This window comes from Hemibagrus wyckioides, linkage group LG13 (assembly GCF_019097595.1).
Source record: "Hemibagrus wyckioides isolate EC202008001 linkage group LG13, SWU_Hwy_1.0, whole genome shotgun sequence".
Lineage (NCBI taxonomy): Eukaryota > Metazoa > Chordata > Actinopteri > Siluriformes > Bagridae > Hemibagrus > Hemibagrus wyckioides.
Genome location: NC_080722.1, coordinates 21,350,353 through 21,494,531, shown reverse-complemented (window position 1 = coordinate 21,494,531; position 144,179 = coordinate 21,350,353). Strand labels below are relative to the sequence as shown.

The 144,179-nt window shown below is 38.0% G+C and overlaps 7 protein-coding genes and 1 long non-coding RNA gene across 11 annotated transcripts in view; 6 read left to right on the top strand and 2 right to left on the bottom strand.

Moving 5' to 3' along the window:
• LOC131364004 (alpha-tectorin-like) overlaps window positions 1-805 on the top strand; it is a 10,895-nt gene extending 10,090 nt beyond the window's left edge. Inside the window, exons 17-19 of the mRNA XM_058407038.1 lie at window positions 1-182; window positions 280-442; window positions 546-805. The exon at window positions 1-182 is cut by the window's left edge and continues 61 nt beyond it. Coding sequence (XP_058263021.1) covers window positions 1-182; window positions 280-442; window positions 546-623 — 423 coding nt within the window. The 3' untranslated portion in view covers window positions 624-805. The remainder of the gene's footprint in view (window positions 183-279; window positions 443-545) is intronic.
• A 3,165-nt stretch (window positions 806-3,970) lies between these two features.
• On the top strand, window positions 3,971-13,234 carry LOC131363209 (alpha-tectorin-like). The gene is made up of 13 exons (XM_058405523.1): window positions 3,971-4,035; window positions 4,954-5,006; window positions 7,624-7,680; window positions 8,969-9,105; window positions 9,529-9,795; window positions 10,085-10,183; window positions 10,295-10,418; window positions 10,694-10,804; window positions 11,418-11,602; window positions 12,017-12,171; window positions 12,341-12,583; window positions 12,693-12,855; window positions 12,947-13,234. Exons 2-13 carry the CDS (start codon window positions 4,961-4,963, stop codon window positions 13,022-13,024), a joined length of 1,665 nt encoding a protein of 554 aa, XP_058261506.1. The 5' UTR covers window positions 3,971-4,035; window positions 4,954-4,960; the 3' UTR covers window positions 13,025-13,234.
• Window positions 13,235-44,266: 31,032 nt separating this feature from the next.
• Window positions 44,267-76,414, bottom strand: ngfrb (nerve growth factor receptor b). The gene is made up of 6 exons (XM_058407157.1): window positions 76,035-76,414; window positions 66,688-66,829; window positions 58,573-58,929; window positions 50,131-50,362; window positions 47,283-47,443; window positions 44,267-46,168 (listed from the first exon to the last, which is right to left on the bottom strand). The coding sequence occupies exons 1-6, from the start codon at window positions 76,068-76,070 to the stop codon at window positions 45,867-45,869; spliced, it is 1,230 nt and encodes a 409-aa protein (XP_058263140.1). The 5' UTR covers window positions 76,071-76,414; the 3' UTR covers window positions 44,267-45,866.
• Window positions 76,415-85,680: 9,266 nt separating this feature from the next.
• LOC131363903 (uncharacterized) lies at window positions 85,681-86,777 on the bottom strand. Its single transcript, XR_009206397.1, has 4 exons — window positions 86,590-86,777; window positions 86,417-86,494; window positions 86,213-86,311; window positions 85,681-85,883 (listed from the first exon to the last, which is right to left on the bottom strand). It is a non-coding gene; the product is annotated as an uncharacterized LOC131363903 (long non-coding RNA).
• A 3,478-nt stretch (window positions 86,778-90,255) lies between these two features.
• slc4a1b (solute carrier family 4 member 1b (Diego blood group)) lies at window positions 90,256-105,425 on the top strand. The gene is made up of 17 exons (XM_058407236.1): window positions 90,256-90,344; window positions 93,971-94,151; window positions 95,344-95,479; window positions 96,764-96,830; window positions 97,126-97,168; window positions 97,409-97,593; window positions 98,370-98,586; window positions 98,797-99,000; window positions 99,115-99,263; window positions 99,359-99,553; window positions 99,916-100,164; window positions 100,253-100,342; window positions 100,415-100,581; window positions 101,022-101,263; window positions 102,333-102,502; window positions 102,844-103,017; window positions 104,976-105,425. Exons 2-17 carry the CDS (start codon window positions 93,995-93,997, stop codon window positions 105,054-105,056), a joined length of 2,526 nt encoding a protein of 841 aa, XP_058263219.1. The 5' UTR covers window positions 90,256-90,344; window positions 93,971-93,994; the 3' UTR covers window positions 105,057-105,425.
• Window positions 105,426-107,996: 2,571 nt separating this feature from the next.
• atxn7l3b (ataxin 7 like 3b) lies at window positions 107,997-115,450 on the top strand. Of its 3 annotated transcripts, none has more exons than XM_058407242.1 (8): window positions 107,997-108,043; window positions 108,874-108,969; window positions 110,079-110,211; window positions 110,847-111,018; window positions 112,834-112,931; window positions 113,400-113,422; window positions 113,658-113,703; window positions 114,630-115,450. In XM_058407242.1, the coding sequence occupies exons 2-8, from the start codon at window positions 108,919-108,921 to the stop codon at window positions 114,668-114,670; spliced, it is 564 nt and encodes a 187-aa protein (XP_058263225.1). In that variant the 5' UTR covers window positions 107,997-108,043; window positions 108,874-108,918; the 3' UTR covers window positions 114,671-115,450. The 3 variants fall into 3 exon arrangements, with proteins under 3 accessions (XP_058263225.1, XP_058263226.1, XP_058263224.1); XM_058407243.1 differs by having other exon boundaries at window positions 108,022-108,250; window positions 114,655-115,450; XM_058407241.1 differs by having other exon boundaries at window positions 108,023-108,250.
• A 1,643-nt stretch (window positions 115,451-117,093) lies between these two features.
• Window positions 117,094-126,707, top strand: smarcd2 (SWI/SNF related, matrix associated, actin dependent regulator of chromatin, subfamily d, member 2). Of its 2 annotated transcripts, none has more exons than XM_058407237.1 (13): window positions 117,094-117,387; window positions 119,298-119,482; window positions 119,757-119,799; window positions 119,882-120,004; window positions 120,260-120,379; window positions 121,665-121,760; window positions 122,537-122,638; window positions 122,767-122,928; window positions 123,002-123,099; window positions 123,189-123,330; window positions 123,609-123,731; window positions 124,263-124,364; window positions 124,604-126,707. In XM_058407237.1, exons 1-13 carry the CDS (start codon window positions 117,250-117,252, stop codon window positions 124,655-124,657), a joined length of 1,488 nt encoding a protein of 495 aa, XP_058263220.1. In that variant the 5' UTR covers window positions 117,094-117,249; the 3' UTR covers window positions 124,658-126,707. The 2 variants fall into 2 exon arrangements, with proteins under 2 accessions (XP_058263220.1, XP_058263222.1); XM_058407239.1 differs by having other exon boundaries at window positions 117,095-117,387; window positions 123,189-123,324.
• A 2,194-nt stretch (window positions 126,708-128,901) lies between these two features.
• Window positions 128,902-133,542, top strand: psmc5 (proteasome 26S subunit, ATPase 5). The gene is made up of 13 exons (XM_058407240.1): window positions 128,902-128,954; window positions 129,608-129,679; window positions 130,255-130,324; window positions 130,453-130,550; window positions 130,657-130,713; window positions 130,797-130,901; window positions 130,990-131,115; window positions 131,207-131,333; window positions 131,495-131,685; window positions 131,823-131,921; window positions 132,030-132,140; window positions 133,090-133,176; window positions 133,364-133,542. Exons 1-13 carry the CDS (start codon window positions 128,931-128,933, stop codon window positions 133,415-133,417), a joined length of 1,221 nt encoding a protein of 406 aa, XP_058263223.1. The 5' UTR covers window positions 128,902-128,930; the 3' UTR covers window positions 133,418-133,542.
• The last annotated feature ends 10,637 nt before the right edge of the window (window positions 133,543-144,179 follow it).

Sequence of the window (144,179 nt, the reverse complement as noted above, 5' to 3'; positions counted from 1 at the left end):
GATCTTACATTCCAAAATCCATTCTCTGGCAATGTGACCCTAGAAATGAACCAACAGCTCTATATATCTGTGCAAGTGGATAAGTTTGACAGCAGTCAGATTGCTCTTGTTCTGGACAATTGCTGGGCTACACCAGTCAACCAGATGGACTACAACATCCGCTGGGACCTGATCACTAATGAGTAAGAGGAAAAAGGAGGATGCCTATGTAAATTCAAATTCATATCCTTTAAAGGATGTAAGAAGATTTCTGACTCTTCTTTCTCACTCTCTCTCTAGGTGTCCAAACCCTGCTGATAGCACAGTGGAAGTGTTGCAGAATGGCGTCTCAACATTCAGCTACTTCTCCTTCAGGATGTTCACTTTCACTGGCTTCGCTAACAGCATCTACCTTCACTGCCAGGTCCACCTCTGTGTGCAGGGATCAGGCAACTGTGCTTTGGTATGTTTTTCAACAAAAGACACTTTAGTATAATTAGGAAATCCATGAATTTGTGTTGAAAATATATTTGTTAATTCATGCCACATCTCATTTCCTCTCTCAGCCATGTGATAGACAACTTGCCAGAAGACGACGATCTGCAGATTTCTACGACTCAGCTGCAATTACCATGGAATTCTGATTTGTTTAGAGTCGATTCTAAAATTGTATTTTCTTTTTCTGTTCATTCTAGATTTAATTTTGCTTTGCATTAAAAAATAATCATTACAAAGGAAAGTGATGTTATAATGAAACTATTCATATGAAACTATATCATTTCTATCATTCTAATGATCTGTGATAATAAATCTCACAAGCATTTTATTTTTATTGTGGTTATTACTTCATTTATACTTCTTTTTTTTTCAGTCAGATTGTGCTATACGTGGAGAATAACGAACGACAGTCAGTTCATTTTTTGTAAATATGGGTTTATCGGTTTTTGCAAATGAACTCTTCATTTGTTTTTTGGTAAATATTGTGTTAATCAAAATGAACATAAAAACCTGCATTTAAGGTGACACATAATGGAAGCTCTTTAGGCTAATTTGCCATTTTAGATATACAGCTGTGTGCATAATTTTTCAGACATTGACACAATTGTTTATATTTTTGCCTCGGTACACCACAACAGTGGATTTGAAATGAAGCAATCAGGATGTGACTAAAGTATAGACTTTCAGCATTAATTCAAGGAGTTTAACACAAATATTCACATTAAGATTTTGGGCCAAATAGAAGAGAGCTAAGGGAGGTGATAGAGAAAAAAGGACACACATACACACTCAACAACTGACTATAGTGAAATAACTGATTTGTAACTTTAATACAGTACAAAATACAAACAATAGACATTACAGCAAATGGATCTTAATGATATAATACAATAAACACAATTTGAGTATTAAACTTACCTGTTGACTTAGATCTTATTGTTATTTCAGTGAAATATTCTTTCCCTTTAAATTTGATTAAATTACTAAGGGGTACTACACTCATTTAAGCTGATGAATCTGTCATCAACAACTAGTGAGAGCAGTAGAGAAAACAGGGTTACATTTGTCCTTTCGGGGCCTCAAGTAGACCACTACAGTTTAATTGCATAATGTGTTGTAAAATAGGTACAGTGAAGTGTACCAGCGAAGGAGTCAGTAAAGTGCCACATACATTTGGCAAACAGTCAGCTGTGAGCTCCTGTGCCTTGTCTTAGAGGAGTGTTTGTTGTTGTATTAAGATAGTATTTAGTTAGCTGGCAAACTACTGTAGCTAATTTATTTGCTTGTCAGTTGGGTGCTTTGTTTTCCACTTTTAATTCCTTTGGAAAACCAAGTGTCAAACAAGAGTCCTCACTCCAGCTCATGCATTTTTCTAGTCACAACAACAGGGGCAAACATTAGGTTATTCGGTTTACCATTGTGCGTTGTGAAATGCAGACTTTTTAATTCTCACATGATGGTGGCAGCGTTAAGTATTCAGATTGTCTGTCAATGCATCCACCTGAGAGTCACACTAGTGGTTTTAAAGAGCAGTTGAAGTGGTTAGACTTCAAGAATTAGACTAGTAGGTATTGTTCCAAATAGGTTCAAGGCCACAGCTTCAGTATCTTACCCCCTTTTCAGGTATATTTTAAAGTAATTTGAGGGATACAAATAAGTACAAATTAACTTCTGGGAGTAGACCGAAACACCATAAAGAACCTTTCTTCTTTCATTATTGCAGTGAGATGTTTTCAACACTATGGTCTAACAATTTGACAACCTCTATTCTTTATGGGATTGTAGAAGAATTTGGTGTGTAGAACAATGGTCTCACACCTTTGCAGCCTGTATTCTTTATAGGAGTGTAGTAGAATGTGGTGTGGAGAACACTGGTCGCACAACTTGGTAACATCTATTATTGTACAATTTGGTAACTACTATGGTACAATAATTTGACAACCTCTGTTTTTGTGGGATTGTAGTGGGATTTTGTGTTTTAAAAATTATATTCTCACAACTTGGAAACCTCTCTTCCTTATGGAGTTATGGTAAAATATGGTGAGACTTTGGTCTCAACTTTTCTTTATGGTACTGTAATGGGATGTTTTCAACATTATGGTCCAACAATTTGGCAACCTCTGTTCTTGTGGGATTGTAGTGTGATTTGCTATTTGGCAGTTTGGCAATGCCTATTCATTCTGGGATTGAAGTGGGATGTTCTGAACACAATGGTTCACCAATTTGAGAAAACATAAACTATTGAGAAAACATAAACTACACACCATCATCAGATTTCAGTCAGCAGAATTTTTAAATCTATAGTTTTTCATAGCAGGAACTAAAACTAAAATATGCAGTTGTCAAACCAGACTAACTTGCTGTGGCTCACTATTTTCGCTGCTATTGTCACCACCCAACTGACTAATTTCAGTGTCAAATGTTGTATTGCAAACCACTAACACACTGACACCTCTTTGGACCACATATAGTGAGTTTCCCATAATAAAGACTTACCATATTCAGCAATTATGCTGCAACCCAAATCACCTACAATCTGTTCAAAATAGTATCAGAGAATTTGAATTAGTTTGTCCCAAATTGTAGCACGTTGAAATGAGTATCCGAAAGGTACCTGAATGTTCCTCTATTTATGGTAGATTTTTTGAATTATGGATCTGTGGAAACTTTTGCAATATAGCCCACTGATGGACCATAAACTGCTGGAAGGACACTATGTACATTTACATCATTTAATGTCCAGTGTCACCCAACTGAAGATGGGTTCCCTTCTGAGCCTGGTTCCTCTCAATGTTTCTTCCTCATATCATCTCAGGGAGTTTTTCCTTACCAGCATTGTCTCTGGCTTAGTCATTAGGGATCAATGTTCGAGATAGATATTAGGACAAATCAAAAATAGTTTTTATTCTATATTGATTATATTGTTCTATATTTCTGTAAAGCTGCTTTGAGACCAAATCCATTGTTAAAAGTGCTATATAAAAATTGACTTGAATTAATTCTATAAGGAGTTTACAATGACAGTGTGCATAACTAGGCAACAGTTTTCAACACCTTTTCAGTACATAGCATAGACACACAGCATGAAGCATTCCCTTAATTTGTCATGAAATAGTGACGGCCACATCTGGCCATGAAACTGCTTATTTCTCAATTGTCCAGTTACTTTTGAGCATGTGAATTTTTCTTTTTCTAAATCTTCCTCAAAACAAATCCTTTTGTTTAAAAAAAATATCTGCTGCTATTCTAAATGTAATAACTGTAACTGTAACTTAAAACTTCACTCACAACTCTTACAGCTAATTGTTCATACATTTATGAGTCAGAGTTCAAGTATTCCTTATCTAACTGAAAGATTGAATGTCTTTTGTCAGAAGAGAACGCCTATTATTAAAACAGAAAGTATTTTCCTGACATGAAATAGAAACAGTATTTGTCAGTTGCATTTTTTAAGTTTATTTCCTGTTATAGTGTCTTTGTAGAGACCCAGTGACAGACTTCTCATGTAGACAGCTGCGACGGTTCTCTTTCAACACAACACAAGCAGTCTGCAGCCTGGTAAGCCATACATTATTTTTAAATGAACTATTTCTGGAGGAAAATGTAAGGTAATGTAATGTTTTCTATGAAACTACAGTAAGATTGTTTGAAAGAGTTAGATGTAAGAAAATAGAATATACATTTAATGTATTTAGTAGATGGTCATATGTAGAAGTGCTTTGTAGTCTGCATTAAAAACACAGCCCAAGTTCAACAGCCCATCACACCAAAACCTTAGAGGAAGTTTCATTACAGCCGAATGTGAGCGCAGTGTGGGGTTTTTTGTTTTGCTTTTTTTGTACTCTTCATTCACAATTATATAGGATCATACTATTTGAATAAGATAAACCGGACTAAAGACGAAATGAACGTCGGATTAACATTTTTTGTAATAAACCAACTGTATTTTTTACCTTCCCCTTCCCCTGTCAGAAACTGGGTGCCTCCACAGAGCAGGATCAGACCCAGATGGAGGGATAGACTGTTTGTATTTTACTTTATTTTAACAAAAACAGACATGTACATAGGAAACACTGGGGGGAAAAGTCAGCAACAGCAATACAAACCAAAATACCGGGAACAGAAAAGGCACACCATTACGACGAGGACTCAGCAAAAAACAAACGCAACACAACCAGTATAAATAGTTAAAGTAATAATGCCACATTAGGTGTGCAGAAGTATGGAGGGGCTAAGGATTTTTGAAAGAGCTGTCAATAGCTGTGCTCAAAAAAAAAAAGAACTCTTCTCACCACAATTATATGCAAACCCTTATAAATCTATTATAATGTGATATGTGAAAATGTGATAATATTATATCTAAATATGAAAAGTACTGCTTAATAACATGTTTTAAACTTGCATGCATTTACTTTCCTTTTGTAAAGTATGTCTCAATAAATATTGTATGTACATGCCTTTTATTTCTAATGCTAGGTTTGACATGGAGTGCCCGCTTCTGCTGTGTCTTGCTGCCCTGCTCTTTATGAGTAAGTCTTTAGATCTGAACCTTCCAGCATAAAAGTGTTAAGAATTTCCAAAAGTGATTGGTTATTGTACCATGGTTTTATTCTTCGGGAGTGAGAGAGGGTAAATCCTGCCCTTAGGGGGCATAGCATTAGATAGGAGGTCAATGGCATAATCCCAGGGGCTGTGGGGGGGTAGGTGAGTGGCCTTCTGCTTGCTGAACACTTCCTCAAGATTGTCATATTTCCTTGGAATGTTTGTCTTACCTCCTCCTGTGGGGCTTTCCAATAATGTAGCAAGGCAGGGGCATGAAATGGGATCCTGGAAACACGTTCTTTGACACTGCGGAGACCAGCGTACTAGCTCCCTCTCCTTCCAGGACACGTAGGGGTTGTGGTGTCTCAACCAAGGGAAGCCGAGGATAACTGGGTTCTTTAGAGAGGGGATGACATAGACGATGAGCTTCTCCATATGAAAAAGCCCTACTTGGAGGGTGAGTAGGGTGGTCTGGTGTGTATCCTTCCCTGATCGGTTGATCAATGGGTGTCACTCGTAGAGGGGTTGTGGATGGGATAGTGGGAAGGTTGAACTCCTCCACGAGGTGCTGAGTGATTAAGTTGGCGGCCACCCCTGAGTCAATCAGTGCTGTGACAATAAAGGATACGTGATCAGTTCGTAGTCTCACAGGTATTGTCAAACTGGAGTGACAGTAAGTTTACCCCCTCCTTAGTTGTTGCGGGTAGCTCTGGGAACACTTGGTGAACACAGTGTCCCAGTCCTCCACAATAGAAGCACAGCGTTAGGGGGTTGCAGCACTGCTGCTCCTCTGGTGATATCTGACCCATTTGCATGGGTTCCGGTCCCTCCTCTCTGAGACTTGGTGTGGCTTCCCGTTGCCATTGGAGGCAACCCTATAAATTTCACTAACATTGAGTTCAATGTGTGTCAGAGATAGTAAATATGAATAGCAAATAAAAGTTATGTATATAGTGCTTTGCATAAGTATTGTGCTTTCCTACATTTTGCAGTGATACAACCTGGAAGTGAAATGGATACATAGTAATTGAGATATACATCATGAATGAAAAAATTTATATAAAAAAGGCCAAGAGTGACCCTGAAGCTGCTGGACAGTTATAAAGTTCAAATGAGAACTTTACATTAAACTAATTTAATTAAATTAACAAGAAAACCATAATCCAGACAGTCGCCAATTATGCCTTTATAGAAGAGTGACAAGTTTTTTTTTTAGTTTCACAAAACACATGTTGGAAACTTATACAAGAATTAGGAAAAAGTATCTATGGTCTGATGAGACCAAAGACAAAAACAACTTCCCAAGTATATACCGAAAAAGTTCCCAAATTAAATATTGTTGGATTTACATGTATTTATATAAAATTATTTCAAGAATATATATTTTCTACTTGGTTAAATTGTAAATAAATGGTACATCAATATGAATAAAGACTTTCTCTTAAGAGTATCTTGAACTAAAATAAAGTCATTTATATTATAATGAATATTTTAATCCTAATATCATCCAAAGACAGTATATTTTTGGATTTTAATAAGTACGGAAATTTAGTTACATTTAAATATCCATCCATCCATCAGGGCCAGCAAGGCCTTCTCTGCTGGCCTAAACAGCAGTGATCTGAATCACTGACTTGCATTTTAATATATTTGATATATTTTTCCATGAATTTGTATTAAATTATTCCCAATAGTCTATTCTCTACATTTCATAGCTTTCTCTTGGTTGCGCTGCTTCCAGTAGTGTATATTTATGATAAGAGTATTTATCCAATCATATTTCAGCCAGTGTCTGACATCATGTGTTGCCAGGGTGAAAGAAATCTGCCTTAAGGCCTTCAGAATCAATAGTGCAGGCGCCCGTAGCTTAAAATAAGTGCCAATGAAATTGTTGCATTAACCAATCAGATTTCGAATTTCCATCAGCAATTTGCCATCCTTTGATTGGATAATTGGAGTAGTCACATTGGGCGAAAGGCAGGGGTACATCCTGGACAGGTCACCAGTCCATCACAGGGCCACATATAGACAGACAACCACACACACGCACTCCTATGGGCAATTTAGAATTAACAATCAACCTAATGTACAGGGGTTTTTTTTGACTGTGGGAGGAAACCGGAGTATCCAGAGTAAACCCGCACAAGCACGGGGAGAACACGCAAACTCCACACAGAAAGGCCCCTGACTGTTTGAACCCAGGATTTGAACCCAGAACCTTCCTGCTGTAAAGAAACAGTGCTCACCCCTAAGCCACCATGCTACCCCACATTTAATTATATTAACCCTACTTTGCATAAATAAATGTGCATTTTTGAAAGGTACAATACTGACTAAAATATGCTATTTTTTGGGGCAGAGTGCAAAAAAACTATTACGTTGAATTGGTACTGCATTTTCTGCACCAACTTGGAGTCCAGCCTGTAGTAGTGGTTTGTGGGAGTGCCTATGGCCTATAAACCAATCAAAGCACATAACAACACATAATCGGTACCGTTCTTAAACTGTGAACTCAGCAAATGCCACAACAGCTGACATCCTCCAAAAAAGGGAGGAAATGCTGAATTAATATCATATCTAATCTCTCTCCCTCTCTCACATTAGGTGAGGTGGCAACAGGACAAACCACAGAAACAATGGATGTACAATCATCACAACCAGGTAAAATCACTCACACGTTTATTTTAACGACTGTTTACTACACGTCATAGGGAGGCCAGTGTCACCTTAACATGCATCATTAATCTGTATGGTTCTTTCTCTATCTCTGCTCTTTCTGGGTCTCTTACAGTATATGAAGCACTAACAACATTGCCCCCATGTGCAGTGTAACCGATAATGTGTGTGTACATGGTGTAACCTGTGAGCATTATATATTGTATATTGTCTTTTGGCATACGGGATCTGATACCATAAAAAAGTAATCACGTGAATGCTAAAAACTTTGGATAATGTCAAGAAATTATGTGGAGGTGAGTCATTCATTTGTATTTTCCTCGCTTAACATGTTTGATTAGGATTCAAAGAGATTCAAGAGATTCAAGAAGCTTTATTGTCATTTCAACCACATATAGCTGACGCAGTACATAGTGAAATGAAACAACGTTTCTCCAGGACCTGGTGCTACATAAACATACAACGTATAGTTCAAACACAAAAAACAACACAGAGCTAGGACAGAAGTTTGTCCAAGCCACATAAAGTGCAACGTGTGCAGCTAGGTGCAAACAAAGCAACGACAAGAGAATTTTTTTTTTCATTCGGGATGATATTTTTAAATATACACTACCGCTCAAAAGTTTGGGATGTTAGCTGGTCGGTCTTCAAAGTATCTTAACCCAAGTCTGTGAGGCAGATCTTTATACAAGAATACAGAACTGTAAGAACCTCCTGAATGTCCTTTGTGTGTGTCGTCTGGCCACACCCATCTCCTGCATGGGCCTTCACCTGGCCCACACCTATCTCCTTGGGCCATCTTGATGAAATTCCCACAGTCACAGCTGATTGTATCTGAGAGGCAGTCACAATGTCTGAGAGGCAGTCACAATGTAAATGTATTTGATTAATGATAAACATAATCTTTCAGTAGGGTACATAGAAATAGGTTTCTAACAGTGTGGAAATTAAGCATTAGTGCTCACGGTCCATCAGCATATTAGGACTTGTCTCTAATATGAAAGGTGCTACATATTGTTATACCAAAAATATTGGCACTCATGGGAAAGTGACCTTATAGTATGTGGCATACATTCTAATTCAAAATGCAACACAACCTACATACAGTACGATGCTAACATAGTAAGGATTATACAAAACAAACAATGCTGCTGGAATAAAAAAATTAATCATCATCATTTAGCTTTCAGTATTGAACAAACTGTGGTATAAGGAGTTATAACAGGAGTGTGTCACAGTTTTCAACAGGGTTATATATGACTCTGTTTTTCAGGTCTTGACATTCCTGGTCATTTCTATCCATTCTGGGATGTAACAGAAGTTGACCTTTTTGCTAATAATGGAGGTTCATCTCAGATAACACTTCAACAGGCATTCCCTTTCTTTGGATCCTACAAGTCCACAATATATGTAAGAAACCTCCCTGGATAAAAGAAAAACATTACCAAATAGTCTATTATGAAAGATCATCAGTAAAATTCAATTCAATATATTTTAATATATATTGTAAATATATTTTAAATATGTAAGGTGTTTTAGATCAATTTAGATCTAATTTAGATTTAGTATATAAAGTGTGAATAAACTGTTTATTTGGGTATCAATTCTGTTCATGACTTAAAATAAGGATGGCATATAACATGAGTGAGCAGAGCCGTATCAGCAAACATGGTGATGAAAAACGTTTGTTTTTTTGGTGTTGTGGTTTTCCATTTATTTTTATGATAAGTCACCACTTTAATGCAAATTGAAAAGACTAGATAGAACCAATAGTTGAATTTCTCATCTTCCATCATTTCAAGATGTCTTTTGTTCTATTAATTGGTATTCTAGGTGAATAAGAACGGTGTACTAAGTTTCTCTGAGCCACTCACTGAGTCCAGTCCTGATCTGAATATGGGCACTGACATCATTGCTCCACTCTGGACTGACTTTGAAGCAAACTACCATGACAGAGTCATCTATAAAGAAGTCACCAGCGGTCCTCTTCTGTTCCAAGCAACACAAGACATTAATACTATGTTCCCAGGAAAAGATTTTTATGCTACATGGCTCTTTATAGCCACATGGCAAACTATGTCGTTTATCAACAACACAGGGGTGAGAATGGATTACTGTTCAAAATTAATTTCCCATATTTATGTACAGAAAAGTTGCATAAATGTCACTCGTGAAAAATCATGACACATTTTACACACTTCATTTTTTTCATGTGATTACTTGTTCATAGCATAACATGAATTAATGTCATGTGTGTTGATTCAAGTGGACACGTGCAGTTTCAGAATATAACTGCGAAATATACCTTTGCATGTTTTTTCGCATATAGTCAGATTAGTTCCTCACATAATTTCATGATTTCAAAAAAGTTGCTGTTTTTTTCTTCAAGAGCGCAACATTCCAAGCAGTTTTGGTCTCTAATGGTACAGATGCCTCTTATGTCATGCTGAACTATGGAGAAATTGATTCCACTGATCAGTACTGGCTGGTGAGATGGTCATGTTCATCTTTATTTCCTAATTTTGTGAAAAAATTCTTTGAACATGAGGGAAATGCAAAATAAATCATAGTCACTTCGTTATTTGGCTACTCCTTTAAGGCTGGCTATAAGGCAGTGGATGATATCTCTAATATAATTCAAGAAGACATCTTTACCCTCTCTTCATCTACTAACGTCCAGATTCCCGGTCGCTGGGCTTTCCAAGTCATTGATCCAGCCTTATGTGAATATTCATTTTGCTCAATGTGCTGATTTCAAAATAAATAAATAAATAAATAAATAAATAAATAAAAACATTTTGACAGTATAACATGCTTTTTAATGTTATTTATATTATTTTTATGTATATGTATAACAGGCTGGAATAATTATATGAAACCTTCTCTAGTTCTACTATAGAATTCAGTGATTAAAGCCTGGATTGTTAGTTTATATTATGAACATGCGGCTGGTGGAGGTTGGTAATATAATTGTCTTTTTGCTTGTCTCTCTTTGTAGCATACTGTCAGAAGCAGAACTGTTCTTGGGATGAAGTATGTAAAAAGATAAATGGAGCTTATGGGTGTGGCTGTGGGGAGAACAATACAATGCTGAACACAGACACTTACGGTATATTTTTTAAATTCTAGTCACTCTGTCTGTATGAGTTGTGCAAAGACCTTTAAAACTTACAATTTTGTCCCAAGATCATTGCATATGACTTCTCCGGGATTGCAGGTGGTGAGATTAAAACAATAAAATAAAAAAAATAAATACATTAAAAAATTATTCATAACTACAGGCGGAAGCTGAAGTGATCCATATTTTCATAAAATGGTTAAGGCACCCCTCATTTGCAGTGACCAATCACAAACTTGGTTGCATAACACATTCATAAAAGTTGTGAATGCATAAGTATTCCTCTTCAGAGACCACAAATAGTTCTGGGCAACCACATACAACTAGAATTTGTTAAAGCTAATTCTGGAAATTTATCAATCAGGATTTGTTTATCAAAAAAAATTCCAAACTGCAATGGAAAGAACATAGCACAGCCATGATTCTGCCTACTTGAGGAAGCCATCTACCCAAAATCAGGGACAGGCTAAAGAGGGGATTAGTCAGAGATGCAACTAAAAGGCCAAGGTTAACTCTCAACATAAGGCTACCACTAGCATGTTTCATATGGTGGATGGTGATTTCAGGTTGTTACTTTCTCACTGTTGACTCCATTTTCCCTAAGACGCCATTGAAACCTGCTCAGGCAGTTCTGGATCACTGTCTCTGTCTCGCTGTCAGCTCTTTGAAGCTGGATATTCTGCAAATGTTCTCCACCTGAATGACCGAGGCTGCAAAGGGGAGATCCAAAATAACAGGCTGGTCTTCAAATTTGACAGTGATGCTAACATGTGTGGCACAACTCTGGAGGTACTAAAACAGGACTCTTTTATATATACTTTAAATTTACATACACTGTCTTCATTGTTATTTTTATTAGTAGTAGGAGTAATTAGGTATAATTCCTCTTTGTGCAATTCCTCCACACATAATATGTAAATCCATGCTTGTGGTGTCATGCCTATTAGAGGTAATTCAACATTTGATGACAATACCACTGAATCTGCAAAAATACAATTTGAGGTAGTAGCATCTGATCGATATGTGACTAACATTGTTTAGAATTTGGGCTAGGAATAGAACTAATATGGGAAACATCATCCACATAGGTCACTTTACCGTATGGCTGATCTTACAATTAGATTTAGATTTTTAAAGTAGATGAAATTGTACATACAAACTAACAATTCTGAACAAATGTCATTTCTGTTTGTGTTTCTTTAGCATAATGAAACACACATCATCTTTAAGAACAATGCTGGGACGACTGATGGGATGGGTGTGATCAGTCATGTTAGCGGGCTTAACATCGCCTTTTCTTGTGTGTATCCACTCATCCAGAGCATCTCCATGCCCATGGCTTTCCAAATCTCAGGAAGGTAGAAATCTAGCAGCAGCATCACTACCACACTTTTCAGTGTTAGCCTTTTTTTCTCTTTGTGAGGAACTTTGTGCTGTATTTTAACATACAAAAGATGTATATACCATGGTGACTATGATGTTAATGATGATGATTAAAATGTGAAATTAATTTATTTCTTCTCGCAGTATTATCAGCAAGGAACTATCTACCGAGGGCTCGTACCAGATCCATATGATCCCATATCCTGATTCTCAATTCCTGGTTCCATACTCTGGCAGTGTGACCCTAGAAATGAACCAACAGGTCTATATAGCTGTGCAAGTGGATCAGTTTGACAGCAAACATATCGGCCTTGTGCTGGACAATTGCTGGGCCACACCTGTCAGTCAAATGAACTATTCTGTCCGCTGGGACCTGATCATTAGGGAGTAAGAGAAATGTTCATTTTACATGTGATCAAAGGTTTTTCATGTGATTAACTGAAATAAACTGTTAATCCATGACTTCAGGAAATGATAATGTGAAATATCTCTTTAGGTGTCCGAACCCTGCTGATGGCACAGTGGCGGTGTTGCAGAACGGCATCTCCACGTCCAGCCGCTTCTCCTTCAGGATGTTCACATTCACTGGTTTCTCTAGCAAAATCTACCTGCACTGCCAGGTCCACCTCTGTCTGCAGGGGTCAGGCAACTGTGCACAGGTAAGTTTTCTAATAAAAGATGCTTTAGACTGATTAGGAAATTCATGCAATTGTGTTATGCATTTGTGATTCCTCTCAATTCCTCTTTCAGTCATGCAATGGAAGACTTTCCAGAAAACGCCGATCTGTAGATTTCTATGACTCAGCTGCTATTACCATGCAATTTTGAAATGATTGACTGTAACTTACAGGTGATGTAACAAGGCTCTTATTTCCTATTTCTCTTTGCTCTATGTTTAATCAAGGTTTTGAATATTACAATAACCATGGCAAGTAATATCAAAATTAAGTTATAATTTTAGGTGTTTGTAGTTACACATTTTATCTAGTCATCTGTACTGCTGTACTCGTTGTTCTGTCTAATCAATAAAAATAAATCAGTAAAAAATTAGTAGTAAATGATAAAGCTCTCAATCATTTCTTCTTCTTCTTCTTCATATTATTATTAATATTATTACTATTATTATTATTATTATTATTATTATTATTATTATTATTATTATTATTATTATTATTATTATACTTTAGGTAGCAATATTATTTATTAATGATTAATGATCGTGTCGTTTCTAATAAAAAATAAAATATAATAAATAGCATTAAAACAGGACTAAAAAATATTTCATTTAATTAAAAATTTAAATCATTGTGTTTGAGAAAACTATCAAACTTTCACAACCCTGAAATATTAATAACATTAATTAAACATTAATATTATTTGATCAGCATCAGCACTAACCACAATAAAAAGTATTTTCCAAATGAATTTTTCAAATGAATGAATTTCCTAACTATGCAATTGCACATTTTGACCAAACTATGAGTAAAATGTTTTTTTAATCACACTCTCTGTTGTCACCAGGATGGTTTCCTTTTGTGTCTGGTTCCTCCCAAAGTTTTTTTTTTTGATATTGTTTATAGTTCATAATAGTGCCCAAGTTAGTCCTGCAGGATTAGCTGGTGCCTTTCATCTAGAACACAGTTGAAGATCATGAACACCATGTTTGATCATGAAAATAGTTTCTGTGTGGTTCATGCAGTAGCACCGCCTAGAGGATATGCTCACATTATGCGCAAGTATGAATACTTCACTCCGAGTGTCTATGGTCATCATCCTGACATAAAAATAAAGATACAAATGCAGAAGTATTAATTGGCTTGTGTGAGACAGACATTTGTGGGTTGCCATGAGTGGTCTATTTGGTCAGTCTAGATTTGTGACTCATGATAAACATGAGCTTTGTCCTCAATGTCAATGTCCTCAGGAAAAAGCATCGGAATAAGCCTTTGTATGTACTGAGCTGAGGACATTGTGCACACAGCATATCCTCCCACATGCTCTGACACACATAACCTTTTCTCCTGGAACACTATGGAAGTGTTGGATCATCTTGCTGGGCCAGCTGGATGTCTTCTGTGATCTCCTATTGGACAGTTACTGCAAAGCAAGACTCCAACCAAGAGGTTGGTTTCAGCCAACTAAGAGTGAATTTTTAAAGACCCCTGACAGTGCATCTGCCTTTGACAGGGTGCCATGTCTATCTAATCAAGTATCCTAGCAACATGTTAGACCATTTTATGAAATTCACACATTTCAAATTTTAACAGTTATAATACAAATGGTATGTGTTCTGACTCAGACTGATAGTAGATAAAATGTCTTTGATATAATTTATGCAGGAATTCATATATTCACAGATGACCTCATAAATAAAGGAGAGAGGGTGCATTAACCAGTCTATATGACCACCTGTTACTCATAATGACTTTAATATTGCGTTTCTGATAAAGGAGTAGTATATTTAAAGAAGCTTTAAAAGATGTATTTACTTTCAATCATGGGCGTAATGTGTTGGCTCACCTCAGCTCTGACTGAAAACTCTTGGTTTGTGCCATGGGTGGAACAATTAGAGCTAATGCACAAGCATTAGATCAATATAACAAAGAAAATTTACAATAACAGCAGTCAATGACCTCACCAGCAAGGTCAAGACTTTGAGCAGAAAAGATAACCACTCATCAATGGTCAGCCGCCCGTGTTCCAAACTACTTTTGTCGAGTGACCCCTGACATTTCCACAGTGCTGTTTTTCAAGGTATGTACTCATGTACATTTACATGACCAAGCAAAAAAACACAATGAAAATAGAAACATCTGATAGAGTTCATTTTGCTTTTATCTTGATCTTGTCAGCCAACATTCCTTTCAAGCTGCAGCATTGTATTTTGAAGACTCGCCCTGTTCCCATCAATCAAAAAAGAATGTTTATCATGCAGGTTACTGTAAATCATGCCTACACACATATGCAGGCAGAATGTCTACTACATAGTGGCAGGAACACTTCAGAAGACTATAGCAAAAACCTGTTAGTGCGGTGAATCAGGAATAACCTGCTGATAGCAAGTTAAATATAGATGCAGTTGTATCTATGTTGTACAGTCAATTGAGGAATAAATGGACGTATAACTATCACCCACACAAATCAACGGACAATCCAGTAAACTATAAAGTTAATCATTTCAAATAATGACAACAGTTGTAGTTTCAATGTGTTTGTAGCAGAGAAAACTGTGTATTCAGTTCAATTCTCTTTATGATAGTGCACACAAAATAAGCTTTGTACAGGTCTGAGGATGACTACAGCCAAGTAAACACTTACTGAAATGATGTAAGGTGTCATCGTTATGAAAGAGCAGTGCAAATTTAATGCACAAAACAGTCCCAAACAGTAACTGAGTACAAAAAGGCTGGAACAAAAAAACTAGTAAGGCAGAAAATAACGCTAATGCTCAAAACCAGAAATATAAGAACTTTCAAAAGAAACAGAACACACAAACAAATACTGTTACAGTCCCAACTGCAATTGCAACTGTCTTTTTTTTTTTTTACACTGGTGGTCCAATGGCAAGATCCTATTCATTATAATCAATTAAAAAAAAAAAAAACTGAGAAGATTCCTGTTTGTTTGGGGGTTTTCACCAACACTGCAATTACTAAATAATACACTTGTGTAATTTTGAAGGTAAATAGACCAAGGACTGGATAGATAGATAGATAGATAGATAGATAGATAGATAGATAGATAGATAGATAGATAGATAGATAGATAGATAGATAGATAGATAGATAGATAGATAGATAGATAGATAGATAGATAGATAGATAGATAGATAGATAGATAGATAGATAGATAGATAGCAGCAATATTGAAATTCAGGTCATGATTTACAATTATTTAAAAAAAAAATATCTAGTCAACAGGTTTTACTATAGTTACTGAATAATACACTTTTTAGATAAATAAGTGTTTAAGCAAGAGTTTATGATTGTAAATTGACGTGTGTAAGGTTTTTTGTTTGTGGTTTTTTTTTTAAATGTTGTGTAAATTTGATGGATTAAAGCAGGTGTGTAACTGCATTTGTAACTAGGAAATTTAATAGACCAGGGAACCAGGAAACATCAATAAATGAATAAAATATCTTAATAAATGTCTAAGCAATAGATTTAGATTGCAGGTTGACATATCTGTGATTTCTTTTATTACTGCTACGGATTCCTCATGTTGGAATTTCCTTCCCACGCAAGAAGAAAAAAACATAATCCACTGTCTATGAGCTAAATCATGTTGAAAACATGTTCGCCTACAAGGAAAGGTTCACAGAGGTTGTTCTATTGTTCTGCATACTTGTCATTCTGTGCTTTTTTAGCCCTTTAAAATAGTCAAGCAGGAACATGAATAGAGTACATGTCAGAGTAAGGTTCACACCAAAGCATCACCTTTCACACCAAAGCATCACCTTTTTCGTTTTAACCACACATTTTCAAAAAATGTATAAAGTAGGTTGTGAATTAGGCACAATAAACATAAAGAAAACAATGACTGAATGAATGGTTTCTGCAATTTTAATACTTGCCCTTTAGTTTTGAATCAGTTTTATGGTACAGTTGAATTTCAAAGCGGTTGATTAATTTTCTATAACCGTAACTGCTAAAAAAGAATGTTTAGATATTCATCTGTTGACATTTTCTGTAAAGAAAAACATTTATGGAAGGGGACATTAGCTTTTCTGGACGGAATTGCCAGGGTCAGCAATGGTTCGGATGTATAATGTTCTAGGGCTGATAGGAAATAGTTCAGAGTGCTCGGTTCAGTGCCCTTTAGGTTTTGTCATGACAATAAGTTACTAGAAGTTCATACAGTAGTTTATAGATAACACTGCAAGCTCTTTATAATGTAGAATGACATAAATTAATAATGTACGATAATAATAATTTATAATAATGTTCAAATGTAAATGTAAGTATAAATGAATAAAAATTATAAAGTGTAAATAAAGAAAATTGTAAACATTTTGAAATAAGATGTCAGGATAAGCCGTTTAATGGAAAAATAAAAACAGGGAGGTCTAATGACCCTAGAGAGGTGTCTAACTCCAATCCAATATAATCTAATACAATATAATATAATGTTTTCATTTTCATTATTCCATCATTATCATTCCACATGTGACTTTCATGCTCCAGGAAATCAAGCTGCAGGGTGAAAGACTTTTTTTCTACACCAACGCCTCTGTTGAGCCTATTTATTTTTTTATTTTTATTTTTTGTTTGTTTCTTTCTTTTGTACATGTGATATCAAGTATAAGGTTCACATGTTTTGACACACTCAAATCTGGCCATTAGTTTAATGTTGAAAATCTTATTATCTTTCTTTTCATGTCTCCTGGCTTAAGAATAAAACTGTTACAAAAATAAGTGGTGTTATTTTTCAACTTGGAATTTTTACCAGATTTCTAATAGCAGTAGATCAGGATGTAGATCTGTACTCTTTTCTCAGCATGTGGTTTCTTTAAACTGAACCATAACATATGTACTTCACATTTATACACCGTTTTTTTATTTTTATTTCAACTGTCATCCAAAAGCCCTCATGTGATGATGTCATGTGGGACATGACTGATTGATTGACTCACCCAGTACATTGATTTCATAAGACACTGCTAACCCTTGTGTGACAACATTCCAGCACGTTGCATGTTTTGAGTTCTGTTTGTACCATCATGCTATGCACAAATAAAGTAGCCTTAACAATAAAATAACACAAGTCTCAAGTGTCATATCTCAAATTCCAATCTATCTCTATCTTATATTCATCTTTCGAAGCCCTGATGTCTTCATTGTATCGTAAAACCAAAAGTATGTGGACTTGGCTTCCCTGAATACAATACTGTTTACTGAATTACTGGTATGTTTTATGTTTCTGTTTTCGGGGCACAGTGCCAACCCATCACAGGGCACAGTCACTCATGCCTATGACAAACCATTTGTAATTAATATGGTTTAAAAAGTCTGTAAATACAATTGGTAAATTTCCTGCCTATTATTCATATTATTCCTTTATAAATTGTGGTTTCTGTGTACACCCATTTTTTGTGCATTTAGAATGTGCTGGTGATGAAAGACATGTTCAACAGGTATACTCTAGCTGTCCCAGCTGTCGTGATCAGTGTGCAGAGACGGTGGCTCAGATACTGGTGACCAAATGGTTTCATAAGTTTGGCAAGCCACCTTGCCCCCATTCCAATCAAGATCAAAATTTTGAGTCCTCACTGCTATGACAGTTATGTGCACTATATATGGCATGGAGAAGTCATGCACCATGTTTTGGGTCAATGGCAGAGGGAAACTCTGCCATCTGACTATTGGTGCAGTCGTGCATATGTGTGTGTGTATATATCCTAGGGCATGGGGCACATCCTGGTGTGCATCATAGCTTTGGGACCACTCATTTCCGGTATTTCGTTGATAGTATGTGTTGCTTGGTAACTAGACTCGAATTATTTATGTGTGTTTCTCCCCCTTAGTCAATAGTATCTGGTTCACAGTAACATTAGTGGATGCATGGGTCATTGGCTGTTCACTGTCTGTCCTTCCCTCTGTTTTAGCCACTGAAGAGTTATCTCTCAGTGCCGGTCCCAAGCACGGTTTAAATGGGAAGGCTGCATCCGGAAGGGCATCTGGCTTGCAGATGAACGTGCAGACGTGCAGATCTTCTGTGGTGACCCCAAACATCCCTGCAGCTGAAAGAAGAAGAACAACAACAATTGTTACAAAATTAATTGGTGTCATATTTTAACTTGGAATTTTACCAATTGTAAATTGTAAATGTAATTCTATACTCATTTCACAGTGTGTGGTTTCTTTAAAATGAACCATAACACATTGTGTGAGAACATTCTAGCTCCTCACAGATACATCAAGTTTTGTTTCTACCATAAATATTCATGCTATGCACAAATATACTAGTCCTCAACAATATAATTATACAACTTATATATTTGCTGCATTTTAAAGATAACACTAAATCAGTCAAACAGTGAGGCAGCAGCAGATGTATTGAATTGAATTGAATATGCTAAAATATATTATAGAAATGTCTTTTACTCTTTAGTGCTTTATTCTGCATATCATTTGGGCTTTATTCTATATAGATGAGTTTTGTCTGTGAAGACTGTATTTGTTGTTGAAAAGGATGGACCAACATGAAGACCAGAGAGCTGTCTATGGGAGACAAGAAAGCTATTTTGAACACAAGAGAGAAACACAATCAGAGGCATTAGCGCAACAATTTGGAAATTCCAGGAAAAGGAGAAAAAAAAACATCGATGTAATAACTGTAACGTCCCGTCAGACGTAGGAGTATTAGAATCCATTCGCGGACAATGTAAAGGGCCGAAGGCTAAGATCTTGGTCGAGGTCACGGAGAAACAGGGTCAAAACCAGAAAGCTACGTAGAAACAGTCAAAACCAAAACGCTAGTCCAGAAAACGAAGTCAGAAGAAAACAAGCAGGGTCATACACGAGGAAACTTGACAATAGATAAATCAAGGCTTGGCAGGTAACACTAAGGAAACAATGCTTCGCAATGAGACTGAGATAGCGTGCTGCTTTTATACGTCACTGAACCGGAAGTGAGCAGAAACAGTTCATATTCGGGCGATGGCTCCCTCTGGTGCTCAGGCCTCGTGACAATAACAACCTGACAAGCAGTCAGAAATATGACTGAAATGCTGAGAGGGCTGTAAAGAAAAAAAGTAAAAACAACAGTCAGTAACATCACCAACAACCAAGGGCAGGGGTAAAGGTGTCACAATCTACTGTTTAAAGAAGACTTTCAGAGCAGAAATATAGAGGCCATACCACAAGATCCAATCTGCTCATCTGCAGTGAGAATCAGAATACTAGATTTGAATTTGCAAAGAAATACAGAAATTAGCCACAAACTTTCTGAAACCACTATGAACCTCTACCAAACTGATAGAAAGAATCTGCACATGATTTAAAACATACAAGCTCACCTGTGAAACATGGTGGTAGCACCGTGGCTTGGGCTCGCACAGCTGCTTCTGCAACAGACTCACAGATACTTACTAATGATAAAAAGATGACAGCAGCAGAATGAATTTAGAAGTCTATAGAAACATTCTTTACAGAGAAATGCATCCATTCTAATTGGGAGGAACTTCATCATGCAGTAAGACAACCACCCAAAACACAACAAATAACTTCATAATGGGGAGAAGTGGAAGGTTTTAGACTGGCCAAGTCAATCAACAAACTTTAACCCAAATGAGCAGAATTATACTAAAAAAAAAACAACTTCACATTTATACACCTTTTTTTATTTTTATTTCATCCAAATAAAATTTCATTTTTGTCATCCAAAAGTCCTCAGGTGATGATGTCATATGGGACATGATTGATTGACTGATTGACTCACCCAGTACACTGATTTCATAAGACATTGCTAACCCTTGGGTGACAACATTCCAGCACATTACATGTTTCGAGTTCTGTTTCTACCATCATGCTATGCACAAATAAAGTAGCCTTAAAGTGTCTCAAGTGTCATATCTCAAATTCCAATCTATCTCTATCTTATATTCATCTTTTGATCACAATCCCTAATGTCTTCATTGTATCGCAAAAACAAAAGTATTTGGACTTGGCTTTCCTGAAAACGATACTGTTTACTGCATTACTGGAATGTTTTATGTTTCTGTTTTCGGGGCACAGTGCCAACCCATCACAGGGCACAGTCAGTCACACCTATGACAGACATAATACCAATACATTGCAATCTTTTGTTTTCTTTGGCGGTACATCAAAACAAAGAATTGTTTAATTATTTAATTATTATTTAATTAGATAGATAGATGCGGTTTAGATAGATAGATCCATGATGGACAGGAGCCTGCTCAGCACCCTCCTCTCTGCCACTGATGTCAGGCTGTCCAGTTCTGAGCGCACAATCGAGCCCGCCTTCCTCACCAGCTTGTCCAGATGTGAGGCGTCCTTTTTCTTTATGCTGCCTCCCCAGCACACTGCCGCATAGAAGAGGGCACTCGCCACAACAGTCTGATAGAACATCTGCAGCAGCTTTTTGCAGATGTTAAAGGAAGCCAGCCTTTTTAGGAAGTACAGCTGGCTCTGTCCTTTCCTGCACAAACTCCACACCGTTGATAGTCACAGGCTCAGGTTAAGGCCTGGGCCTCCTAAAGTCCACCACCATCTCCCTGGTCTTTGTAGTGTTGAGGTACAGATGGTTGCCACACCAGGCAACGAAGTCCTGTATCAGTTTTCTGTACTCCTCCTCCTGTCCCTTCCTGATACAGCCAACGACAGCAGTATCGTCCACAAACTTTTGCACGTAGCAGAGCTCTGAGTTATACTGAAAGTCCGAGGTGTACATGGTGAACAGGACTGGAGAGAGAACAGTCCCTTGTGGTGCCCCCGTACTGCTGATCACAGTGTCAGACCTGCAATCCCCCAGTCTCACATACTGAGGTCTGCCGGTCAGGTAGTCTGTGATCCACGCGATCAGGTGTGAGCTTACTCCCGTCTCTATTAGTTTATCTCTGAGGAGCAGAGGCTGGATGGTGTTGAATGCACTGGAGAAGTCCAAAAATGTTATTCTCACAGCCCCGCTGCAGCTGTCCAGGTGAGAGAGGGATCTGTGAAGCATGTAGGTAATGGCATCCTCCACTCCCACCTTCTCCTGGTATGAAAACTGCAGAGGGTCGAGGGTGTGGTGGACCTGTGGCCTAATGTGGTGTCTACACAAATTAAATAATTAATTATTATTAATTATGTAATTATAATTTTTATAATTACAATAAAAGACTGTCAAATTCTCATTGTTTTTAAAATGTGGCTCTACACATGGGTCAAAGCATCTCTAAATACATTCAATAAATTTCCTGCCAACTATTTCTTTATAAATCCTGGTTTCGGTGTAGGCCCATTTTTTGTGACTGGTGCAAACTTTAAATAATAAATGAGCTGGGTGAAAGAAACTCTAGGAAATGCTGACATCTACTGTCCTTCTGAATATTTTTCATTTCTAAATATCCCACACCTAAATCCCGCTATGACAAATTGTACTGATATTCCACTACCTTGCTATTAGAATAGTCTCTCTAGGTGAAGAAATATTTTGATATGGACCTTCAAAGTTCTGACATTTCAGCTAGCAAAACTACAGCAACCTGCTTATGTAATTCAGCCGGAACACTTGCCAGTTACAGATTTTTATTTTTATGTGTATATATATATATATATATATATATAGAGAGAGAGAGAGAGAGAGAGAGAGAGAGAGAGAGAGAGAGAGAGAGCGAGCATGGAATTAGAATGTCCAAACTTTTGACTGGTAGTGTATGTATATATATATATTATAATATATAATATATAATATTATAATGTAATATATGATATTATATTACAACATAGTACAATGTAAGTGATTTTTGTGTAATTATAACTGAATTGAAAAAAAAATGGCCATGGCTTTAATCGCAACCACAGGCTCTAAAATAATTTTTCTGATATTGTTACAGTTTTTTACAATCACTTTGGCACTAATATCAGAACCTTGATGTCATTTTTCAAAACTCTAGACACAAAAATTACAACCCATGATCAAAATTCTGATTTTTTTAAACACACTTTTTCCAATTGCTTGGATACAATGAAGATGAACCTAAGATTATTTGTTCACTGAACAAAAGCACCTGACACAACATCAGAATCTCACCGTTTTAACATGCAATTCATAACACTACGCCTGAGATGACTGTGTTTTCATTTCATTACAGTAAAATACAATTACTATACAAATTAACAAATTAATTTAATTTATTAATTTAGATCATGACAGTTTCAGAATAACAAGAACCATTGACACCAATTAGTGTGGAAGATAAGCCATTTAGACTAAATTATATGTGGATGTATTTTTATATGTTATCATCATTCTTTATCAAACACCGATTCTGTCCCACAAACCATGTTTTCTGATTATTGGATGTGTGCAGACCCATGTAACTGCTTTTCCAATAAGGCCAGCTTGTTACTGATAATTGATCAGACATTGTGGTACAAGTATATAGTGAAATAAATAATATCCATCTGCATCATGCAGTGGAAGGAGGAATGGTGGTCAAAGGAATGTCAGGGAACAAGTACCTTTTCTGCAGGTAACCATCCAAGATTTAGGACAACATGGGGCCAACATCACTATACATGCAGCCATATCAGAAGATGGTGTGACTATGTGTTGGATCATATAATGCAACTCTCCTTGTAACCTTCCTTGGTAAGCTTAATCAGGGCTGTAGAGCTGCTGGTGTGACCTGTGTCATTGTGTTGGATAATGTCAGGTTTTACCATGCTTAAATTGTGCATTCAGGCCCACCGTTCTTTGATTTAAAGAAACTTATTTTGTGATTTGATTGTATTCCATCTATAAAATTCAGATTCTGTGCAATGATTTCACTGTGTTAGTAGTATTCTCTTTATTAATCTTTTTTACAGTGATGTATTTGTGGATGAATGAAACCTGTATCACATACTACAATATTTACTGATGATATAAACAACTTCACAGTGAAAGCAGTATCTTGTGTGTTGGGGATCTCATTTATTGTTCCTAAGGTATTTTATAATAATTGAGTTAATTGATTCAATGATTTTGTAAGTGCAGGGTGTCTTTAAAGAGATGAATGCATAATTCAGCGTTCTGGACAGCGATCTGTGCTACAAGGGTGACCATTTTGAACTTTGTGTCTAGAGTTGCACTCTAGGAAGTGTCTAAAGTGATTATGAAAAGCTGTAATAAAAGGGTTGCACAGAGATACCGTGGTTTATGCAAATATGTAAAATATGTCAAATCTTTTTTTAGTTGCCACAGCTGAGAAACCCTATTCTGACCACCAGAGGTCACTAGACGAAAAAAAAATTAAAATATTGCTACAGTTAATACAAACATTCCTACAATACTACAGTAAACGCTTTGTCCTCTTCCTCAAAGTAAACACTCTTCCTCAGCAATACGAAAAGTCACAATAGTTTACAATGGGCACATGAGCATCATGTATATAATAAAACCATCACTCAAAAAAAAAGGGCAGTTAAAAAGTGACAATCTGTGCTATCAGTTCTTGTGTTTAAAAAGAACGGGGACAGCAAAACAGAGCATTTCATAACTTTGTTGCTGTTGTCATTGCTGTAAAAAAAAAAAAAAAAAAATGAATATAGAATTTTAATATATACCCTAGTCAATTTTGAAAAGTTATTTGAATGTGAATAGGTATGTTAAAATTAAATAACGTTTTATGTGTCATAAGGTGTTATTTCATTGAGTACATTACTGGATAAAATGCTACCAGTGTGTTACTGTTCTAGTTTTCTTTTCTTTTCATTTTATTTTTTTTTTTTTTTTACATTTTACATTATACTCTGTTTCCCTGGATATCTCTCAGTAGATAATCCTCCTTCCTAGTGATGCCATCTATTATCTGGATGATGGCACCCCTATGCTTCACAGATGAATTCTTGAGCTTGGTGTTCTATAGTTTAAATTTGTAAACAGTTCAGTTACTTTGTTTGCATTTGGTCAGAGAAGACTCTTTCAAAAGGTCTCCATTTACCTACAAACTTTAGTCTGATTTTCTTGGAATCGAAGCTATTATTCTGGTATCCGATGCCTCACAAGTTCCTTTGTTGTTGTCTTGGGGTTCAGTTCATCCTTTTAAATCAAGGTTCATTCATCTCTGGGAGGTTGTCTGATTGTTCATCCTGAACAACGAGGCATCTGTGCTATCCCAGGACTTTTTATTTTGCATGCAGTTTTTTTGGACAGATACTCGTAGTACCTTCACTTGGTTGGAAATTGGTCTTAGGGAGCAACCTGTGGAGGTCTTCAATATATTTTATTTATTGCTGAGATCTTAAGTTTTGTGTTGGTATCAAGGATGAAAATTCACATGAATTTGCAAACTTGCAATTATGACAGTCTATTTTAATAATGTCTAATTATCACTGCATATTTTCACTTATTAATGTGTTTTTCTTGATCCAGGCACTGGATGCAAACCTCACATCTTAACACCCTGCAAATCATCTGTATTGGTATCTTTAAAGCACATTATCTGTTCATTCTGAATAATGTATTGATCATCCCTAACAGGAAACATCCCTCTTTCAGAGCCATGACTTACTTTTCCACTCCATTCCAATTTAATAATGTAAAACTCATCAAGTCTGCATGCCTGGGCATTTTCTCATGAGTATAAAGTTAACTGGAGCTCACAATTTAATCAAGAGTTCCAGTGAGGAGGAAAAAATTGTTGTGTGCAAATTAATTAAGGGAGAGGGGTTGGGGCCTTGTAAAAACTCTGACAACACACAAGTGTTGAAGATAAGGAATAGATTACAAAAGAAAGAGTGCTAAAAAAAAAAAAAAAACAGTGCTAGTATACCTGGTCCATTTTACATACAGGTTCAAAAAAGAGAGAGATTTTTTTATTTTTAAAATATCACCTTATTTTTCCTTTTTTTTTCTCTTAGGTCATTTATTGAAATCCCACTCTTTAGCAAAGAGTCATCTACAGACAGGATAGGGTTAGAGTTATTAATTAAATTAAATTAAAAAAAAAAAAAAAAAAGAAAGTAAAAATCCTAAGGTTGTGAAAGATAAAAAGTTACAGATGTTAGAGTAAAAGAAAATGAAAGAAAATGTTTTGAAAACATAGAATATAGACCAATATTTTCTTATAGCACTGTTGAAAGCTGGGACATATAATAAGGTGACAAAGAATAAGAAATTCTAATTCAAAAACAGATCATAACTGCTTTAACCCAGCAGGGTCATCTGCCTCAACAGACAATAAACGTTTAGCAGACATTATTGAGCCTTATGATTGGGTGAGCTTGATGAAATTGGTGGAAAAGGAATTTGTGAAGTGATTGCTTACCAAATTTGATTTTTTTTTAAAAAAAATCATGATTTGAGATTGAGAAGAAGTGTATGGCCCTGATGATTGCTCAATGTGGAATTGATTTATTGTTCCTCAGAATTGGACAGCAGTTTGTGTCACTCATTAAGCACCTACATGTGCAAAGGGCACACCTTATATCACACCTCAAATCTGCCCCCTGAGCAGCAAAGCGGATTTACTAAAGCCTCTTACAGAGAAGAACAAAAGCCGAGACACAATGCGGTCTACTGCTGATTTTCATTTGATGTTGATCAAAGGTGGACAACCAGCTCAGAAGGCCATGCCCATTAGGAAAAAGCTGATCTCCCAAAGGAATTTTGGATTGATTTGTAGTGACCCTTGCCTCTAAATGAATAGTAGAACCAAACTATGCTAGCAAAAAAAAAAAAAATTGTTTATTTGAAAAAAAAAACAAGATTTCAACCAAACCTTATGTATATTGTATATCAAAGGTTATCTTTTGTTGGATCTAATTGGTGGTTTCCTGCGACTCTGGGTAGAGGCTCTGGAGCATCTGGACAGTCTCAGCATGGCATATATTTGCTCTTAGCTCTTTGCTTGGATTTGAATTAAACTGCTGCAGACAAATAAAAGCTTGCTCTTCCTTCCTTGCAACAGACCAATTTTGATGGCAGACATTTGCAAAAATAGGTTGAGAAGGTGGATATGTAATGCAGAGATGCTGTTTTAGCTTCAAGGCAAGTAAAAAAAAAAAAAAAAATGATTATATTAAAACAACTCTTTAATCTCTTCATTACAGGACAATGATTGCAGATCCTTCAGCTCCACATGTCTTACATACCAAATTTAGAATTATATGCAGAAATATTTTGAAAATTATTCTTCTGAGAAAATTATATAGGTTTTGTTACAACTTAATGGACATTGTGCTTATCCTATTGCCCTGAAATCAATCCCAATAGCAAAATAGTTTTTTTATTGGGTACTGCAGCCAGAAATGTCTACATCCTGCTTAACGGAATTTTATCGTACTAACAGGAAACCCACAAAATGTTTGCACAGGAGCAATGCAGCTCTATGGTGCGCCACATTAGAACACATCAAAAACAGGCCAGCTATAATGAAATGTTGTGAAACTCTGAGTTTCACAACAAGCTACAATATAAAGTGCCTTAAAGAGCACAGAGACAGGGGTATGAAGTGAACTGTTTAAGAGAGTTATACTAGGGTCCTGTTAGAAGAGGGAGAGAGAGAGAGAGAGAGAGAGAGAGAGAGAGAAAAGAAAGAAAGAAAGAAAGAAAGAAAGAAAGAAAGAAAGAAAGAAAGAAAGAAAGAAAGAAAGAAAGAAAGAAAGAAAGAAAGAAATACAATATAGTGCACAGCCAGGAAAGAGGTACAAATAGGGCTGTATACAGAGTTTAGTTCAGTGTAGGACATTAGAGGAGAAGTATTTTAATCAGAGACATTGCTTATCCCAAGGAGTTAATTTAACTATAAAATTAGCAGATGGGGCTCCTGTAGGCCTGAAAGAAACATCACTTTTATATGTTTTGTTTGGCACCAGCCCAAGTGAACCCCTGACATCTCCATGTCTGAAACCAATGGCTCCCTCTCTGAAAAGTCAGGCAAGGTGCAATCCTGGTGGGTTATCTTGGGATCTTGTTTCAAAAGATAAAACAAATGGACTCGGTCAGCATTGTTGCAATTACTATATCAGTCTGTGGTTCTGAAGCAGGAGCTCATTCTGCTCATTCTCTCTATATACTGGACTACATCCCTGCCAATGGTATATAGCCATGGGCTTCATACTTTGAGTGGAAATCTTAATGTTACAGCTTACAAAGACATTCTTTTCTTCAGGTCTACATCTGAGCGTAATGTAAACCCTGCAAGAGATCCAAGCTGCACGACTTGTTTTCAACCTTCCAAAGCAATGATGAGCTCCCACCACTGGCTTCTGCGCTGCTTGACTGGTCCCACCATCTCTCAGGGTACAAGGAAGGTACCCATCAAGACTCTTCTCTGTTCTGGAACTTCCGCTAGATGTTCAAACAGCTGAGTCACTGACTGTCTTCAAACAACGGTTGAAGACATCTTCCTGAAATACTTACACTAGCAGATGTTTTATTTAATTTAAAACAATGCTCTGTGCTCTTCTTGTTGTTTTTCCTCTGATGTTGTTGTTCCCTTTTGTTGTATTTAGTCTGTGACCCAGTGAACCAGTATTGATGTATTCATTGATACAGCACTTTTGTATGTCACTCTGCCAGTTGCTGTAAATATAAAGCACAGGGTCATTAATCCAGTCATTGTGCCCCTGCATGAACAACACAGGCCTAATTTCATCTTCATGGACGACAATGATTAGATAGACTCATGAACAGCATGAGACGTCGTTATCAAGCTGTAATTGATGGTCAAGGGCACATGACAAATTATTGAAACATTGACATTTTTTGTTGTGGTATACCCACCACTGTTGTTGGCTTTTGTTTCAATAAATTGTTGGAGATGAGGAAATCACCATTGCATGCTTCTACTTAAATACCCTACTTTCATGATATAACATCACTGTAGCGTGAACATTTTATATTTTCCATAAATTTCACCCAAAAGCCAAATATCCTTAACTTTTTGTGAGTAGTGTATGTGAACAAAAATGTAAGAAAATGTGGTGCACAGGCCTATTTAGCATCAGCAGAAAACAGCAGAAAACACTCATAAAAACTAGGCATGGACATCCACAGTCTGTGGTAAGCTGATGGATTCTGGTGAAACTGGACTCTGAATGTGATTCAGAAAACAAGACTGTCCTTTGTGAATGTTATAGAGGCTTTTACTGTAATGACTCCTTACCAGTACATGATATTTAGCTATTAAAGTCAATTGATTTTATTGAATTTTGAGGCAGGATTATAACCTGAGAGAATCATCCGGTTTCCTTATTCGTTTACTGAGAGATATTCAGGCAGCAGAATAACTTAAAAGACTGTGAGCACTTATGTAATCTCAGTGTTGTACTTCAGGCATCTGGCAGCAGTGTACAGAAACTGTAGAAGTTCTTTTCAGATGTTCCTCTAAACCCTTTAAATCTATATGATATATGAACAGGCGAATTATAGTGCAGTGGCTAACAGCTGCTCTCTAACGTGTGTGTATCCGGCCAGATGATCATTTTATTATCTGCAGTCCCCAAATGTTTGATGTAGCTACGTGACAGTTCCCAGGAGTGCTGTATGTTAAACTGACGTCTCAATTTGGAACGGTTTCAACTGAGAGATTTCAGCTTTCAGCGCACACCTCATCAGATTTCTGCTTATTTCTCCATTGTCATCTTCTTCATCAGCATGACTGAAAAAAATAAGAGAGTTGGATTAATTTCGGATTATTTTTTTGTTAGATTTGTTAATTACACAGCAAGCAACAAAACAAAGGTTTTTATTCTCTTTTTTTTTCATTATTTACACAAATGACGTGGACGAAGTTCCCTGACCACAACTTTAGCTCCTACTTGCAATTAGTTCTTGTGTACTGTTTGACATACAGAACCTAGTTTAATCTTGTCCTGTCACAAATGACCTCTCATTAAATGTGTATAGAAACATTAATGAAGAGCAGTACATCTTGTAAGGAAGGAGCAGAGGTTAATGGTAACTACCATAATTTTATATTTCGTCTAACTGTTATCCATTATTATCTCCAACCCATAACTTCTTAGAAGCTGTTGAATACTTACGGAATGTTTAATAACGCTGCCATTTTTCACAACAGTTAGCCCAAGAGCACGTCTAGTGGACCAAACTGTAGCTACATCATATCACATTAATTTAACAGAAAATGCATTCTGCGGATCTGTCAATATTCTTGCATATGTTTCTACATTTTGAGCTAAGCTTTTGACCAGCACTCTATTTCTGTTATATCTAAATGTTTACAAGTATTTTAAAATAAATTATCGAACAGGTTAGCTACATAACAAATGCTATATTGAATAGACATTAAATTCAAAATGACACAGACAAAGAACAAAAGGTGACAGAAGGCTGTTAATATTGCTTTATTTTATTTCATATCCCCTTCATGCTTCCATCTTTGGTACCCTTGGCTGCAATTCCAGCTGTAAGTATCCTAATACGTTTCTATCTACTTTATAGAGTCTAAGAACACATTATTTTCTGATTTTCAGATTGTCAATGTCTGAAAAGAGGAAACAGACAAAATGGTGCAGACCAGTTGTGATTGCATGGGACAACAAAATTTATTCAGAGTCCCATGTCCTTCCAATGTATTGACCAAAAGTAACGCTTGGAAGAGATGAAAAATTCATGCTAATGGTTCATATGATCCGTCCCCCTGGATGATGCATGTAAATTAATTATACATGCGGAGTTTTTTTTTTCTGCGTGTACAGCAGTTTTCTCCACTTACATCAATTTATCCAAAATGCCCTATTTCAATGGAAACAATGCAATTGTTTATTAGTTTTATTTATAACATAAAAATATAAAATTTGTTAGTAAGTGTACAAACTGTAAATCAGAAATGAGGCGAATAAAAGTTATCCAGCATGATTCTCATTCACCAAACTGTATTTTTATAGACTTTTATCAAACAAGTGTTTAAGTCTAAGCCAGGGTGAAATTACGCCATTGTAAAATATAGTCTTTAATCACAGGAAAGCATCAAAGAGACAGGTTTTAACACATGGCAGCCAGAGGCAGTCGGACTTCTTTTTACCTAGGATTTTCTCTGAATAAAGTCAGTGCTGGGAACTAAGCAAAAAAAGAGAGAAAAATGTGAACAAGGAAACTATGAATGCTGCAAAACCCTGACTCAGGCAAACATGCAGGAATATAGATAATAATAGATAAAAATAGATTGTCATTGGATGAATGAATCATGCAGGAACATCAAGCAAGAAATAAATGAATCATGACTGAAAAATGACAAAATATAAAGACTTAACAAACAGGGTTTTTTTGGTATACTAAATTTTAACACAGAAAAGCTGTTTGGTTGGAGAAGAAAAGTCTGCTTATGGTTGCTAACATGACCAAGATCTGTAATAAATAAAAACATGGCAAATGGGTGTAAATGAATAAAAGACAATCAGAAGAAAGGGCATGATGTCTCGTGTGCACAATATTAATATCTATATTAATATATAATATACTATTTTTAAAATATACAATTAAAAATTATTACAATTAATCTTTTGTTCAGTGTTAAAATACTGCATGCTGCGGATATTCAATAAAAATTATTATCAAAAAATAAAATTGCATGATTTGTTTTGCCATATTGGCCATGCTGAGCCTAACCAATAAAATGTGTTTTATTCTGGGAAACTCAGTCAGACTTCCCTGTAGCTCTCTCTTCCCATGAGCTGTGAGAGTACTGTGGTTCTTCTTGGCTGTATAATGACAGTAAAGTGAGCGCTGGAACAGAATCCTGTTTAAAGCCCCTGGGCGGTGGGGAGGACAGGCACTGCTCTAACCTCATTACACTGTCGCAGTGCCCACAAAATCCATCCCTAACATGAATTTTCTCGCTTCATCAATGCACTCATGTAACATGAGATCTCAAGGTGAACCAAGGACGGTCTATAGGCATATGGAAGTATTACAAATGACTCGGAAATGGTTGAAAGAAGAAACCAGGACCATCGATAATGTCTGTGTAGACATACACTACAAACTATGCTGGAACTGTCCACGTAGTAACTTAGTATCAAGTGTAACTTCTTACAGATATTAGAATAAAATGAAGCCATTTTATGTTTTTCTGGTTACATGTTATTTAATTAACAAACCAATTTGCTGTGTCAAGATTTACAACTTGAAAATGCCCAAAAAAATTTAGCAAGCTGATTTTTTGATATAGGGTTATGATGGTCTTCATATGAAAAAAAAAAATATGGTTTTACATCTGGGCAACATACACTTTTTCCCTTACACAGAAACGACACCTGATTGTAAAAGACAGGAAATAAAGGAAACCAATTTTATGCTTATATTTGATCATATGGCCTTATCCACGATTCTTTTTATGTTTGCTTGTTTTCTTCCCCAATTGACCACGTTTGTGTCAGCTGTATTTTTTTACCCTGCTTGAAATTGTCTTAAAAAAAAATGAAGATCAACTAAGACTAAAACTTATTTTTTTTAACAATCATAGGTGTCATCTGAGATCATTCTGATTCATTTCGAAAGTTTTCATAAAATATTTATTTTGTAAATTGATCAAAATAGCAACTTTGCCTCAAAGCAACAGCATTAGGGGAGAGTTACTTCAGTGGATTCAAAAGAACAACAATTTTAACGTCAAAAGTCTGGGATTATTTGTGAGCATGAAAGTCTTTTATTTTTATCAAAAAATAAAAAACTAGTGTAAAAATTGTTACTGCTTTATGGATGCATAAAATTTTTTACCCATTCTATACACATTCTAAATCAGGAATAGGAAAAATGATCAACTCCAGACGTGTTTTATTACTTGCTTTATTAAAGTCATTTTCAGAAACTTGTTTTTATAACATTATAAATCACAAAACTACTACGTACTTATTTCTGTGATAATATACTTCTGTTGCATAACAGCAACCTGGTTCAGGAAAAGTGCGAGGAAGGATTAAGCTGTGCAAAGAAAAAGCTGAAGTCACTTGTTCGACCTGTTCTTAGGCGTGATTCCTGGAAAGCCCTCAGTGAAGCGACTCCGCCGCCGCCTTTGGCTCCCACATGCTTGCACGGCTCGCTGCTCTGTTGAGTGGCCCGTCTTATTCTAATACAAACGCAACAAGCTGCAACAGATCCTGACTGAGAGCATGCCTCATATGGCACGTCACTCTGCTGCAATTTAAATTCTTCCTTGCAATTTTTTAATTGAGATCCATCAATTACAAACAATAGAAAGGAAGATCACATGAATAATCTTTTTTAAGTACACTTAAAAAAAATTATGTATCATTATGTATCATTATTTGGATGCTTATAACCTTTGTACAACACGACTTTCGCACTACAGCACAGTTTTGTTTTGTTTTGTTTTGTATCCTGTAAGGTTACTCCATTTTGTCTCCTGTTACATATGTTAAGCTTTTTATCCAACAGTGGATTAAATAAACAGAGGACAAAAAAGAGGCTTAAGTTATGGCTCATTTGTCTTTCATTGGCAGAAGTCCAAAAGTTAAAGATTTGAGAACGCTGCTATGATTTCTTGCTCAAAAATACGTGAAGAGTCAATAAAACATCATTAACGATACAGATGAGCTGATCAACTGGACCAATTTACAGACTCTCAGATATTAGCCCCGCCTCTCTCTGAAAGCCCTGCCCCCTTTTTCTTAAATTTCATTCTCACTGCATCCTTTCAGCAACCATAACAAAGGCACTGAACTACTGAACTGAAAGGTTCACACAGGGCAGCGTTTTTTGTTAGCACTTGACTTTTTCCAAGTTTTTATTTTGTATAAGTTACAAAAAATGTAAACGGCTCTGAATTTAAAACTTTAAAAGCTTTCAGTACATAATGCTTTTCTAAAAGTGGTGTATATATAGCTAGCTTTGTGTGTACAATAAAACCTTAAAATAATCCTGAAAGCTAAAAAGTGAAACAACTTTTACTAATTCCCTAAATTAAAAGGGTTTATGAATAAAAATGGATATTGTAACTGAAATTGACCCTCTGTTGTCCTGAACACTCCACATTTTGGCTACCTGTTTACTTAACAGCATCGAATCTCTTTAAATAATGTAACCATAACAACTGAGATATGTACACCAACATTTGCAAATGTTAGCTAGCTAGCTTAAAACGTACCTTACTCTGTAGCTGAGAGTTTCCCGTTACCAAACTGCTGATTTGTTGACAGTGTTCTCATTGCATGTTTATTCCACTATATTTTTTGTTTTGTTTTTAAGTTAGCACAATTATTGCCACCCCAACTCAATGCCAAATTTTCAGGGGTGCCAATAATTTTAAATACAAACTGAGCTATTCTTTACCATATAAATGTAGAACAGACCAAAAAAAGAGTGTTTCCAATTAGCTCCACCAATTTCTGCAGCCATGTGAGGAGTTATCTAGTTATGGAACTGTGTTGCTTTTAAATTAAGGCCTAATAAAAAGAATGCAGTAAACAAGTGGTTCATAACAAACCTTTATTGCACGCACGTGACTGAAATGAGCGGACATTAAATTCTGGCAATGTTTTATTGCCTGCATTCTTCCCTTTCAACCACAAAAAGATGTGTGGAACAGCTTTAATGCATCAAGTGTTTCAGTAAAGAACATATGCTTTTGAAGTGAAACAAATCTGTTTTCTCTGAAATACATTTGATCCAGATATTTAGTTCAGGGTATTGACTCACATTTCTATAAAGTGTAACCAAACAGGACATTGCACCTTTGTCCTGGTGCCGTAAGACTCTTGTTAAATACCGTGTAGCGTATGGCGTGATCAGTTGCATTGCTGGGAGGTTTTTCTTTCAGAGTGAAATGCTACCTCTTGACATCATTTGGTTTGTTGCTATAGATATCAAAATGACATCATCCTTAATTTCTTTACTGGAGCACTTTGGACACCTGAACATGGTCTGGGTTGATCGGGAGATGGGCAGGAGTTTGGGGCGTGGTTGTGTGTTGCCACAGAGCTTTGTTACACCACATGTTGTAAAGGTGTGAATCTGTTTGCTGTCTAGTGAAATGGTCACAAAGTGAAAAATTGACACATACATTACACATTTCTGACTGTAAACATACATTTATAGCAGTTCCATGATTAAGACAGATTATGTCATCAGACATGACAGGTGTATGGCACACATCATTACTCCAGTCTCAGTCTGACTTTGTTGTGACACAGGGGTCTTGGAATGTATTACTTTAGTGACTTTGTTGATCAGAGTACAATTTATAAGCGTTTAATGAATATCTATAGCCATGATATTATTATGACAGTATTCAATTCAATTCAATTCAAAAAGTATAAGGCAAATGATATTGTCTTGGTCCTGTCTCTGTCGTGACACAGGAGTCTTGTAACAAGTACATTAGAAGTAACTTTGTCCCTCTGTGTACTGTTTATAAGCTTTTTATGAACAGATAGCAACAGCATGAATATGACTCCATGTCAGGCATAACAACAAATGTCTATTTCATGGTATGATCGACTGCATTATATCAGGAAAGTGGAGTTATGTCATAAAGGGCTTATGTAGGTGTCATGCAGCCTTATGAACATAGAATCCCTCTGCTAAATGTGTAATGCTTAACATATAATTTTCCTTCTTGAAATTAGTGTGTAAAAGAGCTGAATGAGGTTTTACTGAGACTGAACATATACAGTGTGTGTGTGTGTGTGTGTATGTGTTAAAGCCTTTACAGCTCATCAGATGTTTTTCATCTCCAACATGACAGGACAAGCTTGCAGGTCTTCTTCATTGCACAGTTGACAGCTCTAGCTGCGTGGTGTTGTGGCTAATCAAGTTAGTCCCCTTACAAGCCTCTTCTCACACTTCGCTACACCATTCCTGCGTGATGAAAGAGTCCTTCAGCCGTACACTCCGTGTGGCTGAGAGACATTTCCTCTGGTGTCAGGTCGGATGCTAAGGTTAAGGGTGCTGAAATACTTAGAGAGGCTTGTAGCCTGGGGAAGCAAAGTAAATACCAAAGCAGGCGAGCTGGGATGGGACAAATCCCAGTCCTGAAGCTTGGCGAGGATTCATCTCATCCCCTGACACCTTCAGCATTCCTACTTCAATTCGCTTTCCCAGGCCTTGTGTAACCAAACATAGTTGCACCATTCTGATTCATCAATAAATAAATAAATTATTAAAGAAATAATGAGAGGTTTTTTTTACCCACAAAATGTTAACAGTGTCAAAGAATTTGCTCATCTTGGATATTTGTCATTTGAATTATTTCATCCAGAGATTTTTATAAACAGGTTTTCTGTGTTTCCCAAGAAGAGAACCTTGAAATATCTTCCTGAGAGCCTTACAACAGATTAAGAACCCTTTCTGCAGAACCCATGAGGAGTTCATCAGTGTGAGAAACCACAAAAAAAACACATGAAGATTTAAATAAACAGCTCTGAAGATATATGTGTATTTAACCTCTATATTTCACTGTGAAATATATTTCCACTGTGTGTGTGTGTGTGTTTGCTAATAGCTAATGTTCGCTTCATGAGGGTACTTCAGGGATCGAGAGGCTGTGTTCCAGTCCAAAAAATCTTAAGCCAAATGAAACATGTGAAAGCAGGAAAAAAATCCCAATGACCTGTAAGGAACAGACACTGAAAAACAGATGAAACAACTAATAATATTCTATCAGATTTCCTTCATTACATTCCAGAAAAATTATTGCACATTATCAGAATCTACTGAAAAGCTGCTAGCCAAAATAGGGTCTTTTGCATACCATTTCTTTTTTTCCAGAATGATTATCTTTGAATAAGTATAGAGAATTACAAATTAAGTCTTAGAATTGACCCTGTCTCTTACAAAAATACTGAATACTGAATATGAAGCAAAATGTGTCATAAATATACATTTATGTATATTACATCTTTTTAATAAAAGAAAAACAAAAAAAAATTGGATTTGGAGATTTCGGCAGGGGCTTCTCTGTTGTTTTTTAAAAAGCTTCCAGAAAAAAAATTTCCATGAGAACAATCCAGACGAAGGTGCAGACATCGCTCCATGTTCCAGCCACAAAACATGTTATCTATCAAAGAACAACGTGTCCTGGTAAGCCGCTCTCTCAGATCTGCTGAGTGTAATGACGGTGTATTTAAAAGGAATAAGCACTGACTGACTGCACACACAGCAGTAATCACTTAATTATGACATTATATGAATTATATATTGATGTAATTATCTTGACAACTGTGTGAAAACTGATGGTTAGTAATTGCTGTGCAAATAAAGAAGCTGCAGATCAATATCAAAAATCACCACACCTTTATATGGTGCAAGTGAATCTGTTGTTGAACATGATTTTGTCACAACAATTTGCGTCTTGAGATTTGACAGTTGCGATGCACTAAAGCTTACGATCACACTAGCAAGTGGCAAGTTTGCATTCATTTTTAATGCGTGTGCTAATTTTCAATTTATGTATGATGTTTTTTGCAGAAAATGTTTCATGTTACGTTTCATTTTTTGCAGGATACAAATGAAAGTATGAGACTTAAGACCACTTTCGTGACATGGACACTACCACAAAAATATGTCTTTTGTTTGCTCTGTTGTCAAAGCACAGACAAGATACTTTAAGGTTACTTTTACAGTTACAGGCCTGAGTGGCTATTGGTTCTGTTCTATACTATAGTGAATAACAGCAAACGTTTTAGACCAAAAAATTGCATCACAGCAAACAACAGCAATTAGCTGGCTAACATTAGACATGAAAACTCTCATAATTACCTTCTGAATGTAACATTTTCTGTATATTAATTGATCTAAAGCTAAAACTGCCAATGAACTCCTTTTAAACGTAGAAAATCGTTATTTTACACTGTTCACACCCAGTGCGAGTGGCCGTGTTGATCTGACGTCATGCTGTCAACTTGACTACCTCAAGTTGAATTTGGGTGTTTTCTGTGGATTTTACAGAACATAGTATTACTTCAGTAGCAGGTTGAGAAGTCACTGATGTCTAATTTGTCTTTTGTTGTCATTTTGTGGCTTCTATAGCTAACCAAACAAAGACAATTTTAATAATTCACTAATCAGTGTCAAAACTATATCTTCATATTGTATCTGTTTACGATTAATGAGACGATCACAAAAAAGGTCGGCTCAATTGAAGAAAAGACATTAAGTGTAGTTATGCGTAAGAAAGTTTCTAATTACGAGATTAAATTATGTATAATTCAGTCCTCAGTATCTGGCAGAATAGCGCGGTGGTAATATTTTTGTGCTAAAGTAAGAACATCACTGGTTCAATTCTCAACTTTGATTCTTGCTTTTAATCAGGGTTATTAGTTTAGATTAGATTCAACTTTAGTGTCATTGTGCAAAGTACATATACAGAGCCAATGAAATGCAGTTAGCATCCAACCAGACGTGGCATATTTATAATAAATTACAAAAAGATATACAGCTATGGGGATGATACGTACAGGAGAGTGGATGTCTTATGTACAGGTGTAGTAGGAATTATAAATAGGTATTTAAAAAAAGTGTCTATATATGAAAAGTGTCTATATATGTATGATGCACAATCAATGACGATATTTTAAGATTTATACAGACATACAGATGGGTATATATATATATATATATATATATATATATATATATATATATATATATATAAATATGTAATCAAAACACACACACACACACAAGTATGCTGGGAAATTGACCCTGGGTTACAGAATCACAGGGAGACTCAAAGGTCTTCAATGTCAACACCTTTTTCATGCTGAGAATCCCTGAGAGGCAACTGCATAGCTGTGAGAACCAGAGGTCAACCGGGTGTTAGAAGCCAACTAGGGATTCCTAAACCCGTCTTCACAACAGAGCACTGCGTTCACACTTTGTCCAACTTTATTCCTGTGGGAAAATGTAAGAGTAATGTGATGATTACCTTATTAGTAAAAAGTGGCAGGTTACTGGTCACTAGTGTGCTTTACAGTAAAACTCATGACACTGAGATTTTTTTAGCTTTTCCCATTTAATCATGACTATTATTTTCTTTAGGTCTGTGGCAATAACAGCGTTAATGTTTAAAGTGTAAAGATCAGCAACATTCTAGTAAAACCTTCGCAATATTATGAACTTGGTAACAACTTTAGGAATCGTAAAGAAGTCTTTTTGCCAAAATAATCTTCCTCAAAACATATTTTTGAAATATCTCTACACATGTATGAAACATCTAAAATGGATGAATTCCAGTAAATAACTAGTTAACTACATTATGACTCATAATAGTTGCACAAAATGATTTATAATAGTTCACCTCGAAGATTTTTTTATAGTTATATGCTACATGGTATCCTGGTTAGGACAGGATAGTGGGCAGGGTTTATTCCTCAAAGCAAAAGAACGCTCTATTGAGGACACACCAAAACAAAGGAACGTATTTGACATGACAAGAGTGAGACTCGGTATTTAGGTATTGTGTCTTATCTTAAAATCACCTGTCCGCTTGACCCTGCTGTTATCTCTCTCACACCATCTCTCACCTCATTAACAAGTCCCCTGTGGGTCTGATTCACATTTCTCAGGCACTCTCTACACACTAACTCTAATAAAACACCTCCATCACTGCTGATAAACAGATTTCAGATTAGTTACATTCTAGCTAAGCACTAACATTCCCAAGTCATGTTGTATGATTTATTTCACTGATTAACAGGATTGTTTTTATTTTTTTTTTATACAGTATATATTTTTTAACACTCTTTTAGACATTTATAATCTATCGACAAAAGTATATAAAGCATGCACATCTTACATGGGAAATGTTTTGAAACAGTTTGATTAGATAATAATAATTACAGGAATTATTATGCCATATTTGTGATTTGGATAAATTTAGAGAAATATTTAAAATAATTTTTTTATCACATGGAAATGCCATCCTTCGCAGATTTTGAATGGTTTTTTTTTTTTTTTTTCAGTAGGAAATTATCAGGAAAAAAATATGTTTAATTGCAAGAAAGCAAGAAAGAAAGAAAGAAAGAAAGAAAGAAAGTTAAATTAAATTAAATCCTATATTAATTATTTTATAAAAGATTTAAATCTTAATTGTTTGCTATAGTGAAATGCCATGGAATATTTGTTTAGCAAAATTTTTGTTTTTAAAATTTAAAGAAATGGTTTTGCATGACTGTGCAGGACCAGGGTCAAGCTGTCTCTTTTTTGTTGTTATTTACAAACTTTATTATTCAGTTTATTTCATACAACTGAAGCACAAGCTCAATTCAGACATGAATAAAGACAACTGTGAAAATTCTTTTTTAATGATGCCTGTGGGGATGTGTTGCTTGTGTGTGTTTGCACATGTAATGTAATTATTTCAGAGCATATTGCCTTCCTCTGTTTTGGCGTTGATCCTTCCACATCTTATTTGTGTCTGACGACAATGCGTCATGTGATTGACGAGCTCAGAGATCAACAGTGAAGGTGAGCTAGCTGCATCATAGCCTGTGGTACAGAACACAAAATCCCTGCACTTGAGTTAAAAGTACTTTCAAGTACAAAAGTAAAATTACTGAGGTATTTTAGTTCTAATTGCTTTCAGGATCAATTTCTAGACCATTCTCTGGCTACAGACCAAAACAAGACGGTACGTGTCCTCTGCTAATATCTCCCTTCATCAGTGTCTGTCTACAGTGCGGGATGTGAATGCACCTGTCAATCATGGAAGCATGGATTTCAAATGAATAATCTTTTCCTTGGCTACAAGATGGAAAACTCATCTTTTAACTCTTGTTAAAACTCATCCCACTGCATTGTTTGTCCCAATAACATCCAAATAATGAAACAAGACTGTATTACAAACATAACTATATCTACTATAAAATAAAAGTTATTTTTATCGTCTAATGTACAATTAGACCTTAGGCCACACCCCTATGCTAAGTCATGGGAAAAAAATCCAGACACATGGATATGGTGTTGCAACTCAAATTAGTTTATTTCCTTGTTTCTCGGCTGTTTTAATCAAGAATTCTTGCAAATTTCTATTTTGATACATTTCTATATGATACAGTGTACATCAGAAGTAAATACAAGGAACATTCAGAATTTTGTACATTATTTCCCCACACAGAATGCTCCCAGGATAAATTACCCACAAACCACCTGGTGTCTCCTCCTTCGCCTCATCACCATCATCCATCATGCTACTCATATAAGTGCAAGATTGAAAACGATGACTGTGATACCAAGACCAGTAAGTAATACCTTCAACATATGGTTGGTTTTCAGGCTTTTCTCAACAAAAAAAAAAATACATTTGATGCTGCACATCTCTTAAATACAATGTTGTGACAGAAATAACCTTAGCCTTGCAAAAAAATACGTATCATTCAGGCAACAATGGGCAGGGCTTAATCAGTCGATGAAATATCTGATCGTGTGACCTCACGATTTGCCTTAGCTAGCTTCCATAAAGTATAATATACGCTAAATATTATGCAGTTAGCAAGCTTGCTAGTGTCTCTGTATATTATGTTTTGACAATACAATATCATACTTAGCATAATGTTACCTAGCTAGCAAACCAGGTCAAACATTTGTTAAATATTGCATTTAGGCATTTATTATCTAACATTATTAAATGAATAAAGTGGGTAAATAAAACCAGTATTTTAAGTTTTCACAGTGATGTGGTCAACTTAAGCCCTGCCCTCTTGTTAACCTCGTGGTTTCTGTTTTTCTAGAAATCGAGACATGCGCCATGGCTCTGCTTTGAGTAACTGAAATCAAAGTACATGTGAATTTCAGCAACAAAGATTTTAACAACACATACCTGATGATCCTTTCAGGCACTTGTGAGACTCAATATATTTATATTTTTAAGTGCTACACCCTAATCTGGTTAAAAAAAAATAAAATAAAGTAATAATAATAATAAAAAGAAATAAAAAAAAAAAAAAAGAAAAACAGAATTACACTTCGTATTAAACTCCCTCTTACATAAAGGGAACACCTTCATTACAAATGAGATATTTATACAGTGTGTTTGTGTTTTTGCATATATTACAACATAACTGGTTAAAAAAATATCACTTAAAATGATTAAAAAAATCAACCGAAAACCTGCAACCTGGCTTCCTTTACAGATTAAAGGAACAATTTGTCCTGACTCGCAAGTCCCCAATGTGTAGCATTTGCTTCATTATTCCTGCACTGGATTAAAATAAAAAAATATCATTAAACATTAGCTATGAGGCAAATATGACTAACACGCAAAAGAAGTCTGTTTCACCCAAAATGTTTTAAGCAGACTTGCTGATGTGGTTTAAGACACAGTGGGACTTTCTGTCATCCATAAATACATAAAGAATTAAAGTTCCCTATGTAAATGAGCACTGGAAGGCTGACGGCTACCATTTTACACTCAAATTTTGTAATATTGTTCTGTCAAATTTCATCATATGTGTCACAGAGAGTTATGTAAATGTGTGTGCTGTTCAATGTGTGTTGTATTCTGTATGTTAATGTTTATTTGTCAGTAGCTAGCATGCTAGTTAAGCAGCCATAGAGGTTGCTGATTTTTAAGACAAATTGAATGATAGATAAATACATACACTGTGTGGCAAAAAACATAATATGAATGCAGCGTAATCTCAGATTATAACTGTCTAATTTATTAGTAGTATCTCAGATTAATCCTGTGTTATTTGTTAGTTGTATCTCAGATTATTTCTGTTTGATTTATTTAGCAAATTTCTCAAACCATGTCTACATTTGTTTACATTATGTAAAGGTAATTATGTTCTTTTAGGACACTGGTGATTTCAAAAGTAAAACCTAAAGAACAGGTGATTGAAATCAAAAAACTTGAAGCCAGACCAGTTTATCACTTCTGCTTCAACTGTCTCCTGAGGATTTACGGCCAGTCATTCCATGTTGTCAGAATCAAAAGAGAACCGTACACCTTCGACCTCTTACACAGGCCTCCTGTCATCTCCTATTCATCATGAAAAGGGCCGCTAGAGTCTAAACGTCTTTTTAACTTTCAGTTAACTCAATAAATCCTGTGTCCGAGACGGCACAGAGCAGAGTAACGCTTTACAGTGAAAGGCAAACATAAGGTCGTACATCTAGGAAGGTTTAAAAGTGTCACCAGCATAAAACCTTGAGATAATTCTACGCCTCTGGATATCTGTTTCTCTTTTTCCTTCAGCTCTGTACCTTCATTAGTAACACATGCCATCATTAACTTGTCGAGAGTCATTAGAGTTGAAGGAACAGCTTGGATAAAAAGGAAATGTACACCAAATGTAGTCGAGTTTGGTGGCCTGTTTTTTGTTGTTGTTTTGAATCAGGGCTAACGTTGCTAAAAAACAAATGGAAGTTTATATCCACTAGATCTAGCATTATGCACTAAATCTACAAAATATTTAAAGGTGCTTTTGCATCCACAGAGTTTATTCCATTAATCAGGCTTGACTGTCTCAGCGCTGTCTAATTGTTCGAAAAAAGGCATAGCTACGTTAAATCTGCTCGCAATCTAAACGTCCCACTAATATGTTTCAGCTTTACAATTTAATGCCACGACGACGTTTAGCTCTGTCCATGTTTATTATTTTAACCACATCAGCAGGTCTGTTTGAGACACTGAACAGCTCCATCCACAAAGCTGACTGAGGTGATTTACACAGTGGGATGCTGAGCATCGTAGGTCCAGTGCAAAAATGAAGAATCAAACTTCCACCTAAATTATACTGCCTCAGCTCTCAGACTTTGATCTGATTTCAGATCAGCCTAAATGCCTGAGGAAGAACGGGCCATGATGAATTGCATGTTGGGTTCTGGTTCGTATTAAGGCAGTGGTCAGTGTGAGCTGTTTATGTGGTGTCCTGTTTCTCTCACTTATTACAGCCTTCATTTAAGTCATTTGATTTTAGTTAACCTGAATTGTTCTGATAGGGTATGGGGTTGCTGTGTGTGTGTGTGTGTGTGTGAGCTTGTTTTTTCCATAGTGTCTGTTTGTCGTTCTTGATGTAGGTCACAGCGGTATGACCGAGCTCTTTTGTCATGGTGATGACCCTGGCCAGGTAACTGCTGGGATCAACTTACCTTCCTGTTCAACAAAAAAACAGTATACTAAGTTTCCCTGCATTTTAAACTGGACCACCACAACACAGACACTTTGTTGTCCATCCATTAAATCTTCCATGCTTCATTCAAACTTCAAACTTATTTGAAAAACTGAAAATAGATGCTTGTTAATGATTATAGATGTTTTGGCTTGTGGAAATGAACATAATGTGGGATTATCATAAACCTGGTAGCAACAAAGTTACCATGGCATCAAAAATCTAGTACTGCCACAAAGAGTTACCATGGCATCAAAAAGCTTGCATTGCCACAAAGAGTTACCATGGCATCAAAAAGCTAGTACTGCCACAAAGAGTTACCATGGCATCAAAAAATGTATCATGGCAACAAACAGTTACCATGGCAACAAAACGGCATTGTGCAAACCATAGCAACAAAGAAGTGTCATGACAACAATGATATCATAATAAAAGGGACACTATACCATGGCAACAAAAAACTATTAAGACAATGGCAACAAAAATGTATCATGACAACAAAGTTAGCATGGCAACAGACGTACTATGGTAACAAAGGGTTTGCATCAAAAACCAACAAAAAACTTATAGTGATAAGCATAGCAACAAAAAGGGTAATGACAACATTGCAACCATGGCAACAAAGTGGCAACAAAAATTTAGGGCAACAAAAAATTTTTCATGGCAACAGAGTTACCATGGCAACAAAAAGTCCGGAAACATGAAAAGCAAAAAAAATCTGTTAGCATTAGCGCACACACTTAGCACAAGTCTTAGTTTTCCTCTCCTTCTTTCACCACAACATCTATAAATCTCTTTATCAGAGGCTCGACTTTCTCCTTTGATGTTCATCCAGGCAGTCTGTGGTGCCAGCAGTCTCTCTGCCTCTGGGCTACATGGCTTTAGTTATTCACTTGCATACTGTTCGACATCACATATTCATGATATATTTTACACAATTTACAACCCAGGTTATGTTTTTTTGTCTTTGTTTTTTTTCCTACTGTAAGTGAATACAGAACAATAGATTCAATGAAACGATGATTAACTGAAGAGTGAACACCGGAGGTAAAGATTCTAATTGCATTAACTATACAGACAGGATTGGAGAGATTGATTTGTGTCCTTAAGCTTTGTCTGAGTGGATTCACAAACAGAAGACGAAGCACAAACGCACTCTGCATTCACACAGCTTAGCTTGATTTTCAGGCTGTTCTCACCCATATCGCTAAGCGAGAGTCATATTTGGAGTTAAGCGTGTGTAATTATGTTCTAATAGCGATATTTCACTCTTTGGTAATTAAGTGCACGCTTATTCTTTAAACAGTGGCCACACATTCTTCACAGGAGAACATGAAGAATTACATTTCAATTTCAACCCCGATTTCCTGACCTTTCAGTTTAGTATGTCGTGCTTTCGTAAAGTGAAAAAAAAAATAGCAAAATAATCAGCTGCATTGCATCAAGTGCTATTTTAAAGCTGCCAAATAATGAATGTGGAAGGCATTTTGTTTAATTCAACCACAGCAATTAATGTGATAATTACTGCTGGGCCTATTCAGGCATGTGCCAGTGAAGAAATAAAAGGAGAAAATCTCATCAATCAAAGGGTGCAAAATGAGAAAAAAATGAAAACAGGAAATACTTCACATCAGCAACTGAAACATTCTGATTTGCATCAAGCCCCATGTTCACCGTGCTCCACCCATTCTGCTTCACCATTAATCAGTGTAAAATGAAAAATAATTCAATCAAATGCTGTGCAAATGCAGAGGCTTTGATGATGCTAACAATGCATGTTAGCTTGCTGGAAATCTGACAACCTGGACATTTAGGCTTGGCTGCTTTAATTTTTGAAATGAGCATGATGGACCATTTAATACGTTAGTTTAGTGTATGGTTGTGTTGTGTAAGCAGGGGGGCTATAAGCAGAAGTGAGTGTTTCCTCACACAACAGAGGTAGCAGTGGACTTGGGCATGATGCTCTGAGCGAGGTCTTCCCGGTTAATCTTCCTCAGGGCAGCGCATAGTGCATCGATGCTAGCAGAGTCACGGCTCGCCCAGTCACTCAGCAGAGCCCGGACTGGCCTCTCCTCCTGGCCAAAAGAGGTAATACTCTCTTCTTCATAACCGAGCAAGCCAGCCAGACTGGACCAATCGTTTTCCAGCGGTCCTTCATCATCCAGAAGCTTCTCCAGCTCTTCACGTGCATGCAGAGGCAAACTCAGGCCACCGTCGATTTTCACCACTAAGAGAGACAGAGATGTTATATGTCAATTCAAGGTTTCCTGAAGTTCTAGTATGTTACATCTTACAGTTGTTTTAATGGTCTATAAGCATCCTTGGAATCTGTTAGCTGTGCTTCCAGTTGCCTATCACCAATGTTTACCTTTCCATGTTAAAAAACTTTTTCCATAACATGTTCTACATTTCTACATCCATCCATTTTCTATACCTGCTTTATTCCTAATTATGGTCACAGGGATCTGCTGGAGCCTATCCCAGCACACATTGGGTGAAAGGCAGGGGTACACCCTGGACAGGTCACCAGTCCATCACAGGGCCACACATATAGACGGACAACCACACACACTCACACTCACTCCTATGGGCAATTTAGAATTACCAATCAACCTAATGTACATGTTTTTGGACTGTGGGAGGAAACCGGAGTACCCGGAGTAAACCCACGCAAGCGCGGTTAGAACATGCAAACTCCACACCGAAAGGCCTGTTCGAACCCGGGATTCGAACCCAGGACCTTCTTGCTGTGAGGTAAAATGTCCTTAAATTTCAAAAGTAGAAGGAAATGAAGTTGTTGTTCCTATAACATATCCAATAAGCAGTAAACATCAGAAGAACCATAAGCCATGTGCCCCTGTTTACATGACTATTAGCTTGATTTAATTAAGAGATTAGTTATGGCAATGTTACACCAGTCCAGTTTCACCTGCTCCCTGTATAAACAAATACATTATTAAGGCTCCTTCATTTGTCTCTTTGGGGAAACTTTCATAAAAAAAAAAATCTACAGAGGTCAGAAAAAGTTCAAAGAAGAAACGTTTAGCAAGCTGAGAAATCTTAATTATTCAACAAAACTTTTTAAAAAACCCTTGAAAAATCTACCCAGTTTACATTTCTGGCATTTTATCCGCCCTTATTCAGAGCGACTTACAATTTGTCCCATTTTTTATTCAACTGAGTAATTGAGGGTTAAGGGCCTTGCTCAGGGGCCCAGCAGTTTGGTGGACCTGGGATTCAAACTCACAACCTCCTGGTCAGTAGTCCAACACCTTAACCACTAATAATAGACGTGTAAAGATGGTTTCAATTGAATGACCCTTTAGTTATATATTATATACCTGTTTGTTGCAGTCCTTGTCCTTCCTGTAAACTCTGGCTATCTACCGAGATGCCACTGTCACTGTGCAGTTTTTCTCCCTCAGGCGACGGCGTCTGGCTTGGGTTCTCCGTGCCTGATCGATTACTACCATCTTGTTTGTTGTGTTTGCAGCTCTTCCACCTGATATGCAATACACAGAGAGAGAGAGAGAGAGAGAGAGAGAGAGAGTATGAGAGCTGAGATCCACAGCACAGCTCTAAAGGGTCATTAAGCTGAATGATTTTGTGCATTTAGATCAGATGATTATTTATAATAAGAGCCATATTCTCCTAACTCAAGCTAAAATACAGAACTGTGGGTTGGGGACAGGATTAATATAGAACACTAAAATAGTTTCATAGACCATATAGTACTTTTCCTCAAGCAGCACAGTTTCTTGTGGTTTTTGATGATGGGAAAAAACAACAAATATAAATTTGAGATTTTTTAGAAAATAAAAAATAAATTAGAAACATACTTGTGTATCAGCAACCCTGACTGGATAAACCCAGCATGCAATCGTTTTAAATAACAGCTAGATGCTAAATGACCAGCTAAATGACCAGCCAGTTGCTCATTCGTCGATATCCAACTTAAGCTAATTTGTCAGCATAACATATCTCCCTCTCGACACGGTGCGCATATCTGTGATGTTCATTGTTTTTGCCGCCTGACTCTATCTACTGAGCTGTTTTGCTGTTTTTGTTTTCACCTGATATGAACCACAGAGGTGCTGTTCGGTTTTTGGTTGGGTGTCTGTTGCTAAGCACCTAGCTGTAACATTCCTACAGCTCATCATTATACTGTACCGCAATGTGGAGTCAACACTGCAAAAGCTGTGCTGATTCTGCTTCAGAGCAGAGTTTCATAACCCTGGGGAAAATCTATTCTGAATATAAATAATATATTTATTCATATATTATTATATACTATTTGTTATATATTATTCATATTACTCATTCATTATTCATTATTACTAACAACATAATGTACTTAATCATTTATTTGTTTGTTTGCTCATTTTCTTAATTATGTTCTTACTTATTTGTTTTCATTTTTACTAATATTCATTTATTTGTCTGTTTATTTATTTGTGTCTGTCATGTAAATCCTTTTAAATTGTATGTATGTATCCATGTAAATTTATTAATTATTCTAATGTTATATTTCTTTATTCTTTTATGTTTGACTGTATTTTCTTTTGCGTATGCTAAGCGGGGGTTGAAGATTTGCATTGTTTAAAAAAAAAAAAAATACAAAAGAATCCATGATAGGAAATAATATGAAAAAGATCAATCTTCTTTCCTGTGTCTGTTATACATTACATGGGCAGGAAGACTTGAGAAGGTGTTTCCAGAAACTTCCTGCTTTCCCATCATCAAATAAATCAAATCCATTTCTGTTGTGTCCGCCCCACAGTTGGTGAGAGCCTATGATATTTTACGTTCTTCATGCTGTATTCGTTTAAAAAAAAAGGTGCACTAGATAAATCTGCCAGAATCTTACTGCTGTAAATAGAAAGCAGACCTAATAATCCTGTCCTTTCTGTTATAGCCATTAGCGTGTAGCTCATATGCAGGACAGGAATATCTCAGCACAATACCCCTGTGTTTAACCTTAACATTTCAAAATTTTACAGACTACCACTACAACATAGAGAGCCATAAACTCAAGTGATGTTCAGAAGTTATTTAGTAAAACAGCTGCAATACAGTGTTTTTTAAAACTAGGCACTAGTTAATTTACATCGCTCATCCTGTCTTAGAGGATCAATACAAGCTAATTTATTAGACACCAGAATTCCTGCTCTTCTAAAGCAGTTCAAAGGCTTTGAGCCGCGTGTTTTTATGTCCCCGATTTGAGATACAACACTTAGAAACGTTCTTAACTGTATGCAATTCCCATTTCCCACTGTTAACAGTGAACTTGGAGAAAATTTGAAAATGATCGTGCAATATTAATGCAGCGGCTGAAAGATGAGGACATAAACAACAGCTGGGATTCCTAAACACACTGATAACAAAGCCGTAGCTTTGAAACTGATAGGTGCTGCATGAGTTTGTGTTCTCCTATACTCCCTCTCACTCTCTCTCTCTCTCTCTCTCTCTGACTTCCTCAGTCATGGTGATATATTCTAAATATATATATTTAAATCAATTTATTTGATTTGTATAGCACATTTAACAATGGACGTTGTCTCAAAGCAGCTTTACGGTATAGTATAGAAACATAGACAGATGATAAAGTTTAAAGTTAATTTACTATTTATCCCTAACATTTATCCCTAATGTGCAAACCTGAGCGCGATGATGACGAGGAAAAACCCCCTGAGATGATATGAGGAAGAAACCTTGAGAGGAACCAGGCTCAGAAGGGAACCCATCCTCATTTGGGTGACACTGGACAGTAAATGATGTAAATGTTGATAATGTCCTTTATTCAACAGTTTATAGTCACAAATATATCTTGGCATTTTCTCTGAGTGAACCTGAAAGGTCTAACACAGTGTATGGAAGCTTATGTTGACCAGGTAGAAATCATGTGGGGGCAGGGGTGGGAGGGTGGGGGGTTGGGTGAAATGTAATTGGGTGTGGGGGATGGGGGTGAATTGTAACTTGGTATTGGTGAAGGGGATGAAATTTAATTGGATGTGGGGGAGTTAAATCTGGCTAGATGTGGGGGTGGGGGTAAAAAGTGACTTAGGGGTTGAGATGTTACTAAGAGGGGGAGTTAAATCTGGGTGGGTGTGGTGCAGAGGGTGAAATGCGTAGGGGAGGGGGAGGTGAAACGTGACTGGGTATGGGGGAGGGGGAAGTGTTTCCACTCACCTTTTGATGACGATGAAGGCAATGAGGCCAAGAAGCACAGTGGGTACAATGGAGGCATAGAGTGGAATGAGATTATCACCCAGGCCCAGTCTTTCAGTTTCGGGGCCGACCGTTGGCATACTCTCTGTGGATTCTGGTAGCCCTTCTGGTGGAAAGTTAGTGAAGTCAAACAGAGGTTCTGTCGGCTCCAGAGAGGACAGAGGTGTGCTTGAAGTATTCGCAAGGTTCATTTCTAATGAAAGAGGATAAATATATACATTTGAAAAAAAATAAATATATATTCAAACTTGTTATTTTTATTCAAAATAGTGTAAAAAAAATGTTTTTTTCTTCTTTTTTTTCCCCAAAATATTACAGCTGTTGGCAGTTCTTAACTACTTAACTACTTAACTAAGTTAACTTCTTAACTACAAGTCAGCTCTCACCTATCACAAGACAGTTCCTGACTGCACAATCTTTATACAAGACCGGCTAAGCCAGCACCACATCTCTTCAAAAGGGGAACACTTGCTATCCACCCTTTTCTGCATACATGAACTCAAAAACGTCCACGATTGGCTAGTGCCATGACAACAAGGCTAGCATCATAATACCTTGCTGATGATTAGCATATCTATAATTTAGCATATCAAAAGGCTTGCAAAATAATAAGTGGCCTCTGCTAGTCTTTGTTCCTTGATGAAAAACAAATTGCACTTTTTGTTCTGTTATCTTTAATGTCAGGAAGAAAGAAAGAAAGTTAAAAAAAAAAAAAAAAGCATTTTTACTGCAAGGGATATCAGGCCTCAGACAATCTAAACGAAAAACAAAGCGAGGACAAAATAACATTATCGCCACAACGGGTTTTATTTGGCCTGCACTGGAAAGCTGGGGTTAGTGAGAGATGCAGTTGCAGATGAGATTAGACATGATTCGATCGGAAGCCATAATAAACACACTCTCGCTCCGAGTCGAGGCTAATGCACGCTAAAGCAGGCTCGCGCTATAATGGGCCTCAAGCTACAGGATGTTCAGCTGCAGGGACAGATGGACACATACTGAGGATCATCTAATATTCCAGGCACAGGGACGGAGAATGAGCGCCTTGGGGGTGGGGTGAGGGGTGTTTGCTGGAGCAAAAGGGACCACACAGAGATGAAGGTGGAACTTATCTATCTATCTATCTGTTACAGCTTTACTACTGAATATTAAAAGGCAGGAGCACTGGAGACTTCTTCCATAATTGTAAAACAAATATCTCCTCACAGAAAACAATTTAAACTTTCATTAAAATTTTTATGAGCATTCTGTGAACATATTTTTTTGTATTTTTTGTACTGTGGTCACTCCCTGTTCCCTTTTCCCAGTGCCATACATTCACCATATCAATACACACACACACCCTCCCCAGGGACAGGACACCAGACACCAGTGTGGACAGAGATCCTCTTTGTGGTGTACAAAACACTCTCAGTCTTTTCTTTGCTCTCTCTCTCTCTCAATATATCTCATCTTCTATATCTCTCTCTCTTTCTTTCTGTCTCACTCTTTTTATCTTTCCATCTTTCATATGCACTACTCAGGCGGTCTCCATCAATAAAGGCCAGACTCCCGTCTCGCCCATCCTGCTCCCCGCAGGTCCTTTTCTCAGTTCTCCTCCATTCCACACTATACTTCTCCTTCATGTTTTTACACCACAACACATGAAGGTCATTTTGTTGTTATTTTACCCCTCAGACTTCTCTGGGTTTTGTTTAGGTAAAAGAAAAGAAAAGACAGAGCGAGAATGAGCAAGAGAGAGAGAGAGATGTTTCCTCATTAGATACAGTAATTACACTCTAAAAGGAAGCAGATGGACTCGGCCACTTCAGAGAGGTTTTTAAAAAGATAGGGTTACACTCTATTGCGTTTCACTTTATTGGCATGGCTTTGTGAGTGTTATCCAAATATCAATTAACAGGGATTCTGTGAAATTGAAAAAATGTAGAATAATTTGAATTTTACTCAACTGATTAGATTTATATGAAAAAAAAGCAAGCAATTATGTGCATTATATTACAATATGAAGGCAACTCCCTTCAAGGGCAGCAAATAAATTTGAGTTGGATTTGTTGTTCTGTGCTGTTCCAAAGGCTTCAGAGTTACTAATTTCCATGATTCCTCAAACAAAACAATTTCAAATCCAATCAGAAAACACCACACAGGCCACACCAGGAGCAACAGCAGAAGAGACAAGCTTCAAGCAGCACATGCAACTTCAGAACGTAGGGTTAGAACATTTTTCTTCAAGGGTTTGTTGGAAAATTAATATTCTGCAGAATCTGAAAAAAGGGAAATTTCTTCTTCCATAAAAAATTTTGCATGCTAAAAGTCCAGTGTGACCATGCCCTTAAGCTTTCACCCAGAGGGGCATCCAAAAAACAGTGATCTGGAAAATGTTATTTCTGTATGATTGTATAAATATTATTTGTTCATCTTCAGTAAGCACTTTAGTGGATCCAGGATCCTATGCCAGGAACACTGGGCATGAGGCCCCCACACTCACATACACACACACTTTCACACCCATCAATCCAGCAGCATGTTTTGTGGAGGTGTGAGAACCCCACTAAAGGAAACTTAGACATTGACTTAAGACATTGCTGGTACTAACTGATCCTGATACTAAAATTTAGCACAGATTTAGTATTTATCAGGTAGGGACACCATGCAACATTTTGTTTAGTTGGTTTGCTCTCAGGCACAACAGTTTCTGTGCATGCTCACATTTGACCGATAGCAGTATCAGTATCGATGCATACCCTACTCAAGATGGAACATGTCTGGGATAAAAGTCTGAATAATCGTCTTTTTTCATACTTGGATATATATATGCAGTCTAGTTAGATTAAAGGTGTGACAAAAGTGTGTTCGAAAAATGGCCCTGCCTCTCATTGCGTGTTATTTTGTTTATAGAGCACTAACTACATAGCTACCACCAGAGCAAGCCCTGTCATGCCAGCCAGGACAGAAAATTTGCCTCTGTGCATATATATATATGTGTGTCTGTGTGTGTGTGTGTGTGTGTGAGTACGCAGGTTCCCTACAGCAGAAATGTTCCCAAAGGTCAGACTGTGAAACCTGATAAGGCAGGAGAGAAACTTCATCTCTCCTATCGACTTCATTTGCTTCTTTGCATCTGCTCATTCACTCTTTTCCCTTCCTTTTCTCCATCTTTATCTCAAGAGTGCATCTGTCTTGTGTGCCTTTCATTTCACTCCTCCTCCTCATACATATGGGCAACCCTACTGGTTTGTACAGAAAGCTTTCATATAAAAGTATTAAACCAAGATTGATTTCTTCACAAGCTTTGGATGTTGAATGTCCAAAATGGTTCAGAAGGCAATACAATGACGGCCTCATTGTTGTGATTTCAGAAATATGGCCCAAATGCTAATTTGTAGAGAAAATCTGTAATTCAAGTCATACCCTTTGTACAGAGCAACAGCTTGTATACATGTATACTGTAGTAGGAGTCCCTAAAAAACAAATAAAGCAGTAGATTTTAGGTTGGACTATTTTTGGTTGGACTGTCCAAGGAGACTTGGGGAACAAGTCAGAGGCACCCTGGATGGGACAGGGTACTAATCCATCACAGGACCACCCACTGACCACACACTATAGCCAATTTTCAATAATTTTAACACGTCATCGGACTAGGGAGGAAACTGGAATATCCAAAAGGAAACTCCAAAAAAGAGGGAGAACATGCAAACTCTGGGGACACTGGATGGAGGCAGATTTAAACCCCTATTCTCATTTTAAACATTGTAAAAACACAATGCAAAGTTTAAAACTATTCCTATAATTCCTCAGTGAAGACTGATGTGATGTAGTCACAAGGTATGAACTGGTGGATACTAGTCCAAAAGCAGACCAAGTGACATATTCCAGTTGAACAGTTGAATAGAAAAAACATCAAAAATCTAAGGGGTCATCGTGGCTTAGTGGTTAGTACATTGGCCTTGCACTTCCAGGGTTCGGGGTCCAGTTTCAGATGTGCCCAGCATTTGCATGTTCTCCCTGAATGTCAGGGCTTTTCAGCATGTAGGCTGATCTCTAAATTTATATTAGTGTGTGCCTTTTGATGGGTTGGTACCATGTCCAGGGTTTCCCCGACATCGTGCCTTGAATCTCCTGGGACAGACTCCAGGGTCCCTGTGGCCATATGTCCATATGGCCATATGATAAATAGTGCAGAATATGGATAGATGAATAGATGGATGGATGGAAGGATGGAAGGGTTACTCTAGTGTTTGAATTATGAATCGGTGTCTGGCATCCGTAGCAGATCCTCTGTTTCAGTTTATCTGTTCCTTTATTAAGCTGAAAGAAGCTTGTCATGAAAAGGGAGAGTTTTCACAGACATTCATAGATTCATCCACTTTGGTCTCATCAGTTGAATGACCGAATGTTTGGCCAACTGGCCAAAGATATGTGTGTTTATTCTGAGTTCTCATCTGTTCTGAGTTGAAAGTGAAAATGTTTAGCACAGCTACAGAATAAAGCATAACCACATTTTTCACAGGATGAAAATCTAGATCACTAAAAATATATTAGATGAACAGATGGTGATATTTTTTTGTGGAGTCACAGTCAAACCTTCCAGCTATACCTTCACAAATGCTTCGTACCCTTGATATATTGGAACCTGACTTCACAAGGGACAACCTTCTCAATTGTTGCTTGAACACATAGACAGAGTTAGTCTAGAGGAGGAACAAAACACAGTATGTAGCCTTGAAAAGTTCCATCTTCCTGGAAACAGCCACAATGTCATGTGTCGGCGATTTTTTGCAGTCGCAAGTCACAGCACTCTCACAGATTAGCTGCTAAGATAAGAGAACAAGTAATCCATGAGCACCACAAAAGACAGAAGCAAGCAATCCACATAAGGCATGTCACATTTGGCACTGAGTATAATTTCATGGTGTTCTTGGGGTCATCCGTGGCAAATTTGTGAGGCTGGGGGAAAATGCCATGGGCTGTGCCACGTGCTTGGGTTTTCACCTCTTGGACCTTTGTGGCTGAGAAAAAATTTGAAAAAACTCTGAGAATGTAATGGGGGGGGGGGGAGCCAGCAAGCAGCAGGCGCCGTAACATGAACTGGACGAACTTCATTGTGAAGAACCGTGGAGAGAAAGACACCGAAAGATGGAGAGTAATGGAAAGATGCTGGGGTGAGAGAGGGGACGGCAAAGAGAGATAGAGAAGTGCATTAACACAGCGTCTTCTGGGCACAAAGCCACGCATTGTATTAGGCAGCGGGCTAAGGTGAAAGGTCGGTTCCGGCCGTGATAACTCTATCAATGCCCTGCTGTGGAGGGTCGGTGTACAATGTGTTCTCACACACACTCTGAGTGATAATCGGATGACGGACAGAAACTGGAATTCAAGTGGCACACACAGTCATTCAATCAACTTGATCTTCCATTATGGCTTTGTTTCAAACCTCTAGTCAGGAACTTTCAAGGTCAGTCCCACAAAATTCTCTTGGGTTTCCATTTCCATCCACCTCGGATGGATTCTCTAAGTTAATACCAGAGCAGAGCTGAATTCTAGATACAGATTGGTCAGAAGGTGTGAAAACTTTGCTCTGGGGAAATTCTCTGGAAGGAGACGTTTATTTAACATTTGCAAAAGAAGGCTCATTTGATGTTGGAGCTCTGGGAGTGTCCAAAACGGTTCTTCTTGCAGTAGATCATTTGTTCACTTTAAACTGTTTTTGAGCAGCTCTCAATAATTTGATCAAGTGGTCTGAAGAGTCTGATCTCATTGATACAGCATATGGCATACCATATGAATATGGTATTTAAAAACCTATGAAAATGTCATAAGAAAACCAATCGTACGCGTCTTTAATAACAGAAAATTGTTACTCTGATAGCATCATGTATGCACAAAAGGGCTGATAGTAAGTGCATTATGCTGTGTGTGTGCACGGTATTGCACATAACTGGCTTCACGTTTCTTGGAGAAAGTATGTGTTCATGTTCACACTACTTGGTTGGTAGCAGTGGGAGAGATAGCTAGTTGCTGGGAATTGCAAGTGAACAAATTGGAAAGGAAATCTTCACTCTTTTCCTCTTACTGTCTGGTCCCTTTGTTTTTGACCTCTATCTGTCTCTCTGCCATTGTATCAACATCGCTAAGCAGATTTAGTGATATGGCACAAAAGCTAGACCCTACACTGTCATGGTAAAATGAGTATAATTGATTGGACGCTTCTTTCCAGGGAGTCCCTTTGGTCATTCATCACACACCCTCATGGTAGAAGCTCTGAAACTGATCCGTTTATTAATGAGATTACACACTACTTTCACGCAGTCTCCTCCGCTAACCCAAATGGCTTCCTGTGTGGCCCCTCTCCCTTGCCACACACAAACACACATTCTCATTACAAGACCAGAGAGCACATTTGGACCAGATGAGATCAAAATCATTTTGGAAAATTGGCTCTCCTCACTTTTTTCCACTCTGCTGGATCACGATCGTACCAACGGCGCCACACTTTTTGGAAAATCGGACTGTTTAGAACAAAATCTACCAGCAGTCAGGAGATAAGGGCCTGTCCTGATGCTGAACCTCTAGCTTGATAGCTTTATTCCTTTCATCAGCTGAGCGCTTAATGTCGTGTTTACAGAGGTAATAAACACAAACGCAAACCGTCCACTCTATTCATTAACCTCTAGCCTATGGTAGTCTCTTGCAACCTCTGACCTTTCACATCCTGGAATGAGATTTGAGTGAAACTTGCTTGAAACTAAATATTGCCAGCAGTGAGACGACTTTAAATATTTTGATAGCAGTGACACACCTTAAACCTCCTTCTGTCAGTTTTTCATAAGACTTTTTATAATTTACCATGTGTCTTTCTTTAATAAGTAATTGCTAATAGCTGTGGTATGCTAGATATTGAAGCACACACACATGCTGCTAGCCTGTCTGTTGTCCACAGGTGATAATCTAGAAAAATTTGTCTCCACACATACAGGAAATGGCTCACCCATAGACAGGATATTAGCTAATCCACACTAATAATACAGAACCGACACAGCACAAAGTCGCAAATTGGAGCATGTTATTACTTGACATGAGGGCTATCATTAACTGATCTGTGTCCTTTATCTCTGTAGCACGTAGCATACTGAAAAAAACATGCTGCTTAGTATTAATGCACCAGGAACATTCAATAATTTCCTACAAGACAAACAACACACCTTAGAATGCTAATTACTAGCCTGCAACTTCGTCAGGAAGTGGAATTGTTAACACTGTTCTGTACTGCACTACTCCAATTGAAATTTAACCATTTCTAAGAGGTTGTTAATAGCCTGGTGAAATTAGACTTCATCCCTTATTAGCCTAGCATATCTTTCACTCCACATTTACAAGCTTTCTTTGCTAGTTTTGCTTAGCAAAAATCTTGTATTTATGGTGGAAAATTAATATTGTTAATGTTATGGACTCAGCTAAACTCTTTACTTTAAACTGTTTGGCTTCCTGTCTATCGGTAATGTGCAGACGGAAAATTCACACTTAAGTAAAGTAAGTATTTAGCACAGAACACAGGCTATTTAGCTTTGCCAACCTCATAAAAATATCATAAATGGGTCTTAAATCCATTTTGTGGAGAGAAGAAATGTAAAATGAAACTTAGCTAGAAAAAAACTGATTTAATTGGCTACTCACATAAAACAGCTAGTTCAAGAAATGTTTGAAAGAAGAAAAAAGGGGGTTAGAGGAATTAACCCAAGCACAAACTTAAAGCAAAATGCTCTTTAGTATCTGTTATGATATGCTATTTAACAATTTATGATATAGCTTGTTAACATTCTTAGCTAATTTATCATTGATTGCTTTAGCATTCATTTTGCCAGTTTGAAGAGTTTCCAGTTTAAAAAATGTACAAGAATTCTCAGTGGATGGAAAAACAAGAGTAAGAGTTTTACCATGTCGTCTTCAAAGCAACACGTAGTGAACAAGTGACTGAGGGGGTTAAAGGTCACACTCACGGTTAACCTCTGACACGTTGATATTCAAGTTGCTAGTCAGATGACTACAGTGTCATTTTTTGATGGGTTTATGAGATTTTTTTAAATTTATGATTGGCCAAGTGCTGTTAGAAATCTCCTAGTTTTCACTTTTACTTCTTTTATCACTAATTCCTTCTGTTTTCCTGGTACATCTCTTAGCTTTTTCTCTCTCTCTTTCTCTATCTATCTACCTACACTGGATTCTGGTTTCTTATTGGTCAGAAGATTCATTTTCTATAACCGCAGATCTGACTGTTTATATTATTGTGCTGGTTGTAATATATATGTTGCTTAATGAAAATTGTTCGCAAAAATTGCTACATGAAAGTGGTAGATATTGGTAGTGGTAACTATTTCTACCCCACACATTACAGCAACACTTTCATACCTTGGCACACGGTGTCACTGACAGGGGTGCAGTGCTGGAGTTCCTCAGAATCCTCGCAGATGGTACATGGCAGGCAGAGGTTCAGCTCGCTCTCCTGGTCTGAGAATGTGTCGTCAATGCATGTCTCACATATGGTGTCCTGCGTGGGGCTACAGCGTCTCAGCACGCCGCTGCCCAACGGACACGCTGTACATAGCTGGCACTTCCCTGTCATTTGCGACATGAAATAGCCGTAGTCACACACGCAGGTTGCATCATCAGTGTCCGTGCATGGTTTCTCCATACGTAACAGCCCGCTGCAGTTTGTGCATCGCATGCATTTCTCTGTGTGGCTGAAGTTCTCCGAGAACGTCTCACCTGCAAAAAACAAAAGCAATAATACAGAGATAGACTTCTAAAGCATCCCTAAAAGCACCAACTCATCATCATGTCCTTTGATAAATAAATTAAGCAAACCAACAAATGCACTGATAAATGCGTTCAATGATAAAGCCTGTTATAAAACTAGTGGAGTGGCAGCGTTGTATGAGCTTTTGCAGAATAGATTTGAATTAAACACAAAAGATTCATTCAGGTTTATTCAGCATATTTACTAGATCATATGATGTTTTCAAAAGACTGTTAAAATTCTGTTCCTAAAAGACACCGTGTGATAAGGGCATGAAATAAGATAAGGAAAAAAAGGAAGCTAAGAGAGTAAGCTAGTTCGGCACTGCACTTCAGGTCTCATCTGACAGTCTCTTGCCTCTGGATTTCTGCAGAAATTAATCAGAAGACTATGTTTTCATTATTTACACAGGAATTAAGTACGATGTGTGCTTGTTGTAAAAGAATCCTTAATTACAACAAAACTGATGCTGTACTTCATGTTTGAGACAGGCAAGTCTTAGACATTTTGACAGTAGTTTTTTTAAAGATGCCAAAGGTTTTAAGCAACCATTGGACAAATAAATATGAACATTACAAGAAAATGGACAGAAGCATTTGTTTGACTAGAATTGTTTATACATTCAACTTCAGTTAGCACTTTATCCTAGTCAGGGCTTTGCTAGTGTCAGAGTCCATCCCAGGAACACTGGATGGGACACCAGGTCATCGCAGGGTACTTGAAAAGTGGGACTACTCCTGAGAACCCAGCTTTAACCCACCCAGGCATGAAGAGAACATGAGACCTGAACTCACGATTGAACCAGAGTCCCTGTGAGAAAAAGTCTTTTCTATTGTTTCCTTTTAATCAAATTTTACATATTTAAGGTGACCATTCATGTTGCCTCAGCAGAGATACCACTACTGATCTGTTATTCGAAGTATCTAAAAATCCTTAAAAATGGTGGGACATATTTTCATTGACCTCTCAAATCACAAAGATACGTTTTCCATTGACTAAATGACATCAGATGAGATCTGCTCCTGTTCCACCCCATATTACTACTTCTACTGTTTCAGTCTGAGACCTGTTCCTATTTATGTGCTCAGACCTGTTTCTTTCTCAGATCCCACTCCAGACTCTGGCCCATGCCCAAATACAGACCTGGGTATTGTCCTGTTACCTCAGGCTGTGCTTCATTTTCAATTGTTTGAGAAGTCTTGCCTGAGTAAACTCCACTCATTCTGGTTTTACTCACGAGTCCTGTTTTGGGTGTACTGCCAGTCCGCTCTGGATTTCCTAGCTATCATTTTTGAACAAATGAAGAAACTTTGCAAATCATGTTATATGAAGAGTTTCTAGATTTAGACCCCATCATAGAACAGAAACTTGAAAAGTTTTTATGTCTTCTGTCAGTAGATCACTCTTTTCTTACTCACAGATCTTCGTGCAGCTTTGATACTATAGATCCTTTAAAAATTTCAATTGACATTCAACTGACATTTTTTCAATTGACATTTTACCTCATTTTATAAGTGAAAATGTGGTTAAGGCTGAACTGAAATGTGGCAGCCCTGTTGACAAGAGATCTTGAGATCAAATCCAGATGATCTAAAAGTGGCTGGGGGGTTCAAGAAAGCAAAATTAGTCAGAGGTATGGTGTTACTACAGTGATCTCTTGCCAATCGAAATGACCCTAAACAATCATGGTTGTCTCATCTATCAACTCATGTATAAGTTAGTGGGAAGTTAGGTCATCATCCCTGATCCCTGAAGACTATCAGAAATAATGGGGCTATGCACAGTATGTCTTACAACACTGTATTTTGGTGTTGACTGTAACAATTTTCAGTTTATGGAAAAGAAACTTTTATTGTAAGAAGGATGAACTGGTTTCCGTCAGTCTAGCGCTCTTACATTAACTAGAAACATTGGGCACTTTGGTTGCTTCCAATTTACATTGGCCGCCTGATGTATTTTGTAAAGAGGGCTTGCGTTTGACATTATAGCTCTAAATGGCTTAGAGTAGTACCTAAGCAATCTCACTTGGTCTCTATGGTTGCTAAATGCAGCTCCCTGATCAATACCAATAGACCACAGTGAATCCTTTTTCTACATGGCTCCTAAGCTTTGAAAATGCCTACCTGACAATTATCAGAATTTAGACACTGTGTGTGTGTGTGTGTGTTTAGCAAGGCTTCAGCTGACCTCTTTGTGTCAAAAAGATATAAGTGGAAAACCATGTGTGCTGTCTTCGCACATTTCAAGTGTTCCTGGTGTCTCAGAAATCCCCAGTGTGTCTATATCATTGTTTTTTCTATGAAGCACAGTATATATTATATATATATATATATATATATATATATATATATATATATATATATACCAATATTGATTACAATTTTTGCACTCAGATTAGATTAGTGTAAAGAAACAATGCTGACCACCTCCCTTGTTAACTATCCTGAGGTCTGTAAGCTCCTACTTTTGCCACTGAGACACCAATAAATTCTTGCACCTATTGATATCCAGAAGCTTTCTGCTATCACATTCTTGTCCTGAGGCCTACCTCATCATCATTGTAGTCCTGCCAACATAACATGCAACCCTTACTTCTCGCCCTTTGAATTCTAACTGCCTCCATTCTAAGGCCTACAAGATTGTCTTGAGGACTTCCTCAGCACTTTAGGTTCCTGACCCACCCAGGTCCTATGGTTGCTATCCTGACACCCAGGAATAGAAGCCCATTTGTGATCCAATCCAGATCACACTCTTGCCATCTTCAGGCCAACAAGCTCTTGATTTATGTCCTGAGTCCTACCATATCCTTGTTCTACATGTGCTACCCTTATGTCAAGCTCTTGTTCCTATTTTGTTCTCACATCTCTCACTCTGAAGTCCTGTGGTCATCTGGACCTACTTGCAGGCTATACTGTCTGTCAGTCTCTGCCCCTCTAATAACCGGCTGTTTCTCCACTTAGACCCAGAAACTAAAGCCTACAAGTTTTTTGCTTCTATCCTGATCTTACCCTGCCACCCAGAGGGCTATAAGCTTCAGCTTCAATCCTATAGGTTATAAGCTCCTGATACAATTCCAATCGGACTTGTCACATTTTGCTCCACAAGATTCTGCTTCACCTTTTCGAGATCTACCACATCCTCACTGTACTCCAGCCAGCATAATGGCACCAAGCCCCTATTCTTCTTATGTCTTCCATGCTGAGGGCTACAATTCTTTTATCCATCTGGATCCTACTATCAATCCAAAATTGAAGCCCACATGCCTCTGAATCCATCCAGGTCTTACTCCTGACATACTTTAGGAATATAATCTCCTGGTGCCTTCCATAGTCCATTCTTTCCATTCCCCATCTGGATCCAATGTTAGCCATCCTAAGGACCAGAAAATGAAGCTGCCCCTTCCAGATACTTCTTCATACTCTCAAAAACCTTAAAATTCTGCCACATCTGGACACTCTTACCACCCACAAGCTTCTTTTCCTGCCCTGATCCTACTACTATGCTCCTGAGGTGATAAAATGATCTAATGTGTGCAGAACAAGGGCATTAGAAACCCTGATACTTTCTTTTTAATGTCTGTACTATGAGTAACCTGTCTCTTTAGCCTACAGTATAATGATGCCGTAATACAGATAAGGACACTGTATGCTGCTAAATGAGGAACAGCCAAAAGGATAGCATTGTGTGCAACACACACACACACAAACACACACACACACACACCATCACATTCTCTCAAATGACTCTCAAATGGTCATCAGTGCTTGATTATTACCTCTCTAGATTCCCTGGTGTGTTGTGCACTATGGTCACTAATGGATTTTCTGATGATGGCTAAAGTGAAGGAAAGCACCCACTCAGCCTTTTCTTCTCTTTTTTCATCCCTTCTGTCTTCATCTTGCTCTATTCCCTCTCTTCCCCCCTCTTGCAGCCGTTACCATAATGTGCGTCATCAATAATGCATATCGGTACATTGTTTCAGAAAGACTGCTCTGTGTGTGTGTGTGTGTGTGACAGTACCATGGTTGGTACTTTACAGAGGAGCAGAGGAAACATTCCGTAAATGACATCTGTGTGGCCATAAAAGGCAAACTGTTGTGGGCCAGCTACAATTTATTCTGTGTGTGTGTGTGTGTGTGTGGACTATCTGTATCCATCTCTATTAGTTTGTGTAACTAGCACACTAGCACACTGGTGAAGGCTGTGCATGTTTTCTATACTCACGAGGTCTGTGTGTGTGTGTGTGTGTGTGTTGATAAAGCAGCTGGTTTATCTCTCTATCAAGCCACAGTCATTTTGCCTGCACTCCTCAAGTTCATGTTGCTATCATGTCTCCTAATTTTAGCAATTTGGATATTTAGATCTCTCCTAACAAGCCATTTATAAGCAGGAAAGGGGAAATGAGAATTAGATCTCACATCCTGAAGTTATTTGAACACCTTTATCATAGTAAACTCCACTGAAATATGAATCTAAGTGGACGATTCAAATTTCCGTTCGTCTACAGACAGTACAGCCTGCAGAGAGTAAAAAAGACACAAATTGGTGCTGATGCTCACCACAACCTCTGGACCCTGCCTGATTCATCCTGATGCTCTACATTATTTGGAGCTTCTTCTCACCCTTGCTTCAGTGTTTAATTTCACCTGGATGCTGAAGATTTGACACCCAGAAAAGGACAGGATCTGTTTTAAGTCTGGTTCCTTTCATGGTTTCATCCTCATGTCATCTCGGGGAGTTTTTCCTCACCAATGTTGCCCCTGGCTTGTTCATGGCTATGGCTTGGATTAAAATCGACATCCAGATTTCCATAAAGCTGCTTTCATAATCCTCATTGTTAAAGATACCACACTAATAAAAGTTAAATGTGTTGCAGTTTATTATTTTTAATGAAGATAAACTAACAATCTGAGTAACCATGTTCACTTAAATGGATAAAGATTTTGGAACGCACACAAATTTATGTTTGGTAGTAATTACTTCATTTTCTTTTATTAATTTAAAACCTAATGCTTTCACAAAGCAAAACTATATAACACCTGAGGTAAAAGTTTAAAATGAGGGCCTCGTGTGTGCTTATGTAGTATTTTGGCTCGAGGCGAGGGAGTTCCTTTGAGATACACACGCATGGGTGCGTTATAGGCTTATCAGATCCTCTGAAACACGACGAATCGCAAGCTCTGGGCAACGGAATGCCGTTTTGTTTTGTTTTGTTTTTCTCGCTGCAGTTTCGCTGCAACCGTCGTGATCTGGACTCTACTGTACTGTAGTGTGTTTTTACAAACACCTGATTTGCACACCTGAAAGTCAGCACAAAAAGGCGCACCTGAACATGGCTTCCGGATGATCAGAGATCAGAAACGGACACTAATAATTATACGGTCATCAATTTGGTCAAAGTGTCCAGTTTTGACACATCCCTTTAGTTTTGACTAACCTGACATTAATCACTGTCCTGAAAAAACAGGTGTTGCCGGGATGGCTTCCAGCGTCACCTTGTTAAAATGTCACTTCTGGCTGTTTCTCAGTTTGTTGTAGTATCCCTCAGGTTCTGTTTAGAGATATTTCAATGAACCAGGCAAAATGATCAGGTTTTACAGCAGATGATGTTTGGACAAATTTTGTATTTAGCTGTACATTTTAAAATAGCACACTCACCCGTTGTAGCTAGTACTAGCTATCTAACAAGCCTAGCATGTTCTCTAGATGAGATTTATTAGGGTCACCAATGCAAATGGCAGAAAATCGTTCGAGATATTGAGCTCATTGCACACATAAGTTTCAGCAATGGTTCAGGAAAAAAAATAGTAAATTTGATTCAAAGACAGCATAAGAAAAGAAGAATAAGGCTGATTTCAGTACTGTCTTCTTGGGGTATGTGGTCCTGGAATACACAATGAGGTCGACTGAGGTAGTGTCTGATATCAAATAGATTTTTTGTGGTGTCACTCCAGAACTATGCCAGTTTTATGCATTTAGGTTTTTATGTATTTAGGTTTTCCCTGACATAAAGGTATGAAGGTATACCTAAATAAAAAATTTCCCTTTGTACTCCAAATCACTTAAAACAAAATGAAACTCCTACTGCTAGTTTGCTAGTTTTCTTGTAAATCTAACATTAATTAATTAATCAACAACTTCTGACCTCCTGTGGCATAAATGACTTTACTACATGATATATTTGGTCCAGGTCCATGACTTCCATGCCTGAAGTGGTCTGCGTTCAGGCATCCAGACATCTAGGAGACCAAGAAAATCAACTTTGAGCCCTTTTTACAACTGTGAAAATAGATCCAAGGAAAACATTCGCTCAAACCCATTTCCCATATTTCTATAATTTATTGCACCCGTGGCAGTGAAAGCCCAAGAGCGCTAACCCTCACCTTCTGTTCAGCATCAAAACATGACACGTTTTAATCACCACACTGATGACCCTGTTCAGATCCCTGCTCAGATGTTTGTCCTCAGGGTGGAATTTGCATGCTTCAAGCTCAGACGTATTGTGCTCTGTTTCCATACAATGATCTTTTTCTCAGCAGAGAAGAACGGCAATGGATTGTTTTGCTGATCATTCATCAGCGTTGGGGTTTCAGGATTCACTTGTGCATTTATTTACAAACAGAGTAAATATAACCATGACTTAACAGCATTATGTGGAAGATTTCTTGCCAGAGCGAAAAACAATAGTAAAAAACACCTTTAAAAGGCACGAAAGTCGTTGGATTTCATTAACAACATGAAGAAAATGTTACACGCTGAAAAGAAAAGCATTTCTTGCGAAATATTCACTGCAAATAATTACAAGAGCATTTCTTTTTAAGAATTAAATGCAGACTTTGGTTAGAACTGAAGTGTAGTCATGCTACACTGAAATGTAATTTCACTGTCCAATCACAGCCTTAAGTCATTCTCGGGGACTTTGCTCTAATCCCTGAAAGAATTGCTTTCCAGATTTCTAGTTTGTTATTGGTTATTGCATTCCTACTGAACTTGTGCTGTAAAAATGAAATAAATACATTTTAAAAATACAATTTTTTCCTATATGACTACAGCCAAACTTATTAATACCTTCCAAAGAGGCGTGGCATAAATTTGGACGGCGAGATTGAAAAATCTTTTCACATCACCACAACAAATTTCCCAACGGCGGCTAGCTTTCTAGTACATTAGAAACACTTGTTTACATTAGAAACACACTGGGAATTTTTTTAGGCCCTAAAACTAAAACAATTGATAAAGATAGTGCTGATAAATCTGGAAGAGAAATATTCAGCTTTAATATAGCTAACATTAATAAAGCTTTAGTTTGCGTCTTTTCTTCAGTATTTTACAAGCCAAAGAAGTGAAAAAAAAATAGTGGTGACTGTGTATGCTCATGTTTGTGATCAAAAGGCATAACAAAACAAAAAAGAATGGAAATTTCAGGGTTTAAGAGTTTTTTAGGTAAAGGATCAGTTCAGGAGGTTTAAGTGGCATAATTTTCAAAAATTTAAGAAAGATGGAAGTATTTAAAATATTATATCCTGAATTATATATTATTATAATCATATATAATATAATATATAATATTATAAATATAATTATATATTTCTGTAATGTAAGGGAGAAACACAAGAACAGGTGTACAGACTCAGGTAACACAACAAGATCAAAAGAAAAGCACATGAAGTAACCTGGAAAGTAATAGAAATGTTATTTTAGATCAGCTGAGTTCACTGTGTACTCACTGTCGAGGCACGGCTGACACACTGTTTGCGAGTCTCCACACGGCTGGACCATGCCCTCGCCCGGTGGACACTGTGTGCAGCACTCGCCATACGTGGTGTATGCTCCTGATTTACACACTTCCCGAGCCGAGAACACACCCACCTTCACACAAACACAGAGAAGGAAGACGAGTTACTGTACAGACATCCTTATATTGTGCTCAAGATTCTTTCCAGTTGAACAAACACAAACAACAACATACAAGCGTAGCAGTATATTTATGCTAGCAACAGAAGTGGTTAAAAAGTTCTGAAAAAAAGTACGATTGCTCATCAAAATCAACGTTCTGGTGAAAGTTGAAGTCTGGCTTCAAATTAAATTAGAAAAAGAAAAAAATGCATTAACTCATATAGAGTATGAAAAACAAATCATTCTTGATGGTAAATTAGTGCCTCTTTCACCAAGGAATATGATAAAAATTTAGCTTAGGCTAGTTAAAAACAGCTTTATTCCTTATCTCCCACATATAATCAATCTGACCAAGCTAGCTAAATTCCAATAGCAAGTTGACACAGAGTACAGTGTACTGTTACTTTCCACCTCTGGCTAACAACCACTGAGGTTCATTACTTTAGGAAAAGCAACATATTTTCATCATGTACTTACAGTAACACAAGCACCCTACAGCCCTAAGCATGGTTTTAAGAAAATAGTGATAGCATGCCTTGTGGAAAAAAACACAAGCTAGCACTAGCACTAGTGTTCCTTTGCTATATGTCTCAAGGCAGCCTTCCAGGTGAGTTTTTCTCTTGTCCTTTTATATATGTTGGCGGGATGTCCCCTTCTTGGTGATCACTGTGGTGTTCCAGTTTTTGTATTTGTCCATGACCTTTATGGTAATCCACGGTACATCTAATGTTTTGGAAATTCTTTTAAACTCCTATCCTGACTGATATGCCTTTCAGATACTATGCATGCTTTTTAAGATCTAATGTAGTTGGATGAAACCAAGAAGATGTGAAGGCAATCCTGTAGAAACAGCTGATCTTTATTTGGGGTTAATCAGAATCATTTCACTGATAGCAGCTGGATGATAACTACATCTGGAAATGAGATTTAATGTGAGTTTATTTTAGCTGTGATAGATGCACACTTTCCGATCTCATCTAGTCCTCAGGGGTCTCACAAGGCTTCATTCCTGGATCCTATCTACCACTAATCTATTCAATGGTAATTTCACTGTTGGCATTAACCATAGGCCACTGTGCTCCACTATGAATGTTAAAAGCACATCCATCAAAGCAGGACGAATGAAACGTAGCAGGTTTTATGCAGTGAAAATATTTTTGAACACATTCCAGCAAAGAGACTTTTTCCCATAAAGAAAATGACTAACCCCATGACCTCTGTTCTATTATTTACGAACCTACAAATCATTCCGGTAATGATTATCATTATTACTTTCTAAGGTTTAATTAGAAAATGACTAGCATATAAAGAAAGTACTCAGAGCTCCTCATTTCTTTGTTGTCTGAGATTAGTGCTTTTAGACAGGATACTATTGAGATATACAAACAAAAAAACATCACCATGAACATTCAGCTGTCAACATATTCTTCAAAACAACCTGCTTTTCTCTTGTTCTTGGAAAACCACTAAGGGAAATGTTTTATTAATTTATGACAGCTATATTTTTAATGTACTCGGATAGATTTCAGTACTGTAGTGATTCTTTTTAACTATTTGGCAAAGAAATGCAAAAACAAAGAAGCGTGGGAATCTCTGAGAGTCCATATACAGGTCACGGCCCACTATTAGTGTGTCTGTCTAACCCTGGTTTTTTTTTTTTTTTTGTTTTGTTTTTGTTGTCTTTTTTTCCTCAACTTTGTGACTGCTAGATACAAGCCACTGAATTATACATATGACCCATTCCATTAATTTTAAAACTTGAAAACTTGATACTTGAAGTTCTTTGTCTTATGTATACTACAAAAAGCTAGTAAACTAGCTTACACTTCACTTAAACTATACTAGGAAAAGCTTGTATAAAAAAGTAAACTCTAAATACATTTACTGTATACTTAGAAAGCTAAGTAACTAGTATACTTGTCATAAACTAAAAAGTAAACTAAAAGTTTTTTCTGTAAACTGAAAGAATATACCAAGTGTCAAATTATATTTTCAGTGTACTTAGAAATCTACACAGCTAGTATACTATCTTGCCACTGAGTGTACTTTTCAAGTGTACTTGTTATTTAGTTTTCTTCTTTTTTAGTACAATGAACTGGTAATATACTCAACACTTAATGTACTTACCCATTCATTATTCTTAAAAAATGCACTGTTCAAACTGTAAACTAGAAGTATGCTTGGGAAAAGCAATAAAAAACACATTAACAACACAAAGAAAGTGTTACACACTGAAATGCAAAGAATGTATTGCAATACCTCATTGCAAACAATCACAAAGGAATTGAATACTAATTTTGTTCAGAAGGGAAATGTAGTCAAGCTACACTGAAACACAAAGCCCTAAGTCATACTTGGGGGTGTGGCTGAAATCAGGGAAGAGCAAAAATCGTTTTCACACCAGGAGGTGACTCTGTCCATATAAAACACCCTTTATAGTTTGTTAACTTGTAATTTGTCTTCTTGACACTTAATAAACTTCAAATAAATGTATAGTTAATATACTAGCTATAAACCTCTCTTCAAGTAAAAAATAGTATAGTAGCAGCAAACTGAAAGTATGCTTGACACTTAGTGTACTTCTACTAAAGTATACTTAGACAACATAGGATACTAGCAGCAAACTGAATATACTTGACACTTATTGTACCTTTCCTCATATAAACGCCGAAAAGATCGTACAACAGTAGCAAACTGAAAGTATCTTTAATATTTAGTGTACATCTACGCTAGTAAACTTTGAAAAGACAGCATACTAGCATCAGTCAAACTGAAAGTATACTTAACATTTAGTGTATTTCCACTAACAAATACTTGATTGAAATGGTGTATTTCTCTTCGATTATAATAAAATACAAAATATTGTATTTTCAATATTATACTAGCTGTAATCTGAAAGTATACTTGACACTTAATGTTGTTCTATTGAAGTATGCTTAGAAAACAGAGCATGCCAGCATTAAACTGAAAGGGTACTATACATATAGTTCACTTACACTTACTTGTATGAGTTAGTTTAAATAAATTGAACATATATTTAACACTTAATCTACTTCCTTTCATGTATACCGTACTTAGAAATCATAAATCAACTAAGCCATTCATTGGACTACTTCTTACTCATATTTTTAAGTAATATAGTTAAAGTAGTGTATTACTAAATTCCTAGCTTAAATTTGAGAATGTTCCCTATAGTTCTCTATTGCATAGTTGAGGTAGAGTAACACACTGCAGTAAAGTGCAGATCTAGCCTGTAAGAGTTCTATTTTGTATATGAAATTACGATCCAACGAGGAATGCCAGTAACTGACGACGAAGATTAATGATGTAGATAACTGTCGACAAGTGCTTGAGTGAAAGGTGACAAGTGGCCCCTTTTGGTTCAGGTGAGTGGAATTTTTTACTGAGAGTGAAAAGAGATAAAAACAAGTGTAGCACTTCCTCCAGGCATGTTCGAGTCAGCTGGATAAACCGCAGTGAGAAGCTAAAAAGGTACTTTTACCCAAGTTTGCATTCTTCGCATTTCTAGCCTCGAGCCCTGCTCGAGCCCTCTGGCGATTACTCCAAGCTTAACCGACAATCTAAAACTACCAAGTCACATGCAGTAAGTACTGCTTTTTATTCTCAGGGAACTAGAACAAGGTCAAAAATATGAGTTTCTTTAGAGAGACCTGTGTTTTCGCCCACTCTGTCTGAGGACAGTGTAACTGCATGCAAAATGTTTGCTCTTACATATTTTCAACTCACATTCCCAAAAAGAGACGTATGAAAAAACAAATAAGACTTTTAATTAGCATGCAAAAGAAATGAATGTGGAGCAAGAGATATCTGGCCATGACACTCTTCTGAGCATCTCCTGACCTACGAATGTTTTCTGTACTAGTTGCATACTTACATACATACATGAAACCAATTACTACACCCTTCTTTTTATTCTTTGTTAATGAGTAAAAAAAAAAAAACAAGGGACTGAACGCATTATGCTGAGTGCGGAACTGTCTTAATCCCTGCACTCAATTTCACCTCGTTCTTTAATGTCTGTTGAAAACAAACAAATCTGTCACTAGGTATTACACATGCACCCGCCTTGCCCCTGAGCCAACCTAAACTTCTCATGCGCACAGACACACACGTAATGACATGCATACAACCACCCAGACAAAATAAATAACTTTTAAAACAAACCTGCTTACAAACCCAAATATAGTGTGAAATGGGAGGAACGTCACTGTTATGTTTTTAGGAAACACATTTCTTCTGTGGCATAATCACGTCAGGGCAAAAAAATGTTCAAATAAAAATGAAATAAAAATGTTCAAATAAACATTTGAAAAAAGGTTTTATTGTTCAAGCATGCTGAAAACGGCCACATGTTGAAAATATGTGGACAATTTCTTGCACTTATCTCTAATTCTGCCAGGTCTTATTGTAACCCTGTGCCAGAGGGACCTACCCTGGAACTAGGGGGTAAAATAGACAGGGAAATGTCTAGAGGTCAGATTCCACCAAAAAAAGGCAACATGAGTGGATCGGTGTAGTTCCACCACACACAGGGGCCATAATACATCTACTGGTGCTTGCTAGCAGGGAATTTGGAGCTCTTTTAAGAAATCACAAAAGATACCAAGCCAAGAGCTCGGAAATACCATTGCCATTGTCTTGCTGACGTTTTGTCTTGTCCACATCAGACACCTGACCATCACACTTTGTGTTGAATCATTCCAGATGCAAACTTCCCTTCCCTTCATTCAGCCACAAAAGCACTAGTGAGATCGGACACTGATGTTGGGTGAGCAGGCCTGGGGTGCAATCAGTGGTCCAGTTCATCCCAAAAATGTTCAGTTTGGTTGAGGTCTCTGTGCAGGACACTCGAGTTCTGTCACTTGTACTTTGTGCCTCTTAGTTTCAGGGCTTAGTTCATGTGCTTAACTAGCTTTATGTTAGTACTATAAATTAGCCTTTTTAGCCTAGTCACTGAGGTTTCCAGGCCACAACATTTCACTGAGAAGCACACTAGAGCACTGAAGACTTGTCACAGGACATATGACTTGCACAAACTTAAAATCCCAACAAGTCCTACCATTTTTAGTCTTAGTTTTCATTACTACTTCTGACTTGCTAAGATGTTCAACTGATTTGCAATTCTGAGCTTTCTCTCTACTTTTTTAGCAAGTTTTAGCAAGTCATTTTCGTTTATTCATTCAAGACTAAATTGTAACTTCTAACTGAAGCCTGCATTTTGCTGACACTGAAATTTCTGTTTGTCGCTTCTTTAAATTCCATTTTTTGCCTGCATCTGTCTTGCAGCTTTTCTCTCCCCTTATCCAAAACACACACACACAGATCTTAACATATGAGAATCATTCATTCCAGTTGCTTCATGGGCATCTTGGACACAGATGATTCAGGCTCACTCCTGTCGCAAAAAGTTTTCAATGTGTACAAACATTTTTAGAAATGCATAAATCATAGATATGAAGGTCATCTAACAGGTTTTAATGGCCTGTCACAATAAAATGCCACAGATTTGTTTAGTATTAAAGAAACACACAACCAAGTTGGCATTTAATTATTTAAAAACGTACTTGAGAATCATCTTTCTGTAATTAAAATAACATTTCAGTTTCCCTGCCTAAAATCAACTAATTATGCCTGCTTGAATCAGATTTGATGATTTAATGAATTTATGCATGTGTCCTTCGAATATAGTAAACAGTTTCTCATTGTCTTACCTTTTTCTAAGGACCACATGTTCCTGTTTTTTTAAGGCTCACAAGGTTCTCCCACTGTCTTGGGAACAACAAACTCCTGAGTCTATCCAGATCCTAGAGTTAGCCCTTCATTTTTAGGCTTTCATTTCCTTCTGAGGTCCACAGGATCCCACTTCCCTCCTAAAGAACTCAAGCTCTTCGTTTCAGCCTAAGGATCTAAATCTCCAACCTTAATCATGACAATCTCAATCTCTTATGTCTATCATTAGGATCAGCAGCTGCTATTGCTGACACCCCAAGAATCAAAGGCATTTACTTATATTTTCAGATGTACAAGCAACATATAGCAACTATCTTAGGACCTTCTACTTAAATTTGGTTACTTGCAAGCTCTTTACTCCATCCTAGTGTTCACAAGGTCCTAATGCTATCCTGAAGATCAGAAACTCTTACTTCTATTGTGAGGTTCACAGGTATTTACTTCCATTACAAGCTTCTCCTATAATCCAGAGGCCTCCTAAACTGGCAATCTTAAACTTCACAAACTCCTATTCCTGACATTTTGACATTTAAGCTTACCATCCTCGTCCACAGGATCCTGAGGATCACAAGCTCTTGCATCTAACCTGAGGTTCATGACCTCCTATTTTCTTCTCAGTGACCACAAGTTCCAGCTTCTTTAATGTGAATCCACAAACTTTGGCTCCAATCCAGATCCTGTTCCACTACCTGGAGAATAATTTTCATGTCATGCTACAAGCTCCTGCACCCACATTAATGATTGAGGGTTGATGGTGAACGTAACACCTTTACCTTCTAACTGGTATTTATAGATGTCAAAACTCCTGACTATTGGCCTGAGGGGGAAATAACTCCATCTTGGTTCCTTGCTAAACTGGTTAAAAACTGGTGGACTGAATGAAATTTGCTGTCTCTTATAATACCAGTGGTTGTTATTTTGCAACATTAGTGTACCGTCACAAAAAGGAAACACTGATGGTACGGGAAGCTTCCATCAGAGGTGACTTTCATATGAAAGCACTTAGCCTTTTTAACCCTACATCCATCAGCACTAGCTTAACATGCTGCAATAACCTCCCTGCACTTCTCAAACAGAGTGTGTGAGTGCTGTCAATAATACACTCTGATGTTAAGTATTCCGGTGAATACATTATTTTACCTCAGGCCAAGATGCTAGCTAGAAGATATTCCAAGACATATGCAAAGAAGAAGAAGAGGAAAATGTGATCAAGGAAATGTGATAATTCCAGGCAGAATTTGGCTTTTTTTGGTTTTGTGTTTTTTTGTTTTGTTTTGTTTTGTTTGCCCCAAGGATCCCTTCAGGCCCATATTTAATACATAATATATGTATAGACATAGATCTAGGGCACCAGCTACGACAAATAGCTAAGAGAGTAAACAGATGCTAGCACAAACTCTAGGTAGCTAAAACACATGGCTAAGCCACATGCAATAGGACAGATGATCAAACAGAGGCACAGGGACGAACAGCGATTAGAAATGGTTAGGACAGGACAGGTCTATTACAGTAGATTCTGTCCATCTATTTTCTCTACCACTTATCCTACACAGGGTCACAGGGAACCTGGTCAGGGTGCTAAGCCATCACAGGGCACAATCACATGCCATGGCCAATTTTAGTAATACCAGTTAGCCTACCACTTATGTCTTGGGACTGTGGAGGAAACCAGAGTAACTAAAGCATGGTGAGAACACACATACTCTGCACACATAGGGTAAGGCAGGTATTGAACCCACAACACCAGAGATGCAAAACAAATGTGCTAATCATGATGCCACTGTCCCTCCAGGAATTCATCGCAAAAATAAACAAAAGTTCTATATTCATAGGAGCCTGCAATGTTTCTAAATTTCCACAGATTTGGGCCACAATGTGCCATGTGATGTCATCACAACATATATTCATGCAAAGCCCTCTTTGATTCATGTGCATCAGACATGAGTGCAGCTATCATGGAAAGTAATTACATATGTTTCTTAACTGGTAGAAGCTTAAAAGAAGAATCCTGTGCTTCCACAAAAACTGGAAGAAAACGCATGACAAAATTTAAACAAATTATCTGCAGTCACAAAAAACCTCCGGGAGGGACTGATTTTTATGAATATGAGCACAATTAAATGAGCACTCATTTTTCATTAGGCTCATTTGGTATTAAAAGTTACAACATTAACAAATTACAAAGTTTACTAAGGTGAAGATAAGAATTAGGGGTGTTAAGATTTGTGCCTTTTTACAATCTCATTTGGATGTAAACGCCAACTGCAGTAAAATTCACAAGAACAGGTCGGATTTTTTATTTGAAAGCTACAAGCCAGAATTTGTTTCTAAGCTGAGTAGTTTATCGGAGCCTGGGTGAAGAGGTGTTTTTATGGGTGTGTCTTTTTAGGCTAATACAGGTACACTCTATTCTGCCACCTCCTGATCACATCTCTATTAGGACCTGTCTCTTCTCTGTGTGCTCTGTTATTATCCCTTCTTTCATCCAACAAAAAAATGGAGAATAAGAATCTCATCCCCAACTCTACTGTGAAACCTCAGTGAACATGATAATGGGAATGGACAGTTTGGAAGAAGTGGTTTTGTGTGGTTTTATTTTCCTCAGCTGAGTAGTTTATTGTGGACTGTTTATTGCAGATGTGCTTTGGTGGGTGTGTATGAGAAAAAAAGAAAAAGAAAAAAGAGGACACAAGATGTATGTAAAGATTTTCCACTAAGTTTCTAATGCTGTACTGAACATGGTGCTATTATAATAAAAGAGAGTGCCATTGTCACTCCATTGTGGTATTTTCCTATACCACCACTGACCCTGAGAACTCCTCTCAAAAAAATGTTACATAAACGTCTCCTGGAGCGAGTGTTCAAAGAGGCCCGTTTTCTTTGTTTAAATACAAAACACACACACACACACACACACACAGTAACTGAGAAGAGTGCAACTTCTACAAGTGACTTCACAAGCCAGGTTTCCACAAAGCCAAGTGAGCATGTGGACTCGGTCCAAGTGCACCTGTTACACATCAGTCTGCAAGGATCTGCATTTCAACACATCTTAGAAAATAGAAAATTACATTTACATTAATAAATAATAATAAGAAGAATAAGAAGAAGAATATTTAACACTGAATAAGGGGGGAAAAAGAAACCCTGGAAAAGTGTGATATGTAGTTTGAAAAGTTTCGTTACAATATACCAATGAAAAAAAATACTCCATGAAAATAAATACATGTTTAAATCCCTTAGAAATTTCTAACAAACTTTATCTAGGCATTAGACACGTTGCGCCCGCTGTGCTTGATCCGGACGCGCGTGCAGCTGCAAGCGCGTCATTCCAGCACGCGCGAGGAAACGACCGTTTTTGCGTCAAACCTGAACACGCAGACACACACACACACACACACATACACACACAAAGCCGAACACTTACCACTCCAAATACTGCCGCGAGCACTACAGTGTACATGTTTGTTAAATTCTTTGCGCGTCCTCTGAATTGCTCGTGCACTCTTCTTAATTAAAACAGATGATTTTAATGTTGTCGATGATAATGATGATGATGATGAATCACTTTTGCACGTGAGGCGTCGACGAGAGCATCACTACGATGTTTTTGGGGTTAGTTAGCGCGCGCTCTTCGCCTTACTTCTCCACTGGCCCCGAGCTCCGTGTCGCGCGCTCATTGATGTCCAAAAGTGAAAAGAAGAGGGTAGAGAAAGACAGAAAGAAAAAGAACAGTGTGAACAGGAAAGTGAGTGAAGAGCGAGTGGAGTGACGGCTCAGGAGACCGAGCGATTGAATAGAGAGGAAATGATCCGGCACTCCTCCTTTCTCTCCTCCTCTCCTCCCCCTTTCTTTTTTTACACACACACACTGTCTCTCTCTCTCTCTTTTCCTGTCAGTCATCCCTCTGTATTCTCTGTTTATCTGTTCTTTCTTTCTCTCTCCCTATAGTCACCTTTCCATCCACTCATTCTGTGTCAGTTTCACATTTTCTCTCTCTCTCTCTTGCCCAATCTGTCCATTTTCTATTCTTCCATCTCATCTCTTCATCCACTTTCTCTCTTGTCTCTTTGTCTCTCTTTCTGTCCCATTATGCCACTTTCTCTTTTCTTGCCTCAAGTGTCTCTTTCTCTCTATCCTATTCTTTTTCTCTCTTACCCCAGTCTCCCCTGTCTTTTTTTATCTCTCCTTCTTTAAATCCTTAATTTCTCAAGTTGTGTGTGTGTGTGTGTGTGTGTGTTTGGGTGTGTTACTCACCGCCCATCAGGTTGTGGCAAGTAGATACACACTGTCATGCTAAAATGCAGCTCTCCTTCATTTCTCCAGCAGAATGTCCAGTGTGTCCAGTGTGTCAGGGTTGGGCAGTCTCAATGGTCATGACCAGTGTGTATTTAGGGTCGGACATCACCTCGTTATACTTTAGCTTGTGTTTGTGTCTTCCAGTGGGTGATGTAGTCTTGTGTATGTAGTGTTGAGATGAGGTCTAACTGTGGATAGTGGACAGTGTTAGTGTGGTTCAGGAGCAGCTAGGTGAGGAGCCTCTTCTCTCTGCTCAGTTCTTGGCATTGCAAAGCTTTGTAAGATTTTTCCTTCTTCTTTTTTCTGTCTCTGTTTTTTACCTTCATCTGTCATTTGTTCCATTTGTCTACCTCCCCCCCCATCTCCTCATTTGTGTGTCCTTTAATTTCTCTGTCTCACCTGTCTATCTCTTTCTGTCTTTCTTTTGCTCTGTCTATCCATTCTCACTCTTCTTTTTTGTCTTTTCTTTTGCTCTTTCTAATTCCGTCTCCTTCTCTGCGTCCCATTCTCATTCTGTTTAGTCTTTGTCTCTCTTTCTGTCCCATTCCTTTTTACTCTTTGGCCTATTTATCTTTCTCATTTTCTGTCTCTCTGTCCACAACACGCCCCCCCCTCTCAATTTTTTCCTTTTCTGTCCTCACACACTTCTGTCTCCATTTTTGTTCCTTTCTCACACTTTTTTTCTGTCCAGTCTTTGTCTTTTGTGGGTGTTTTTCCCTTTTCTTTCTCCTTCATCTCTTTATACATGTCTCTTTTCTTTCTTCCTCTTTCTATAACCTCATTTTTTCACTTTCTTCTCTGTATTTGACTTCTTTGTTCCTCGTTCCTTTTCTCTCAGTTCTTTTTGTGTCTCCTTTTTCCATCACACCTTCTCACTCTTGCTGTTCTTTTTGTCTCTCCTTACTCTTACAGACTGGAGTATTGTGTTTGTAGTGACCAACACAAGGTATGTTTTTCACAAGACAAACGGCTATAACATGAGAAACCTTCATAACAGAGCAGAGCTTGTGAAGTATGACGACTTCACATCACAGGCATCAGTCCATCTCAAACTGAGCAAAATGGACTGAAATAAGACCAATATCTATCAGCTGAGAGCTGCTCCTTTTGGATGTATAATATGATGTAGTAGCTGTGGTGGGACAGAGGCACAGAATGTGGTGATTTCTTCATTTTGTTCATTCACCAAGGATCAATGTGAATCGTGTCAAAATCAGGTGTGAAAATAAAAGAAAAGTCATGGGTAATAATAATAAAAATCACATTGAAATAAAAGAATCATGTAAAAAAAAAAAATCACACAACTAAACAGGATATGAGAAGATAAGAATTTTATTGTACTGTAATGTAAATGTGACAAAAATAAAGGCTGCTTCTTCTCCTGCTTCTAAATGAATCATACATAAAAGTCACAAAGAAATAAACAAATCATGTGTGAAAAAAATATAATGTAAAATTGAGGGGGGAAAAATTACATGAGGAAAAAAAAAATCACATGGAGGAATAAATCACATGCTGAAATTAGGTGTGAAAATAAATTAATAATGTCTAAAAAATAGTGTGGAAGCAATTGACTTATTTTTTTTTTTAAATGGAGGACTGAATGAATTGTGTCAAAATCACACAACTAATTTAATCGTGTCAAATCTGGTGTGAAAAAATTGAAAACTGTGTTAAAAATAATAATAATATTAAAAATAAAATTAAAAAACAGAGAACAAAATGGACCATGTAAAAATAAATGAACATTGTAAAAAAAAAAAAAAAAAAAACCTGTGGAAATAAAGTGAATCCTGTAAAAAAAAATCAATGAATCATCTATATAAATTGCATGTGAAAGTTATACAGCCTTGCCATAGACTATATGAGAGCTGAATCCCAAATGCACTGCTGTTCAACATACCATGGATATAAAAAGTCTCCACACCCTGTTAAAATGACAGGTTTTTGTGTAAAAAGAAAACAAAAAAGAAGTGAAATTCTGTCAGAACCTATTTTTTCACATTTCTTGTGAAATTGCACCCTAGATAAATCAAGTGACAAACATCCAGAGGAAGAAAAACTAAAACCTTCAACAAAAAAAACCTGATTTGTATAACTGTGCCCTTTTATAATTGGAAATGTGTTCAGAATCAACCAATCACCTTCATCAAACCATGTGCCATCAGTTGAAATGACTGATCAACCCCAAATAAAGTACAGCTGTTCCTATAGGATTTTCTTCTTGGTAACATTCCAACTGGAAAAGATCTCACTGTTGAAAAATATCAATCAGGAGAGAGTTCCAAAGAACACCATGCACCACGGTGAAGCATGGTGGTGACAGAATCAATGCTTTGGGGCTGCCTTTCTTGGAGCTTTAATTAGGGTTCAGGGAATCATGAATAGGTCCAATGTGGCACAAAGGTTTAAGGCTTCTGCTGAAATACTTAGGATAAGGAATTTCACATTTCTTTTTTAATATTAGTGTTTTATAATTTGTCTTGTTTAATTTTTTTTTACATTACTTTTTTTTTTTAAAAGCCACCTTTTGTATCAGGGGTGTGTAGACTTTTTAGATGTACTTTATAGTGCACTATGTATATGTAGAACCCATTGTATTATTCTCTATAATATTTTAATGCATACATAATGTATACCTAGTCCTTAATGCCTCACTAATGGAAGTTTACTGCATCACCTATCGTCCATTACACACATCATTCACGTGTATTGCAAACAGCTATTTATAATGCAAAACAGCACCAACAGGGGTTTAAACTGGATCATGTGACAGTTAGGGCATTATCAGAGGATGTTGAACATCAGAGTGTTCAAATATCTCCATTTCCAAATTAGTGATAGAAATTCTGTCTCTCTTCCGTGAGTCAGATCATTTGGTTCAGCTCACCATTGCCAAACGTTTTTGGAACGTGAGCCTCCTGTGAACTTTTATCTAAAAGATCTGAATTAAAGAGCTGACTCAAAGAGCTGACTCGTTTTTAGGAATGACTCTTCTGTTATATTACAGCAGCTATCAGTAAAAAAAAAAAAAAAAACACACACAATGCAGTTTGTAATGTTGGGAAGAAACTGCAAAGAAAAACAAATCTGTCCTGAAGACTTTCCAGTGGCAGAAAACCTGCTGACTGTTACAAGGCGCTGACAGTGGAGACTCCTTCCATAAACAAACGGAGTCAGAAAACCTCACCAAAAAAATGAGGCAAACAACTAAATTTTGTGTTTAAATTACAACTGCACTACTGTCAGTGCTGCATTTATAGAAATTTAATCTGACCAATCAGAATCCATAATTCAGTAGTGTTGTGGTATCACTGTAACCCTGTACTGTAAATTTAGGAATTTCTAACAGTATTTTCCTGTATTTCCATAAAACACTAACATGCTGTATCTTTTACAAAATAACCGTAATTATACAGCTGTTTTCATCCCAATACAGTATCATACTGTAGAGACATTGTATTCTCGGATTTATTTCAAATTCTAGAAGTTTCTAGGTCTAGCAAATTTTAATTTATTTTATCTTCTCTCCAGGGTTTAATCTGATGGGAACAGGCGTGTTTTCCTGCACTGCAGCCAAAACTGTCTTGTCAGTGGGACTTTAAATAAATAAAATAAATAAAACCTAGAAATAATTATTTAGCCAGTGGTAGTTTTTAAGCTTTTTTCCAGGCCTATGACACAGAATAAATGGACAAAGCAGCGTGAGAAGATAGATTATTATTTTAAATCCGAATAATCTAACGTTTGTGTCTGTGACAAGGATAAATGGACTTTGGAGTGTTTTTTTGTCATTTTAGGCTGAATAATCTGCTGAAGATGCAGAATCCAAGATGTTCTACTAACTACTCATATTTGGAAGAATGTTAAGATTACCGTATTGTTAACTGTTAACTGCAATTTCAATGTTTTTTCACTAAAACAATTACTAACAAAGACCATTTTCTGTTCTCGGCTTCAGTTTTTCCTTTTGAATAATACAAGGGAACGTTGCTTTCTATTTTCTAGTGCCACTGCTTTTATGAAAAATAACAAAAAAATATTTTTTTAATTATTTAATTGATCTGTAATTCAATCTATAAGTACAGTATGGAAATCAGTAATTACAGTATTCCACTGTAAACATACCAAATATTGCTGTAGGCACAATAGTTTAATAGTGTAAAATGACCTGATGTTGTAAATGTTAAACATTGTATTTGGTAATTACAGAAGTAGTTACTGTGAATTTACAGGAAATGGCTGGCAACACAGCTGCCTGTATTTCACTATAAATTTACAACGGAAAGTTTTACAGTGAAGCTCATGCAAAATCTATCCATCTTACCACAGTTCTCTAGTGACTGATACCAATGTGATCTAAGACAAGTAAATAGGTGCAGATAGGGTTGTGTTTCCTCTGATTTGTTTCTCCAACCGTTCTTCTAGTCCATTCCTCTCCTGCACACCATTTACAGGAAAACTGTTTCCAGGCCCAGCTGTAACTGCTTTTCTTCCCCACGTTTTTGGATATTTTTTTTTTATGTTCCTTCTGGCACTTATTGTCCTGTTGTAAATGGCCAACTTTGATAAAGTTTGCCCCAAAGGATTTTTTTGCACTTTTTTATAAGATGCATTCTGGTTCGGGTTATCGGTGAAGCTTTGAAACACTTCTGCAGATACCAGGGCCATAAACATGATATGTATGAGTAGTGATATATATCAAGATATTCATATAGCGTAAGAGTCTTCTTCAGGTTGCCTTCCCTGCATTTCATGCAATGTTTCCGGGATAGACTGGGATCCAACATGACCAACACTAGGATAAAGTGCTTTATTAAAGTGAGCAAAGCAACGTTAAAAGCTCACCTATTGCATGTGTTGTATATCTCTAAATAAAATGAGATGCACTAGTGTGTCATCTAAGGGTGTATTCCCACCTCCCATCCCAATGTTCCTGCACATACAATATTATAAGAACCACACGTTCAATTGCACTTCCATTACAGATCCCCAGAAACCCATTAGGAACAAATGCAAATCTCTGATGTTTCCCATCATGTAATCAGAACTAGCTTAATGGTTTTCATCAGATTTCAAGGTTTCCATCAGGGATTTTCTGATTACTATTAAACACTATCAGAAACAATAGAGCCTCATTAATGGGTGGGTGATAACATTAGAATAAAATTAAATACAGAACACATTCCACTAACACCGGAAACATGTTTATAACGTTTTAAAACCTTCAACATGTTTATTAACCTTTTTCAAAATATTTGGGAGTCGATTGTTAATGGTGATCCGAGCACAGTGAGTTGACTCACTGAAATTACAAAAAACATAGTAAATATAGTGACCTTTCACAGGGGTGTACAGATGTCTTTGCATTAAACAAATAGTCAAAAATGTGTGAGAAAAGTATTCGTTCGGTACTTGTTGTTGAACTCTCTGTTGAATTCACTGGCAACTTGAGGCAGGTTCCTGAATGGCCTGGAAAAAATAGAGACTGCTGTTGCATACGTGCGCCATCTTGTGTTAGAAATAACATGAGAATAACATATACATGTCTTGGGTGCATATAAAAATGAACTATATTGAGGAGAATTCCAGCGCGTTTCATTCATATCATTTAGTCTAAGTTCACTAATAAGAGTCGGCTCTTTCGGCTCTCAAATGACTTACTACAAAATTTCCCCCCTAAACTGGACAGTTGGTGATATTTTGACCTGTGACTGTTCTTCTTATGGGTCAAAGTGTTTCATACTATCTTACTGTACCCTTTAATAAACAAACAAAACTTTGCATTTATGTATAAGTATGCAGATATACTGCCTCATATGCAAACAGCTGAGAGTCAAACACAAGATGATTCACATTATCAAACACCACATATGTTGGGAAAAAAGGATTATAATATTATGTAAGAATAACGCCTCCATCTAGAGAAAAAACAACAAACAGATAGGATATAAAATTATTTTTCATGTATGCAAGTCGGTACTCAATGTTTAACCAAAATAGCCGATTCAAAGAGCCAAACCGTTCAAATGGATGTGGAGTAAAAGGAATATTTTGCAGTGTTAAAAAGCTAAAAGATTTTTACAGGACCGAATGTTTAAAGCTGACATCATACAAAAAAAGTTAAATGTCGAGACAAAGTTTATTACGACTCAGTGTTTAGCTGAGACAGATAAGACGCTATGAACAAGCTAATTTCGCTATTATATTCTGCTGTAATTAGCAATTAGCATCACTTGTTTTAAATCTACAGGGGCTGGACAAAATGTGAACACTGAAGTAATATGTAATATCTCTTTATTAATAAGATGTTGGAGCACTAATTGCATTTAATTCAGCTTCCAAATTTTCAAGAATAGATTCATACAACTTCTGAATATCTTCTAGTGGTGCTCCTCAAACCAAGACTGAAATGGCGATTGTTGCTCTTGGAACACCAACACTAAACGAGGTCCTACGATCTGTCCTCTTCAGAGGTCTGAAAGTCACCCATTTCAACAATGTCTTAAACTAACCACTGCTGAGCACAACTTATTTTAACTTACTTGCATGCAACCTAGACAATATATAACAATGAAAAATAAATAAATATTTTTCCACAGATAATAGTAACCCCTATTACAATGGGTGTTCACATTATTTTGTCCAACCCCTGTATACTTCAACTTGCCTTCTTGTATGTAGACATTATGATTTGGGTGTCATTTATGATATTACATTTACAAATATCTATGTAAAAGTTCAAAAAACAATTTGTGCCTTATTTTTAAAATCAGGTAATGCATATATGCTTCAGTTAATTCACTTAAAATACTAATAAAACCTCTATGGCACTCAGAAAACAGCGTTTACATCTGTCTCAAGCCAATAATTTATCTTGCCTTCAAAAAAAATTAAAACACTAGAAATCTAGAAAATGCGTGAATACATTCGATTGACTGAAACATCCTTTTCCATGAGGCGTCCAATATTGGTTATAAAAAATAACATGCATTTTAGTTTCACTCAGCTCTTTTACATGAACATTTTCACCAATCTAGGAGACTGAAAGTAAAATATATTTTTAAAAAAAAACATTTTAACGAACCATATCTTTTTTAAAGAATGCCTTTGTTCATATCATTAGTATGGATGCTAGTTAGCCACATTTTGTGTTTGCTAATTCTGTGCTTTGGGGGGGGGGGCTTTTTTGCTGGTGAAATGCACTGTTCTCAGCTAATCTGCTAATCTCACTAACTAGCTATCAATTGTAGCAAAAGTAAAGAATAAAAGTAAGCTACGAGTAACTTACATTGTTATACTTTCATCTATTTGGATCTTCTTGCTTTCTATTTGGGAAGGTGTGTGTGTTTTTACAATTCCATTCCAAACCACCAAAGTGCTTTAAAGATAAATGATAATGTCTTCAGAAATTCATCTGGAATAAATCACCTGTCATCCTTAATCTGTGAAGCGAGATTTTATCTTCCGACCTCTTATGAACTCCAGTTGTTGCCAAATGGCCTAAACAATTAGTTTGTGTATGTGCAAGTCTGAGGAACAGACATATGTTCATTACAGAGCTCTTTGTGATTAGCAGACACTTGGCCTCCCATTTAGACAGTGAGGAGAGTGTAACCAAAGTTTACTAGAACAATCATCCTCCTGTGAAACTGCAATGATACATCAGGAAATTAATGACTTTGATACAGAGATACACGTTCTCCCAGTTTGGACTAAACTCTCAGGCTTTTCAGGCCAGCTACACTGAGCTGACATGCATTCTTATTCAGTGAACAGGGATGGATGTTATCCACATCCTATCAGCACAGTCATTACTGAAAAGAAAACCTGACTGCTTAAAATCCCAGAATGGTTCTTATGTTTCACTGAGACCTTTGTCTATTTGAATGTTTACACAGCTTGATTTTAAAAATACTTCATTTTGTTCATTTCTAGTTATTGCAACATACTGTACATTACTTTGCTCACAAAAAGTTACAAAAATTCAAAGCATGCGAGAGTTGCTCAAATTCATGGTCAAAGCTTTTTATACCCATTTCTTAGAGAGACACCAGGAGGATTGTACATCTAGAAAAAACAATAAAAAAACATTTCTTCCTGTACTAGTTGTGTTCATCCAATTAAACACTCTCTATAACCCATCCCTACAGGTATGTATTGGCTTATAGTTGCAGTAAACATAGCTCAAAATAGAGGAGTGCTTGATTATGACAACGCATTGTGTCAACATACCAAAATCAGAGCTCTCGGTGTTTCATTGAGCTCTTTAAGGCTTCACTGGTTAATTATGGCATATTAGCTTCCAAAAACAGGTTCTTCTGAGAGTAAAGAAATAGCATTTCTCAGGTATACATTACAACAGAGGAACATTACATTCCTTCACGTAGCAAATCGGGGTCAAAGCATAGGGTCAGCCACAATCTAGCACCTCTGGAGCACAGAGGATTAAGGGCCTTTGCTCAAGGGCCCAGCAGTAGCAACTTGAAGGTGCTCGGGGCTTGAACCCCCAACCTTCTGATCAGTAACCCAAAGCCTTAACCACTGAGCCTCAACTGCCAATAAACACCAAGTGTTCTGCTGGGGTTAAAAAAAAAAAAAAGTTTCACTATGCACACAAATGCAGGTCAAATCTGTAAACAAGGCAGGAAGGGGAAAAAAGTCAATCTGGAATTTATTCTACATTTACTGCGACGTGTTTGATAACCCCTGCACTAAACTACTTCAGCTCTCCCCCCCCCCCCCCCCCACTGGGAAGTTCAACAGAAGTTGGCACGCAACACAAGCACACTGCAGAAGTTCATGAATTAAAGACAGTCAGTAGAAAGACAAGCCAGCAAGACCTCTTCAGGAATTTGACATTTATTCAGAGCTGTACATTCATCCGAGAAATCCTCCATGAACTCCGGCACAGACGAGGTGAGGCGAGGCAAAAGAGATGAGATGGAATGGTGGAATATCCCTCAGTGCCCCTTGACTAAAAGCAAAACTTTAGTAGTTAGCCAACAAGTAAACGAGACCAAGTAAAAATTGTGCATTTTATAGATTCATTTCTACTTTTTTTAATGTGCAAGTGAAGCCCACAATGTCAAACAAAAACTTCCATCCTGAAGCCTGTATTGGGGATTATTATTATTATTATTATTATTATTATTATTATTATTATTATTATTATTATTATTATTAACTACAAAGTGCTGACACCGAAGATTCCTTCCATAAAATAGGAAACGTTACCTTAAATTTTATACATACACATACTTTAAACATCCACCATATAAGAGCAGCTTGTTGACATTTAGTTACCTTTTCCAATCATCCTGGTTCAACCGTTAAATCCAGAGCCATCCAAATCTCCATCCCATAGCATTGCTTTCACAGGGTGATGGATTAAAGTATGGAACACTGCACAAAACATGCAACTCGATGATTAAAAATATAATAAAAATAAGATGGAACACCATACACAAAAAAAAAAAACGTAACAGGTTTAATCACGTGCATTCTCACCTGGATCTGGATTATCGGCTTGCATTAGGACGACACCCGTGTCTCTTGGATACTCGTGCGCCACTGGGGAACCAAACGCTACAACACAAGAGTGCGTTTATGAAGCTGTGCATGTGTTTACAAAACAGCAAAAATATGTGCACAAATGTGGACAACGCTGGGTTTAAACTTACAGTGAGATATAACTGCAAGGAGGACCGCGAAAACAGGAAGCCTCGTGACGCCCATTATGGCACCTCAGAATAAATATACACACTCACGAGAGAGTTTAAAAAGACAACCAAACGAGCTCCAGCTCGGACAGCACGCTAAATAACAGAGCAGGTCATCATCTCCCCTCACCTGAATTCACCTCACCTGGCCATCGTTAGGAGCAGTGACCAATCAGCACGCGCCTGCCGCCACCTAGCGGTCGTCACGCGCTCATCACACAAAAAAAAAAAAACCCGAAACATTTTTTCTCATGGTTGTTTAACATTTTTCACTTCACTTTAATTAAAAGCGATAAAAATCGATTCAATGCAATGGACTTTATCAAATTTATAAAGAGATTTATTTAAAATAAAACTTTACGATGAAAACATTTTTTTTTTAATTATGTAAAAATGTAAATGAACTATGTGTAAAAAATGATTATGTAATTATGTAATGATTATGTTAATCATGTGGGTAAAATTCCATGTGAAAATAAAAGCATGTGTGCTGTATGCAAACATGTGGGTAACAATAACAAGTCTACAAATCACAGGTGTAAATTTCACGTTTGTGTGACTATCTATATGGTTAAATAATAATAATAATAATAATAATAATAATAATAATGGCACAATCTTCAATTATGACCAGTTTTGGTGACTGCAAAGCTGGATGAAATGAAAAATTTATTTGAATGATGATCTTTGAGATTTGTATTTAATATCAGCAATGTTGGCGACATCTGGTCTCATTGCGATGGTTTTATTGTGGTGCTACAGGAGCTGGAGAGAGCCACAGGTCAAATGGGAGAAACTGTTCACTGGTCACCTCCACCATGGGCACACCACAAAGCTGCTGGTTACGGTAGAATGGAAAAAAGAAAGCAGTTATTGACAAAAAAAATAAGGGTATGTTGGAGACATTTTAGAGAACGTTCTCTAGTCTGATACCACTGTGAAGCATGGGGGTGGTAGCATTGTGCTTTTCATCAGCACTGACTGGGAGAAATGGTCAGGAAGGAGGGTAAGAATGATGGCATTAAATACAGGGCCATCCTCGATGAAAACCAAGTTCTAGTTACTAAGAGACTTGATGCAGAGGTTTACCGGACAAAACCAATTGCCTGAACATGGCCCAGTGCTTTAGAAGCAAAGGCAGGACTTGAAATTTAAAGTTCACTAATGGCTGACAGAACAAGATTTTGGGCAAAAATATCAGGATCTAGATGCATTTGTCCAGACATCTGGCAGTGGGTGCTCATTAGTAACGACACTGATCTATAGACTAGATGGTTGTGAGTTCAACTCTCAGGTGTATTCATTTAAATCTTCAAATGTGTATGAAAAATTCCAATGTCCATATTAGTTCCAGGTTATAGAAAGATTAAATGTTGAAAGTTTCAAGAGGTTGAGGATTTTGCAAGGTGCAGTAGATGCAAACGATCAGAACAAACACAAAACTCGTTTTTAATTCAAGACCATAATGTTACAAAGACAATGTCATCTTGTGAAGCATGAAGGAAACCTGCAGAGCCCTCATCACGCTCGGGGTAATTAATCAGGTTACGTTTGTGGTTTACAGTAAACACGTCACATCCACAGCACTGTTCAACACAAAGGACGAAAAGTCAAACCTGGACATAAACACTATAACAATTACAAGTATTTAGAAATGTTACAAGTGTCTTGATACGAGTGTCCAGATAACGATGGAGAGAAAGCGTAAAGGCTAAGCAAAGACTATGGAAGGAAAAATTGAATGAAATCTGAATCTCTGAAGAAGAAAAAAAACAACAGTCTGATTGTTTAACACTTATGTAGCATGTATGGAAGGAGTCTCCGGTGTCAGCTCTTTGTAACAGCCAGAGGTGAAGCTGTAAGCATACATTTTCCTCAACCTCAGGACAGAAGAGTTTGCACTTGGAGGTTTTTCAGTAACATGAAAAGCTACATTTCTTTGTCTTATTAATTTCAAGCCCACATGACTGTTTCTAGCTGCTATAAATAAAAAGAGAACATTATAAAATATAATGACTTTTAAATAATAAAGAGCAATGTCTTATTAAACTAGTGCATACTGTACCACAGTTATTTGGCATCACTCTTGAACATAATTTAATAGCAATGCTGATTTAAAAAAAATAAATAAATACTTATTGCACCTTTAATTCTCTGTTGTTTATAAAGTCCAAGTCCAAAGCATTTGTTTCTTGCAGCATATCTCACTTTTCATCTTTCTTGTCTTATTTATTTATTTATTTATTTATTTATTTATTTATTTATTTATGCTTTCTTGTTTTTGCAGAGATCCAGACAGGGACAAGCCAAGGGTTAATAAGAATGAAAAAAAATAGTTATTGCACCTTTCATGTGTCCTGTACATCTCTTTATAAGCTTGCAGACTTAAGTGTCTGTTTCTTACAGAGTATCTGACTTTTTTCTGATCTTTTGTGTGTTCTAGCAGTGATCCAGACAGGGACAAGCCAAGGTGTGATGAGAAGGAAAAAAAACACTTATAGCACCTTTAATGTGTCCTCTGTCTGTTTATGAGGGCAGAGACCTAGTTGTGTGTATGTCAATTAAGTCTGTTTAGAAGCTACGAGGCCTTCGTTCTTGACCATGATTTTACAGCAAAAATGCTTATCACATTTTTAATTCTTGGTAAGGTTCTTGTGTATGTCTGTTTATAAAGTCTAAGCTCTAAGCATTTTTTATATACAATATATCTTACTGTCCATCTTCCAGATTTTCTTTCTTGCTTTATTGTTTTAGCAGCAATCCAGATGGAGACCAGTCACTGGTTAATGGGAAGAAAAAAATTACTTATGGCAGCTTTAATGTGTCCTTTAAGTCTGTTTATGAGGTCTGTGCCCTCAAAATCTTTTTGTTGTTGTAGTTGTTACTGATTATATCTTTACTTTTGTCTTTCGGTCATTTGCTTTGTTCACTTCTTCCAGAGAGGGACAAGCTGACGGATAACAAGAAGGAAAAAGGGGGAAATCTACTTCTTGCAACTTTAATAGCTGTGTGGGTGTCATTTAAGTCTGTGTACAAGGTCTAAAGATTCAGCATTTCCACAATGACGCTTACAGGTTCTTACTGTATCCATATGTTTTCTTTTTTTTTCACATGTGCTTCAACAGATATTCCAGAGGGTTTTTCAGTCTGTGGGATGAGTCCGTGGGGAGGAGGGGAAATGAGAGGAAAAGGGGAAAAGATAAAAAAAATGAGTCTTTTACTGACTCCACATTGTTGAAGATGTTGAAGGTGAGTGAAGCTTTGTATGACTAGAGAATGTGTTTAGTTGAAACAGAGTGTATACATGTCATAAGAAGGAATGTGGGACACACACACACACATTTTGTCTGATCCCTGAAGTTACCAAGTTGTGCTGTTTAGTGCATCAATATTATGGGTGAAGGTAGGATCAGTGCTCTGGGTGGTAGTGTGTGTGCGTGTGTGTGTGTGTGTGTGTGTGTGTGCTTTGATGTACAATAAATGGTGCATGTTCGTGCTTGTGTCTAAGACTGTAATTTAGCATGTATTTATTCTTTAATATGATAAAGATCATCTGCAGAATTTTGTTTGCGCACTACAGAGAGAGTGTGTGTGAGAGGTGGGGGGGGGTGAGTGAGGGGTGTGTCTATACACAGTGTGTGTCAGTGTCGCAGGTATATACAAGGCCCTGAGAGCTCTTTGGCTATTGGTGCAGAAGTACCTCGTCTCTGCTCTCGGTAAGTCTTCTGCATCATTTATTTTTTATTGTGTTTGTGTGAAAAAGTTGCAAGCATACATTTTTTTAAATTGTTTAAAATTGTTGTTTTAATCTTTAGCCTATAATTCTGATCAATTAATTCAGTTGTTGACCTTTGTGGTAAATTAATTCAAATCTATTTAGATCCATAACCTAAAAAAAAGACGGCATGAGGTATGTGGAATATATAAACATTTTATAAAAAAGTTTTCAGATTTGAATAACAATCATCATTAAGGTCATTTGAAAGAAAGAACCGGAAGGAAAGAAAGTGTAGTGTAAATCTTGTGGTGTAAAACTTTTCAGCTGAACTTGGTTTCGTATCATTTATACCGCAAATGAAACGTTATACAAAATACACCTTTATTAAACACTCATACTGAAATATACTCTAATTCTTCTTCTTTTGGAAAGAATAAAAATCTAACAAAGAGAAAGAATGAAAAAGAAATAATAAAAGAAGCAAACAAACAAAACAAACATGAAAAAAAAATTAAAAAAAGAAAGACAGATAAACAAAATAGAAAAAAAAGAAAAGAAATAAACAAACAGAAAAAGAAAGTAAGAAACAAAGAAACAAATAGAGAAATATGACAAAAAGAAAGAAATAAACATACGGAAATAACAGTCAAAGAAAGAAAGAAAAAAAAGACATTAGAAAGAAACAGATAGATAGATAGATAGATAGATAGATAGATAGATAGATAGATAGATAGATAGATAGATAGATAGATAGATAGATAGATAGATAGATAGATAGATATGAGAAAGAAAAAAGAATCAGTGGAACAAAACATGAAAAAAGAAAAAAAAAGTTAAAAATAATCAACCAAGATAAATTGAAAGAAAGAAAGAAAGAAAGAAAGAAAGAAAGAAAGAAAGAAAGAATAAATAAATAAATAAATAAATAAGAATAAATGTGTCGTTGGGGAAATATCAGAGTTTGAATTTTGGATCAAAAAACACACACACCTGTATCTATCATTCAAGACATCTGTACAGATGTTGTGGAAACAGTAAATGGTATTTACACCACCAACAGCACCATAAAGTCCAGATCAGGAGATTCTAACACATATATATATATATATATAAATTTTATTTATAGAAACTGATATTTTTTTCATTTCCCTTTTTTAAATTTGCTATTTATTTATATCTGGAAGAACGCTACCAAGTGATTAACAAAACCCTGCTGTCCTTTTGCGTGACTTTTTCATCATCACTGTAAACACTCGGCTGTTACATCTGTCAGATCAGCAGCTGACACAAAACGGCTGAATTTACTGAAATGAAACGTGACCTCAGTGAGCGCCATTTTAAACGTGACAAACAGTATGCTAGCACATGCCAGCTTTGTGTGATTAGCCTTTAAATTGATAGAAAAGTGATGAGACTATATACAGGCCAAACAATGGTTAACGAAGGTGCTGGTTATCGGGTTGTTCAGGTAATGACGCCGAGATGCCACATGCTACTACAAGTTTGACTTTTCACTCGAGTCCATAGCCAGAAGCTCAGGAAAACAGCGGGAAAAGAGAAAGAAGGACAGCGTTCTCAGTGAGAATGATGTTAGTGAGCGTGGAAGTTAGAATGTCCACCAACCACCTGGGGGCAGCATATGATAGATAGATAGATAGATAGATAGATAGATAGATAGATAGATAGATAGATAGATAGATAGATAGATAGATAGATAGATAGATAGATAGATAGATAGATAGATAGATAGATAGATAGATAGATAGATAGATAGATAGATAGATAGATAGATAGATAGATAGGAAGGAAGAACAGTAAGTAAGAAAGAACAGTCAAAGAAATAAACATTAATAGAGAAAGTAAAAACAACAGTATGAAGAAAGAAAGAAAGAAAGAAAGAAAGAAAGAAAGAAAGAAAGAAAGAAAGAAAGGAAGGAAGGAAGGAAGGAAGGAAGGAAGGATGGATGGATGGATGGATGGATGGATGGATGGATGGATGGATGGATAGATAGATAGATAGATAGATAGATAGATAGATAGATAGATAGATAGATAGATAGATAGGAAGGAAGGACAGTAAGTAAGAAAGAACAGTCAAAGAAATAAACATTAATAGAGAAAGAAAAAACAACAGTATGAAGAAAAAGAAAGAAAGAAAGAAAGAAAGAAAGAAAGAAAGAAAGAAAGAAAGAAAGAAAGAAAGAAAGAAAGAAGGAAGGAAGGAAGGAAGGAAGGAAGGAAGGATGGATGGATGGATGGATGGATGGATGGATGGATGGATGGATGGATAGATAGATAGATAGATAGATAGATAGATAGATAGATAGATAGATAGATAGATAGATAGATAGATAGATAGGAAGGAAGGAAGGAAGGAAGGAAGGAAGGAAGGAAGGAAGGATGAAGCAGATACAGACAAAAGAAATGTAATTAAAAAAAAGATAGAAACAAAAAATTAATGTGTTCAAGATAAATGAAAAGAAAGAAAGAAAGAAAGAAAGAAAGAAAGAAAGAAAGAAAGAAAGAAAGAAACAAAACAAACAAACAAACAAACAAACAAAAAAGAAGCACTAGATGACTTCATACTGTCTGTAATAAATCATGGCACTGGGTCCTGACTGTAAGTGAGAGCTAATGAAGAGATATGAGAAAACTTTCAGAGTGTTGTTTATTAAAGTGCCCCCAAGTGGTGCAGTGAATTTGGTGTTGAAACATTTCACTCTCGCTGGATTTGGCCTCATGTCACTGTAAGGTTTGTTGGGTTATGCTGAAGTGGCTTCTCTTATAAGAAGATCCTACTTGCCAATAATAAATTGAACTGCCTTTGAAAATGTTTGTTAGTCATTTCAAAATGCCAAAAAAATCCAATCTGGCAGGAAAATGACGTTATTTAGCCTGATGAACACAACCGCTGGACCAAATGGTTCAAAAGTTCAAATTCCATCATAAAATACCAAGAAGAAGAAGAGCACTCACATGACTTATAAACACCACTGGTCTAATCTAAAGGGCTTACGGAGGCAGTTTGACACTTCTAAAGTCCTTATCAAAGCGTTAAATCAAACTGTTTTGTAAACTGTGTTGTTGTTTCAGCTGCTTGGATCATCAGTGTTAATGCCAAGGAGACTGTCTGGTGACTGGAATAATAAACAAACACACACACACACACACACACACCTCTGTGGCACGTGTGTCTCGCATTCCTGGTGTTTTCAGCTTAAACATGAGCCAGAGATTATCAGTGATCACAGAAAGAAACACACACACACACAAAAATGCATCTTGCGACATTACAAAGTGTACATTTTTCTGACCACAGCTTTTACTTCTGACACTGGAAACTCCTTCCAGAAATGTGGAAAACTCACAGAAAGCATTTTGAACGTCCAGAAAATGTCTGTTGTACAAATTACATCAAACACTTATTATTTATTAACAGCAAAATATTAACCTGACCACTCAGGTCAAGGAGAATTCAAACTGAAATTGCATTTTGAAAAATAATAAATAAATAAATAAATAAATACATTGAAATACATTGACGAAAAATGTAAATTTAAGCATAAAAGCAGATTGTTATGTTTAGGGATCATCAAACATTCATCTTTATCTGTCTTTTTTAAGGCTGATGTGGAACTGAGTGTGCTGATGAAGAACAAGAGCGAGCAGGGTGACCTGCAGGAGACAGGACGATGGCAGGGTTACAACATGAGCCACGACCCCGAGGCTGGCCACTGGGAATCTTCTCACATCTCCTATCTGACCTTCAAGAGCCTGGTACAGCTCAGACAGGCAATGGACACCGGTGAGAAAAAAATTGAGATCACACAACAGCTCAAACCTAAACAGACCTGAAATTTAAATACGTGCTGAAATCTGAAAACCTGCATTCAGAACGGTAAAAAAATTCTTAAATCAAGCTGGATGCATGGCTCAAAAGTTATTTATGGTCCTTTTACATCACTCATTAACAAAAAAAAATCATTTTGGGGACATCTAAAATGCCCCAATGCCCCAATTTGAGACCAGTAAAAAAAAAATGAATGAAATAAGAATGAAATACAGTAATGTTTCTTTTGTGGCGGTAAAAAAAAAATGAACGAAACAAGTTCATGAAGTAAATTATATTTTCTCTGGAAGCATGGCAGTTGAGAGCTTGGTCAGCTTTTCCTTCAAACTGTAGGCACATTTTCTTTCCAGGAGAGCGCATGGAATCAACAAATTAACAAAGCATATTAATATTTATAGAGTTACAATTTCAGGACCTCGATTTAATATCCCGTCGTTTCATTAAGCTGTGGGCAAAATGAGCTGTTGGAGGATGGTATAATCCAAAATAGAATACAAAATTACATTTTAGAAGATGCCAAATAACAAGTGTGGAAGCCATTTTGTTCAATTACACAAATCAATTACTGTGATCATCACAGCTCAGAAAATTCATGCTGTAATGTTACTGCTAATAATAACAATACTAGTTGCATATTAAAGTTATTTTGGCGCTTGTTGTTGTTGTTGTTGTTGTTTTTTCGGGGGGGGGGGGTATAAAGATCACACAAATTTCGTAACTATGCTCTTATCAGCAGGATCCTGAAGCATCACCATTTAGATGAAGTTTAGATATACTGAAGTAATTTTATCTCTCTTTTTTTTTTTGAGTATATAAACCTAAAGAGTTAAAAGGGTAAATGTGCTAAATAAACCATAAGAGTTCAAAAAAGGGAACAAAAAATGAGAAATTCACTTTTTTCAGAAGTAACACAAAGCGAGCAGGTTTGTCTGGGTTCCACAATCAGGAATGTGAGTGTTGAAAAAAAAAAACAACCCCAACCCCAAGGCCTCATATTACACCTCCCTGTCCTAAACTACACTGCACCACACTTAGCTCTGTCCATGTTTCACTCAAATCCACCAATCCTTGCTTCTGCCATCTGCTTTTTCCACTTCTTTCTTTCTATTTTTTTAATTTCCCTGATCACCTCCCATCATGTTCTCAGGGGTGGTGATGTTGGACAGAGAAGAGACATCGCTCTCCAGCATCATGGAGAAAATCTTGGATGAGATGGTTGAGAAGAAGGAGATCAGACCCAGTGACCGTGATGGTGTTTTTAAAGCTTTAACACAGAGCCAGAGGTAATGACTACACTGAGAAAAACATTTTCCTGACGATTTCACTTAAATATTTATATTTCTATTTGAAACAAGGTGTTTTTTATTTTAAAATGTAAGTATCCTGAATTAGGTCTTTAAATTTAGTAAATTAGAAAATCTGAATTATTTACATGCACTTGACATGCAGTGTGAGGGCGTGATTTTTCCCTCTGCGAGTTGGGGTTATTGGAATGTTTAAAACAGTTGCCCGAGGAATTCTAGAGCTAAATTACTGAAACTGATTCTAATTCTTTGATGTAAACTTCAATTTTTGGTTCCAGTTCTAATGAATACCAATTGTTTCCCATTTCTAATTCCAGTTCCAGTACAAATTTGACTTTTAAGTTTGAATTTTATTTTTAATTCCAAATCCAATGCTAATTTTAATTCCAACTTAATATTAATTTTAATTAGAATTTCTTAAATTCAGCTTAAATGATACTTTAAGTTCAAAATTTAAAAAAAAAATGCAATTTTAATTCTATTTCCAATTCTATTTCTCCTTGCAACAGTATTACAATTCTCGTTCCATATCTAATTCCAAATTTACTTCAATTCTAGTTTCTACTTCTGGTTCCAATTCAAGTTCTAGTTTGCAAAACTAATCCAAATCTCATTTTAATTTTCAAATTCAAAAGTTCATATTCTGTGTCTAGTTCTGATGCTAAATTTAATTCTAACTCTGGTTCCAATTCTAGTTCAAATTCTATGTTAAAAATTGTAATTCTGGTTCCTAATCTATTTTTAATATTAGGACCTGGGGTTGAGTGTTTTTTGGTTCCCTTGGCTTTATATCTTTAAAACAGTCTGAATGCATGTTTTATTTCCTTTTCTTTCTTTTTCTTCTTTTTCTTTTCTTTTTTTTAGTTAGAAGTTAGAACTCTCATGCAGAATGAATTATGTGAACAGATCCTATTGTGTCTTATACATGATTGAAATACTGCATGTGCGTAATAAATAAAAAGAAAGAAAAATGTTGTTCAGCTACATTGGCAGGAAAAAAAATTAACATGTCTTTTTTGGTGTACTTTCTAAAAGGAATGCATTATATATTTCCATTGCTTTTATTTAGAAACATAGTTAAAATATTCATTTAAATCATTTAGCTTTATTTTTGTTTTGTTTTAGCTGTTTTGTTGCTGAAACTCGGATGCCTATTATTTTTTAAAAGACAGTCCAAGTCCAATTCTCTGACCCCTGGCCCCTTTTCTCTCTCTCTCTCTCTCTCTCTCTCTCTCTCTCTCTCTCTCTCACTCCTCACCTCAGCCAATCAGTGGAGACACAGGCTCTGACATCATCTCTAGAAATTGAGACATTCTCAGTTGCAGAAAAGGTACAAAAATTCTTTTTAGTTATATTTAAATACAAATTTCAATCAGGAACTGATTTGGGATAATATTATTGTGCATAATGCTAGTTTGCAATTTAGCTTGTAATTTAATTTAATTTGTTTTATTTTCTTAATATTGATCAGTTTGGTCCTTAATTCCCATTATTCTGTCTGTTATTCGTTTACAGTATTTCTTTTTCTTATGAAAAGCAATTACTTAACTGATGTTATATACTAGGAGTAATATAATATAATATAATATAATATAATATAATACCTAGTTATGGGTTGATTGCAGAAGGATGCATTTGAAGGTCTGGAGGCCTCCATGGTGTTTGTGGGTGAGTGACTGTGGATTATATTCATTTCATAAAACTTTAACATGCAATGTAAGAAAAGTTATGAATTGCTGTGAAATTAATTTATGAATTTATGAATTTTTGACGAAGGTGAAGTTAATCAACTGCAAAGACATTTTTTTTAATGTAAAGATTATAAAATAGGTGCATCTGATGAGACATGTAGTATCAACGCTGAACTTGGCTTTAAAATGTGTGTGTGTGTGTGTGTGTGTGTTTCAGGAGCTCTGGATTTCCTGGAGAAGCCAACTGTGGCATTTGTCCGCCTGAAGGAAGCCCAAGTTCTCGAGATGTCGCTGGAGGCTTCAACTCCTGTTCGCTTCATCTTCGTGCTGATTGGATCAGCCAGAAACGACGTGGACTACCACGAGACTGGACGGGCTATGAGCGCACTTCTAGCAGATCAGGTAAGAATTATTCCTAATGGTTCCCCAGTTGAGCAGTTGTTTTACAGTTCCACAAATTTCTTTTTGATCATCTAAACAATAGAGAAATGGACATGCTAAAGCTCAACCACAATCACTTGAAACAGAGCAGAAATCTTGGTAACGTTTTTAATGTTATGTAATGTGTCTTATATTTGAAGCGTAGACTTGCAAGCTTTACAGTGAATAATTAAATCAATCGAAAAATTCATTTTTATAATCATTTGTTTTTGCTGTCTAACAAAGGTTTCATCATGCTTTTAAAAGTAATGTTTTACTATATTTCACTTATAACTGCAATTGTTCAAATTTAATTTTATTTATAAATTTTTCATGAGTTAATAACCATAAAGTAACAAAATTTAAATGAGTACATATATATGCCTTATCGACACGCTACATTTAAGTGAGTGTGCAAATTTGTCATATCCACAAAGTAAATTTTAGTGAGTAAGTACTGTATGCCGACATATATCGTCGTACCAAACAAAATGAAAAATATTATTATTCGTGCTGCATATCTCATGGAAATGTTTTGCTGAAAGAAAAACAATACAGAACAAAAACCTTGAACGAATGAAAAAACAGATAAGGAAGTGTTGGAAGGATGTGAGGCCGTTATTCAGTGAGTGGAACAGTTAAAGGTTGCTTGATTGAGACACGGAATCAAAAATTTAGATATAGATCATTTTTTCTTGATGCATACTCATAGATCAGCTGCTACCTTTTACTGCTGTCTCTCATGTCCACACTCTTAGGTGTTTAACCAGGCAGCGTTAAAAGCCCAGAGCGATAAAGAGCTGAACGATGCAATGACAGACTTCCTGGATTGCAGCGTGGTGATCCCGCCCACAGAGATTCGGGATGAAACCATGCTTGCGCCCGTCATTGGCTTCCAGAAGAGGCTCCTGCAGGAGAGGCTCCACCTCTCTGAACCTCCTCAGCATCACCTCAACCCCAAAGCAGATAGGAGATGTACTGAAATGCTAATAAGCAGTTTTTTATATGAAACTTTTCATTATTTAGCTACTGGGCCACATGATTAGCATAGATATCTATATCACATGATAGCATAGATTAGTTATCTAATGCTAGTTAGCCAGTTAGATATTCAAAATAATTTGAATTTATGTTCTAAATAAACAAGTAATAAGAATTGATCATAAGAATTCTTTCTCTACGTAGCATCTTTTTCCAAAAAGCCTTTGCCAGAGGATCCGCTAGTGCGCACCGGAATACCGTTCGGAGGATTGATCAAAGATTTGAGAAGACGCTACAAACACTACAAAAGTGACATCACTGATGCCATGAATGCTCAAGTCCTTGCTGCTGTAATCTTCATTTACTTTGCCGCTCTCTCCCCTGCTATCACCTTCGGCGGTCTGCTAGGTGAGCATGAGTGTATCCTGTTAATGCTTTTGTGTCCTGGGAAATGTAACAAAGAATAATGTAGGATCTTGAGTCTAATGTTGTGTTATTATTTTGCTATGCCTCCTGCCACAGCTGATAAAGTGGATAATATGATGGGAGTATCGGAGCTCATGCTGTCTACGGCAGTGCAAGGTGTCATTTTCTGCCTGATCGCAGCCCAGCCAGTTCTTGTCATCGGCTTCTCAGGACCGCTGCTGGTCTTCGAAGAGGCCTTCTATGGGGTAATTTACAAATTTGAAATAAGACAGAGAGGAACACTATAGATCATGGACATTTATTGAATGCAACATTTTGTGCATAACATGTTTTCCCCCAGTTCTGTAAGTCTCAGGACATCGAGTACATCGTAGGTAGAGTGTGGATCGGTGTGTGGCTCATTGTCATCGTCGTGCTAATCGTGGCAATTGAGGGCAGCTTCCTGGTGCGCTTCATCTCCCGCTTCACCCAAGAGATCTTCTCCATCCTCATCTCCCTCATCTTCATCTATGAGACCTTCGCCAAACTCGGCAGTGTACAAGAAACTGCATATATATATATATAGATAGATAGATAGATATATATATATATAGATAGATAGATATATATATAGATATATATTGCAAAGCAGATTTAATTAGTAAAATTATTGTTATACCACCTGAATCACTACTATAAGTGATATTTTTGTAACTTTAATGTGTATGTACCTTTTGATCTTTGCTTTTAAGAAGCTTGTATAATACTGTAATTAATACCAGTACGTCAGTAGTAATACTAATGATATAGAGAATGTTATTATATAGCAACATGGTAGCAATATATTCTAAAATAATAGAAGAATTAAAGATTTATTTATTTATTTATTTATTTATTTTTGCTGTTTCATGATCATAGATTTTCAAAGCCCATCCTCTTAGTCTCAACTACGAGCACTTGAACACCTCAGTTGTAGATCCTTGGCACCCCATCGTCACCCATCAAACGACTGTAGATGATTCTACAGGCAACGTCACCACAGTCACCACCATCCGTTACCGTGCCTACCCCAACACAGCACTGCTCTCCATGTGCTTGATGTTTGGCTGCTTCTCCCTCGCTTACTTCCTGCGCATATTCAAGAATGGGTACTTCCTGCCTGGCAAGGTTAGACCCTTGTTCAGGTTTTGCTGTTTAGAAAGGCTATTTATTAATATAATGGACATTTTTATTTGACTTTTTGTATTTTTTTCAGGTCCGTCGTTTGATGGGAGACTTTGGTGTCCCCATCGCCATTTTCCTCATGGTTTTTGTGGATATCAACATTAATGACACCTACACACAGGTAAGATTTAGTGTGACAAATACTTTCATTCTTATGAGGTATGAGTGACCTTGTGACCTTGATGATTTGTAGAAACTAGTGGTGCCTAAGGGCCTGCAGGTGTCTAACCCTGCTATGCGAGGCTGGCTCATTAACCCCATGGGCGAGCAGAAGCCCTTCCCCACCTGGATGATGTTCGCTTGTGTTGTGCCCGCCATTCTGGTCTTCATCCTCATCTTCCTTGAATCGCAGATCACTACGTAAGACCCAGTTTTCTATCTTAAGTCTGCATTTACTAAGGTCCCAACTAAAGAGGCTAATTTTGCATGTACAGCTAGTGGGTGTGTAATGGTTCATTTAAAGAAATCTGAAAGAATGCCTTGCAAAGTCAGAGAACTAAAAATTATTGAACACATTAATAGCAAGATGTAAAAATGCATTAAAAGTGTTTAAAAAAAAACCCAATGTGAATGCCAAAATAAAAGAACATAATAAAAGAAAATAAAAGAGATTAAATACTGTTGCCATTAGAGATGAGAAATTATAGTCAATATCATATTAAACATCTAAAGTACTACACATTTTTTGGTTAAAAAACAAAATCCTCTTTACACCCTATTAGTTAACTAGTTTGATGGCAATGTTAGAAGTGCTTTATCCATTTTTCCACCTCTGACTTTCTTCTTATTGATCTCTATAGGTTAATTGTAAGTAAACCTGAGAGGAAGATGGTGAAAGGTTCAGGTTTCCATTTGGACCTTCTGGTTTTGGTGTGCATGGGAGGTTTTAGTGCTTTCTTCGGAATGCCGTGGCTCAGCGCCGCCACAGTTCGCTCTGTAACACACGCCAATGCTCTGACCGTCATGAGCAAAGGGCCCAAACCGGAGATCGAGAAGGTTCTGGAACAGAGGATTAGTGGTGTATTGGTGGCCCTCCTTGTCGGTAGGTCCCTCTTGTTTTAGTGCTTTCTATTCCTTTATGAGATTCTTGAGGGAATCAGCTCTTGGGAGAATCCCTTGAGTGGAATCTCTCAATGGAAAGTTAAAGAAACTTGGGGGAATCTTTTAGGGTCTCAGTGGAAACTTGGGAGACTCCCTTGAGGAAATTATTGGGAATTCCACTGGGTGCCTTGTGGGGAATGTTGGAGAATTCTGGGGGGAATCTTAGGTGAATTGATTTTTTCCTGAGATAAATGTAGGGTAACCTTAAGGGCAATCTCTCTTTGATTTGTGGATTGTGGGATTTATGGAGAATTCTGTAGGCAAATTGATTGAAGTATTTGAGGAGACTTGGGGGGTCCTTTGCAAAAACTGTAAAAATCCTTGTGGGAATCTTGGGGAACACTAGGTGGATCGCTTGGGGTAGGCTTAGGGGAAATCTTTGGGTTTATGTCAAACTGAATCTTTGGGTAATCCTGTGACAACTTTAAGGGAATCCCTTTGGAGAGATCATAAGTGAATCCCTTAGCAAATCCCTTAGGAAAGATCCTTGCAGGGATCTTGAGGGAATCTTCATGAATTCCTTGAGGGAATCTTGGGGAATCCAATTAGGGAATCTTGAGATAGTCCCTTGTGGGACTTCCCTTTGCAGGAATCCTGAGAAACAGAATCCTTGGGGGATGTTTTAGTGGGATCCATTGGGTGAAACTTATGGGAATACTTTGGGATTATGTTTTGGGGAAAGCTTGGAAACTTAAACCAAACATGGGGAATCCCTTGGGGGACTTATTTGGAAGAATCTTAGAGAAATCCCTGGGGGAAGTCTTAGAAGAATCCCTTGGGGAATCCATCTGGGAAAAATCCTTGCCGGAATCTTGGGGAATTCATTGAGGCAATCCCTTGCCAGAATCTTAGGGAATTTCTTGGTTATATCCCTTGGTTATATACCTGATATATAACGAAAACAGGGAGGGAAGGAAAATGGGCATTGGGTCCTTGGCTTCCTTGACTAATTAGGTATGTAATGTGTCTATTAAAAAGTGATTCCTGTTCCTCTTTTGAATTCTTGCAAGGCCTGTCCATCTTCATGGAGCCCATTCTGAAAATGATCCCCATTGCAGCTTTGTTTGGAATCTTCCTCTACATGGGAGTCACATCTCTGAGTGGCATTCAGCTGTGGGATCGCATACTGCTGCTTCTTATACCAAAGAAGTACCACCCCAATGAACCATATGCTCAAAGAGTATGTTTCAGCGACTTGTATTTAAGTGCAACAAATCATTTACACAATAAGCAAATCACTTATTACTTATTATTTACTATTTGTAAATGATGCATTAGTTGTTTTACATCATAACATAGGATTAACTCAACCAATGTATCACTGGAACTGGTCTTTCCATGCATATTTAGATAATTTATTAAAAATTAGATGCTTCCAGCAATAAGAGTCATTTACAACATTAAAAATGTCTAGACTATATTTCATTGATAGAAGTTTAACTTTTAGCAAACTCCTGGCAGGTTTTGTTGAAAGAATATTGTTTCTTTCATCTCTGGGTATGGTTTCTCATGACGCTTTAGGTAAAGATGAGCAGGATGCATATGTTCACGGGCATCCAGATTGTGTGCCTTGCTATGCTGTGGATAGTGAAGTCAAGCCCGTTGTCACTTGCCCTGCCCTTCATCCTCATCCTGACCATCCCGCTGCGTGTGTACCTCAGCCGCCGTGTCTTCACCAAGCTCGAGATGAAATGCGTAAGCTACAAATCACATCACTAGCTAACAAAGGACTTATAGAACAGTGATTTTCAGAGTACAGAGACATAGTCAGGTATGCTTAATTGGTCCAAAAAATAATTACTTAGTTACTGGAAATAATTTGCAATTTTTTTGCCATAATTTGCATTGAGCACTTGTGCTCGTGATGTAGTGACTGGCAGAGTAATGGAAATAGATAGCAATAGATAAATATTTGAAAAGGAAATTCTAACCCAGGTGAAGGCCCTAGTAAGGAAGGACTTCCAGTAAGGAAGTCCAAGATCTAGTTGCAGAAGGAGGTGTTAAGGCCCAGCATGCTCAGCTTTTCAGTCAGATGCTCAGGACTGATCATGTTGAATTCTGAACTGAAGTCTATGAACAGCATTTCAAGTCAAATCAAGAAGCTTTTGTTGTACATATGTGTCTTATTTGTCCAGGTGAGTAAGGGCCAGATGGAGGGTGGTGGCAATGGCATCGTTGGCAATGGTTGACTTTGTTGACTTTTCCTCAGACCGGCTTTGTTGACTTTTCCTCAGACCGGCTGTGGTAAGACAAAACACCTGGTTGTTGGGAGGAGGTGTAACTGTAACAAGCAGGTGAAATTGTCCTGTGGATTGCAATAGCCTGGATGCCCGGCCACGTGCACCGAGTGTCACTGCTATCTTCGAAGTGGCTGTGGGTTCTCAAGTTGCTTTGCCTCTCTGATGGCCCAGGATATTGCCTTTGCTGTTCTTAGAGCCACCTTGTTACTTGTTCTGAAGTTGGAGTCTCTGGTCATGGAGACATCTGGAATCTGGAGCCAATCTGGAGACAGTCACGTTATCAATGCACTTGCCTATCAGCTGGTCACTGATGTCGTCTATTGCTCCACGTTGGTGGAATTGCAGACGGTTGCAGCCTTCCTGAACATGTGCCAGTCATGTGCTGTGTGCTAAAAACAATCTTGAAGCTCAAAGACGGCTCCTGCCAGCCAGGTTTTCTCCTGCTTCAGAACATGTTTAGAGCATCTGACAAGTGATCTGTATGTCGGAATTAGCATAACAGAGATGTGGTCTGAGTACCCAAGGTGGGGGCGGGGCTCTGCAAGGTGCGCACCAGGGATGTTTGCATAAACAAGATCCAGCATGTTTGCCCTTCTCCTTGCAAAGTCTACATGCTGATGGAATTTGACATTTGCATGGTTGAAAGCTTCAGCGACAATAAAGAGTCCTTCAGGGTGAGCATTCTGCAGCTCACTAAAAGCCCCAGAGACTTCCCAAAGTGGCTGCTTAACAATGGCACAAAGGGAATGTACAACCCAACCATGAAGACAGGGGGTTAATTCCTGTGGTAAATAAAATGGTCTGCATCTAACATTCACAAACTCCACTAGTGAAGAGCAGTAATTAGAAACAAACACCATTTCATGATGTAAACACACAAGCCACCACCAACACTTTAATGTTCGGTGTTGTTCATTGTCCAGAATGTCCACTCTTCCCAAAGAAGCAGAGAAACAGACACAGGACACATATCTAGGAACAAGGTGGCAAAGCAAAAATGTCTTCCCTGTAATCTGGTGCAGTGCAAGCTAGCAGCTTGATCTGTTTGCAAGCATAAAGCATAAACTCCTCTGACCTGAAAGTTACCATCAAGTAGCCTTTATTTGTCACATATACATTACTGCACAGTGAAATTCTTTCTTCGCATCAGGGAGGGTTAAGGGCCTTGCTTAGGGGCCCAACAATGACAGCTTGGCAGTGAACCCAGGGCTTGAACCCTGTTCTTCTGATCAACAACCCAGAGCCTTAACAACTTTATTTAAATTATTCTTTCAGAAATTTGGGAAATTTGGGAATCCACTTATATAAAAAATAAGATCTTCCTGTTTTGTGGGGGAAACTCTACTTTACCTGTGAACTGGGTTTCATGAAGTTTAAATGGTTTATTAATTCCTCTTGTTTCTGGTCTGTCAGCTGGATGCTGATGATGCCAAAGTGACGTTCGAGGAGGAGCCCGGAGTGGACGTGTACTCAGAGACTCAGATGCCGTTGTAAAAAAGCTACTTTCAGTCCTGTATTGACTTGTGATTTCTCTGTGCCATTTCACATGTACAAAAAAAAACTCAGAGAAGAAAATTGTCTTATGTGTCTACTGCAAAACAACACTAAAGAGACACAGAGTAAAGGAAGTTTTTGAAATCATTGTTAACCAGCTATCTGATGTATTTGATTGTAAATGACTCTTTATTTAAGAGCAAAATGCACTTACATACATAGTATATTATGTATACATGAGCCTTACTTGGTTGTGTCATATCATGACATATCAGCTATAGATAACTATACTGAACAATTGTAAGATTTACCCCTTGAAGTGTAAAAAAAAACAATTTTGCTTTGCTGTATTAAACCTCCTTAAAAATGTTTTTAATTATTTGGTAACTTTTTTCAGGATTTCTAAATATATTTTATATTATAATTATATTACATACTGTATTATTTTTTTTATATTATAGATTTTTAAATTGTTTTCAAAGCAAAGCACAATATTTGATGCAGATCAAATACAGCCCATGATCCAGGTAACATCAATCCTGTGATCAAAAACTGTGCTGGTAGGAGAAACTAAAAATCTTGTTGCCATTACAGGTAACATGGAAGAAGCCAGAAATAAGCAAAATGTTAAGAAGGACCAGGCCACGGATAGACAAGTCAAAGCCTAGACTTAAATCCAGTTGAGAATCTGTGGCATGACCGGAAAATTGTTCTTCACCAACATTCTCCATTTAATTAACTTTTTTCAGAAGTGGAGAATGGAAGATAAATCATATATCAAAATCTACAAAGCTCAGAGGCACATATGAAACATCTCAAAGCTGTATTCACTGACCAGCTTATACAAAATGAATAAAGGAATGAAAAAAAAAAAACAAATTACATGACAGAATTAAATTAAAAGCAAATGAAAGCAGGTAAAATTTCAATTCAACTCAAAAAAAGGTAGGTAATTTTGAACATTTCAAGCATTTATGTCTCATAACACAGAACTGCATCAACCACTAAACATTCACCTTGTCCAGGAAATATTTGGGGGTTCTTCTTATTTTTTTGGGTTTTACTAATTTATCTTTCACAAATGAAGATTTATTTGCTGCGACACACATTTTTGTTTTTGTCATGTTGTTCCCTGAATCTTCACACTATATTCACTCCCATTCTCTGCTCATGCAATCTCAGGTAAATACACTTCAAAAATAATTATACAGCATTTTATAAATATATATTATATGAATAAGATAAGATAAGATAAGATAAGATAAAATAATGAAGAAAATAAATTAATCATGTGTAGAAATTACTTTGTAAAATTACAAATTGTAATTTGTAACCTGTGCATGACATATGCACACGTAAATTTCCATGTGAATCATGTGATTATTTGTGTATTCATGTGATTATATAGTTCCCAACAGCCAATCACTGTTCAGCACAGTTCCTAACAGCCAATCACAGTTCAGCACAGTTCCTAACAGCCAATCATTGATCAGCACAGTCCCTAACAGCCAATCACTGTTCAGCACAGTTCCTAAAGCCAATCACATATCAGCACAGTTCCTCACAGCCAATCACTTATCAGCACAGTTCCCAACAGCAAATCACTGATCAGATAAGTAATTATCAGCCAATCTCTGATCAGCACAGTTCATAACATCCAATCACAGTTCAGCACAGTTCCCAACAGCCAATCACTGTTCAGCACAGTTCCTAACAGCCAATCACTGATCAGATAAGTAATTATCAGCCAATCTCTGATCAGCACAGTTCATAACATCCAATCACAGTTCAGCACAGTTCCCAACAGCCAATCATTGCTCAGAACAGTTCCCAACAGCCAATCACTGTTCAGCACAGTTCCTAACAGCCAATCACTGATCAGATAAGTAATTATCAGCCAATCTCTGATCAGCACAGTTCATAACATCCAATCACTGTTCAGCACAGTTCCTAACAGCTAATCATTGATTAGCACAGTTCCCAAAAGCCAATCATTGAACAGCACAGTTCCCAACAGCCAATAACTGTTCAGCACAGTTTCTAACAGCCAATCACTGATCAGCACAGTTCCTAACATCCAATCACTGATCAGCATAGTTCCCAATAATCAATCACTGATCAGCACAGTTCCTAACAGCCAACAGCCAATCATTGATCAGCACAGATCCTAAATGACAATCACTGATCAGCACAGTTCCCAACCGCCAATCATTCATCAGCACAGTTCCTAACAGCCAATCACTGACCACCATTGTTGCTAAAGGACAAATCAGTGATCAATATTGCTCACAGTGACTAATTACTGATTTCCTAGGGTTAGGATGCACTTCTTCATTCTTGGTTCTAAACACACATTTTAATGATATTACAGTAATAGGTGTTATTCCATCCGTGACCATTACCTTCATGTTTATTCCCGTCTCTACTTCTGCTTCACTTTGTCTGTGTTCATGATAGAAAAGAAAATGCATAACTTGTCTGTTTGTGGTGGCAAACCCAAAGACTTCTCCTTTCTATAAGACAAAATTTATAATAATAATAATAATAATAATAATAATAATAATAATAATAATAATATTACAGGGTGGTTTAATTCACAGATCTGAATCTCTGACCAGCAGTTCTGATTGTAACATAAATCACAATGTTCCTCTAGTAGCATAATGACAGGTAGCACTGTGTGTGTGTGTGTGTGTGTGTGTGTGTGAGAGAGAGAGAGAGAGAGAGAGAGAGAGAGAGAGAGAGAGATTTTAATACCTGAAAAGTCACATAACGTCATTTGATATGTAAATGAGTATATCCGATGACGTCACCCGGCGAACTGTAGCAACTTTTTGCGCGTGCGTCAGCTCCGTTCTCCTGATCAGAGTTACCGACACTGCTCGATTCCGTTCCCGTAAAGCGTCTTGGCTCCGCCCATCTTGCGATCGACTCGCTCTCCAGCAGCAGGATCGATTATTCAGGCCTGCGTGCGGTGGAGAATGGAAGTGAGCGCACGCAATGTCGTTATTTAAAGCCGCTTTTATAAATCTGTGAATAATTATTTCTTTAGGGAAGGAATGTTTTAGAGCTCCTGTCGGTGCGGTCAACTCGTCTGTGGGACTGAATGTGCGCGGATTTAGGAATTAGAGAGTAGATCTTGGTCAGATGAGCAGCAGCAGGACTCAGAATAAAAGGCGGCCTTTCTGCAGAAGGTAAAAAAGAAAGAAAGAAAGAAAGAAAGAAAAAAAGAAAGAAAGAAATCTGAAAGGAGCGACAATAAATCTCGCTGTCTTTGTGCTACATGGGGATGTGTAGGGCGGTGTGTGTGTGTGTGTGTGTGTGTGTGTGTGTGTGTTTTAAAGCGGGACCTTTTGCGACATTGTTTGTTAAATGTTTATTTTTGCGGTCAGGTTTTTGATCCAGCAAAAATGAGAAAAGAGTCAGTGTTTGTTGAAATGTTTTTGGCTAGGGCTTGCTGTAGATGATTGTGTGTGTGTGTGTGTGTGTGTGTTGATGGCTTTAAAGCTGGTTTTGTCTGCAGTGTGTGATCAAACCTTTTGTAGTCTTGCTTGTGTGTGTGATCTACAGCCATAAGATCGAGCCATAAGGCTGTGTGTGTGTTTTCCTTTAACATCTATAAAGCTTAATTACAGGACATTGCTGTGTTGTACTGTGTGTGTGTGTGTGTCAATGTTTTACTCTATTGGATGTGTAGTGCACTACATTGGGTGGAGAAGCCACTAAGGCATTACTGTCATAATTGTCCTGTTATGATAAAGAATACTGCTGTCTAATGATGTGTGTGTGTGTGTGTGTGTGTGTGTGTGTTTCACAGCCTTGTGCTCCAGCATGTAGACGCCTCTTCCTGTAGTCTTCGCCAATGAAAATGGAGGAGACGGCCCTGTCCGGAATGGACAACAGCAAAATGGAGGTGTGTGTTAAACAGGGAAAAAAAACAGGCATCTCTTTCTCATGTAAAGAGTGTGTGATGTTGCAATTGAGCACACACTAAAATGCCATCGTGTACTCGCTGCTGGAGAGCATACACACCTGCACACCATATACAGCTCTGATAAAAAGAAATGTTATAGGTGTATAGATAATAGCACCATGTTGACGCAAAACAGGGGGTCAGAGTGACTTAAGTGATTGAACCATACAAAACCTTAAAGCGTTTGAGAAACGCCCCCAGTGAACGTAAACGAATGTGATGGTAGCTTTGCAGTGAACTCGCTCAATATGGAGGACAGAGAGATGGGATTCTTCTGAAGTCCTGACGATGGATAAAAAAAAATGCTTTTCTGAAAAGTCACACACATGGCTTTTTGGAGGAGTGTGTTACCTGTTTAGAGGGGGGGGGTATAGTGTGCATAGCCAAAAACACACCAAAGTACCATGTTTACTGCTAATGAGCTGCTACTGTAGAGCAAGACCCACCCACCTGGGGCCGGGACATACATAGTACTAGATATCATTTAATCAGATGACACAAGGTTGTGCGTAGTTATGAATCACGGATCGTTTTCCTAGAAGTTATTGAAACGCACATCAGAGCTTCGGTATTGAATGTAACATCACAAACGCACATTCTTTACTCATCACATGGTGGAGAATAAGCGTTTGGAGTTAATTCATTGGCAACAGAGTGAAGTGGAGTGGAGTCTCATAGTCTAGGAAGTCATCCTGGTTAAAGTGGACAGGCGTGGGTGAGAAATCCTGTACAGCAGCTCTCGTTAAACTCTTGACTGTTCTCCTGTCAGGTTTGTTGGGATGTGGAGGGGGTGTGGCAGATCTCGAACACTATTGGCTGCTTCAGCAGACTGTCACTCTTACTTCCTGCTTCAAATAGAAAGACATCAACATTTGGACTGTTTCATTAAGAATTTAATTTAATCATTTATCAAGATCAGTAATGAAAACTGGGATTTTTTTAAATTATGTTTATGACATCACAAATCTATCATACTTTTCTACTCCTCTTAATGAAACATGCTTTAGTGGTTATGCCTGAGCTGGACAGTGCTGTATGTGTTACTGCAGGGCATTGCTCAGGAGATCCTCTCCGATCTGGTGGAGGACGCATGTCTGGGGCTTTGCTTCGAAGTTCACCGGGCTGTCAAGCAAGGCTACTTCTTCCTGGACGACACGGACCAAGAGAGCATGAAGGACTTTGGTACGACTGGCCGATAAATAAGTCTGTAGCAGTTATGTGTGAAGTAGTGAAATTACTTGAGGCAACTTTGAGGGGGTAAAATTCTTAAGGCAACTGTGGATTAATTATGAGAAAGTTCCCCACTTTAGTCACTGCTTTCAGTTAGTTCCCAGTTTGTTTCAGCGTGTCCAGTTATATACAACCTCTCATTAGATGTTAGAGGCAAGAAAAATAAAGCTTGGACTGACAAATTGTTAGTGCCTCTGGTGAGTGTATCAATGATGAGAATGAAGCTATTATAAAAGCTAGTACGTAATGTTAAATGTGTTTAAATCCTTAGCTCCGGGTTTTGACTTTCAGCTGCTACCAGAACCTAAAAAAAAAAAACCTAAAAACAATAACAAAAAAGCGACCATTCAGACCACGCCCATGTCTACCAGTGGCTACAGTATTAAGCTAATAAAACTTTTAGCTAGTTGAGATTAGACATCTAAATTTGCTAACCTAATTATACATTCCTCACTGTGGCCTTTCTCTTTTCTTATTGTGGCCTGGTGCTGAGATTTAACTTAATCCATTAACTGGGAAAAATGGTTACAATTTTAAGAACCTCCTCCTAAAATAGTTGTGTATCATTTTTATTTCCTGTGGGACAGAAATTGTGGACCAGCCCGGAGTGGACATTTTCGGCCAGGTGTATAACCAGTGGAAGAATAAGGAGTGTGTGTGTCCCAACTGCAGCCGGAGCATCGCCGCCTCGCGCTTCGCCCCTCATCTGGAGAAGTGCCTGGGCATGGGGCGCAACAGCAGCCGCATCGCCAACCGCAGGTGACTCCCCGTGCCACAGGATGCATTTATTTAATGTTTTTCCCCTTTTTCGCTTGGGATGCAGCAGCTATAATCTGATCTCTCTAGATATAGAAGTCTCAAAGGATTTCAGGAAGTAGTATGGGTACAACTTTTTAATGAAACCAAATCCCTTTTTTAATGCATTTTCCTTATTTTTGCCAAATTTGTTACATTAGTCTGAGGTACAATGTCAGCTAGATCACTGATTGCAGGTGTCACAACAGCACACAACAGTATATGATTAAAAAAATCATTCATTAATTCATTAAGTGCTTGGGTTGCACTCAGCTAAATCATCAACATCAAAAAATGTATGTTTAGAAATGATTTTTAAAAATGTAATAGAAAACTAGTATACATTTTTTAGAGAATTTTGTTAGTATAGAATTTTGTGAGCTTTTTAAGAGATTTTTTTTTCTTATTTTGTATTTGTGTGTTTATATATTTATTATTTATGTCAGAACAACTCTTAATGCTTCAGCATACCAAGACCTTTTGGACAATTTCATGCGCCCAACTTTGTGGGAGCAGTTTGGAGATGACCCCTTCCTGTTCCAACATGACTGCACACCAGTGCACAAACAAGGTCCATAAAGACATGGATGAGTGAGTTTGGGTGGAGGAACTTGACTGTCCTGACCTCAACCTGATAGAACACCTTTGTGATGAATTAGAGTGGAGACTGTGAGCCAGGTCTTCTCATCAAACATCAGTGCCTGACCTCACAAATGCACTTCTAGAGGAATGGTCAAAAATTTTTATAAACACACTCCAAAACCTTGTGGAAAGCCTTCCCAGAAGAGTTGAAACTGTTATAGCTGCAAACGGTGGGCCAACTCCATTATAAATCCATGTGCATGTAAAGGCAGACGTCCCAGTTTTGGAATGGCTCGCAGTGTCCACTCTAATTCATCCCAAAGGTGTTCTATGGGGTTTAAGGCAGGACAGTGAAGTTCCTCCACACCAAACTCACTCATCCATGTCTTTATGGACCTTGCTTTGTGCACTGGTGCACAGTCATGTTGGAACAGGAAGGGGTCATCCCCAAACTGTTCCCACAAAGTTGGGAGCATGAACTTGTCCAAAATGTCTTGGTATGCTGAAGCATTAAGAGTTCCTTTCACTGGAACTAAGGGGCCGAGCCCAACCCCTGAAAAAGAACATCTGAATTCAGTGATTTGGAGGGGTGTCCCAAAACTATTCGCAAACTTTTCTTTTTCCCCAGTTTTGTCTGGTTTAGTTTATTTAATTTTTGATTTAGTTAATAAGCAGGTCAGAATGTTTTAGTTACAAAAAATCATTATAGATAAAATAGCAATTATGACATTTAATTTTAAAAAATACACTATATACAGTTAGTTATTTATTATTTATTTTTGCCAGACTGCTTAGTTTAGTCTGAACTGTACCTACCTATGATTATTTATTTATTTTTAATCAAATAAACATCAATCCTAAGTAGATGTTTTATGTGGAATGCTACAGGAAGTGAGTGCAAAAATTCTTGAGAAACTTTTACTTTAAAATAATAGACTTTTTACATTTAGCACAAGCGTTTTTGTTTTGTTCCAGGTTGTGGAGGTTAATCTTTATAATGTTTTGTTTTGTTTTCCCTGTCTAATTTCTGCACTCCGTAATTCTGCTGGAGTTATTGATCTCATCTCACCTGTGTTACTCAGTCTGCTCACTCCTAAAGATTTTCTTTTCTCGATCCTCCTCCATTAGCAGGATAGCTAGCAGGTTTTATCAACGCTGAGGCATATTTCTCATGTTTTCCTCTCCTCCACCGCTCAGGATAGCCAGCGGCAACAACACCAACAAATCCGAGAGCGATCAGGAGGACAACGACGACGTTAATGACAACGACTGGTCCTATGGCGCAGAAAAGAAAGGTGAATTTCCTGTTAGCTTATTTGCGTAGCATATAAGAAAACCCGGAAGCAGAAAATTGATTAAATAAAGTCTAGATTAAATAATGTACTTTAGCTTAGAGCGAAACCCAAATGTAGAGTTAGACTCACTGTTTAGGTAACATGTAGCTAAAAGATTCTAGATAACTATTTTGTAAAAAAAAAAAAAAAAAAAAAAAAAAACGTTTTAAGCTACTCTACTAAGTTTTCCCTTTGCTAGCTAGCTATATTTATTGACTAACTAGCATTTTATTTCTCAAGAACATATTTGCTAGCTAGCTTTGGGTACAATTTTCCAATGTTCCATGATGATCCTGAAAATAAGGGACTGTTTAAATGACTCATCAAAATTTAGCTTCTAATGTTCACCGAGTGAAACTTTTTTTGGGTGTGTGTTTGAAGAAAACCTGTCGAATTTTATTTAACATAAAACTCTCACTTTGGTTGCAGCCAAGAAGAGAAAGGCAGATAAGGTACTTTTACATTCTTTGAAACATCCTGGTCTATTGGTAAGTTTTCTTTCCGCTGTTAAGCCCGCAATGTCTTGATTTTTAGATGAGATTTTGGAATTTCTAGCATTTCTTTTCCCCAGCATATCATATACTATGTCTTCATTCAACTCTATAGTGTTCTTTTCCTTTTATAAAAAAGTTGAGGTAAAAAAAAAAAAAAGAAGGAATATTGCAATTTTTTTTTCTCTCTCCACAGAATCCAAATTCACCGAGACGATCCAAATCACTAAAACACAAAAACAGTAAGTACGTGTAGATTCGCTGAACTTTAGCTTCTGAGGTTCGCCATTGTGACAGGACGATCTTGATATCGTGAAAAATTAGACTGAAAATTTAGAATTCGAGAAAGCTTAGTCTTGTTAGTGATGTGGTGAAAGTTTTTGTAAGGAGCCATTTAATTGACACGGTTTCTCTGCAACGTGACCAGTTGCATTTTTTTCATTTGTTTTGTCTTGTATTTAAAAGAGAGTAAAAAACTTGTGAGAACTGGTTTCGTTGGCGTTCCACAACTTTAAATGGAAGTATATGAAAAGTATCATGTGGCGTTCTTAAAGAAAAAGAAATCTATTCACTTTCACACAGCTGAGATTCTACTCCGAGATGTTTAGCTCGTGATCAGACGTTAGTTGTTTCTACGGAAACGGACACAACACGTAGCATCTTTTGGGTAAAATGATGAACTTCGGTGTTCGCTCATTAAATGATACAGAATATTTCATGGACATGAAAAAAATCGTGTCAGAATTTAACTTATTTACTTAAGAGGAGTATTAATGAATGTAAATAGCTGTTTTGTTTAGTTTAGTTTGTTTGTAATATGATTTTAATGAGTTAATGGTTTTGAAAAAATTCCAAAAAAAAAATGTATTAATTAATTTTAATTTATTAAATTTTAATAATTAATTTGGACTTTTAATCATGCTTTTAGTGATATTTTTCCAATTTAAAAAATATCCTTTGTGTTTATGTTCTGTCCAACTGTATCTTCGTAGATTATATATTTCTTTGTATTAATTGTACATTTGTAATTTGTACTAAGTATCAGTATGAGGTACTCAGTAAAATCTCTAGTTATAGGCTTTCTATTTAGTGTTTAACTTTTAGCATTTACCACATTAATAATTCAGAGTCAATTGAATCTATTGTTTATTGGGATTTTCTTTAAAAGCCAAAGATCTGTCTTCGTCCTTCAGCTTCGCTGGATCCTAAGCAGCGCCCGGAGTGAATCTGTCACTAGGAGACCGGTTTCCACAGCAACGTCGTTCGAGAGCTACCCACGATGCCATGTGGTTCACCATAAGGACGGAACGAGGAACTAATCTGCGTCGATTCTTCATTCAGTTTACACAACTGTTCTGTCGTGTGTTTTTTTTTTTTTTTCTTCTTCTTCTTTTCTGGAATATTTGCACAACAAATCAGTGTCCTAGTGTCGATCGTGTTAGATCCTCGGCATGACGTGAGCGTGACTGGACAGCGGGAAGAGTTCAGGGAGGGAGTAAAGACACCGGCAGACGGAGGTCACTGATGTACTTTCGCTCCTGTTCCTGCTGGAACGGTTGAGACAAGAGGAGTGATCAAAATCAATCTTAATGCTGCTTATATCACTCTTATCACTCTTTTTTTGGGTTTTAATCACATTTTTGTGCAGAACCAAGATTCAGACAGATTGAAGTATACATTGTGCTTGGACTAGGAGTCATTCTGATCATGTTATTTTACCAGAAACTGGACTATTATGGACTTTAATCTGGCAACTTGAAACACATACATATTCCTCTTTAGAGAATGAATGAATGAATGAATTTCTCCATTTCCCCCCCCCCCCCCTTCCTCTCTGTGTACTCGATGTTTACAGTGTAAAGGAATTATGTGTCTTGGCTGTGTTGTAACTGTACATATATTTGACTCGTTGGGGAAAATGCTGCTACACTGGCCATGAGCCACATGCTAACAGGCATGTCACACACACGTAATAAACATGACTCAATACGCTGTGGGTTTGTGTCTTAAGGCCATTTGGTGATGTTTCAGGTGGACTGTAATATTTTAGCAGATTAAGTAGATCCGGTCAATAACTTAATCGCAGTTCTAAATCGATGTGATCTAGCGTAACCATGGCAACAGCCATGGAGCTGCATGTTATTCTTTCGTTCACTATGAAAACACTCCTATAAGACTTTTTAACAGTGCTTAATTTACCCTCTGTTTACCCTGAGCTAATAAATGGAGATACAATGTTAGGTTTTAAACATAAAAATAAATTTAAATAAAATGTAAAAAATTAAAAATGTAAAATTTTAATAAAATGTAGGATGTAGTAGCATATATGCATAAGAGACTTGAATGCTAAACACTTAGTTAGTTAATAACTCGGTTTGTTTAAAAAAAAAAGAGAGAGAGCGAGAGAGAGATTTAGGCCAAACAGACTTGTTTACTTGTTTACTAAACACTTAATTCGAACCACACTTGATTATTCAGCGACCTGCAATCCGGCTCTTTTCAGTGAGTCATTTGATTCAGCTCACCAATGAGTCGACTCTTTGAGCTCCCAAACGGCTCATTTTTTTCTAAACCAGGAAAAAAATGTCATTGCTGTAACACAAATTAGAAGGTAGAAATGGTTCTTTAATACCTTTTTTTCTGATTAAAAGATTACTTTGCACTGTGTTTTTAAAAGTCAATTTACACCATTGTAAATCTTAGCATGGCACTACATGTGCCTGTCATAAGCATTTCTGCATTAATGTTATAATGTTTGTGTCTGTTGTGTTAGGAAGATTATCCTTAGTCTAATCAATTCAGTTTGTAAACAGATATCTAGTGTTAAAATCTTCACAATGCTCCTGCTCCATCTCATCATTACCAAAAAAAAAAAAGATATCGCTTACAAGCTGTGTATAAATGACAGCATACAACGTTTTAAAATGTGTAAATGGCCTAATTAAAAAAAACAAAAACAAACAAGAAATGTAGTCAACACAACCAAAGGGAGTGGTGTATAAAGACTTGGGTATAAAAACACAATGCAAAATTTCAACATGTGAAGGGTTTTCTCAAGCTTACACACATTTACATTTACTCATTTTCCATAAATACTTTAGGTCATAGCTTGAGGTATGAATTGGGATCACGTTCAATTTTTACTACCTGCTATTTATGATGTAAAAAATTGATTTGGAAAAAAAGATTCATTTAAGAGATCCCTAAAAGCATAGTTAAATATGTATACTTAAAAACCCACTTGTAAGCTTTCCCTCACAGATGCAGAACAATTAGAAAAAAGGTAGATTATGTTTTTATGTGTTTTATATTAATCCGCTGTGATTATCAATTTTACTGCTTGTGAAATCATTATTATTTGCCCTAACCTTATGTCGTGTACAGTATATTTTTGTACATCATGCATATTATAGACCCAAAAACACAGCCATTGTTTCATTTCAACTCGATTCACGGTATCGGGTAGTTCAAAGGATTCACTTCAAGAGAGTCACTTAAATGAATCATCAAGTCAGTTTGGGGGAGGGATTAACCACGCCCACCCCCGCTTCCCTAGTGCGCCACCATTGGTCGAAACTCTTAAAACTGTTTCCTACGGACCAATCATTGCGACAGAAATTAGGGGGAAAGTGGGGGTTTGACAAGACACTTCATGGAAAGCAGAGATGACACTCGGAGATCGCCGAGTGCTTTCGAAATCAGGAAATTAGTTTGTTATTTTTATATAAATAAATAAATTTATATATACTAGGAGAACTTCTTCTTTTCACTCGTAGAGTTCTGCACAGATGGCGTCCAGAGCGGCGTTCCCTGCTACCCCGGGCGCGCCAGGGATGAATACCGTGATGAACTCTCCTGGCCACCCGCGGATGGCAGCGATGAATCCGGCCTACCGAACAATGCCGAACCCGGTTAACCAGTATCCGGTAAACAGCCGTGTTATCGAGTTATTATCTTTCATTTTTCGCAGTAATTTTCCATTCTCCGTTTAGTTTTTCAACTTAGTGCTTTTGTTTAGGAAGTAGATAACCGTTCCTTAGTAAAGACTGCTAAGCTAAATCGCTAACGCTTTCATACTGGTTAACTAAACAACGCAAAATGCACAGAGTCATTAAACAGTAATAAAGTTCACAGCTCTCAGCCCATGCTGGTGATTCTCCCGCTGTGGAGTGGGTGTGAAATACATAAACTGAATTTTTTTACTCTCGCTTCTCTGCGAGTGCTCGCTCCAACTTCCGCATCGAAAAGCCTTTAAGGCCGAGTCTCAATGCGGCTCCGTGCGTCCTACATAAGTGCCCTACATAGGCTGTGACGTAATGCTTCCAGCGCCCTTTATAGTCCCCTACGTGTCAAATAAGGACACATTTTGGTATACGAGCTCGCACTGTGGCACATTGGAGAACAATGCGTTGATTGAGTATGGTACACGATACTGCAAAGAACTATATTTATTTTAGTTTTATTTTTGAATGTATTTAAGAGTACGTAAGGAATGATTTTTATGTTGTTTTATGAGTCATTTAAATTAAAACTCGCCCTTGTGCTGGTTTTTTTTTTTTGGCATCTTGTCATAACCGTTGGGTCACGTGGTGTGGATAAAGGCTCACAACAACAACAACACAGGCGTCTAACTGGTTATAAATTCCCCTTAAAGGAGTTATTTAGGCCAAATATTTATATTTATCCAAAAAGATTTTTTTTTTTTTACTTCAAACGTAGTCGAGTGTAATTGGCCCTCCTAATTCACGCATCGAAATATAGCATTTTCAATTCTACACTAACAATTGATAGGGTCACCAATTGGCATCCTGCAGAAAGCATCCTTGCGCACGTGACCAACATCTGCTTTTGTCCATTTATAGAGATGTGACATCTCAGTGTTTGTGTGAGTTAACAAGGTCATCGTAGTGTACACTGGTTTTTAAGTGTCATTTTGTCATCTTCTGCTACAGACATTGCTTCTCCCAGGCTTTCGAGCATTTATCTAAGAGAAATCGCAAATCCATCACAGGTTCACTGTCTGCACTTCCACTTTCCAGCTGTTTGCCAAAGGCAGCGTATATATAGGTTTAATCCAAATAAAGTATATTATTATTATTATTATTATTATTATTATTATTATTATTATTATTATTAAAAGAAAATAGCAGCTTTTTACAGTATCCCACGTAGTGTGTCTGGCCTCAAACTAGTGCCAAAAACTTCTAATGTGGTGTAAAAACCACAAATCTGGCAACGCTGGCCATGCTGCTGTCTCCTCAAATAAATGGAAGTAAGGTGTAAGATCCGCCTGCTCTTGTTTGTTATTGGTTTGTTTGTGAGGTGGACTAGCAAATAGAGTAACACTGGTATGCCCTTGGGGACAGAAAGTAAACACAAATACACACTGGTTAAAGACTAACCTGCTTGTCATGTTTGTAGGTGAGCGATTTTGTTATTCTAGCTGGCAGAACTGGAACAAACAAAAAGAGCAGTGTGAGCTCCGCTTCGTGTGCTTTACCTCAAAAAATGTGTCCTTGTTCTCTGTTATATAATCCCCTCTAACAGTGCAAGTCACACAGTAAGACGTTTATACAGGCAACGGAGGGGGTGTGGCTAAGAAGGGGTGTGGTCCGGAGGGGGCTTGGTTATTAGGAGATCTCTCATGCTTGCCTTATTCTGTTCATTGTATTATATAAAGGAAATTAACTTTCCTGTAGTTGATAATCGAACAGTAGGGTTGCCAGTTTTTTATGTGGAAAGGCAGATGAGATGCATGCGGTGTGAATCAGGCTACTCAGATTATCTTTGAGTGTAATGTGTGTGTGTGTGTGTGTGTGTGTGTGTGTGTGTGCAGCGTCCTGGCATCCCTCCTGGCCGTACCATGCCAATGGGTGGAATGGGTTCCATGGGTTCTCCGATGCCCGGGCCGTCATACAGCGGCTCCATGACCGTTCGGCCCGGCATGCCCCAGACCGCCATGGACCCGGCGCGCAAGAGACTTCTGCAGCAGGCTGGAGGCGTGATGGGACATCGGAGAGGGTGAGTACCAGCTGCAGGCCCATCAGTACAATAATTATATATGTAGCTAAGTTTTCCTTTAACAGTGCTACCATGAGTCTGTTGTTTCTCCAGTTTCTATAACGGATTAAAAGAAAGGAGAAATAAAGCACTACAAGCTGTGCTGTTGTAGGAAAATAATCAACCTCGGGGTGGTCTCTCCTTCATCACACTGCTCCATAATGTTGTTATTCATTACAAGTTAAATATGAAATGGCTTCACTTTCCACATGTTGTTTTTGTCTTGTGGTTTTAGGCTGAAACGGCGCAAAATGGCTGACAAAGTTTTACCCCAGAGGGTGAGTTTCAGCTTTACTTAAAGTGTGTGTGTGTTCTTCGTAAAGTGATGTTTAATTTTTCTTCCTGTTCTGTGTGACGCAGATCCGGGACCTGGTTCCTGAGTCTCAGGCCTACATGGACCTGCTGGCGTTTGAGAGGAAGCTGGACCAGACCATCGCACGCAAGCGTATGGAGATTCAGGAGGCCATCAAGAAGCCTATCACGGTAATACCAAGGAGCTGTGTGTGAGAGTGTGTGGATCTGGATCAGAGTAATATGCAAATCCATAATTCTGATTGAAATGAGATGGTCAGGTTTTGAATCTTTAAAATTGTAAAATGTAAATAATTTTGTCCTGATCTGTTTGTCTTTTTTAATTTACTTTTAACTACACTTGATGGACACTATGTTGAACATGACGTTAGTGCTTGAACAGTGAGCTGCTTCTCATCTTTGTCTCTCATTTTCTTGTCCTTGAAGCAAAAGCGCAAGCTGAGGATCTACATCTCAAACACCTGCACACCAGCCAAACCTGAGGGTGAGGAGTCAGAGAAAGTGGCATCATGGGAGCTAAGAGTGGAGGGCAAACTGCTGGAGGATGTAAGTTACGGAGTTGGTACTGTAGATATGAGAACATGCTTTAAATATAAACCTGTACTGTTCTAATTAGCGAGTCATGCTACGTGTAACTTCAGTGTAATTTTGGTCCTTGTGAGGGTTTTCTTCATAATTTATCATGACATCTGAGGTAAATGTTAAACTTCCAGATACTTCTGTCTGGTTATTATGGTCACGGTGCATTTCCATTGTCATGTACCAGCTTTATAAATTGTTATCTTAAGTCATTAGTTGATGCTAAAAGTAATTGCAGTGTCATTTTGTGTGTTTTCTCAGTTATTTAACATGACATCTGAGGTAAATGTTGACGTTTTGTTTTGTTCTGTGGTCACTGTGTCCTTTGCCAGCTTTCAAAAGCATCATTATCCACTGTTATTAGTTAGCTTATACTCAGGATACGTCTAACCCTGTTGGCTAGCAACAATTTTTTTCATGTGTGCAACAGCTTCAGTGGTAAATGCGTTGGGTTTGTTGGCCCAAAGTTGTTTCTGTGTTTAAATCTAGTTTATTTTATATATAGCTACCAGACGAGAGTCTATCTAACACCAGTGAGACATGCTACGGTCAGCAAATTTAGCTAGCTAGCTCTTTCCTTTTCTGCAGAAAAAGTTTAGTTGTGCTTTTCTTCCTATACCAGGGAAGTGCTTTTGTTAATATTGTGAGGAATATTAAAACGGTGAGGTAACTTGCAGGGAGAACGATCCTTTTCAGAACGGGTCTTGCGCGTTGTCGATAAGGGCCAAGTCGTCGCGGAGCATCGCGGTCCAAATATAGCAGTGAAATGTCAAACAAGGACTTGTAACGTCTTGGAGCTGTTCTTCATCTCATCTCTCACCATGCCTTCAGCCAACTCTCACAACCAGATGTGCTGTGGAAATTTCCCATGATGACTACGCCCTCGGCTCAAAGGCTTTCACAGGGGTTAAAAAGAACTGAAACTTTGTGTGCAATATGTGGGCATGAAATGACACACACACACCCACACACACACACACACACAGCTGCCTGAAGGAAAAAAATAGAAGAACTGCTTTTCTGTTTTCTCTCTTTCTTTCTTTCTCCCTCTCTTTGTGTTGCTGCTTCGGTGGTTCAGACAGCTTTAGAATGGTGAAAGCTAAAAGAAGGGAAATGGTTGTGCAAGCGCTGGAAGGGTGTGTGTGTGTGTGTGTGTGTTTAGGCCCCAACAATGCAACATCAGTGTAGTGTACTAACCAAGAACATAACAACGAACATTTCTCTCTCTCTCCCTCCCTCCCTCTCCCCTTAGCCCGGGAAACAGAAGAGAAAGTTTTCTTCCTTCTTTAAAAGCCTGGTCATTGAGCTGGATAAGGAGCTGTATGGTCCAGACAACCACCTGGTGGAGGTAAAGGAGTTCACGCTTATTGCTAAAAGCGATGGACATGCACATTAAAGTACTACAACACTAATCTAAAAAATTTCACAGGGTGTACTGTTAAGACACAGGGAGTTTGTTCCAAAATGTCCTTCCCATAATGGCGGCATGCGAGCAAAACGCAGTCGAGGGTGCCAATACTTTAATCTAAATTTTAAAAAAAATATATATTGAGGTTAGAAGTTACCATATAGGGTTAAAATACTATGAATAAACCCAGCATTACAAATGCCTTGTAAAATCATGTTAAATACTGAAGAAATATAAATGTTTAAACTAGATATTTGTGACAAATAAATAATGCTGGGTAAATAAATATTACAAGGTTTTAATGACTGTAGAAAATATACAAAAAATACCGTAGATTAAAGAAATCCTAAATAAATGGTTATAAACAATTCTTATTGGTAATATGTTTAAATAAATATTATTAAGAGAAACTTATCATTTTCATATTTTTTTATGTTTTATTAATATTTATGTTAATTGCTGTGTAAATAAAAAATAATAATTAAAAATATAAATTTCCAGGTAAATAAATAAATAAATTATATAATTGCTGGTAATTTTTATTCATTGCTGTGTGCAAATAATACTTTTAAAAGTAAAATAATTTAAAAAAATATTGCAGTTAAAAGGATTATCAGAGAAACAGGAAATAAAGAAAAATGAGGAAATATGAGGAGAAGATAGGAAGCTCATCAGGGAAGTGTGTTGTTTGAGTGTGTTTGTGTTTGTCTTGTCAGTGGCACAGGATGCCCACCACTCAGGAGACGGACGGCTTTCAGGTGAAAAGGCCCGGAGACGTGAGCGTGAAATGCACACTGCTGCTCATGCTGGACCACCAGGTAACACAGACAGACATGGTGCCAATAGTTTTACACAACCAAATCTGGTTTATTATATAAGCCATGCGGTATTAGGGCTAACGTAACATCTTGGAAGCAATTACTCCCTCTGTGTTTCCCCGTTGAAGCCGCCACAGTACAAGTTGGACCCGCGGTTAGCGCGTCTCCTGGGCGTTCACACTCAGACCCGAGCCAGCATCATGCAGGCGCTCTGGCTCTACATCAAGAACAACAAGCTGCAGGACTGCCACGAGAAAGAATACATCAACTGCAACCGCTACTTCAGACAGGTTTGTGTAGCATAACAAGCACCCGAGGATTAGCGGTCAGCGCAGTGAATAACACGCCAGTGTCTTGTTTCAGATCTTCGCCTGCCCCAGAATGAGGTTCTCGGAGATCCCCATGAAGCTGGCGGGACTCCTGCAGCACCCGGACCCTATCGTCATCAATCATGTCATCAGGTGTGTATGTGTGCTGCTTTTGTCTCACATCCCACATCTTAGTGTGTTCAGTGGGGAAAAAAATGTCTCGTGTCTCTGCTCGTGGACAGCGTGGACCCGAATGACCAGAAGAAGACGGCGTGCTTTGACATTGATGTAGAAGTGGACGATCCGCTGAAGAGCCAGATGAGCAGCTTCTTGTCCTCCACCACCAACCAGCAGGAAATTGCAGCCTTGGAGATGAAGGTGTGGGTGGGTGTGAGAATAGAGAGAGTGCATGTGTGTGTGTGTGTGTGTGTGTGAGGAAGAGAGAGAGTGGGTGGGTGGGGGGGCCTCGGTGGGTGTGAGAGAGGGAGAGAGAATGTGTGTGAGGGACTTTGTTTGTGTGTGTGAGAGAGAGAGTGTGTGTGTGTGAGACTGTGTGTGTGTGTGGGCTGGCTAAACAGTCATTAATGTGAATTATCCTATCTGACTCCAGATTCCTCACAAATATAGTTGTGTGTTTATTATTTGTTCCTGTTGCTCCTCAGATCCACGAGACCATCGAGTCAATAAACCAGCTGAAAACGCAGCGGGACTTCATGCTGAGCTTCAGCAACAACCCTCAGGACTTTATCCAGGACTGGCTCAAGTCTCAGAGCCGAGACCTCAAGGTACCCACAATCCCCTTCTCAAGCACATCACCGGAACATTCAGTTCATTTATCTCGCCCCAGAGCGTAGCTGAATTCTCGACTCTGATTGGTCAGAAGGTGTGTGTTCGTTATGTATAACCACTCGGCTCGGATAGGAGCGTGGACATTCATTCTGGTCCGCTCGTTCTGATACGTTGTTGTTTAACAAAATTCTGTTTTGTATTGTAATGAAGTGGAAAGCTGGATGTGATGCAGAAATAGCCAGAGATCTCTAGCTCAAAGGCAAAGAAACAAATTTCAGTTACTAAATATGACTTTGCTGAAGCACTACATTGCAATATTGTCGCTATGGCGATAATTAGGGTCACATGGCGTTTGGCTGTAGCAGCGGTGTTATGGAGACAGTTTTGAAAATGCACTGTAAGCCAAGAGCTGGGAGTTACTCAGCCGCTGAAGCTTGTGAGCTCGGGACTGGTTTTCATTAAAAAGTCATTTGGTCCGACTCAGTGGCGCTGCTATGGTGTGTGTGTGTGTTTGTTGTCTGATTCAGCTGATGACAGACACTGCCGGGAACCCAGAGGAGGAGAGGAGGAGTGAGTTCTACCAGGCTCCCTGGATCCCAGAGGCTGTGGGCCGCTACGTATTCTCCAAGGTACGTGTTCTGACGTTGATCGACTCTTCGCCATGTAGCCATAGCTAGTTTATACCTATATAGGAACAGACATCTTTGGTGTGAAAGACATCTTGACCTTTTAACACTGGAAACTAATAGAGTTTAAAATTAAAGGTGCGTTAAATAAACGCATGATGTGAGAAACCACAAAACACATCAAAGCTCTCACACTGGAGACTCCTCCCAGAAATCACTCAGCTTGTCTTGGTGGCTCTCAGGTCCAGCAGAGGAGACAGGAGCTGGAGCAGGTACTCGGAATCCGCCTCACCTAAACCCCAGAGGAATTCCAGATATGAGTCTGAAGACGCCGTGCTGAAGAAATGCTGCAAGTCTTCATATTATGCATCTTTTTTTTTTTCTTTGCTTAAAATTTGACGTGAGATTTCCTCAGGTCACGGATTTGTCGCTGTTGCAAATGTTTCATGATTGAAAGCATTTTTTCCGTATTGTTCACATTTCTAGTGTGTATTTGCCTTTTCTTTGGTATTGCAAATTACCAAATTGTACTGTGTGTGTGTGTGTGTGTGTGTGTGTCTGTGAGTTTGTTTCGAACAAGTTTCCAAGCCATAACTGCCTTGTTTCTTATTTTTGCCAATGAGATAAAATGGAAGGTGGCGTGTCGTACAGGTGTGTGATTAGGACCCAGAATGTAGTGTTTACAGTGTGTGTGTGTGTGTGTGTGTGTGTGTGTGTGTGTAACGTCACTGTTATGCCAGCCGTAAAAGCGGCAGAACACAGCCGTGTTTATAAACAGCAGGTAGGAGTGTAAGCCATTTCTAAATGATGTCAGACAGCCTTAGATGTAAAGAGGAAAGCCAATTCCTGTTGTCCAGACAGTGCTTTAACACATCCCAGATCGGATGACGTGTCCGGATTGACTAATCCTAATCATTCTACTCAGATATCTGGGTTATTTCAGCTTGATTGATGTATGCGAGCTGACTTGCATGCTCCCTTCTTGCCCTGGAAGAGCACTGGGTAGATTTCAACAGAGTGATTGGATGTAGAGAGCTGGATGGAGGAGGCCTGCAGAGGACATTTTATAAACGTTTTCAGTTTTACTTCTGCACTATTTTCTGTTTTAATGTGGTACTAAACCAGACTCAGGAAACCTGAGTTCTATTTGCTTTGTTAAGTTCCTTTAACAGTGAATTTATTTGTTCCCACATTTTGGTTTTACTCGTCTAATAAAGCGAGCTTCTTACAATAATCCTGCAGATGCCAATGGAAATGCCGTGCCTCCACCCTACATGAACTTTTCCACATAACGTCATGGAGTTGAAACGGACTTTAATTAGGATTATGTCAGAAATCTGCACCAAAATGTCATCGAACACTGAAGAGAGTGGAAAAATATCCCAAAATACAATTACTTGCTGTTTATATTTGGATCCATTCTCTTCATTCATTCTGACCAGCTAAATGTCCCTTGCTGATTTTTGATACAAATCCTTCTCACAACATGATGCTACCACCACCGTGCTTCACAGTGGTGTTCTCAGGGAGCTGAGCGGTGTTGCATTTCCTCATCAAAAGTTGTGAGATGTCCTGACTTTATGATGCAGTCTCTTTAGACAAAAAAAAACCCTCTGAAAATCTCTCTTTTTAGCTTCGCAAACTATATTAATGTCGACATTGAGCTTGTTTGTGTAAATGAATGACACAGAATCGTAATAATAGTGTGGAAAATTTCAGAGGGATCAGGGGGGTGAATACTTACACACAGCACTGTGTATCTTACATTTCCTCTAAAGTGCAGTCGTAAGCTGTCTGTCTAAGCCGTGGTGTTATCCGTACAAACCAAAGCGTGGAAACGATTCACTAAACTGTGTTAAGATTTAATGTTTTCAGTTCAATCTGCTTCTCCTGAGCAGGTTTGATCTTACCGGCTTGTTGCCTTGGTAACAAGCCAGATGACAGCCATATTAAAGCCATACTGTGTGTTTTGGTTCAAGTGTATTTTGCTCTGGTTTCTGCTTCTTACATTCCGTATATAAGAGTATAAACATTTTGACTCAGGAAGAGAGATGATTGTGTGACACTTTAAAGGGACGATTCGGGCTGAGATCAAATTTCTTACACTTACTTTGATTGCAAGTCGATCAGCTGAGACGTTTCCTTAAATTCAGCTAATTTTTCCTTTTCTGATTAGCATCATGTTTGTTGTTGTTGTTGTTGTTGTTGTTGTTGCTGCTGCTACAAAATACCATGATGATGCTCTCCCTCAAAACTATTTTATTTAGCTATTTTCTAATCAGCTAAAAGTATAAGGAGATCAAATATTCTGGGTATTTGTATTTAGTTGACAAACAACGATAACATGCAACCACCCTTAGTTTGTTTATTTAATAACAGTAAGTATTTTTTATTACAACAATTGGTTAAGAAGTTATTTCAGCAGTGGGCGTGGCCAATGGGGCAAAACGAGCATCGTGTTACTTGAATATGCGACGTCACACGATGTGTATCACGGTAGAATTTTGATAGCAATTTCCAAACAAGACAGCTGCAGGTTCTGATGTTTCTGTCTAGTGTTCCTAAAATAAAAGTTCTTCCACAGTATTTCGCATTGTGAAAGCCTCAGAAAGTGGAGCTTTGGACTGACAATGTAAACAACCAAACATGTTTATGCAAAAAAAATACCCTGCTATATTTCTAATGAATTTACTTTAGTCGTTTAAACTAAAAATATGCATTAAAATGTAGCATGTGCTTCATGTATGCGTGGAGTTTGACACTCGTAGGCATGTTTGACTGCTTGTGGGCGTCAGACTGCTTATGGGTGTGACTTATTGCTCGTGGGCATGTCTGATTGCTTGTGGGTGTGGTCAGTCTCCTGCCTCTTTTATTTCATTCTGATGGAAAATCTTCTAAAGCTAATTATTTGCACATTTTGGCTGATCTCTAACGTCTGGGCTGCGTGGAAAAATGTGTAGAAATTTGCATTTTGCCCTGAAAGATTCCTTAAAGTTTAAAACAGCCGTTTTCTTTTCTTGTTTCTGGCCTGTGACTTTATTACAGTTAGTATAACTTCCTGTATTAAATGTGCCATTGTTTTTCAGATGATGTACTCTCTGTTCTTTTTTCTAACTTGTTGAATGGAAAAAATGTTTGGATTTTTCTACGACAAAAAAAAAATCAGTTCTATTTTGTAGTTTTTGACTTCTGTACTTTTTTTTTTTTACACTTCAAAACTGTCTTTGTAATTTTTTTTGTACAATAAAATGCTCGGCCTTTACAAAGGCATCGATGCACTTCTTTTGTCATTTGTGTATCATTTTGAAATGAAGGGATCATATCTGGCCAGTGAGAATCCCAAAATACAGAACAGACGGTTATAAAAGGGAGAAAGCACACACACACTCCTCACTATGTGGATCATTTTGAGTGATGTTGGAAAAGAGCTGCTGTCTGGCCAAACCAGCTGATCTGCTGTTACTCGTCTGCCTTTGTGTCAGCTTACGCCTTTATACACAGAACAGGCCTCAACTAGCTCACATCATTCCTCAGCACAGCTGTAAAAAATCAAAAACAAACATAAAAAGAACAATTAAAATTCACCAGTGTTCAAGTACTAATCAGGATCAGCAGCCGGCATTTCATTGTGTCATTTGATTCTGTATATTGATGCATTTCCTTTTGAAACAGTACGTCCTGTATATCATGAACTAGGAATGATTAACACAACACCACAGACACACACACTGATTCTAAACACACCTGATAATACACTGCCCGTCCAAAAAAAAAAAAGTCACACACTATAATATTTTGTTGGCCCGCCTTTAGCTTTGATTATGGCACGCGTTCGCCATGTCATCGTCTCGATAAGCTGCAATGTCACAACATTTATTCCCGTCCAGAGTTGCATTCATTTTTCGCCAAGATCTTGTATTGATAATGGGAGAGTCGGACCACTGCCCAAAGTCTTCTCCAGCACATCCAAAAGATTCTCAATGGGGTTAATGTCTGGACTCTGTGGTGGCCAATCCATGTGTGAAAATGATGTCTGAACCACGCTTTCACAATTTGAGCCTGATGAATCCTGGCGTTGTCATCTTGGAATATCCCGCTGCTAAATATGTATAAAAGAGAGGAGTATTATAACTCGGAAACACTCTGAGGATTAATACTTAATGCTAATGCGCTACTACTGTAGATTCAGACATGCCCCTCCCTAGGGGCGGAGCCTATACGTATAAGAATTTAATTGCACAAACACAAGACTAGTACAGGATGAGTCATGAAATAAATTAAAATGTTTTCCTGGAAGTGACAAACTATAGAATAAAATGTAAAATATTATTTTGATAGATATTCTTTTTATGAACGTGCAGTTTTTAAGTTTACTCATTTACAAGTAAAAGTTACTATTATTAATTAATTTAATGATTCTTAATTTTTTTCCAACTATAATTACTATTAATTACTATAGATCATGTAAAAACGTTTTATTTATTTCTGAGAGGTAAAGGGAAAATTGAACACAACGACAGAGACCGGAAATACGTCATAATCCACCGGAACTTGTCATTGGTTTTCAAGATGGCGCTAGACGGAGTCGACCATGTAAGTTCTGATTCCTCCGAATGAAACAAATCGCAGTTTCGTTGTAGTAATTCATGTGTTAATCTCCACTGTATTTTCCCAAAGACATTTCTATAGATATGCGACGTTGTGTAGCAAAAGAGGAGAAGTCAGATTTTGAGGGTTTTTAAAATTCTTTAAATAGATTTCAGTTTGCTGTCTCATTGTTATTACTAGCTAAAAGCGGTTTTTTCTGCACCTGTATTCCGGCATGTCCCGCCTTCTTCAATAGGTTTTTTCTACTGGATCTTTCTCTGATTGGACAGTCTCTTTTGTACATGACCAACTTAGCCAATCCTAGCATAGGATTCAGAGAAGGCGGGGTTTTTATTTAAAACGGGTAGGATTTACAGAATGATTAGCTTGCTAATGTAAGAAAAACGCTAGTAGTGAATGTCAGCGTTCAGTTTGTTGTTTTTATTTTTTTGTATTATTTCTTTTAAAAGAGGAAACCAGCCATGTTCTTTATTTGTTATTGTAGTTTTATAAATGTTGTTGTGTCATTGTTGGCTTTAACGTTTTCGCATGTTTTATCTAGCTAGGTTAGCTAGCTGGAGCTTAAGGATTTCCACGCTAGATAATATACAGAATGAGTTGTAGATTCATTCTGCTTTCTTGACGTGTATTTGTTTCAGATGGAGTTGGAGGACAGTAAAGGAGGCTCAGGTCTCCGGCAGTATTACCTGTCCAAAATCGAAGAGTTACAGGTAAGACTAGCGATGTGTCAATCTCGAGCGAGTCGATTCCTTGATTCGGAGCTTTTCTGCGAGCCTTCTGAGTCGACTCGCACATATGAGCCGTGTGCTTTTGTTTGTTTGCTTTTTGCTTTTGTTGTAAATCATTTGACTTACTGCTGTAGTGTAATTAAACCAAAACGAATCGATTCTATAACGTCTGACCTTTTATTTAGCTTGAATGTTTGAAAGAGTCGGTTCGTATAAGTGAACTAAGCCCAATGATCCGACTCACTGAAATGAGAGGGGGCTCCCACCATCACTATCACTGTGTTTGAATTCTGGCTTCTCTCTTTAGTTTATCCGATTAAGTGATGTCCATTACACAAACCCCTTGAATCGATTCAGGTTCATCTGCTTGTATTTCAGAGGCATAAAATTGCAGCTTATTTTTTAAGTTTTACTCTTCACATTGTATTTCTTTCTCTTTAAGTCAAAATGTGCAAACTTAAAAAAAAAAAAAGTATTTTCATAGTGCAAGAAAGGTTGAAGGAGTTCTTGAATAATGAATCTTGAATGAATCTTTTGGAAATTCTTTTGGTCTGTAGCTGACTGTGAACGAGAAGAGCCAGAACCTTCGGCGTCTACAGGCCCAGAGGAACGAGCTTAATGCTAAAGGTAGAATCCATAATCATGAGCTTGTCTTTAACACCCTTAAATAAGCTCATGGATTCTGTTCCCAGTTGCAGCATAACATTATTGACACACGGCTAGTTCCTGGTTTATATGACTTTGTCTTTGTGCAGTGCGTTTGCTTCGTGAGGAGCTGCAGCTGCTGCAGGAACAGGGCTCTTATGTGGGCGAGGTGGTCAGAGCCATGGACAAGAAAAAAGTGCTGGTGAAGGTGAGTTACGTGCTGTAATCCAGTTAGCTAATGGGCTACGGCACCAGTGTAAAGTTTTGGTCGCTATATTTTACTTTGTGTTGTCATTTTTTTCATGTGTCTGTAGGTTCACCCTGAGGGGAAATTCGTGGTGGATGTCGACAAGAACATCGACATTAACGATGTGAGTGTTTCATATTGGTTGAGTTGCTCTGAGATTCTTGTTTTTTGAGGGTCTGATGTCTGAAATATAATCTGTTTCTCCAGGTGACCCCGAACTGTCGGGTAGCGCTACGTAATGACAGCTACACGCTGCACAAGATCCTCCCCAACAAGGTGGACCCTCTGGTGTCGCTCATGATGGTGGAGAAGGTACTTTAAATTTCCCTCTCTCTCTCTCGCATGTGTGCATGTGTGTGTGCTTGTGTGTGGTAAAACATTTTTTCTGTTTACCCCATAGGTCCCTGATTCTACCTATGAGATGATTGGTGGCCTGGACAAGCAGATCAAAGAGATCAAGGAAGTGATCGAGCTGCCCGTCAAGCACCCAGAGCTCTTTGAAGCCCTTGGGATAGCACAACCAAAGGTAGGCGGAGACAAATACATTTCCATACATTACAACATCTGCAATGATTTCTGAGCAGACTGTATAACATTGTGCTCTCACGTACCTGTAGGGCGTGCTGCTGTACGGACCTCCCGGCACTGGGAAGACGCTGCTGGCCCGAGCCGTAGCTCACCACACTGACTGCACCTTCATCCGCGTCTCCGGCTCCGAGCTCGTGCAGAAATTCATCGGAGAGGGTGAGGACAGAGCACTAAAACATTGATGTGGTTATTCTGCTTTACTGTATATTGATCTGTTACTATACATACTAATCACTGTAAATATTATCATATAGCACTTATAATTATAACAAGAAAAATACATTAGAGATCAGTGGGATTTCCTTGTTTATATCCAGGCGCACGAATGGTGCGCGAGCTGTTCGTGATGGCACGTGAGCATGCGCCCTCCATCATCTTCATGGACGAGATCGACTCCATTGGCTCTTCACGTCTCGAGGGAGGCTCCGGTGGAGACAGTGAGGTGCAGCGCACCATGCTTGAGCTTCTCAACCAGCTCGATGGCTTCGAGGCCACTAAGAACATCAAGGTGCAGGATGAACATCTTATTGTTTATTCATTATTTGCAGTGCAATGACACTTTTAGACCTGACTGTAACTATTTATGAATCTGTTCTAGTGATGCTTATTAAAATTGTGACAATTTCTAAAATTTGTCTACTGCAGGTCATCATGGCCACCAACCGCATAGACATCCTCGACTCGGCTCTGCTCCGGCCCGGCCGCATCGACCGGAAGATCGAGTTCCCCCCTCCTAATGAGGAGGTCTTGTGATTTTATGATAAGCATCAAATAAGCATCTAGTCAGGGTTTATCATCATAGTGTGTACAGCAGCAAAAAGCCACAGCGCTCACTGCCTTTTTCTTCAACAGGCCCGTCTGGACATCTTGAAGATCCACTCGCGCAAAATGAATCTGACGCGTGGCATCAACCTGCGCAAAATCGCCGAGCTCATGCCAGGGGCTTCAGGTGCTGAGGTTAAGGTAAGATCAGCAGTTAGATAATGCTTGAATGCCATCATTAGTATATAATTCTCTTAATCGAATGACGGGAAACTGTTTGTGGCTCTGCTTTAAACCTGACCATGATGACTGACCACTTTCTGTGGCTGTGATGTAAACTTGACCCTGATATCGAGCCGTTGTGTAGCATAATAACTTGCCCATCTGAAATGACCTGTGACTCAGACATAGACTTGGCCATTATGACTGGCTTTGTCCTAAACTGGATTATGATGACTGACTCCTTCATGTGGCTTCATGCTGATGTGTAGCAACAACCAGCCCACCCTACACCACTCTCCCACTGTGACTGACCATTATTTGACCCTGATGAACTTGACCCTGATATCTCCATCCCAGCATGTAGCATGACAATTTGCCTATTTCAGCTGACCACTGCACACACTTTGTGGTTTTGTCCTAAACCTGCCATCCTAGCTGGCCCCTTTCTGTGGCTTTGTCCTGGCCTAAACATTACTGTAATAACTGGCTCCTTCTCTGGGGCTGTGTCCTAAACATGAGCATTAGAGAACTGACTGCTGCCTGTAACACAGTCCCAGACTTGACTATGACGACTGGCCCCTTCCAGTGGCTCCATCCTTAACCTGAGCTTGACCGAGATGACTGTGATCCTGTGACCCTGTCCTTCTGTTTAACATTGCAACTGGACAATTCCTGTAGCTATATCCTACACTTAACCAAGTCCTGTCATCCTGTGAACCCTGACTTTGACAACTGGCCACTGTCTTGCACATGACCACTTTTTAAAAAAAAATAAATAAATAAACAAACTTTTAGGATGAACATAGCAATGGCCCTTATAATGTCTTTACAAAAGATTAAATAAAAAGTTGAGAGAATGGCAGGAACTAGTCTTGCTCCTTACTTGATGACCATCCATCATGCCTCATTGTTTAATTCCTTCACGTAGGGCGTTTGTACAGAAGCCGGAATGTACGCCCTGAGAGAGAGGAGGGTCCACGTCACCCAGGAAGACTTCGAGATGGCTGTAGCAAAGGTACACTCCTCTTATTTTACACTTGACATGCTTTTATATGTTTTTCATAGATCTTACTGAATTTCTAAAATCTGTTTTGAGAAATTCTGTACTGGAGAAACATTCTGTAGTAACCATTAAATTCTCAGATATCGTCTCCACATACAATTCAGAATGAAACTATAAGTACACTCTTCTTCATTAACAGGTGATGCAGAAAGACAGCGAGAAGAACATGTCCATCAAGAAGCTCTGGAAGTAGAGGCTTCATCGCCTGCGCCTTGCATTGATCACCTGTATTGATTTTTTTCTTTTTTCTTTTTCCTTTCTTTGGTTTATAACTGTGCCCTGAATTTATTTTAAATAAATGGTGTCTCCTGTTCAGAACTATGTCTCCCCTGTTTTCATATGATGCATCACACAGTAAATTACTGTTTAAAGATGTTGGAGTTAAAGGACTTCATGAACATTGAACTGGTCAGAGTGTTGAAGTGGAATTTAAAACCTGCAGATCTTTGGCTATGTCCTCATATTTTCAGCGTAAGTTTATGACCTCTGTCATGCCGTAGGCTGTGGTCAATGCAGAGACTTCAAAATAATCCCTGGGAAGGTGAACCACACAAGATTTTATAATGTGATCTCGGATTAATGATCAGAAAGGTGCTTTCTTTCATGACCTTTCTTTTCTCTGCTGCAGACAGTGATGTTTTATTTCCTATAAAAAGTATTTAATTTCCATATACCTAATAAAAACCTAGCTACTGACAGAACTACAGTGTGTATTTTATTTATTTATTTATTTATTTATTCATTCATTCATTCATTCATTCATTCTATTTTATTAGTGAATAACAAGATAGAATTTCTTACGTCTTTCAGAATTTTCATATATTTTTAAAATAAATAGAAATAAAATAAATGGGTTGGACTATATTTGTCAACAAAGGGAATCGAAATTAAAATAACACTTTCTTTTTATATTTTTAAACATTTACTATTCTTCGTCTTTCGGCTTTTCCCTTCAGGGGTCTCCACAGCGAATCATCTCTCTCCACCTATCCCTATCTTCTGCATCCTCAACACTTGCACCCACTAGCTTCATATCCTCATTTATTCCATCCATATACCTCCTCTTTGGCCTTCCTCTTTGCCTCCTGCCTGGCAGCTCCATGTCCAACAATCTCCTACCAATATACTCACTCTCCCTCCTCTGGACATGTCCAAACCATCTTAACCTGGCCTCTCTAACTTTGTCCCCCAAATGTCCAACATGAGCTGTCCCTCTGATGTACTCCTTCCTAATCCTGTCCAACCGTGTCACTCCCAAAGAGAACCTCAACGTCTTCAGCTCTTGTACCTCCAGCTCTGACTCCTGTCTCTGTCTCGGTGATATTGTCTCTAAACCACACAGCATGGCCGGTCTCACCACTGTCCTGTACACCTTCCCCTTTGATTCTCGCTGAAATTTTTCTGTCACACAGAACTCCAGACACCTTTCTCCACCCATTCCAACCTGCCTGCACTCGCTTCTTTACCTCTTTCCCACACTCTCCATTACTCTGGACTGTTGACCCCAAGTACTTAAACTCCTGTACCTTCTTCACCTCTTCACCCTGTAGTCTTACTGTTCCACTTCCCTCCCTGTCATTCACACACGTACTCAGTCTTACTACGACTGAGTTTCATTCCTCTTCTCTCCAGCGCAAACCTCCGCCTCTCCAGGTTTTCCTCCACCTGCTCCCTGCTCTCACTGTCTGACCTCCTCTGACAACTGGTCCATCACCATAGCAAACAGGAAGGGGCTCAGGGCCGATCCCTGATGCAGTCCCACCTCCACTCTGAACTCCTCTGTTTGCCCTACAGCACACCTCACCACTGTCCTGCTCCACTCGTACATGTCCTGTACCACTCTGACATACTTCTCTGCTCCTCCTGACTTCCTCATACAGTACCACAGCTCTTCTCTTGGCACCCTGTCATACGCTTTCTCCAAGTCTACAAGCAACTCTCTCTGACCATCCATATACTTCTCCATCAACATTCTCAGAGCAAAAATTGCATCTGTTGTGCTCTTTCTGGGCAAACATTAACTATTAATTCTATTAATTATTAGTTTGTTTATCAGTTTGTCATTTATTTTTTACCTTTTTAGAAAAGTTGAATTTCTCTGTATTTGTTGTTCAGTCTTTCATTAAGACATTGAAGTTTGTATATATGTGAACAATACTTTCAACTTTTTTAAACGTTAAAAAACGTGCAGTTTTGCGTAATAAAAACAAAACAGCAGAAATGGGATTAGTTTGTAATCATTTACTACCCTGGTGACGTTCCTGAGCTCTCTGTTATTGTTGATTTATTATCAGAGTGAAGACGAGCTTTCTTCATAATTATTAACCCGCCGTTGCGGCCTTCGCTGGATGTGCTCTTGAGGAACGTTGTTTTGTTGTTTCTACTGTAACGTCTCGACTGTCATGTCCGGCACGTCGTCTGACACTCCTTCAGCTTCTCCTGGGTGTAAACGTTCATTGCGTCAGTCATCTGCTCAAAGTCCTCATGTGCTGTTTTATGGCCACATCGGGACGCCTCGGACACTGTAAACGCAGCCTGAGGAGTTTCTTCAAACATCTTTACACTTCGTATTGATTCACTGTAAGTATTTGAGTCAATAATCAGTTTATCTTCAGAACTTTCTGCTTCTTGATATTAGATTCTGCTGAAGATAATCGTTCATAATCACACTGAGGCCACTGCTGTTTAACCATCTGAACCGTCTAAACAAAGTGCTTTCTATACATTTTGTGTGTGCTACAATATTTACGACACCATAGGCGTAGTTTTCAGCAGGGCTTTCTGGGTAAGAGTTGACATGGCATCTTCTTCCTGTCTCTTGATATCGACCTCAAAACTGAGCAGATTCTCTGATTAAAACTTCGGCACAGACCCAGAGGGGCCAGTACTTATACTGATCCAAAGCTGTTGGACTTTCATACAGCAACAGCTTCCTGGATTTCATTCCTGTAGCTTTGTATAGATCATCCAACCAAAGCGTTTTTAATCTTTCTCTTTATTTTTATTTTTTGCTTTTCCTTTTGACCAGCAGCAAGAATGATTGAGATGGATTATTACTATATCAAGTAAGTTGAATTAAGTTTATCTGCTATATTAAGTAAGTTTAATTAATTAGTAATTTATATAATTAATTTTATAATTAACTTGTATAAAACGTTTATCTACTATGCAAAGTAAATTGAATTGAGCCTATACTTATAAAGTTTAGTTGAGTTTATTTATTATATAAAGTAAATTTAATTGTGTTTATTATATGAAGTAAGTTTGTTTGTTTCTTTTTTGTATAATTTAAGTTAAATTAAGTTTAACACCTATGTACGTTGAAATAGGTTTGTTTACTATATAACGTTGAATTCTAAAGTTTATTTACTATCTAAAGTCATTTTAATTTATACGTTTATCCTCTCTGTAATGTAAGTTTCTCAATCAAATATTGTAAGTTCAGTTTATCTGCTATATAAAGTTGAATTACGTTTAGCTCTTGAATAAAGTTGAATTCATTTTATCTAGTTGATCACTGATAAAAGTAATACATTAACTTTTACCCCATAGGAATAAATAAATCTTAATTTTTATCAAACTCTTGAAAATGCTTGACTGGAAAAACGTTTAAGTTACATTTATAAGTCATGAGATTTCCTTGGGTGTGGTGATCTTTATCACGGGCAACAGTTAGCATCTGTAATTAAAGAAAAATAATCTCACAATATAAAATGTGATAAAGCGCTGTGTAAAAAAAATCTGTTAAAAACTTATATGCTGCTGTTCTGCACGCTCAGATCCTCGCAATCAAATAAACAAACCTGCTCACATAACATGTTGAAGAATATTTTTTTCTTGCTAGCAGCACACACCAGCAGCTAACAACAACATTTACATTTGATGCTCTTATCCAGAGTGACTTAAAATTGATCTCATTTTATACAATTGAGGGTTAAGGGCCTTGCTCAGGGGCCCAGCAGTGTCAGTTCTGGTGGAGTTGGGATTCAAACTCACAACCTTCCGTAGTCCAACATTTTCACCACTAAGCTAGCACATCCTGACAACATTTACTTGGTTCTCATTGTCACATTAGAAACCCAGGAGTAAGACGAGCGTGGCTGATGTTGGAAATTGATTGATTATTGTAACAGCAGTAGGATAGTTAGTATGCAGCTTAGTGCTGGACTTCTGAGCGTGTGTAATCCCAGGTTTCTTTTCCACACTGAACAGGATATTCTTATCACCAGTCCTGGGCTTCTTTATCGCTATGCTGATGATGAAATGCTGCTGTAAGCGTCGGTGCTTCAGCCAATTGAGCGCGAGCGAGCAGCAGCAGCAGAACACGCCCATCTATGTCATTCCCATTCCGGTTAACGACAACAACTTTGACGAAGGTTCGCTGTCGTCTGTTTCGACCTCTGCGCCTCCTTCGTACGACTCCCTCGTCCGCGTCATCCCTCCACCACCGTATTCAGAGGTACGCACCTGCCTTTCTCTTTCTTTTCTTCACTTTCTTCTAGTCTGTTTAAAGCCATTTTCTTTTAAAAACAAAATGCTTTCACTCAAGCTATCATGAGGTGGTGGGAGCATGGAAGCAACATTTTTTCAACAAAATTAACAATAAAAGCAGATTTTTACCCAAAATACTACCATGACTATCACTCCTTGTGACCTAGTGTTAGCATAGCATACTTCAAGCTCGATCCGTACCGGAAACACGATTTGTACTGTACTACGCGTGTGCGGAAATCCGTCTACTTCTTATAGACCCTTTTTCTGTTAGTAAACAATGTGATGTTTCTTGTGGGCAGAGCTTAGGTGGAGGCAGAGAGATTTCCATGACCACTTAACAAGTTTTGTTAGTTTGTTTTTAAACAATGACTGGTCAAAATCCAAATTTATCTGACTATGTTAGGTCACTCACTGTCCAGGACTGCGAATGTTATTTGAAAAAATGAACTTTAACAGACGGAACCAGATTGGCCGACCCGTACACGCTCACTCAATGGATGGACGATGTGACAGGATGACCTCCGGTTGTGTGACCTGACATCTACACCTATCTGATAGAAAAACCAAGCGCTTCTGTAGAAAGTGTGATGACACAAACAGTTTCCTTTGTTTAGTCTCCGGTTGTTAGCTACCAATTAGCTAAATTACATGCTAAAAAGTTAGTGTTACATGAGATATCATTTAACTTGTTCCCCAATTTCGCATTAGAACGCATAAGAAATATTTAGACACGTAACCAAACCATAAACCATACCCACGAAAAACAATCATTTCTTAAACTTTATCTGATATGAAGTGTGCGCTGCAAACGCCAGCAAAATTTTATGATAGTTTCTGTCCAGTCTGCTCTTTTATTGCGTTTGACCACAGCTGTCCTGGGTTTCTCCATCTGGCAGTCTGCGACAAAACTTCAAATTGGAGCCTGTACTCCGTCCATTCTGGCACCCAACGACACAAGAAGAAGACGTTTGCGTTCCTTGTGTAGCCGACTCTGTACTGGTTTGTGTTGGCTGTCTCCAGTTTTCCCTTTGTTTTGCCTCCAACTAGCGCTGAGATGTAATCGTGACGTCAACCCGAAAAGGGTCTATAACGAAATGACTTACGGGTATTTATAACACTGTTGTTATAATACTACTAATATAACGTTATAATGTGTTGTTAGCAGCAATTACGCACATACACAGAACAAATCGTGTTTCCGGTATGGATCGAGTAGTGAAACGCAGCACCGGATAGGAGCTGTGAGGAAAGGTGGAGCCAAATTCTTACGAGTTTTCATAAACAATTCAGCTTATGCTAATTCTTGCACGTTTTTATACGCCATTTTTATGTTTATTTTTATTTTTTTACACCTTTTTTGCACATTATTCATCATGCTAATTCTTGTTGTTAAAATGATAGAATGTTACTTTTCTGTCTAAGACATAATGAAGATCCTGGATGCGTATGTTTGTTTATTTTCGCAGAGGAAGATCAGCGGTCCCGACGAGGCGCCACCGGCATACATGGAAATCGCAGAGCAGCCGACATTTCCTCACATTTTACCTCCACAGACGCAGCAAGCGTCACGGACAATGAACACGAATGCACAATGATCCAAGCTCCAAGCTCCACCCATTCCCAGTTATTATCAGATGATAATGTGAGAAGTTTACGACGATCGTAAAACCACTTGATGATCCGTAGTCCGTGTGTGTGTGTGTGTGTGTGTGAGTGTGTGTGTGTGTGAGAGTGTGTGTGTGAGAGATGCTGTTGTACTGTTTAAAAAAATAAAATACTGAAGCACTTTATCGGTTGTTGTGAATAAAAGGAGGGTTTAATGAGAGTCTGGAGATTACTGATGGTCTCGAAAGTTCTGATTCGGGGTGGAGTTTGAGATGGTGAGAGGCGTGGCTTGCTCTGTATGTGTGTTCTTTCTTTCTTTCTTTCTTTCTTTCTTTCTTTCTTTCGTTTTGTTTTTCTCTCACCGTTTTTTTATGTTTCTTGCGCTACTTGTTTCTGTTTCTTTTCCTTTCATTTTATTTTTTTGGTTTCCTTTCCCTCTTAAATGCTGTCTTTTACTGTTCTTTCTTTCTTTCTTTTTTGCTGTCTTTTTTCTTTCACTTTCTCTTTCTTTCTTCATTCTCTGATCCTTTGCTTTCTTTCTCTTTCCCTTTCTCACTTGCTCTTTCTATCTGCCCCTTCACCACCCTTCACGACCTCCTATCAGGATCTGTCTAGTAAATTGTTTATCATTGTGATGTCTCGCACAAACACACAGTCACTCACACACACTTACTCAGAGAGTCAAACACACACACAAACATACACACACAGTCACTCACAGAGTCACTCTCTCACACACACACAAACACACAGTCACTCACACACACTTACTCAGAGAGTCACACACACACAAACATACACACACAGTCACTCACAGAGTCACTCTCTCACGCACACACAAACACACAGTCACTCACACACACTTACTCAGAGAGTCACACACACACAAACATACACACACACAGTCACTCACAGAGTCACTCTCTCACACACACACAAACACACAGTCACTCACACACACTTACTCAGAGAGTCACACACACACACAAACATACACACACAGTCACTCACAGAGTCACTCTCTCACACACACACAAACACACAGTCACTCACACACACTTACTCAGAGAGTCACACACACACAAACATACACACACAGTCACTCACAGAGTCACTCTCTCACACACACAAACACACAGTCACTCACACACACTTACTCAGAGAGTCACACACACACACAAACATACACACACAGTCACTCACACACACTTACTCAGAGAGTCAAACACACACAAACATACACACACAGTCACTCACACACACTTACTCAGAGAGTCACACACACACAAACATACACACACAGTCACTCACAGAGTCACTCTCTCACACACACACAAACACACAGTCACTCACACACACTTACTCAGAGAGTCACACACACACAAACATACACACACAGTCACTCACAGAGTCACTCTCTCACACACACACAAACACACAGTCACTCACACACACTTACTCAGAGAGTCACACACACACAAACATACACACACACAGTCACTCACAGAGTCACTCTCTCACACACACACAAACACACAGTCACTCACACACACTTACTCAGAGAGTCACACACACACAAACATACACACACAGTCACTCACAGAGTCACTCTCTCACACACACACAAACACACAGTCACTCACACACACTTACTCAGAGAGTCACACACACACAAACATACACACACAGTCACTCACAGAGTCACTCTCTCACACACACACAAACACACAGTCACTCACACACACTTACTCAGAGTGTCACACACACACAAACATACACACACACAGTCACTCACAGAGTCACTCTCTCACACACACACAAACACACAGTCACTCACACACACTTACTCAGAGAGTCACACACACACAAACATACACACACAGTCACTCACAGAGTCACTCTCTCACACACACACAAACACACAGTCACTCACACACACTTACTCAGAGAGTCACACACACACAAACATACACACACAGTCACTCACAGAGTCACTCTCTCACACACACACAAACACACAGTCACTCACACACACTTACTCAGAGAGTCACACACACACAAACATACACACACAGTCACTCACAGAGTCACTCTCTCACACACACACAAACACACAGTCACTCACACACACTTACTCAGAGAGTCACACACACACACAAACATACACACACAGTCACTCACAGAGTCACTCTCTCACACACACACAAACACACAGTCACTCACACACACTTACTCAGAGAGTCACACACACACAAACATACACACACAGTCACTCACAGAGTCACTCTCTCACACACACACAAACACACAGTCACTCACACACACTTACTCAGAGAGTCACACACACACACAAACATACACACACAGTCACTCACAGAGTCACTCTCTCACACACACACAAACACACAGTCACTCACACACACTTACTCAGAGAGTCACACACACACAAACATACACACACAGTCACTCACAGAGTCACTCTCTCACACACACACAAACACACAGTCACTCACACACACTTACTCAGAGAGTCACACACACACAAACATACACACACAGTCACTCACAGAGTCACTCTCTCACACACACACAAACACACAGTCACTCACACACACTTACTCAGAGAGTCACACACACACACAAACATACACACACAGTCACTCACAGAGTCACTCTCTCACACACACACAAACACACAGTCACTCACACACACTTACTCAGAGAGTCACACACACACAAACATACACACACAGTCACTCACAGAGTCACTCTCTCACACACACAAACACACAGTCACTCACACACACTTACTCAGAGAGTCACACACACACAAACATACACACACAGTCACTCACAGAGTCACTCTCTCACACACACAAACACACAGTCACTCACACACACTTACTCAGAGAGTCACACACACACAAACATACACACACAGTCACTCACAGAGTCACTCTCTCACACACACACAAACACACAGTCACTCACACACACTTACTCAGAGAGTCACACACACACAAACATACACACACAGTCACTCACAGAGTCACTCTCTCACACACACACAAACACACAGTCACTCACACACACTTACTCAGAGAGTCACACACACACAAACATACACACACAGTCACTCACAGAGTCACTCTCTCACACACACACAAACACACAGTCACTCACACACACTTACTCAGAGAGTCACACACACACAAACATACACACACACAGTCACTCACAGAGTCACTCTCTCACACACACACAAACACACAGTCACTCACACACACTTACTCAGAGAGTCAAACACACACACAAACATACACACACAGTCACTCACAGAGTCACTCTCTCACACACACACAAACACACAGTCACTCACACACACTTACTCAGAGAGTCACACACACACAAACATACACACACAGTCACTCACAGAGTCACTCTCTCACACACACACAAACACACAGTCACTCACACACACTTACTCAGAGAGTCAAACACACACACAAACATACACACACAGTCACTCACAGAGTCACTCTCTCACACACACACAAACACACAGTCACTCACACACACTTACTCAGAGAGTCACACACACACAAACATACACACACACACTCACAGAGTCACTCTCTCACACACACACAAACACACAGTCACTCACACACACTTACTCAGAGAGTCACACACACACAAACATACACACACACAGTCACTCACAGAGTCACTCTCTCACACACACACAAACACACAGTCACTCACACACACTTACTCAGAGAGTCACACACACACACAAACATACACACACAGTCACTTACAGAGTCACTCTCTCACACACACACAAACACACAGTCACTCACACACACTTACTCAGAGAGTCAAACACACACACAAACATACACACACAGTCACTCACAGAGTCACTCTCTCACACACACACAAACACACAGTCACTCACACACACTTACTCAGAGAGTCACACACACACAAACATACACACACACAGTCACTCACAGAGTCACTCTCTCACGCAGACACACAGACACTCACTCATTTACTCTCTCTCTCTCACACACACACACACACAGAGTCACTCACTCCAAAAACACACACACACACAGAGACTCACTCACTCACAAACTCTCTCACACAGACACATGCACACTCACACACACTTACTCAGAGAGTCACACACACAAACATACACACACAGAGTCACTCTCTCTCTCACACACACTCATTTACTCTCTCTCTCACACACACACACACAGAGTCACTCACTCCAATAACACACACACACACACACACACACACACACACAGAGACTCACTCACTCACAAACTCTCGCACACAGACACATGCACACTCACACACACTTACTCAGAGAGTCACACACACAAACATACACACACAAAGAGTCATTCTCTCTCTCACACACACACACTCATTTACTCTCTCTCTCTCACACACACACACACACACACTCATTTACTCTCTCTCTCACACACACACACACACACACACAGAGACTCACTCACTCACAAACTCTCTCACATAGACACATGCACACTCACACACACTTACTCAGAGAGTCACACACACAAACATACACACACAGAGTCACTCTCTCTCTCACACACACTCATTTACTCTCTCTCTCACACACACACACACAGAGTCACTCACTCCAATAACACACACACACACACACACACACACACACAGAGACTCACTCACTCACAAACTCTCGCACACAGACACATGCACACTCACACACACTTACTCAGAGAGTCACACACACAAACATACACACACAAAGAGTCACTCTCTCTCTCACACACACACACTCATTT

What these genes read in the sequence shown, in the direction of transcription:
- LOC131363209 (XM_058405523.1), top strand. Translation starts at nt 4,961, where the DNA reads ATGGAGTGCCCGCTTCTGCTGTGTCTTGCTGCCCTGCTCTTTATGA. An exon ending in GCTGAACACAGACACTTACG is followed by an intron (nt 10,805 to 11,417) that starts GTATATTTTTTA and finishes ATTTTCCCTAAG; the next exon opens with ACGCCATTGAAACCTGCTCA. An exon ending in TGTGTGGCACAACTCTGGAG is followed by an intron (nt 11,603 to 12,016) that starts GTACTAAAACAG and finishes GTGTTTCTTTAG; the next exon opens with CATAATGAAACACACATCAT.
- ngfrb (XM_058407157.1), bottom strand. Translation starts at nt 76,070, where the DNA reads ATGTACACTGTAGTGCTCGCGGCAGTATTTGGAGTG. An exon ending in TCGCGGCAGTATTTGGAGTG is followed by an intron (nt 66,830 to 76,034) that starts GTAAGTGTTCGG and finishes GTTTGTGTGAAG; the next exon opens with GTGGGTGTGTTCTCGGCTCG. An exon ending in ACAAGGACTGCAACAAACAG is followed by an intron (nt 46,169 to 47,282) that starts GTATATAATATA and finishes TGTCTCTCTTAG; the next exon opens with TGGTGAAAATCGACGGTGGC.
- slc4a1b (XM_058407236.1), top strand. Translation starts at nt 93,995, where the DNA reads ATGAAGAACAAGAGCGAGCAGGGTGACCTGCAGGAGACAGGACGATGG. An exon ending in GCGCACTTCTAGCAGATCAG is followed by an intron (nt 97,594 to 98,369) that starts GTAAGAATTATT and finishes CCACACTCTTAG; the next exon opens with GTGTTTAACCAGGCAGCGTT. An exon ending in GGTACTTCCTGCCTGGCAAG is followed by an intron (nt 100,165 to 100,252) that starts GTTAGACCCTTG and finishes TATTTTTTTCAG; the next exon opens with GTCCGTCGTTTGATGGGAGA.
- atxn7l3b (XM_058407242.1), top strand. Translation starts at nt 108,919, where the DNA reads ATGAAAATGGAGGAGACGGCCCTGTCCGGAATGGACAACAGCAAAATG. An exon ending in AGAAGAGAAAGGCAGATAAG is followed by an intron (nt 113,423 to 113,657) that starts GTACTTTTACAT and finishes CTCTCTCCACAG; the next exon opens with AATCCAAATTCACCGAGACG. An exon ending in ATCACTAAAACACAAAAACA is followed by an intron (nt 113,704 to 114,629) that starts GTAAGTACGTGT and finishes TTTCTTTAAAAG; the next exon opens with CCAAAGATCTGTCTTCGTCC.
- smarcd2 (XM_058407237.1), top strand. Translation starts at nt 117,250, where the DNA reads ATGGCGTCCAGAGCGGCGTTCCCTGCTACCCCGGGCGCGCCAGGGATG. An exon ending in ACAAAGTTTTACCCCAGAGG is followed by an intron (nt 119,800 to 119,881) that starts GTGAGTTTCAGC and finishes TGTGTGACGCAG; the next exon opens with ATCCGGGACCTGGTTCCTGA. An exon ending in AGGGCAAACTGCTGGAGGAT is followed by an intron (nt 120,380 to 121,664) that starts GTAAGTTACGGA and finishes CTCTCCCCTTAG; the next exon opens with CCCGGGAAACAGAAGAGAAA.
- psmc5 (XM_058407240.1), top strand. Translation starts at nt 128,931, where the DNA reads ATGGCGCTAGACGGAGTCGACCAT. An exon ending in TTGGGATAGCACAACCAAAG is followed by an intron (nt 131,116 to 131,206) that starts GTAGGCGGAGAC and finishes ACGTACCTGTAG; the next exon opens with GGCGTGCTGCTGTACGGACC. An exon ending in GCAGAAATTCATCGGAGAGG is followed by an intron (nt 131,334 to 131,494) that starts GTGAGGACAGAG and finishes GTTTATATCCAG; the next exon opens with GCGCACGAATGGTGCGCGAG.